This window comes from Salvia splendens, chromosome 5 (genome assembly GCF_004379255.2).
Source record: "Salvia splendens isolate huo1 chromosome 5, SspV2, whole genome shotgun sequence".
Taxonomy (NCBI): domain Eukaryota; kingdom Viridiplantae; phylum Streptophyta; class Magnoliopsida; order Lamiales; family Lamiaceae; genus Salvia; species Salvia splendens.
The window spans coordinates 8,311,616-8,429,134 of record NC_056036.1 but is presented as its reverse complement, the minus strand read 5'-3'; the positions used below and the strand labels follow the sequence as shown (position 1 = coordinate 8,429,134).

The window sequence follows — 117,519 nt, the reverse complement described above, 5'->3', positions numbered from 1 at the left end:
CCAGTGCAGCAAGCTGCTGCAGCTCAAGGGGCCAGAAGAAATCCAAGAAGAAATGCAGGCCTACCTAGCAGATTCTCAGATTATGACATGAGCTTCTTTGCTCTATGTGTAGCAGAAGTACTCATGTTTTCAGAACCCTCAACCTATGAAGAAGCCATGAGTTGCAAGGAAAGTCAGAAATGGATCAAGGCCATGGAAGAAGAAATAGAGTCCTTGCTGAAAAATGGGACTTGGACTTTGGTGACTGATCCAGGGACTCAGAAGCTGATCAGTTGCAAATGGCTGTTTAAGAAGAAAGTAGAGGTGGGGGAAGTTGAAAGCATACGGTTTAAGGCAAGGCTGGTTGCTAGAGGATTCACACAAGTAGAGGGTATTGACTACACAGAGGTGTTCTCTCCAGTGGTGAAGCACACTTCCATTCGGATCTTATTGGCCATGACTGCTCATTTCAACTGGGAGCTGCATCAACTTGATGTGAAGACAGCATTTTTGCATGGAGATCTAGAGGAAACGATCTATATGATGCAGCCTAAGGGTTTTGAGAAGCCGGGAGAAGAAAAGAAAGTTTGCTTGTTAAAGAAAAGCCTATATGGGCTCAAGCAAAGCAGCCGGCAGTGGAACAAGAAGTTTCATGAGCAGATGGAATTGATGGCATTTGAGAGATCCAGTTTTGATAGCTGCGTGTATGTCAAGAGAAGTGGAAATCTAATACTGGCCTATCTACTGCTGTATGTGGATGATATTCTGCTGGCAGGATCAAGCAAGAGTGAGCTGCTGTCTGTCAAGGAGGAGTTGAAGCAGAGATTTGATATGAAAGATCTTGGGGAAGCCAAGAGAATCTTGGGTATGGATATTGTCAGGAACAGAAAGAAGAAAGAACTGAAATTGGTTCAGGCTGATTATATCAGAAAGGTGGTAGAAAAATACCAGGTAAGGAGTGAAAAGTCAGTATCCACTCCATTGGCTAGCTGCTTCAAACTCAGTAAAGAACAGATGCCAAAGACAGCTGAAGATAGAGAAGAGATGAGCAGGATACCCTATGCAAATATAGTGGGAAGTGTGATGTACTTGATGATATGTACAAGGCCGGATGTGGCTCATGCCATAAGCGTTGCAAGCAGATATATGGCTGATCCAGGTAGGGATCACTGGGCAGCACTAAAGTGGATTCTGAAATACCTGAAAGGGTCTGTCATGGTTGGCTTGAAGTTTGGTGGTGGAGTTTGGTCTGAGGAGAGGGAAGTCCTAGAAGGATTCTGTGACTCGGATTATGCGGCTAACTTAGACAACAGAAAGTCTCAGAGTGGTTACATCTTCACACTATATGGCACAGCAATCAGCTGGAAATCAAATTTGCAGTCTGTGGTTGCACTGTCCACAACCGAAGCTGAGTATATTTCTCTGACTGAGGCTGCAAAGGAAGGAAAATGGTTGCAAGGAATCTTGGAAGATTTAGGAATGAAGCTGGGAGCAGTGAAGATTAACTGTGACAGCAACTCGGCTATATGTTTAGCAAAACATCAAATGTTCCATGAGAGGTCGAAGCATATAGATGTGAGGAGACACTTCATCAGAGATGAGATTCAAAGTGGAAAGATCAATGTGGTGAAAGTTCCTACCGAAGAAAATGCATCAGACATGTTGACAAAATCTCTGCCAACTTCGAAATTCAAACATTGTTTGAAGTTGGTTGAGATTGTGGAGTGTTGAAGCTTGTAACAAGGATTGAGAAGGGAATCCAGATATTGATGGAGTTTTGCAAGGACAAGGTGGAGATTTGTGAAAGTGTGTCCATGCAAACTACTGGAGCTCGGCTTCTGAGCTCGGAAATGAAGCTCGGCTTTGAGTCCGGTTGTGATCGAGTGGTGGAGCCTCGGCAGCTCCGAGAAGAGATCAAGAAATAAAGCTCGGTTTTGAGCTAGCCGAGAAAGGCAGTTCGGTTGATAACCGAGAAAGGCAGTTCGGTTGATAGCCGAGAAATGCAGTTCGGTTGCTAACCAAGAATGGCAGTTCGGTTTTAGCCGAGCAGCGGTTATAACTAACTTTGGGAAATAGAGTTAGTTGGATTTTATTTCTTGATTGCATCTTGTATAAATAGCTCGATAGAGCTCAGTAGTGAGAGACGCAGAACACAGATTACACACACAATAAGAAGAGAATTCTTGCACTAGCTAGCGTTTGCTTAGAGTGATAGATTGTGAGTGTGAAGTTCTTGTATTGAGAGTTCCATCAATAAGATTCCGGTCATCTTCTCCGTGGACGTAGGTGGATTATCACCGAACCACGTTATATCGTTTGCGTGCTTTATTTCCTCGTTCGTGCGTGTGTGAGATCGGCGGTATCACGACCCAACAATATTCATTCTATTTATAGAACTAAACAATCATATTATGAGTCTCAAATCTTCTATCCCAATTAAAAACGTAAAAATCAAAAGATCTATCTATTGTCGACATGTCATATTTACAGTAGTACTCATATTAGAAAATTATAAATTCAATGCAAGACAACGAACTCGTCCACAATATTGTTGGGTAAGAATTAACATCACAATGCTAGTATTCATTTACTAATTATCCTTTATCCCATATCACTTGAGACATTTTTTGGATATAAAACTTAAGAAAGTTGTATTTAATGGAATTAAAGGTACACTATATTAGAAAGAAGAAAGTAAGATAAAATTAAATTATCCAAGCAAATTAAGTGTAACAAGTTCGATGTAGAAAAGTGAACGTGTCCATATTGTGGGGTAAGAATTAAAATCCCAATGCTAGGAATCATTTACTAATAAAATAAAGTATTTATTAAAATCCCAATGCTAGAAATCATTTAGTTTGGTGTATGTGCTATGGATAATGTAAAAAACTGATTGTGAGAAATGGGAATAATATTGATTGGAAGTAGTAGTAGTAGTAGATTATATTATTATTTATTCATTATTTTTAGAAAAAAAAGTGTTCCAAAAATAGGACTTGATTTGAAAAGGTCAAAATATAATTGATGAGACGCATTTATGCCTGATTGACAATGCAAGCCACATATATAGAATGCACATTCTCAACCATTTTTTCTTAATTTGTTCAAACCGAAACCAGCAAATTTACTACACTGAACAACTCAATTTTCTCAGTCCCAAAAATAGAAATTGCAATGAATTACTACGTTACATTAGATTCTTTAACTATTTCACTAATTCTTTAACTATTTCCCTGCACCATTTCATCTTTCAAAGTATTAAAATAATTTTCAAATTTACTTTTTTTAAAGGTGCCCATGTATATATTGGCCACCCATTGGTAGACTAATTTATGTGCTTCTGCACGCATATGCGTGTAGGCAACAATTCGCTTAAGTACTAAGCATGCTCCAGATCAAAACAATTCCAAGCATCTTTGTAAAATACAGTAAATAATGTAAATTCCATCAATATAAGAAGATTGGTCAAATCACTGTTATCGTAGCCTTAATATACCAAGAAAGAAGCAGGGTTTAGAATTGATGTTGTTGAAGGAGAGTGATGATTCTGATGCAACCCAACACTGCAAGAAATTGTACTGCCAAAGTTTGGAATTTTCCATAAATTAATTTTGTTTTTATTTTTTTTTATAAAAATGAGGGGAGGAAATAATGTGAGAAGACGGGTTGAAGTGATATTCAAACTGTCATCACGTCCCCTCCTTTATTTCGTGGTGGTTTATATATGCCAGGGCCCTCCATTGTTTCTATCATTGAAGAAAAATTAAATTAAAAGTAAAATAAAAAGAAGCAAATTCAATAATCACAAGCAAGGGTAAAAAGAATATATAACATGTCCATAAAGTTGTAGGCTTGTTTGTTTCTACTAAACTATGGGTATGCTTGTTTTATTTTCCACTCATTCTTCTCCAATTCGATCTGTATTTGATGGGGTACGAACTAAACCCTAATGGCAAGCCCAATAACAGTGACGGCCCATCAGCCCAGAGCCCAAGAAAGAGTATCTGTTCGGCACCAAAGAGTTCGGCACGACCAAAGAGTTCGGACTCAGCCTACAGCTCGGTAAAAGCCGACCAGTCAAGCTCTCCTCTCAGATCGGCAAGAGCTGATCGGTAAAGTCCAGCAGTTCGGTCTCAGCATTCGACCGAACTAGGAGTTAGTGGACTCATGAAAGGCCTCCACGACCTCCACTATGCCCACGATCTATTTAGTGGTACGAAGCAGTTATTGAGCCGTTATTGCTCACCCACGATCTTGTTAGTGGGGCTGCAAACCACGATCCTAGTTCAAGGTATAAATAGAACTTAGATCAGGTAGAAAAGGGTTAAGCTCTCTAGAGATAAAAAATCATATAGCAAGTCTGTGTTGTAAGCTGTAATCCCAGATCAAGCAATACAATCTTGCCCTCCCTTCTTCCCGTGGACGTAGATTTACTTCAGTAAATCGAACCACGTAAATTCTTTGTGTCGTAGTCTTTATTCTCTACCAGCATTTACTAACATCAGAAATTCGCGGATCCATCACTGGCGCCGTCTGTGGGAAACAGAGAACAAAATTTGTGATAAAGCGAATTTTTGATCCATTTTTTCCACCCAAAAAATGCATACCAGATCGCAGAGTACCCGTATTCCTGCCCGTGAGAACCAGGAGGAAGCCAATCCATCCCATAGGTCTGGAAAACAGCCTAGGGATAAATCCACCACCAGTTCTCATGGCGAAGGAACAAGCCGCTCCAAAAATCGTCCCACTGAGTCTTCCCAGCAGCCCGATTTGAATGAGGCTGTCAAGCAGTTTTTGGCGGCGAAGCAGGAGGAATTCTTAACCTTCCTGCAAAAAAGCCAAAAGCAGCCGGAGACGAAAACGACGGATTCTCCTTCTCCCTCCGCACAAGAAAGTCACTACCGCAGTAGTGTCGCATCTCCCAGGAGAAAGAATCCCCGTCCCCAACATGTTCCAGTTCCTCCTCGGTACCGGAATCACAGGAGAACTCAATCTCCTCCATACCGACGAGATATCGGATTCGCCGTGTACGGAGCACTGAAGACTCCGTTCTCGGACGACATCACCCGAACTCCCCTACCACAGAACTACCGAACTCCGTCGATGACTTACGACGGGCTCGTGGACCCTCACGATTTCTTGGGGCGCTATCAATATAACATGGCGAACCAGGGTCTCAACGAGGTCCACATGTGCAAGCTGTTTCCCGAGCTGCTCATCGGGAACGCGAGAAGGTGGTTCGATAGCCTCCCCCAGGGCAGCATCAGATCTTACCGAGATCTAATGGATGCCTTCCACAGGAGGTTCTTTCAGAAAGCGGAAGCCCGAATCACTTCGGCTCAGCTGCTTTCCATTCGTCAAGGTCGCGACGAAAAAATCAGCGACTTTATGACAAGATTCCACAAGGAATGCCTGCAAGTAGACGATCTCAACGATCTGCTTGTCATCTCGGCATTCCAAAATGGAATCCTGCCCGGAGCTCTCTACAGGAAGCTCGTTGAGTGCGGTCCGCAGACAGCTCAGGAAATGTGGGACATTGCGGACCAGTACTCCCGGGCCGATGAGGCAGACCGTCGCAAACGGTCGTTAGACAGCTCATCGACCCGAGGAGACAGAAGGAAGCCCGATCATAGCGATCAGGGGCATCCTCGCCGGACTCCATTTGAAAGAATTCAAAGGGCTCCGGTGCAAGACAGATTGGGACCCCGTCTCAATCCCGAGAAGCCGCCCGCTCAGTTCGTACCGCTGAACAAGCCGAGAGCGGAAATTTTCGAACTGCACTCTGACCTGTTCGAAAAGCCAAAGCGGATGACGAAATCAGCCGCGCGCCGACCACAGGATAGCTACTGCTCCTACCATCAAGACCACGGTCACGATACTGAGGAGTGCAGAAACTTGGCTGCAGGTATCGATGTTCTTGTGAAGGCAGGGACATTGAAAAAATACCAAAGCAAGCAGCCAAAGAAGAATAAGAAGCAGAGTGGTGCGAACTGCGCTCCTCAGGATCCGAAAAGGCAGCCGGATCCCGAAGACGACGACGAGCCGCAATATGATGGAGTAATCCAGACTATTGACGCTCTCCCTGCCGGGAAGACCAAGTCGTCCCTAAAGTCAGAGCGCAGAGGCTCCAATCGAGAGGAGCCAACGCATAAAAGGCTGAAGCAGGACGAAGTGATTACGTTCTCGGATGCTGATCCCGTCCCGGCCATCTCTCCTCACCAAGACGCCATTGTCATCCAAGCCGGAGTGGCAAACAAACTGATCCACAGGGTGTTTGTGGATACAGGAGCGTCGGTTAGCATTCTTTTTAAAGAGTGCTTTGACAAACTAGAAGTGGACCCAGCTCGGCTCAGTCCGGCTCCGCTTCCCCTGAAGAGCTTCGCCCAGGAGGACACCCGCCCTGAAGGTATTATCAGCCTTCCGATCACGGTGGGGAAAGCGCCTACTAGCTCCAGTACGATGATTGAGTTTTTCGTGGTGAAAGCTCGGTCCCCGTACAACATCATCCTGGGAAGAGACTGGCTCAACACAGTTCGGGCCGTTTGCTCCACTTATCACCTCACCATCAAGATCCCTACTAAAGGAGGGATAGCGGTCATCCGAGGTGACCAAAAGAGAGCAAAGGAATGTCTGCAAATTGCGCTTAGAAGTGCCGAGCAGTCAGATCGGCACCACCAAGCATAGCAATCACAGCAGCCGGAGTCAGAGGCGATGACCGAAGTCATACCGGAGCCGAACTCGATGACAGTTCAGCTGTACGAAGACGATCCATCCAGAACGGTTAAGATCGGCTTCGCGGGAACGCCCCTACTTCGGGAAAAAACCATCCAGCTCCTCAAGGAGTATAAAGACGTCTTTGCATGGTCTCCGTTGGACATGACCGGAGTGCCCCCCGAGGTAATCACTCATCGGTTAAATATTGATCCTTCAGTCCGGCCGATAAAACAGAAGCAAAGACTCTTTGCGGCAGAATGAAGTCAAGTCATCCATGACGAAGTCCGTCAATTATTGAAGGCGGATGTGTTATTCGAAGTGAAGTATCCTTCGTGGGTGGCCAATCCTGTCATGATCAAGAAAAAGGAAGGAGGATGGCGGATGTGCATAGATTTCACCGATCTAAATAAGCACTGTCCCAAAGATTGCTATCCCCTTCCGAACATAGATAAAAAAGTAGAAGCTTTGATAGGCTTTGAAATTTTTTGTTTTCTTGATCTGTACAAAGGATACCATCAAGTTTTAATGGATGAGATTGACGCTTCAAAAACGGCCTTCATTACTGATTTCGGCATTTTCGCTTATAAAAAGATGCCATTCGGTTTAAAGAATGCCGGAGCCACTTATCAAAGGATGGTAGACAAGCTTTTTCGGCACCTGATTGGAAAGGAGGTCGAAGTGTATGTTGACGATATAGTCGTCAAAAGCAAAAGCACTTCGGAGTACGAGCACAACCTCAAGTCCACTCTCAACGTGCTCAAGAAAGCCAACCTCAAACTTAATCCCCAAAAGTGTACCTTTTTGGTAGATTCGGGAAAGTTTCTGGGTTGTTGGGTTTCAAAGGACGGACTCAAGGCAAACCCCTCAAAAGTTCAAGTTGTTCAAAACATGGCGATGCCGAAGTCCATACATGACGTGCAAAGGCTAACCGGATGTCTAGCCGCACTGAATCGATTCCTTTCTCAAGCAGCCGAAAAGCAACTGCCGTTCTTCACGGTGTTGAAAAAGGCACCAAAGTTCGAGTGGGGAGCCGAGCAGAAAAAGGCCTTTGACGAGCTCAAAAGTTATCTAGCCGAGCTTCCTATTCTCTCTGCTCCAACCGAAGCCGAAGTAATATTCTTATACTTAGCGGCATCGGATCAAACCATCAGCGCGGTGCTTATACGAGAAGAAGGCCTAAAGCAGCTTCCCATCTACTTTACAAGCCGAGCATTAAGAGGTCCAGAAACCAGGTATCAACCTCTGGCAAAGATTGCTCTGGCATTAGTAAATGCAGCAAGGAGACTGCGGCCATACTTCTATGCTCACAAGGTATGCGTCTTAACTGATCTGCCACTTCGGCAAGTGTTGACCAAACCAGAAGCATCAGGCAGAATCGCCAAGTGGGCTATAGAGTTGGGAGAGCACACAATTGAATATCTACCTCGGAAAGCCATCAAGGGACAAGCCTTGGCAGATTTTCTTGCAGAAGCGAAGTTCGATCAAGCAATTCCTGTTATTGCCGAACAGAAGAATTCTGCCAGTGCCGAACTAGCACAGCCCTTGGAATCCGAAGTAGAGCCGCCGGACTGCTGGAGCGGGTTCGTAGATGGAGCTTCGAACAAGATGGGAAGTGGAGCTGGTATTTTACTTGTCGCTCCCGACGGACACGAGGTAGCCTACTCACTTCGGTTCCTATTCCCCACTACTAATAATGAAGCCGAGTACGAAGCCCTCCTGGCCGGACTCCAGTTAGCGCAAAGTCTGCTCGTCAAATCTCTCAAAGTCCATTGTGATTCACAAGTCATAGTAAATCACATGTTGGGTACAAGTGAAGCCCGTGACGAGAGAATGAAGAAGTATTTGGACAAAGCGCAAAGCATCAGCCGAAGTTTCTCCTATTTTCGGATAATCCGCATTCCCAGAGCGGAAAATAGCCGAGCAGATACCTTAAGTAAGTTGGCCTCAGATCCGAGCTCAAAGGCGGAAGAATTAATGCATCGAAGCATTGATGAAGCCGAGGTACATTCAGTATCCAGCTCGCCGAACTGGATGACGCCGATCTTGCAGTATCTGGATCAAGGACAATTGCCCGAGGATAAGAGAGAAGCTCGGAAGATCACGTGCCGAGCACTTCGGTACGAACTTCATGAAGGAGTCCTCTTTAGAAAGTCTTACCTCCAGCCGTTATTGCGGTGCGTAGGACCAGAAGAGACGGACTACATCCTCAGAGAAGTTCATGAAGGATCGTGCGGTAGCCACATCGGAGCCAGAGCTTTAGCTAAAAAAGTTCTGAGGTGGGGATATTATTGGCCAACCATGGTACAAGAGGCAGTGCAGCTCGTCAAGAAGTGTACGAAGTGCCAAATTCATGCAAATGTCCCAAGGATGCCGCAGACCGATCTATACACTATGCAAAGCCCTTGGCCTTTCATGCAATGGGGCATAGACATAGTGGGACCACTTCCTCAAGCTCCTCGGCAAATGAAATTCCTTATCGTTGCCGTGGACTACTTCACGAAGTGGGTGGAGGCTGAACCATTAGCTACGATAACGAGCTCAAAGGCATTGGACTTCGTCTGGAAGAACATAGTGTGCCGATTTGGCATACCCCACATCCTCATCTCGGATAATGGGACTCAGTTCACCGACAAGACGTTCAAGAATTGGTGCCAAGAGCTGAACATTCAACAGCGGTTCACTTCGGTCTCCCATCCCCAAGCAAACGGACAAACGGAAGTAACGAACCGGATTCTGGTGAAAGGGTTAAAAGCTCGGTTAGAACAAGCCAAAGGACAATGGGTAGAAAATCTCCCTCAAGTCCTATGGTCCTACCGAACTACACCCAAAACCTCCAACGGTGAAACTCCGTATAGTCTGGTGTACGGCACTGAAGCCGTAATTCCGGTGGAGATCGGCGTACCCAGTCCCCGAACTCTAAATTTCTCCTCAGAAATGAATGACGACGGACTGAGAGCAGAACTAGATCTCGCCGAAGAAAGAAGAGAATTGGCGTGCATAAAAGCAGCCAAGTATAAGGAGCAAGTAGCCCGGTATTATAACCAAAGGGTGAAAAAGCTTCAATTTCAAGTGGGAAATCTCGTCTTGAGAAACAACGAAGTAAGCCGAGCAGAAAAGCTGGGCAAACTCGAACCCACATGGGAGGGTCCATATCGGGTGTCAGAAGTCCTCGGCAAAGGGTCTTATAAATTGACTCACATGTCAGGAGAACAAGTACCCCGAACATGGCACGTCTCCAACCTCAAGAAGTTCCACTTGTAAGAGACAAAAGTCCGGTCAGTCCGTCTCGTGTCTAGTTCGGTCATAGGGGTATATGTTTTTATTTGTTTGTTTCTTACTTGTACCTTTTACTTGTCGTTTTATAAAAAGTTTAAAGTTTTTTTCTTTCATCTTTTTCATTTTTTCTCTATGTGTTTTGTCTCTATGTGCTTGTCGTCTCTTACAAATGGTACCGAGGTATATCGTTCTTTAAAGGCTGATCCCCTTTTTAGATCGATTATTAAAGACTATTGTGAGTCCAAGCTTCTAAGGAGGATATAAGACCACAATTCAGCTTAACAAGCAGTCCGTCTGAAACGAACTGCAATAAGCCAACGATTGTGAGTCCAAGCTTCCAAGGAGGATACAAGACCGCAATTCAGCTTAACAAGCACTTCGTCTGAAACGAACTGCAATAAGCCAACGATTGTGAGTCCAAGCTTCCAAGGAGGATACAAGACCGCAATTCAGCTTAACAAGCACTTCGTCTGAAACGAACTGCAATAAGCCAACGATTGTGAGTCCAAGCTTCTCAGGAAGATACAAGACCACAATTCAGCTTAAGAATCAAGCACTTCGTCTGAAACGAACTGCAATAAGGGAAAGTCCGATCCACGCGATAAACCTCGCCGAATTAGGACGACCAAGTTCGGTCAAAGAAGTTTACCTCATAAGACCGAGGACGACCATGTCTAGTCAAAGAGGTTTACTGCATAAGACCACTTCGGTTAACTGGGAAAGTCCGATCCACGCGATAAAACTCGCCGAATTAGGACAAGGGAAAGTTCGATCCCGGCGACAAAAATCGCCAAGTTAGAACACAAACCAAGTCCGGTCAAAGAAGTTTCCTTCATAAGATCAAAGACGAGTCCGGTCAAAGAAGCTTACTTCAAAGTCCAAATACGAGTCCGATCAAAGAAGCTCACTTCATAAGACCGATGACGAGCACGATGAAATTGTTTCGCAGAGCTGTAAGTAAGCAGTGATAAAAGCGAAAGGAAAAAATTTCATTTATTAAATCTCGTTCGGCAGACAATTCAGCTCCCCTACGAGAAGGCATTACGCCATTACAAAGGACTATTCTACTGTCCTCGGTTGCTAAAGTTAAGCCACCTATCTGCAAAATTCTCTGGAAGCCGAGTTCGGTTGTTCCGAGCAGATGAAGAATAAGCAGGTCGACGAGATGCTATCCTCGACCCAACACCTCTTCCGCGAGCCCCAGAAGCTCTAACCCCTCGGCGATGAAGAGTCTCTGCAATAAGCATCTGCTGATCTTGCTCGCTCATAGTCACAACTCCTCGGCGAATTTCAGTCTGTCCCTGTCTTGACGATTCCGGTTGCTCCTGAGCCCGTTCTCGTCTTGACGTTTCCGGCTGTTCCGGAGTTCGTTGTTGACTTGGAGTAGGATTTTGAACAAGGGAACCAGAGGCTTGATCTGGAGTGCGAGCATCTGTTGGCGGGAAATGCCTAAGGAATCTCTCGATTGAGGGACGCCGGGAAAGAATGATGTCGTACCGAGAAGCCCAGCGCCGTAATGATTTCACAACTTGTTGGCAAGCCGAGCTCTCCAGCGCATTGTTCCTCCGGAGTACATGATATTCCTCCCACAGTTCGTCAACTCGACTCTGAACATCTGATATGGTCACTCCCCCGCGCACACGGATGTAATCCTCGTACGCAGTCCTCTCAGCAATGGTCGTATTCAGCTCGGCCTCCAGATCCTTCTTATCGGACTCTAAGTCCTTATTATCGGCCTCCAGCTTCACTAAACGAGCCAGAAGCTCGTCATTCTTCGTCTGATCGGCTATAGCTCTTTTCTCAGCTTCGTCTAAAGCCGAAGAGTACAGCCGTTTCCAGTGAAGTATCTCCATCTCCTTGAGTACAAAGCAGCTATATTAGTTCGGCAGCTGTACCGAGCAGATAGTAAAATACAACAGGAATAAAGGCGAGTACGAAAAGCTATACGAAGACAAGTGTGGAGAATTTTTCATTCACAAGGAAAATTTTTTACACTAGGGCTTCAAGGCCATTTTACAAGGAAGAAACTAGACTAAGAGAAGGGAGACGAAATCATACTCCGCCAGCTTCGTCTCCGGCTCCTGAGTCTGGTTCGGCTTCTTTCTCCTGAGCTACCTCAGCCTCGGCCTCGCATCCTGCCGGCCTCGCCTCCGCCTCCTGATCGGCTTCCTTCTCCGGATGCCCGGCCCGCTCGACTTCGGCCTCCAGCTCCAACGGCTCGGCCTCACCCTCTCCGTTGTAAGTCGAAGCGGGAGAAACGGGTCCCACGGAGGCAAAGATAGCCTCCAGGTTCTCGTCCTGATCAGCTCGACAACTCCGGACTCGGTCTGCAGAAACAGGACCGAGGATGAAGCGAGCTCCTCAAGGAGCGGCAGATTCTGAAGCCGAGCTGCTATCTCTCGGCTGTACAGAGGCAGCACGACGTCGGCCCCCTGCTCGCCCTTATCGGTAATTAGCCTTACCAGACTACCGACAAAGGCCGAGAACTGGCTGCTCAAAAAGAGTTTCTCCGTGTAAACACGGAGAGCCTCCCCCTGGGCAGCCACGGCGGCAGCCTCCTTCTGAGCCTCCCGGTGCTTCGTCTGCTCTTGCAGGATGATGAGCTGGTTTTTGGCTGACCGGGCTTCATCCTGAGCCGAGATCCTAGCAGCTCGGGCCCTCTCAAATTTGGCCTCAGCCTGTTCGGCCAGACTACGAGCAAGATGCAACTTCTTCTGCATCTCCTCGTAGTCGTGGGATGCTTTGGAGAGCTCCACGGAGACGAGCTTGGCTCTCTGAAGATGAACAAGGAAAAAACTCAACAGAATGGCCATCAAAAAATGTGGAAAAGAAGCCAAGTCAGAAAGCTTACCTCCACAAAATTCGTCGGCCATTGAAAAGGCTCAGGGACGTGTTCCGGGATGTCTGCAACCACCTCGGAGATGACCAGGTCTTTCCCCGGCACTCTTGGGGACTCATGAAATTTCCCCTTCCCTTTAGCCGAACACGACTCCGGCACTTTCGGATCCGAAGAAGAGGTTTTTTGCCTCTTCGGATTCTTCTCGGCTTCAGACGCCGAGCGAGGGGCTCTCTGCCTCTCCGGCTCCACAAGCTCGGAGGACTTTCGGATAGCCTTATTCAGCATGTACACTGCCAAAAAGCAAGAAAGCAAAGTCAGATTTTCTTCGTTAAAGCAGTAGAGCATAAAGATAAAGAGAAATCCTCACCCTCGGCCTCTTCGTCCGAAGACGAGATGTCGAACACGACGTCGCCCTTGACGAGCTCAGACTCCGTGTATTGTTTCCTAACTATGGGAATCTTGTTGAGCTCGCCATCGAGCTCGTCCAACGGTTCAGGCCGAGGATGACGGATAACGGACTTCGGCCCTCTCCAGGGAAAACTAGGAGCCGCGGTCCTATCATAATAGAAGAAGCGGTTTTGCCACTTCGGCCACTTCGTTTTACAAAAGGCCCTAAAGGGCTGTACAGGGATCAAGTAAAACCAAGACCCCTTCCTCTTAAATTGAAAGAATTTAAGGATCGCCTTCAAAGACAAATCCCTTCCTAAATTACGGAGTTCGGCAGCGAAGGCCGACAAGTGCCTCCAAGAGTTCGGAGTCACCTGGCCTAAAGGAAGCTGAAAAAAATCTAGTAAATCAATAAAGGCAGAAGGGAGGGGGAAACGAAGCCCGCATTCTAAGCAGGCCTCGTACACGGTGGCGTAACCCTCCGGCGGGGAGTCAGCCCTATGATCATCGTCAGGTACCACCGCCTTCCCCCCAGGAAAAAAGTATTTTTCGGGTAGGGATATCACAGTATCCCTACTCAAAATACTATGGAAATACTCTACGGTCTTCTCCCCGGACTCTTTCCGGCCAGAAGACCCCTTACCGCCTCTCCTACCGCTACCCGACTCCGAAGAAGAAATAGAAGCCATTTTTCTTACTTTTTGAAGGTGAAGAAAGTCTGAGGAAGCTCTTGAAAGCGGAAGAAAATTTCTCGAGAAAGAGAGAGTATAGAAGACGCAACAGCAAAAGTGTTCAAATGAGGAAGAAAGAGCATATTTATCAGATTCGGGAAAGATTTCGAAATCGTTGCGCTGTTTCGAATCCCACCTTTTCAGGATTCAACGGCCGGATTTTACTGTCGCATTTAATGCAGGCACGCGCAAGGCACGTCCCCCGACGTCAGCCTCCCCCTTACCGTTATCCAGAATGCCGAAGTGACTCACCTCGCCGAAGTGATTCACTTCGCTTTTCGGGGGGGTAGTGATGGGGTACGAACTAAACCCTAATGGCAAGCCCAATAACAGTGACGGCCCATCAGCCCAGAGCCCAAGAAAGAGTATCTGTTCGGCACCAAAGAGTTCGGCACGACCAAAGAGTTCGGACTCAGCCTACAGCTCGGTAAAAGCCGACCAGTCAAGCTCTCCTCTCAGATCGGCAAGAGCTGATCGGTAAAGTCCAGCAGTTCGGTCTCAGCATTCGACCGAACTAGGAGTTAGTGGACTCATGAAAGGCCTCCACGACCTCCACTATGCCCACGATCTATTTAGTGGTACGAAGCAGTTATTGAGCAGTTATTGCTCACCCACGATCTTGTTAGTGGGGCTGCAAACCACGATCCTAGTTCAAGGTATAAATAGAACTTAGATCAGATAGAAAAGGGTTAAGCTCTCTAGAGATAAAAAATCATATAGCAAGTCTGTGTTGTAAGCTGTAATCCCAGATCAAGCAATACAATCTTGCCCTCCCTTCTTCCCGTGGACGTAGATTTACTTCAGTAAATCGAACCACGTAAATTCTTTGTGTCGTAGTCTTTATTCTCTACCAGCATTTACTAACATCAGAAATTCGCGGATCCATCAGTATTATATGCTGAAAATACGTGTTTGCTCATTTTTAATTTATATATATCTCTTATTCAAAGTCACAAACATTTACTTTTTCATATCTAATTATCTACCATAAGTTTATCATGAAGAATAATTAATCAAACAAATATATTTCCATTTCTAAACATGTAAATCTAGAATGTCAGCTACTAAAACATTATCTTTTGTAGTACAGTAGTATAAATGTTAACACATCAGTAAACTCCAATAAAAATGCTTAGGTCATCCGCAACGCTGTATCTTATTCGTCTCTTAACCGTCTCATCTCTTTACTATTCATAGGCCCCACTGTACTTTTCATCTCATCTCTTAATTAAGAGACAACAACACTTCATCTCTTAGGCCATCCACAACGCTGTCTCTATACCGTCTCTTAAACCGTCTCTTAACTACTATTTGGGCACTATTTGAGGGCCCCACTGTCCTTTTTGCCTCCATCTCTTAACTAAGAGACGGAACCTGCAACGCTCCGTCTCTTAACCGTCTCTATACCGTCTCTTAATTACTATTCATTCAATTTAATTTATAATTTTTTTTAAAACCCAATTCAATTTAAACAAACACACTTTATTAAAATTAAAACAAAATAAAAAAACACACAAAATAAAAAAACACACAAAATAAAAAAAACACACAAAATAAAAAAACACACAAAATAAAAAAAAAATTAATCGGAAGGGCTAATCATCCTCCGGAGGCGGTCGAGGTTGAGGGGGAGTCGGAAGGCCAAGTTGTGCTGCCATATGCACAATTCCGTTCCACCAGGCCGCGTATTGGGAGTGCGAGAAGCGGGAAGTGTCCGCCATTGTGGCGGTCATGTACGCCACCATAAGTGTGTCCGAGCCTCCTCGCGAGCCCGATCCTGAGGCCGGCTGGCTTGATTCGCCTCGGCCATTCCTTGCTCTAGCCGCTTTCGCCGCCTTCGTCCCTTGCGGCCGACGGCGCCTACTCGCGGATCCTCCTGCATCGCCGACCGTACCCGCAAACTCCCGGGATTCAGCATCATGTTGGCTGATGCCTTCAGCAGTGTCACCACCAGACGCACCAGCACTAGACGAGTATTGGCCACTTGCCGTATGCTTCGTGCGCTTCGAGTTTGAGCCCGAGCTGGAGCGGAAACCGCCGGCCCATCGTTCCTCGTCCTTGACGGTGCGCCAAACATCAACAAATCTGAATTGATGTCCCTCGTCCTGGTAGTAGGCGCGCAAAGCGGACGTCAAAATGTCGGTGGCCGTGGCGCCGCTTTGGTAGCGCGCCTCTTCCGCCGAGTAGATGCCGCAGAATTTTTTGACCTGTCGGTCGACTCGGTCAAAGTGACAGCGGATCATTTTAACTGTGCGCTTGCGGGAGCGGTTCGGCTTTATTTGGTGGTAGACCTCGACAACCTTTTCCCAGAAACACTTCCGGGTTTGTTGATTCCCGACGATGGGATCGTACGAGACCGTGATCCAGGCGTTGTACACCGCCATCGTTTCGAGGTTGTTGTACGGATGTCGGCCAAGATCCTCTTCCTCTTCCTCTTCTTCCTCCTCGTCCTCGCCCGTCTGGGGTTGTACACTGCCTCGGCCACCTCCACCGCCTCGGCCACCTCCACCGCCTCGGCCTACTCCCGGCGTGGGATCAACTTGAAAATCCTCCCGGATCTGGGATAATCCCTGCGAAAAACCGCGGGACGTTGGGACGAACATATGCATCAAGGTCAAAATTGGGTGGTTGGTACCCCCCCGGCGTCGCCGAACCCTGGGTCCCCGGCGTTGACGAACCTCCACCGCCCAATGTGTTGATCATGTTCTCCCAATCGCCGAATGAGTTGAGATCCCACCCGCCGAAGCCGGAGCCTCCATAGTTCGAGGTTGTTGTACGGATGTCGGCCAAGATCCTCTTCCTCTTCCTCTTCTTCCTCCTCGTCCTCGCCCGTCTGGGGTTGTACACTGCCTCGGCCACCTCCACCGCCTCGCCCACCTCCACCGCCTCGGCCTACTCCCGGCGTGGGATCAACTTGAAAATCCTCCCGGATCTGGGATAATCCCTGCGAAAACCGCGGGACGTTGGGACGAACATATGCATCAAGGTCAAAATTGGGTGGTTGGTACCCCCCCGGCGTCGCCGAACCCTGGGTCCCCGGCGTTGACGAACCTCCACCGCCCAATGTGTTGATCATGTTCTCCCAATCGCCGAATGAGTTGAGATCCCACCCGCCGAAGCCGGAGCCGCCATAGTTGCCCTCGCCGTCGCCGGACATCTTGAGTTTTTTTTTTTTAGGAGGATCGACGATGGTTCCCCATCTACCCTCCGATGTGACTCGGACCCCCGACCTAACAGTTGGAGGTGAAGCGTCTTACCCCGTAGGTGCGCTTCGTTGTCATTCTGGGCCCACAGGCCCAAGGAGAAATTAATCCCCAAATCTGCACTTCCTAGGATTCGAACCTGCGACCTCCTAGGAAGTGAAAGCTCCCTGATATCAACTCCCAAGCCACTAGAGCAGCTTGGTTGGATCGCCGGACATCTTGAGTTGGGTTATGAAAATTTCAGCGAAAATTTGAGAGAAAATTTAGATGATAGGAAGAATAGATGTGTAGTTGTGTGTAAATGAGGATGGGTTTAGGAGTATTTATAGAGTAAAAAATTTAATAAAAACAAAAAAAAAATATATTAAAAAAAAAATGGTAATAATACCGTTACAAATTTTTTTTTTTTTTATTTAAATTCGATTTTTTTTAAAAAAATATTTATTGCGTCAGCACGTGACGACGCCCACTCGCGGGCCGGCGAGTGGGCGTCACGCACGACGCCGGGCTGCGCCACGTCGCCTAGGCGCGTGGCGAGACAGCTCGTCTCGTGGCTCGGCGAGTCGAGACGCGCGACGAGACGCGGGACGAGACGGGACGAGATGGAGGCTTCAACGCGTCTCGCCGGGGTCTCGTCTCGCTGAGACGAGACGCGAGACGCCGGCGAGACCCGTTGTGGATGGTCTTAACCTTCTCATCCCTTAACTATTCATTCAATTTCATTTTTAATTTTTATTTTCAACAAATTCAATTAATAAAAACACACTTCATTAAATAAAATAAAATAACAACTTAAAATTAAAAAAATTAAAAAATATATAATTAAAATCCTAAAAAAAATAAAAATTACATAATTTAAAATACAATTTTATAGAAATTGAGTAGAACTACTCCGCCGACGAATCATCCCCTGAAGGCGGTGGCGGTGCACTCAAGCTACCTGGCGGCGGAATACCAATTTTTCTTGCCATATACTCAATTCCGGCAAGATGGGCTTGATATTGGGCGGGCGTCATGCGGAAAGTGTCAGTCATCGTGGCGGTCAAGTACATGGACAATAGGGTGTTCGAGCTCGAGACCGAGCCTGCCTGGCTTGATTCGCCTCGGCCCCTCCTCCCTCTAGCCGCCTTCGCCGCTTTGGTCCCTTGCGGCCGACGGCGCCCACAGGAGGACCCCCTGCATCGGTGGTCGTGCCCTCAACCTCCTATGAGGCAAACTCTTGTGCGGCGCTGCCTGAACTGCCCTCACTAAACGAGTATTGGCCACCCGCCGTGTGCTTCGTGCGATTCGAGGTCGAGCCTGTACTGGACTGGACACCGCCAGCCCACCTTTCCTCGTCTCTGACCACCTCCCAAACACCTACATGTTTGAATTCTTTGCCGTTGCCATAAAAAAAGACTCGCAAAGTTGCTCTCAGAATGTCGGCTCCACTGGCTCCGCTTTGGTAATTCGCCGCTTCAAGCTTGTAGATCCCGCAAAATTTTTTGACTTCTCTGTCGACTCGGTCAAAATGACTGCGGAGCATCTTTAATGTGCGGCGGCGGGACCCCATTGGCTTAATCTCGTTGTAGGCGTCGGTGACCTTTTCCCAAAAACACTTCTGGGTTTGTTAATTCCCGACGATGGGATCGTACGAGACGCTGACCCAGGCGTTGTACAGAGCCATCGTGTCCTTGCGGCTGTATGGATGACGGCCTACATCCTCCTCCTCCTCCTCCTCCACGGCGTCGAATGCGCGAGCCCTGAAGCTTCCACCGCCTCGTCTGGATAATCCTCCCTAATTTGGGATAATCCCTGCGAATACCTCGGGGCGGAGGGACGAGCGTATGCATCCACATCAAAATGGGGTGGTTGGTACGCCGCCGGCGTTGACGAGCCTTGGGTGCCCGGCGTCGACGAACCGGAACCACCCAAGACATTGTACATGCCCCCAGTCGCCAAACGCGTTTATGTCAAAGCTGGCGGAGCCGCCAGAGTTTCCGTCGCCGGATATTTTGTGATGAAAATTGGAGAGGAAATGGAGATGATTTGAGAAGAATAGATGTGTGTTTGTGTGTATAATGAGGATGAAATAAGAGTATTTATAGAATAAAAAAAGAAACAAAATAACCGTTGAACGGTCATATGACCGTTTTTTTAATTTATTATTATTATTATTATTATTATTATTATTTTATTAAAATTGAATTAAAAAAATGATTTATTGCGTCAGCGTGACGACGCCCACTCGCCGTGATCGATTTAGTACCACTAGTACATGGAACCTGTGGTAGTTAATAAATCAACAAAAGACGTAACATGTCCATGCATAATAAGTCTGAAATTTTAAGAAACTTATAATTACTCCTAACATGCATGTATTGATCAATTGTGAATACTAAAAAAATACACTAATGGAAAGCCACAAGATCCATAACATACACATTAATTGCTCCCCTGCAAATACAACAAAAATAACCTTCTCTTAAACCAGTCACACTCACACATGATTTACTACAACAAAGTAAATAAAATTAAAATAAAAATAAAAATAGGAATTCAATTATTATCCTCTCCCACTTTATAAATAAATCCTTTGTTACTCTCTTAGGTGTCTGTTTCTTGAAATCATCGACAATCTTCTCTGCCTTCTTTCCTCTTTCCCGCACTCACTCTTAGTTCCCTTCCAAACCTCAGATGAATCTCATCACCTTTCATCATCAAATTAATAACCTAAACATACTTTAAATTTTTTTTAAAGGGGGAAAAATGTCAGCTCCACCTCGCTACAATTCAAGCAGCCCTACGTCCGATTCGAGCTCCGGCAACCCGAAATTGGTGGCTCCGTCGTCGCTCAGCCGCTACGAGTCGCAGAAGCGGCGCGACTGGAACACGTTCGGGCAGTATCTGAAGAACCACAAGCCGCCGCTGGTGCTGAGCCGCTGTAGCGGCGCTCACATCCTCGAATTCCTGCGCTACCTCGATCAATTCGGGAAGACGAAGGTCCACGGCGGCGTCTGCCCCTTCTTCGGCCACCCGCACCCGCCGGCGCCGTGCCCCTGCCCGCTGCGCCAGGCGTGGGGGAGCCTCGACGCGCTCGTCGGCCGCCTACGCGCCGCCTTCGAGGAGAACGGAGGGAGGCCGGAGACGAATCCGTTCGGCGCACGCGCCGTCAGGCTATACCTCCGCGAGGTGAGGGATTCGCAAGCGAAGGCGCGCGGGATTGCGTATGAGAAGAAGAAGCGGAAGAAGCCGCTCAAGCAGCAGCAGCAGCAGCAGCAGCAGCAGATGGAGATGCAGGCGGTGGGAGGTGGCGTGGAGGAGGAGGCGGCGGGATTGATGTTGGTGGGATCGTCAGCGGCGAGGGGATCCATCATTCTTCCTTTATCTGTGCTTAATTAAGGAAATTACTCAAATTAGGGTTTCTTAATTTTGTTGGTTGGTTTTCGATGTTGATTAATTAGCCTTTTTTTGGGTAAACTGATGAACTCATTTTCTAGTTTAATTAGCAGGGATGATTAAGGTTTTTCTTTTTTTGCTTTTTTGGTGGTTAAGCTAGACTTAGGGTTAAGTGCAGGATGCTGTATGGATATGCTAGTTTAGTTTAGTAAATTAAAATACAGTTTTTAATTATGGTGTTAAAGTTTGTCAATATTTGAGTTTCTTTCTCTGACATATGGTAAGTTTGTGTCAGTAATGATGAATTAATGATGATGATATGGGAGGATTAATCTTGGATTAATTTATAAGTGCTTGCAAACCCTAACTAATTTGTATTTGTGTGGTTGTGTTCCTGCAGCTGCTTGAGGTGTACGATGTGTTTTCATTTGCTTCAAGTCTTCAACCATGTCTATTACACTGTGAATATTATTTCAATATTTTATTGCATTAAAGTTTATCATGTGTGTGTAAAAACTCCTATTCAGATACTGTTCATTGTAAAATCTACTCTAGTGTTTTTAGGTATTATAAATGTAGACCAAGTTTTAGCTCAGATTTTATGACGCACATAATAGCAAAATACATGGATATGTATCTATCACGTATTCTCTTCAATTAATTCTCTATATATCCATTGATGGCAAAACAATAGAAAACCCTAGTTGATCAACTGATAGATTTGTAGTAGTATTAAATTCTAAAATTAGAATTACTATTGAGATTTGGAATGAGAGGCATTCAAGAGCAAATAATCTAATCGATTGATTTTACAATTACAATAAATTCAGCATTATCCTAATTAAGCACTTTATTTATAAAAATGATACTACTATAATCTTGACGATATATCATTGATAAGTAGCGTGATTGGCAGAAAAAAATGTATATATGCAATGTTTAGCTAAATCCATTGCTTCCCAATGGGGCATTTTACCTATTTTTAGGCAAATCGCAATCTTATATAGGCAAATGTAGGTAGTTAGGTAAATAGATAGCAAGGTGTAACATGTGTGTATATATATGATGATATTCTTCGAAGTTGGCATGTAAACATTGTAAAGCATGCTTATTTTAGACATGTTTCACTGTTCAATTACAAAAAAATAATAAGGCACGTCTATTTTTATAAAACAACAAAAAAAAATTTATATCACATTTGTAAAGCATGTCTAAAATCACAATTGTGTCAAAGTTGGTGAATTTTTGTATAATATTCTAACAATGGATGCGCATAATATAAGTAACTCCTAACATTAACAATAATATAAATAAACGTTTCACAAGTTTTTATAGACCTAAAATAAATTCGTAGTTTGAGAATAGATTAAAATCCTGAAGGTAAAATATAAAACTAAAATCAGACATCAACATACATCAACCACATATATCATCATCCATGGATCAATCATCTTAAAATATTCTTCCTATATAGCTAGTTTAATTATTCAATTTCATCACATTCATTATTGTTAGGTATTGGAAGATAGGTCCACGATAAGATACAATGATTACAGAAAGGAACATTCGACTTTTGACATTAAAGAAAAATACACCACATTTCTTGGTAGACAAAGCTTCAATCTAATCTCGCCTCCAATTTCTTCTATAATCACTTGTATATATGATGTCAACACTCACTTTATTCCACAATTTTATTTTCCTTTTTGTTCTCATTGCCTTTCCATTCCATCCACCTCTTTCCAGACACACATGTGATGGTCAAACATCTATTTTTAATTCTATATTATTCGTGAAATGATCAACAAAATGATTCATTTTCGATTGTGCGTGACAACAGTACTGTATTAATATTGCCCTTACATAATTACATTCATATGTTAAATTAGATGATGCTACGCCTTCATTTTGATAAAGTAAATTTATTGAAGTTAAAATTTCCGTATGGTAATTTTTAAGCGTCACTTGATCAATATATATTCGGTTTAGAAGTTTTAGTAACTATTATACAAAATATTAGGTTATGAGCTTAATTGATTGAGCTAATTAGCGCACACGTTAAGAATCGAATACTACCTACAGCTACATGGCTACATATTTTATGATTGATAGACATACTCGAATGAATACTAATTATTTCAGCTTTCATCGAATTTTATATATATAGCTTCTTTCTATCATTTTCCAACCAAAATTGACACTAATTAAAAATAAAATAATATTGTCGTTCACTTAAAAGAGAGATTTGTAATGGAAAAAAGGATTAATAATAAGAACCATACACCATATATATCACCTATTTCATTGAGTGAATATATTCTTATTCTCATTTATTGCAATATGTAGAATATTAAAAATGCTAAATTTAAGAAACACATGAGAGTTTATCAATATATCAACATAATGTTGAGGAAATTACTAAAACAAAAAATGTCTTCTAAGTAGAAATCCGAATTAATCCATATATATAGATGTATATATATGATCATATTCAGCTTTGGAAAAATGGTTGAACTTGAAATATCTTGTGGAGTATATTCATGAGTCATATACTTCTTACAAAATCCATTTTTCAAGAGAAATTATGCTTGTTTATTAGTACTATAATAATTTTCAAAGTCAAATTTCATCTATTATTGGATTCACAAATTTTAGCAATTCCATGCTTGGTTAGAGTCGTTGAAAAATGGTGATTTGAGGAGCGTAGCACAGCACCGAGCTTAACGGTTAAGCACACGACGACATGCTGTAGGTAAACAAAAGTTTAAAATATGAAAAGTTTTAGGGGTCTTTTGATATTAAACAAAAATGTGGTCCTTAAAAGTGGATATTAATAAAAGCCTGCTCAAAAAATCTTTAATTCTCTCCACTTTCACCCAAACTGTCAAACATGGAAACCGCTTCGTCGCCGATTTTATACACACTCCGATTTCGCGGCGGTTCCGCCACCTCCACTTCCGCTGCACACGCTGCCAGTACTGCTAAAGTTTACTACCACATACGCAGAAAGAGTCCGAGTGATATTTCTCTACTTGCTTCTTCAGATAATTGCCGTTGTAGTAGTTTAAGCGGACGGTTCCAGAAGAAATTGCGGTTTGGTCGGTTGATTTGCGATGCTTCCTCACAGATGCCAGCTGAACGTGATCAATCGCAGAAATTTGCGGTACTAATTGAAGTGGAAGGGTGTGTATTTGATTGCCATTTAGTGATTTTATTTTGTGCGTTTCGTTTTACTGGATTTCATGTTTTTTTCTGGAGAAATTTTCTTTTATTGCTTGAACTTATGTTGATGCATTGGCGGTGGTGTATTTTGCATGGAGTATTGAAGTAATTTTGGTTCGTTTTTCTGTAATTATGCGTCTGTTGAATTTGTGAACCTGACATTATGGAAAAGCTGCTTCTAGTTTGAACCTTTTTTACATCGAATTTTTATGTTACAGTTTGAATTTGAGTGTATTATTGTTTATTATCAGCATTTGGTGGCGTTGGATTGGGGGTGGTAGATAGCTCCAAAAAAGGTGAAATGTTGCATTTGAATAAGAGTGTATTATTGTTCATAATCAGCATTTTTCAATGACTCTAACCTGCTTAGTAAAGATTAGTCCACTGGTCGCAATATGCTGTAACTTGATTACATTGTAGCCGGATATGAAAGTGACCATGTACCAATACAAGGATTTGTGTTTAAGCTGCAATATTATTTCCTACACTTATTTCTTTTATTTGATGTTACTAGGATGAAGGATTTGAGCATAATGTTGTCCAAGTATGATCCGTGTTAAATTATTAGGTCAATGTTAGATAAAATTTCAAATTTTTTTCTTTCAAGTGGGAATGTACCATTGATTAACTTATCTTATTATTTGTGCCTTCCATTCTGACAATTATCAAAATGGTATACTCTCATGCTGGTGTGGCGCTAAAACCATTTTAGTTGTGGTTGAGCTGATGAGTTTTCTTTTCATCAGGGTCTTAATGGATGTATACCGGTTATGCAACCGCCAAGCATTTAATGCAGGTGCTCGTATTACCTGGAATTTGTGTTTTCTTACTTAGACTTGTACATTTGTTTAGTTGACCTAAATTGTCTTTCTTCCTTATGAATGCTTATGTGGTTTCTTTCAATAATTTCAGCATTTAAAAAGCTGGGATTAGATTGTGCAAATTGGAGTGAACCAGTTTACTTGGACCTTCTAAGGTGTGGTGGTATATCAATTATTCAGAGAAGTTGTGTTCAAGTTTGATTCACCTTGTGATACCAATTCACATATATACAACGCTTCTCTTACCCCCCTTCTCTCTCAGTTTCAGAATTAGCTGTCTTGGTATTCTTTGTTTTTGCACGTTGTAGTCTATCTAGTTTCTTGTCGTTTCCTGATCCGTTAAGCCTTGCATGATTTGACCTTGTTGCTTCAGTTTTGCGGCCTGGGTATCTACTTTGCTTCACTATTCTTCGCATGTTGGGTTGTAGACACCAAAATCCATATAAGTCCATGTGTTGAAGATGGAGTGCTTGAAACTTTTATGCTTGGCTCTTGTGAAACATATTCTGCAAAAAAACAACTTACACTAGCCTGTTTTTAATGCGCAGGAGAAGTGTTGGTGATGAAGAAAGGATGTTAATATTGTTTTTTAACAGAGTGAGTTATTTCGATATCTTTAAACATATCAAAATGTGATTATTTTCCCTTATTCAGTCTTACTAGCTTTTGGCAGCTTCAATTGAATGAGTGTAGTATGTTATTGTTGCAGATTGGTTGGCCCACATCAGTTGCCACAAGTGAGAAAGGGAGTTTTATGAAAAATGTTTTACGTGAGAAGGTATTTTATAGAGTTATTATTTAGGCAGATATCTAACTGTTTTCTCTGGGATCACTTATCTAAACAGCATTTATGTCATTCCTGGTGGCAGAGAAACTGATAGATTGTGCTTAAACTGCTGCTTCTATGATATATTGAATTCTTGTAGCATGTGAAACAACTTTTAAATTACTATATAGCTCAATTATGACTGGTTAACTGTCTGCAGAAGAATGCACTGGTTGATCTTGTCGCATCAAATGAATTTTCGTTGAGACCTGGAGCTGAAGAGTGAGTAATGAATTTTGTTCTGCCTGAGTTTAACTCGAATATGATATAATACTAATCAGGCCTTTTAACTTTCGGAATAAAATGCACTGCCTTTCTCCTATAATAATTTCGATCTCAAAAATAGATAACAATCATGCAGTATAGTTTCCTTCTAGTGCCACCAACAAACATACAGATGCACACGGTTTTAAGCATGGATAATAGGATGACATGATCTATTTATTTTGAGCTTCTCTATGGAGTATGGAACTGTAACTGTTAGAGTTGTCTCTCACTTGCAAGAGTGCTATGTTATTTTTGAAATTGTTTCCATTTCCCTGCCCTGCAGCCTGTATTTTTATCATCAGAAATTCGTGTCTGTACTGGTAGCTGTAACTAGCTGGAAGATTTTGCGTTTTGGCTTGCTTATTAATTTGTTGTTTTTACTATACTTTGACAACGTTTTCATCAAGACAACACTTCTTACCTTTCTTGCTTGTGGTTTCTCCCTCCATCTTAGGTTCATCGACAAGGCTTGTGAAGAAGCTGTGCCAGTGGCTATCTTGACAGCTAATAGCATAAGCGGCGAAAAGGTGGCAAGGTTAGTACTCTACATGCTTTCTTTGTTGAAAATATTTGGTTTATGAGCTAACAATATAACTGTTGGAAACGGTCGCTGATTTGAATTGAAAGAGTATTACTAGTATAAATACATATGGCACAGTATTAACATTTTATACTTTTGTGGCTTAACTTTTGCATGCAATAATACAGTGATTTATTGGAAGTATTATTGATTATCAGATCAATTGTTGAAAAGCTTGGAACTGATAGAATATCGAAGATGAAGATCATTGGAGATGATGAAGTAAAGCAAAGCTTTTATGGCCAACTGGTATTTGGAAAAGGTGTATCTTCCAGTTTGGATGAACAGCTAGCCAAGGCAGTGAATAAAGCTGGTAAGGGTTCTGTGTTTACATATTGTTTCCTCTGTACATGCTGAGTAAGATTTTTGTCATTTTTGGAGCCAGCTTCTGCCGAGAAACAGAGAGTCGCAGAGGAGGTTGCTTCCGTGCTGAAGCTGAAAGTGGAACTTAACACTACTTCAAGTGAAAGGTTTTCTCACACTCGATGCACACTATTTTTCAAATATTTCTCTATATTTCTTTAGCTAGAATGTGGAAAATATCATACTATAATATCTGAATGTGAGATGTTGCTCTGTATCATGCTTTGTTTTCATATTATATTTATGGAATACTGCAAACATAAATCGACGTTCTGGTTTATACAGATTTCAAAATATTGTAGCTGCACTGAGGGTAGGAGCAGAAAAGGTAGATGTGCCGATTTACAACTGCATCCTTGTTACTGGAAGCCAATCTGGAGTTGCTGCTGCTGAGCGAATTGGCATGCCTTGTGTAGTTCTTAGGAGTAGGTAGGTTTACTTCATCTCGCACATGATCGATTACTCACTACATATTAACTGAAATTGGATGAGAAAAGGCTTTGGAGATGAATCAATCTCCCCCCTCTTCCTATGAAGATCTTATATATTTTCAGCTGATATTCTTGAACATGGCGTGGACTTGTTATTCTAAAACTAAATCTGCAGTAACTGATCGATATTCTTGTGTTTTGTCGTTTCATGTGGTGAACTATGAAGCTCGACATCTAGAGCTGAATTCCAAGCTGCCATTGCTGTGATGGATGGGTTTGGTGGCGTGGACCTGACCATTTCCAGACTTCGCAAAAAATTGTTTCCTTGAGCTGCATCTGATAGCTTCTGCAACAAAGAGCTCCGTTATGCTGTAAATGACAGTTGCACATTATGTTTTTGGTTTGGTTTTATATACCAGATTTATCTTCCATTTTATCTGCTTCTCTTCATTTTTTTGTAAATGACTGTTGCACATTATGTTTATGGTTTGTGAATCACTCCAACATTTCGACAGATGATTTTCCAGCTGAAAAGTATTGGAGAGAATATGAGAAACGTCAACAGAAAAATGAAAAAATAGCAGAAAAAATTGGAAATGGCCAGTAAAGAAGTGAAAAATTGGTGATTGAATTGATTGATACACATGGAAATGATATCTAATACCCAAAAAAAAGTAACAGAACTTCTACATGGTCGGTAGGGAAAATTTGGAGGATCTTGAATCCCTAAGACTGAGAATTGCAAAGATTAAATGGAGCAAAGCAAATAGCTAAGAAATTACAATTGCAATCTGCTGCATGCTCCACCAACAAAGCCAATTTCAAGAACCACAGTGGCTACAAGCTTATGTGCGCCATATTTTTTGTATCTTTACAAATGACATTATTCGTAATTGTCATGGCCACTGGCTCCTCCACGTGGAGGTCGTAGGAAAATCTTGGTTGGAGCAGCGCCCGGGTTTCATTGGATCGTTCTAGTCAGTTTGCACTTGGAGATGAATATCGTGTCTGAACAGTTGAGACTGCAGAGCTTCAAAAGCTCGGCAGCGCGCTGCTTGAGGGCTGGACTGCAGCCACTCTGGATGACGAGGAGGAGCTTAGCTGCAAGACCGGCATCCACAGCTCTCAACGAGCATTCTTGAGGTGAGAGGTTGCAGACAGAGCACAAGATCGAGATGGCATAATCTGTGCAGCACTCTGTGATCCTCATGAGTAGCTTAACCATGGTTGGGATCGTGTTCGAACAATCCTTCAACGCTTGCTTCCCTTGTGGCACAGATGAGAGGGTGTCCAACACGGAGAGAGCAAGCTCGACACACTCTGGATTTAACACCGGTATCAGCTCTAACAGGTGAGGTATTGCTCCGATGCTGACAATCAAACTCCGGACCTCTTTGAGCGTGGAAATTGACTTAAGAAGGGCGAGGGCAGGCAAATGGCCATTAGGGTGCCTCTTATTCCTCACTAGCCTCATCAACGCGACCAACAAGCTATGGCTTGACACGAGCTCCGTCCTAAAATCATTCTCCTCCTCCATCAGCATCTCAATCAACCTAACACAATTAATCTTCGTCTCAATCGAACCCTCATTCAAAACGTCCACTACAGACGAGACTTTCGCAGGCTGCATCAAGCTCATCTTCGCCTCGGAAGTGAGGCTCAAGTTAACAAGAATCGCCACGACCTCAGACCCTATGGCGTAGGAAGTGAATGGGCCTAGCAAGGACGAGACAAGGGCCACGCCACCCTCATCCACGACAGTCTTCCTAGCAGTGGAGTGATTCGCCACGACCCTCTGCAGCTCCTTGAGGGTCTGCACCCGCGCCTGGCCCTTAACCCTCTTGAGATCGGCGAGGAGCTCGGACGCCCTGCCCTCAGCATCCTCGGAACGCTTCTTCATCTGCACATACTTGTGAGAGAACCAGGTGTGGGTCAAGTGATGCAAGGTAGTGTTGGGGGTGAGGGTGTCATCCCAGAGCTCCTGCATTGTGGTGGGGCAAGTGTAATGCCCCAAACTAAACCATTTCAAGATGTTGGACCTCTCATAGGTTTGGCCAGTGCAGAGTGTGACAGGATCTTGCATCGGTTCAAGGGAGATGGGGCAAATGAAAACTGAGGGAACCTCACACAAATTGAGCTCTTCAATCATCTTTTTCAGATCCAATTTCTCGCCGCCGTATACCGCCACAGCGCCGCCCCCCAAAACACCATCCTTCACGGCGGATTCCACATCGAGAATATACCCATCACCATCACCACCACCACCACCACCACCACTGTCTTTTCTACGAGGCTGAAACATAGGCATTTTGGCACTATTCTAGTTTCTAGCAGAATCAAACCTTTTGCCCAATTACTGACTGAAATAGCAAGGAATCTCCACAATCAAGTGAAATAGAAACAATAAAAGTATAAAAACAACTACTACGGCACATCAAGTGTTTGTGAAAAAGGTTAAACAAGAAATTGGGGGAAATAATTTATCTCACTTGCATTGACATTCACAAGCAATAATGCAGCTTTCAAAGGGATTTTCCTCCCTCTCTCACTCACTTTTTCGGAATTTCTCTTTCCCCGGTCAAAAGAGGCATCACCATCATCACACAGCATTCATATTTAAGACTCTCCCCAGAAAAATATCAATAACCACTTTCTTCCAATTCAAGCCTCAGAAAAAGATGAGAGATGATGAAGCGTATAAGCAACAAACTTTAAAGTAAAGACATAGATCCAGGAAAATAATTCACAACCAGATAAAAAAAAATCCGAAGAAATGAGGATTCAAAGGCTATGGCAATTAGAAGGGAGAGAGAAAGGGCATCTCCAGCACTTCCTTTTTCACCCTTTGTTTTTTTGGGCAGTCCCACTCACAGTCGTAGTCTTGACTGAATCGAATAAATATTCATTTTATTCGACGGAGAAAACTAAAAATATATCCTTGAAACAACCAAAAATGCGAATTTCAACAGTGTATTTTAATACATAGATTTCTGGAAATTCCCACAAAATGGAATAAAATAATAATATTTCTTCAGGATATTGAATAAGAAAATAAAATATAAAAGTGCGTGCAAAGGACACTTGACCGCCGTGACAGCGTTGGTTTGACTGTTCTTTGTCACAGCCCAATCATATCGCACCACGTCATGATAATAATTAATTAGCTACATAAAAAGCATTTTCCATCATAAAGTAGTTATTATTATAAGGAATTCTTCATTTAATTATATTATTTGCATTAAATGTACGTTGTTGCAATTAAAAAATTAATAATGCTATGCGGCCACATTAAGACCAGCCATAAATTAAGTAAATAAAAAAAAATTTGATTTTTTTTCAAATTTTTGGTTTAATACTATTTGATTTTACTTTTATATCATCTTCATTATATGTTGCTCAACATGTTAGTGTTGTTCTTTCATAGTTTTTGCTCAACTTATTACTACTGTCATTTCTTGATTGTTGCTCAACGTATACAGTAATTCGTGATATTAATGTGTTTTACGTAATGAAATTCAAAGATAAGTATCAACTCACAAGTCCATTCACACACATATAAGTTTATATCGGTAATTCTAATTTTTTTTATACATGTAAATGGACTAAATTAACTTTTTATGGCCGGCCACATTATGGCCATTTAGCATCACTCTTAAAAAATATCAAATTCATATACTCCATTTGAATTTGAAGGCATTGGGAATTATATTGAATTCCGACGCATTTTACAAAAATCTACCTCAAATATATTCATCAAAAGTTCAGTGAATTTAATCCTAAATTTTGAAAGGAATTCTTCATTTAATTACATTCTTCATTTAATTAAAGGGAAAGATAAAAGTAACACAACCATACCAAACTCAATAACACACTAATTATTTCCTATAATAATCATGATTAATATATTTATGATGTTATAAAATTTATGAGGAGTAAAATATTTGGTGGCAGGGATCCACGAGTGGAACAGCTCACCACACACGTGCGAGGCACGTAAATTTATTATATTTGCATGCAGTAATTATCATGTTAATGAAATTTATATCCCTAGTCTAGTCTTCACTTAACTAACCAGTTTTTTCACTGTAATATTTATTGGTTTCACTCATTGGAGTATTCCCTATATTCTTGAGCCAAAACTTCTGGGTATAATGATTAAGAAATTGTGTTAAAAAGGTAGATGAATAAAATATGAGAAATAAACAAGAGAGTAAAGTAAAGGGATAACTGCCTTAAAAGTCATGAACTTTGCCCGAATTCCGGTTTTTCCCACGAGCCATTTTTTTGGCGTATAAAGTCACGAACTTTACTTTTTGTCGCCGATTTCCCATGGTGTGTTTTCCGGCAAACGAGTGAGATGACGTGTCACGTTTAATTGACCTGGCGGATCGTGGCAGCTGACATGGAAGCTGATATGGTAATAAAATTAAAAAATAAAAACACAAAAAACAATTTAAAATTAATAATTTAAATCTAAACCTAATATCCCCCACCCCAACTCCAACACAAAAAACAATTGACCTGCGACGACGATGAACCAATCGACCAGGAACGTTGAGGCGACGCCATGGAGTGCTTGGCCGGGTTTCTTCCCAGACAAGCCGAATCCGAACCCGTAAGTTTATGTTTACCATTGTTTGGAGTATGTGGCCGGATAAAACTATAAAATTGTTTGGTTGTGTTGATTTTTTCAAAATTATTTGGAGTATCCTCAAGTTTGGTTGTGTTGATTCTTTCAGTGAACCCTTTCTGCTGCGGATTTACCATGGGGGTAAATTTATACCTGATGGGAGGATTTGCGAGAAATACGTAGGTGGGGAAATGTGGGAAGGCAGTGGGTGTTTGATCAAGATAGGTTTGGGTACTTTGACCTAGTGGATGAACTGAATAAACTAGGGTTTCATAGCTGGGATAGACTATGCTTCAAGAGAAAATGGGGAATGGAGTTTCTTAACATAAAGGGTGATGCAGATGTGATGTTAATGTTGAAGTTTCTGACAACAGTTAGGCAACAAATTTGTGATGTGTATGTTGTAGGTGGGAAGGGTGGGCTTGAGAACATTGATGAAGATAAATCAGTGGGTGGGGGAGACAATGTGGGTGAGGAAGCTGCCATGAATAGAGTGGAAGTGTTTGAGTCACTGAAAATGAGTAAGGTTGATACTGTGAATAAGAGCATGTCTACCAGAAGGAGTAGAAAAGAAACAACTACAAGGGCTGGCAAGTTAAAGTCTATTTCTACCGAAGATGTTGTGGAGAAGAATGCTGAAAGTAGTGTTAAGAAAAGTTTGTTCCAGTCTTCCAAGAAGTCAGTGGTTGAAAATATGGGTGATTCAGTGGGGAATAGGAAGGCAGCAGCAGCTAAGGAGGTGGGAAAGAGTGTGGGTGAAGGTGTGGGAGGTGAGGATAATGATGCTGAGGATTTGGGTTATAATGTGGGAACTATAAGTGAATCTGTGGGGATGAGAGATATAACTGAGGAGAGTGTGGGGGATAAGACTGATTACAGTCTGGGAGTGGGTCTGGGAGATGACAGTGAAGATGATGGGAGTTATATGCTATCTTCTGAAGATGAGGAAACTGATGATGACATGGAGGCTGAGGAGTTGGTATCCGAGGATGAGGAATACACTCAGGGAAGGAAGAAAGTAAAAGAGAACAATGAGAATGAGTTTGTTGTTACAGATGACATATTTTATGGCACAGTGAGTGGAGGGAAGCAATGTGAATATGTTTCTAAACAATGTTTGTGTTAGCTAAGCTACAACAATAACTCACACTATGCTGCTTTTGAACTCAAAACTCAATGCATTCATAGAGGAAAATTCACTACATAGGAGTGTATTACATTGGAGTTCAACATGCATAGATCATTATACAGAAGTTATGTTAGCTAAGCTACAACAAGATCCGAAGTTATGTTAGCTAAGCTACAACAAGATCCACAAGACGATACATAACATGCAAATGACAACCTTCAAGTTCCGGTTTTGACGCTGCAACTGTGCGACAACACCTTGGAGTGCTTCAACTTCAACGGTTTTCGAACGGACGCTCTCGTCGAGTGCATCCTGCTTAGCAACCCTATCTCTCAATGCTCTTTGCACGTAGTCCCTATCAAGCTTCAGTTTTTTGAAAAAATACTCTTGATTCGGTGACAATGATGGATCAATCCAACGAAAGAATTTACAGTCGTCCTCCTTCCAGACTTGGCAACGATAGAAGCGTCGTCCGGGATTGGCATCCGTATTGGATGTCACCACATCAGCTTCAAGACCGTGATCACAGACCACTGCCTCAAACCTCGGCCACGTTCTGCTCGAATGCTGGGAAGAACTCGACATCCTGCATTTGAACAATCAAAACTCATATTAACAGTCATGAACCCTAAATACCCATTGCCAATTGCACACGGGAAATCGCTAAATTGCAGGTTGCCAACTGCACAATCGACCCCTAAACCCAACGAAATCAATCGCATCTTTAACGAAAAATCGGTAGGATGAATCGCGAATTGAACCCTAAAATGAAGCAATGGTCTTACCTTGTTATGGGATTTTCGCTTCCAATGGGGGTGGATGAATCGCGACTTGAATCCAAGAATGGAAAGTGGTTGGGGGTGGATGAATCCAGCGAGAGAGGAGTGAATAGCGTTTGATTTGGGCGATATAACCTAATTTTGACTGATGATGTATAAAACGACGTCGTTTTGACCATCAGAAACGACGTCGTTTTGAATTTTTCCGATGCCTGACACGTCGGAATTCAGGCATGCCACATAGGATTTTAAATTGCCGGAAATCACAGGGTCGGGTCGGGTTGGGAAATACCAGACAAAAAGTAAAGTTCGTGACTTTATACGCCAAAAAAATGGCTCGTGGGAAAAACCGGAATTCAGGCAAAGTTCATGACTTTTAAGGCAGTTATCCCTAAAGTAAATGATGGATTAGAGTATGAGAGATAAAAAGAGAGTAAAGTAAATGTGGAATAAAGTAAGAGTAATTGAATATTTTATATTTTGTTAAAAATAAAATGACTCAATTTAATTAGGATGGAGGAAGTATTATATACATATAGGCTGCTTTTATGCCAAGAAATGAAATCAAGTACTACTACTATTATATATATAGTTCTACTAATGTTAGTCGGTAGTCTGTATATAAAATAGGATGTGAATATGCGATGTACATGTATGTAAGAATTTTGTTTAAAAATAACATACAAATAAACACTACAAATAATAGTTAAATTGCTAAAAAATAGAAAATTCATTACCTGTAAAATAAGGTTAAAAACATTTTCTACTACAAGCTATGAGTAGTAAAGAAAATTAAGTACATATGGCTAGATAACATATTCAAAATAAAAATAGTAGAATGGGCTAATATTATAAAGACCATCTTCAAGTCTATCTTTCGTGAATTCCTAAGGTTTTCCGTCTAATGGAATAAAAGAAAAAATAAGATAAGAGATTAAAGATAGCTCCTTAAATTATGAGCCGAAGGGATCATTCTATAGGTGTAAAGAAGGCTAAATGGGCTTTGGACTAAAAAACACACAAAATCAGCCCTATTTGGGTGAATCCCGCATGGCCGCATGAATCACGCGTCTACGTGCCTTCGTGCAAGGGTATCGCTGAGGCATGGGTTGTGTGGGAGATCCCACATGGGTCGCACGTCTAGGTCACTTTCGTGCGGCAGCTACGGCCCAATGTGCGCACGGATCGCGTCATTGCTTTGCAGAATTTGACACATTTTTTACACTTTTTATAAAACGACCATAACTTTCTATCTGGAACTCGAATATGAGGCGTGCAGATACCCACACGAAGCTCATTCGAAGATGAAGACATTGGTAGCCTTGACTAACTGGAAATCATAACTTTTTGTCATTTCCTTCTTAAATTCCAAACTTCCTCATTTGTCCCTTTTGTAATGAGAAAATACCTACAACATAATGAGTTTATAGAACACTTAAAAAGGGCATAAAACCAAGGGGAAAAATCATGCAAAGTTAAATGGTGGAAAGGTATGAGACAGAGAAATAGGGGCCGATGAGAGGAAAGAGAAAGGTGAATTTAAATTCAATTTAAATTTTTTTGCATACTAAAGCGACATCGTTTTTTTTACCTTAGGCCAAAACGTCACATTTTTGTCCACGTAGTTTTTTTACTAGCCACGTCGATTTTGATTTGTGGGGAATCCGAACTCTTAAGAAATTAACTAAGTATACAACATTAGAGCATCTACAACCGTGCTCTTGCCAGCGGCACGGTTGTGGGCCCAGGCCCACTTTTTCTGCCTGCTCTCTGGTAAGAGCACAACACCCACAGCTGTGCTCTTCTGCAAGGACTGACACAATTAATTTAAAATTCAATTAAACAAAAACATTTCCATAATACTAAAATTCATTAAAAAAACCTAAATAATATTACAAATGACAAATAAAATAAAAATGACATAATTAAAATCTTAAAAATTAAAAATTACATAATTAAAATACTAAAAATTGAAAAAACACTACTCGTTGCCGAATTTCGCCCATATGTGTTTGATTAGGTCTTCTTGTAGCTGAATGTGGGTTCGGGTATCGCGCATTGTGTGTCTTGTCTCGATCCTCTGGCCAACCGTCGTATGCTCACCTCGGCGTGGGGGAGACCTCGCTGTTGAGCTTCCGGCTTCATCCTCGTCGTAGAAGCTAGCCGCCCTCAGCCCTTCGTCGGCTATAATCATGTTGTGTAAGATAATACACGTGAACATGATGTCGACTATATTATTCACGTACCACAGCCAAGCCGGGGTCTTCACAATGTTGAATCGGGCTTGAAGGACCCCGAAGGCTCTTTCGACGTCTTTCCGCGCGGACTCTTGACGCTGCGCAAAAAGAACCTGTCTCGGGTCGTGCGGGTTGCTGAGCGTCTTCACGAAAGTCGACCACCTTGGGTAGATACCATCGGCGAGATAGTAACTCATGTGGTATGTAGTTCCGTTGACGGTGAAGTCGATCGCCTGTGCTACACCATTCATCACATCATTGAAGAGGGGTGACGAATAGAGCACGTTCAAGTCGTTGTTGGATCCGGCAACGCCGAAATATGCATGCCAAATCCATAGGCGGTAGTCGGCGACCGCCTCAAGGATAAGTGTTGGGCCGCCGGCTTTTTGACCGCTTAAGTGTTGCCCCCTCCAAGCAGTCGGGCAATTCTTCCACCTCCAATGCATGCAGTCAATGCTGCCAAGCATTCCGGGAAAGCCATGGACTAATTCGTGAAGACGAGGCAACCGTTGGCAATCATCGGTGGTGGGTACCCGAAGGAATTCATCCCCGAAAGCTGAACGAATGCCCTGGCAAAAATTCTTTAGACAAATGATTCCAGTGGACTCATCGAAGATGTCGGTCGTTTGCCCAGTAGCGAGTTGTCGGATGGCACACGTACACTTCTGCAACGGCGTGATACTTTGCTGGCCGACTGCATCTGGACCTGTTTGGAAGAATTCAACACGTGCGGACAATGTGTTGACAATTCGCATAAACAAGCGCTTTAACATGCGAAAACGGCGCCTGAAGTAATCTGCCGGAAACCGCGACTGGTCGGCAAAGTAGTCGGCAACAAGCCTTTCGTGGGCTCTCTCCCGGTCACGATGGATGTAGCGGCGAGTTGATCTAGTTCGTTGAGGAGGAGGAGCGGGGGTATTCGCCGCGACATATGCTTCGTAAGCGGCACGATGTTGTTCGTAGTATTCTTGTTCTTCGCGCTCCGCTTCCGCCATAAGATGGGTGAAATCCATTTGAGGTTTTGAGTGAGGGATGAATGTGTTGATAGTTTGTATAAGAATTATGAATGAGAGATGATTTGATGTGATAAACGGATGATGAATGTGTGTATTTATAGATGATTTTGGGGGAAAAAAATAAATTCAAAAAAATTCAGAAAAACGGGCAAAAAAAACGGCCATATTTTTGGGATTTGGAAAATATTTATTTTTTATTTTTTATCATTATTTAAAATTAAATAACGAATTTTAAATAATAATGCCGTTGCCCAATCGCGTGCCGCCACGTCGCCAGCGGTGCGAGCGCAACGGCGACGAGCCTCGTCCTTGCAGTTGGCACGGACGGACGCGGGGCCGGCGTCCACCGTTGTATGTCAGACTTCGTGAATTTAGAGTCGATTTCCCGTCGAGTATGTATGTAGTAGGAGTATATGGCACGATGTGATTTCAAATCTGCAAAAGAGGCTTGGGGATGCCCTGCCAAATATTTTATCACATGCCATATTTACAATTTTTTGACAAGATGCCTCAAAATCATTTTATTCTGATAACCAATATTTTGTTCATCACTATATTTGCAGCTTTATTGTAAAATATTCTTTTTCGTCATTTCATATTATAATGGTCATACTATTTACTACTACTAGGTAGGAGTATTTATGAGGTAGCCAGGTAGGATAGCAAATTATTATTGATTGGCTACAAAATGATGCTAAGGCCATCCATAATACGAATAGCCCAGCCATAGCCTAGCCACTGCCACATAAGCAGCATTAAAAATCCTCCTGCCACATTATCAAAACAAGCAAATAGCCCAGCAATAGCCCAGCCATAGCCTAGCCACTAATATCCACATCACTATTAACAAATATATACAAAATGAAATAATTAACAATCACACAATATGCGAAATTTAATTTACGAGACATATACGGGAAAAGTTTAATAATACTATTAAAATTTAAAAAAGTACAATAATTTAAAAAAAGTACATTAATTTTAAAAAAAATACATTAATAAAAAAGAGTGACAATTCACTCCTCGTCTCCGTCGTCGTCGCCTCCGTCGCCACCATCGCCGCCGCCACCATCGTCGTCGCCTACGCCGCTGCCGCCGCCACCGGTCTCCCTCCGTATAGCCTCCAACTCGTCCTGCAGGCTCATGAGCAAGGTTTTAAGCACGCTCTTCTCCACGGGATCCGTCGCCACCCGCCATTCGGCCATCGTCTTGATCAACTGAGCGCGCGTTTGGGCGCGAGCGAAGAATTTGAGCTCCTGGGTGGATTGGCCAAGGGGGGATGCCGACTGGACCTCCTGGGAAGCCCCGGCGTTCCCTCTCGCCGCCTGCTGAGCGCGCTTGCGCCCAATCGGGCGAGGTCGGCCACCGACCGAACGCGGCGTGGGGAACTCCTGCGTCGTCTCGGGGAGGTCGTGGAACCTCCGCTGCTGCCGCTGTAATCGCCGGTGTAGTTCAGTCGTTGCTTCTTCGGCCAGCCAGAGTCGACACCTACTCGGAACTTCTCGGACTCGCTCAGTACAAGATAGCAGTTCCAGTAGGTGAAGTCCTTGTATAAACCCTTCAGTGGGAAGGCTTTCTCCGCTATTCTCCTGCAGTCATCCTCCGTTTGGCCACTGCTCATCATGCGGAGTGCGTTGGTGTACAAACCCGAAAATCGGGAGACCGCCGCCCTGATTCGGTTCCAGCCCTTCCGGCAATCCTCCCCGTTGCGGGGCCTCCCCTCCGAGCAAAATCTCTGGTAGGCTGCTGCTATCTTGCCCCACATGTTGACGATCCTTTGCTCGTTCGAAACGAGAGGATCGTCGCAAACACTCACCCATGCCTTGCTGAGCGCGACGTTCTCGTCGTCCGTCCACCTCCTCCGTACCTCCTCCTCACCCGGCTGCGACGACTCACCGACCTTCTTCTTGCCCTTCTTCTTTGGGGCGCCACGCCCCGGCACTGCCCCCCCTTGAACTAGAGTCTCCGGAGCTCCGAGAGTATCAAACCCCAACTCATCTAAGGAGAAACTATCAAACCCCAAGGGTGTTTGGGTCGATGTGTGCGAAGACCCAGTCGAAAAATCAAAACTGGGGCGATAGACATCCCCCGCCGTCGCCGGGGACCCCCCAGGGGTCCCATGTGTAGCCGGTACGACCCCCGGAGTCCCCTGTGTAGCCGGTACAACCCCCGGAGTCCACTGTGTCGCCGGTACGACCCCCGGAGTCCACTGTGTCGCCGGTGCTCCCCCGGGCATCATCTGCATCCCGGGTACCCACCCCGGTATCGGCGAAAACCCCCCCGGCGGACTCCCCCCCATTGGGGCCCCGGGCATCATCTGCTGCCACGGGTACATGTTGTAGTACCCGGGCACCTGACCCCATCCACTTCCCACAGGGATCGTCGGAGTTTGTGACCCGCTACTCCCGGAACTAGGCTCGTTGTTGAGATCCATTTCCCGTTGTTGATCTTGAACAGAAATTAAGATAGAGAGAGTACTCGTTAAAACAAGTGGTGCGAATAAAAATGACGAGCAAAACGCGTATATATAGTGTTTCGGAAAAAAAAAATTAATTTTCGCGCTAGGCGGTGCGCTGGGCGATCCGGGCGCTGCAATAGCGCCGAACGGACCGCCCAGCGCCACATAACCGCCCAGCGCTGCGCGGTTTCTTTCTCCACTCAGCCGCTGGGCGGCTGCAATAGACCGCCCAGCGAACCGCCCAGCGCCGGCGCTCGGCTGGGCGGTCGCTGGGCGCCTATTGTGGATGGTCTAAGTACTAGTCCTTTTAAAATCAGAATATTATGCATGGCAAGTTTCTTAATGTCAAACGTGTCTATTAAGAATAAGATATTCTAGTTTCTAAAAAACATGCTCTAAATGTTTCAATTTCCTTTAAATTAGTTTGGAAAGACTTAATTGGCAATTAAGTTAATGTATATGAAACATAGTGTACACTTAAAACTTTTATTGCTAGTAATAACAAATAGTAGTAGTCAAATAAAACTTAAGTTGGTGTCAAACGACACGAAATGAAAACTAGCTTAAAAATGAAATTGGTGTCAAACAATACTATATGACTGTATATTACTAGCACCTAAAATATGAAATGAAAACTTGCTTAAAAAGTGCATGGGTATAACATATACACATCTACGTAAATAAATGGTAAATATTTTATTCAATATATTTCATAATATACATCATTGTCCCTGATTACATTATAAACAATTGTATATGCGCTTTTATTCAGTATACAATAATTAGTACTATTTTCCAAAGGGTGACGACACATCGGAATTATGTTGTTCAATTTGTGGAAACTGATGATTTGCCTAACTCTAAAAACATCATAATAGATATATGTTCGAGTCCCACCAAAAATATAAATCTCCTAATTATGTGATGATCATTGAATTTTAATGGGAGGATTTTGGTGACCAAACTTCACTATGAAAGTTTGACCAACTAATATAGTAGTATCATGTATGATATCTTCAATTTTATTCCTTTGAACCGCTGAAGTAATTTGTTTATTTATTTACTTTGCATATGGAGTACACTATATAGGTACTTCATTTTCTGTAAAATAAAAAAATATTACTACTAGATTTTACCTACGTACAACATAAGATTGAGATTATTTTCTATCCACTTAAAATCACTTGAACCGAAAATAAAGTAGACAATTAGCTCAATCATACTCCAAAACCAATCTCATAGTATTGCATTTTGAAGTAAAATAGTACTATATACTTATATTTAGATTCACAATAAAACAAACTCAAATCACTTTTTCAAATTTTGTAAGTTAAGTTTAGCATAAATGATTGAAGTAAAATCACATTCGATGCGATATTTACACTAAAATGAGTTTGAGTTTATGCACGTGCCCGAAAAGGAATACATCTACTACAGAGGAAGTACATTTTTCTAAGGTGAGCATTCTGATTTCTAATTTATTTTTGTAATTTTTGTCCAATTTAATCCAATAGGAAAATTTAAAAATGTATGAAAAATGAATGTAGTCCAATCCAAAAATCTAAAATTCAAACGATAAAATCCAAAATTGCTTAAAAATCTGAAAATACAATACAAAAAGAATTGTTCAACACCCATCATTTTATTTGTTTGATTTATACTTATGATATACTCCTACATATAAATATATTTCGAATTTCAGATTACAACTGATTTAAAAATATCTGATCCAATCTGAGCATACGGAATTTTTAAAAGGTTCGAGCTGAACCAAAAATTCCAACTGAATTTTAAATTTCAATCTTGTTCTAATTGAATTTTAATACTTGTTGGAGTATAATCTCACAATCACCGTTGGATGCAGCAAGCTAAAATCAATGTCATTCTCAACAGCTGCAGATTTGTTAGAGGTTGAGCTCGTTCAAGATTTTATTGAGCTCGGCATTTTATTGAGCTCGGCGTTTTATTGAGCTCGGCATTTTATTGAGCTCGGCGTTTTATTGAGCTCGGCATTTTATTGAGCTCGGCGTTTTATTGAGCTCGGCATTTTATTGAGCTCGGCGTTTTATTGAGCTCGGCATTTTATTGAGCTCGGCATCATGCAGCACTTCGGCATGTTGATGCAAACCAAGAAACGGGAAGTAGCCGTTGGAACAGTTATAACTGGTTTGTTAACTAACATCTCAAGAGAGCCGTTGGAGGATGAAGGGACTGATATAAAGCAGACGAAGGCTGCATCTGAAATAGTAAATCAGCTACTTCGATATTCAAGAAAAGAGTCTCCAAACTATCACTTGATTAGTTCTTGGTTTAGAATTAGATTAGAGGTGTTGAGTTCTTGGAGAGAGTTCTTGAGTAATTGTAAATCTCTGCATATTTCTCAATATACTGAATCATATTGCCTTTGGCCGTGGACGTAGATCTTACGATCGAACCACGTAAAACTCTAGTGTTCTTTCTTTTTCGCATGGTTGTTGTCATCATCGATCCTTTGCATACTTTCATAACAAGTGGCGCCGTCTGTGGGAAACGCAATCGGAGTTGATATCGATGGCAACGACGAGGTTCGAAGCGGAGAAATTCTCGGGGAAGAATGACTTTGGTCTGTGGCAGATCAAGATGAAGGCTCTGTTGATCCAGCAAGGGCTCGATGAAGCAATCGAGCCAATTGATCCGAAGGGGAAAGAAAAAGAAGATCTCGATGAGAAGAGCGTGAGGAAGAAGGCTGAGATTGCCAAGAAAGCCCATAGCGCCATTATTCTCAATCTCACGGACAAGGTGTTGCGCGAGGTTGCGAAGGAAACCACAGCGCATGGGGTATGGACGAAGCTCGAAGCGCTGTACATGACCAAGTCGCTTGCTAATCGCCTATACATGAAGCAGCGCCTCTTTTCATACAAGATTCTTGAAGACCGACCCTTCGCAGAGCAGATTGATGATTTCAGCAAGAATCTGGATGATTTGGAGAATGTAGATGGCCCCATGAAGAATGAAGACAAGGCCATCTTGCTCTTGAATGCTCTTCCCAAAACATTCCAGCATCTTAAAGATGCAATGCTGTTTGGCCGGAATGCAGAATCTGGCATCACATATGAAGAAGTTCAGTGTGCTCTTCGATCAAAGGAGCTGGAAAAGAACTCTTCGACGACAAATGAAGGAAGTGGCAGTCAAGCCTTGAATGTAAAGGCTTTCAAAGGCAAGAAAAAGAAATTCAATCAGAATCAAAAGCCTAAGTATCAGAAGCAAAATGAGGAGAAGCGAAGCTGTCATTACTGCAAGAAACCTGGGCATCTCAAAAGGGATTGCTACTCGTGGAAAAGGAAGCAAAACGAAGAGAAGGCTACCCAAAATCAGGCTGATCTTGCAGAAGACACAGATCCACCCCAGATCATGAATGTGGTGAGTGGTGGGATAGAGAGTTCTTGGATAATGGACTCCGGGTGCAGCTTCCATATTTGTTCCAACAAAGCTTGGTTTGAAAACTTTTCTGAGGCAACCGGGTCAGTAATGTTGGGGAATGATCAGATGTGCTACATCAAAGGCATTGGAGATATCAGATTGAGAGCTCATGATGGATCAACAAAACTGCTTACTCAAGTCAGGTACATTCCTGAGATTAAGAGGAATTTGATTTCACTTGGCATGCTTGAATCTAGAGGTTTCAGGTTTTCTTCTGAGAAAGGCTATATGAATGTCTCACTTAATGGAAAAATCTTGCTGATTGCTGAGAGAAGAAACAGTTTATACTATCTAGTAGCAGAAACTGTTGTTGCTTCAGTGAATCTTGCAGAGGACTCTGATATGAGTCTGTGGCACAAGAGGCTCGGCCATCTTGGAGAAAGTGGGATGAGAGAACTGATCAAGAAAGGGGTCATTCCGGCTGGAAGTGATCAGAGGTTCAAGGAATGTGAACACTGTGCTCTGGGAAAGAGCAAGAAGCTACCATACAAGGCTGGTAAACACACCTCCAAATTACCTCTTGACTATGCGCATTGTGATTTATGGGGTCCAGCTCAGCCTGCTTCTATGGGAGGAGGCAGGTATTTCATGTCGATAATAGATGATTATAGCAGAAAAGTCTGGATATACATCCTAAAGCAGAAGTCACAAGCATTTGAAAAATTCAGAGAATGGTGCACAGAGATGAAGCTGAAGAAATCCACCACTCTCAAGTGCTTAAGGACTGATAACGGGCTGGAGTTCTTATCTGAAGATTTTGAGTCTTTCTGCAAATCAAATGGGATACAAAGGCATAGGACAGTCCCGGCCAATCCGCAACAAAACGGAGTTGCTGAAAGAATGAACCGAACACTCCTCGATAGAGTCAGATGCATGCTTTTATCATCAGGCTTGCCAAAGATGTTCTGGGGGGAGGCAGTGTGTACTGCTGCAGTGCTAATTAACAGTTCTCCATCATCAGCTATAGGAAATGAAATCCCAGATGTCAGATGGTATGGTGGAGATAGAGAGTACAATCAGTTCAAGGTGTTCGGTTGTAGAGCATATGCCCACTGCAAGCAGGGAAAGCTTGATGCAAGGGCTCAGAAATGTGTGATGGTTGGGTACCAACATGGAGTAAAAGGGTACAGGTTGTGGTGCACTGAAGAGGGGAACAAGAAGATAATTGTGAGCCGAGATGTGGTCTTCCATGAGCATCATATGCCATTCTTGAAGACTGAGGATCAGATGGGTGAAAGAGTATCTATTGATCAAGAAGTTCAGCATGGCCAGCCACCACCTAGTGATCCAGATGATCAGAATGGAGGTGGAGCTTCAAGCTCCCATAAAGCTTCAAGTCCACAGCAACCCCAGCAACGAGATCAGATTGATGATGATCAGAGATCACATATTATAGCCAGGGACAGAAACAGAAGAGAGATCAGAAAGCCAGCCAGGTTCAGTGATTATGAGATGAGTTTTTTTGCTCTCTGTGTTGCTGAGGTATTGGAGTGCTTAGAGCCATCCACCTATGCTGAAGCTATGTCGAGTAAGGAAAAGGAGAAATGGCTTGCAGCTATGAGAGAAGAGATCCAGTCACTACTCAAAAACCATACTTGGATTTTGGTGAAGAATCCAGGGACCCAAAAGCTTATTAGCTGCAAATGGATCTTCAAGATGAAGATTGAAGTTGGTGAAGTTGAGAGTGTCAGATTTAAGGCACGGCTTGTTGCTAGAGGATTCACTCAAGAAGAGGGGATTGATTATAATGATGTGTTCTCTCCGGTTGTAAAACACAGTTCCATCAGGATATTGCTTGCTCTTGTTGCAAAGTATGATTGGGAGTTACACCAACTCGATGTCAAGACAGCCTTCTTGCATGGTGAACTTGAAGAAACAATATATATGCATCAACCCGAGGGGTTCATGGAGGCTGGGAATGAAGACAAAGTGTGTTTGCTCAAGAGAAGTTTGTATGGATTGAAGCAAAGTAGTAGGCAGTGGTATCTCAAGTTTGATGAGCATATGATGAGTATTGGTTTCAGAAAATCGCAGTATGATAGCTGTGTTTACATCAGAGAAAGGAATGGTGTACCAATTGCTTTTCTACTTTTGTATGTTGATGATATGCTTGTGGCAGGAGCAGATCTGAGAGTGATTGAGAGAATCAAGGCTGAACTGGAATCCAAGTTTGAAATGAAGGATCTTGGAAATGCAAGGAGAATCCTTGGCATGGATATACTGAGGGATAGGCAAAAGAGAGAGCTCAGGTTGTTGCAGAGGAATTACATCCAGAGAGTTTTGAAGAAATTTCAGGCTGATGACTTCAAACCTGTCTCTACACCATTGGCTGCTCACTTTAAGTTGAGCATGGATCAGAAACCAAAGAATGACTCAGAGAGGAAAGAGCTGAGCAAGATACCTTATGCAAACATCATAGGAAGCATAATGTACACAATGCTATGCACAAGACCAGATTTGGCTCAGGCTATAAGTGTTACTAGCCGATTTATGTCAGACCATGGGAGAGAGCATTGGATAGCATTGAAGTGGTTGCTCAGATACTTGAAGGGTGCTTCAGATTATGGTCTGTTGTACAAGGCAGATTGTAAGGATCAAGGTGGAGCACTGGTGGGGTTTTGCGATTCTGATTATGCATCAAATAGAGATAATAGGAGATCTCAAACTGGATATGTGTTCACCCTAAATGGCACTGCTATAAGCTGGAAATCTGGATTACAACATGTGGTTGCTTTATCTACTACGGAAGCTGAGTACATGGCAATGACAGAGGCTGTGAAAGAAGCAATATGGCTGAAGGGAATCCTAGAAGATTTTGGGGAGAAGCAAGACACAGTGGAGATAAACTGTGACAGCAGCAGCGCCTTATGCCTTGCCAAACACCAGGTGTTTCACGAAAGAAGTAAGCACATAGATGTGCGGATGCACTTCATAAGGGATGAAATACAGAGAGGTGAAGTCAAGATGGTGAAAATATCTACTGAGCATAATGCGGCTGATATGTTGACAAAGCCGTTGCCAGCCATGAAGTTTAAATACTGCTTGGGGCTGGTGGGACTTGTGGAGTGATGAGTTTGAGGTTTTGTCAGAGGATTATGATTCATTGTTGATTCTGAGATTAAGGTGGAGTTTGTTGGAGTATAATCTCACAATCACCGTTGGATGCAGCAAGCTAAAATCAATGTCATTCTCAACAGCTGCAGATTTGTTAGAGGTTGAGTTCGTTCAAGATTTTATTGAGCTCGGCATTTTATTGAGCTCGGCATTTTATTGAGCTCGGCGTTTTATTGAGCTCGGCATTTTATTGAGCTCGGCGTTTTATTGAGCTCGGCATTTTATTGAGCTCGGCGTTTTATTGAGCTCGGCGTTTTATTGAGCTCGGCATTTTATTGAGCTCGGCATCATGCAGCACTTCGGCATGTTGATGCAAACCAAGAAACGGGAAGTAGCCGTTGGAACAGTTATAACTGGTTTGTTAACTAACATCTCAAGAGAGCCGTTGGAGGATGAAGGGACTGATATAAAGCAGACGAAGGCTGCATCTGAAATAGTAAATCAGCTACTTCGATATTCAAGAAAAGAGTCTCCAAACTATCACTTGATTAGTTCTTGGTTTAGAATTAGATTAGAGGTGTTGAGTTCTTGGAGAGAGTTCTTGAGTAATTGTAAATCTCTGCATATTTCTCAATATACTGAATTGATGGAGTACGTACTAAACAAGCCCATCAACCTAAAGCCCAAGAAAGAGTATCAGTCCGGCATGACTAAAGAGTTCAGTTCGGCACAACCAAAGAGTTCGGCCCCAGCCTACAGCTCGGTAAAAGCCAACCAATCAAACTCTGCTCTCAGGTCGGCATCAAGCTCTACTCTTAGATCGGCAAAAGCTACTCGGCAATAATTCAGCAGTTCGGTCTCAGTATTCGACCGAACTGGGAGATAGCGGACTCATGCATGACCTCCACGACATAATTACTGATGATGTAAGCCACTGCCTAGTTAGTGGCCACGCAGGATCTCATGACCTCCACGACATCCACGACATAATTACTGATGATGTAAGCCACTGCCTAGTTAGTGGCCATGCAGGATCTCATGACCTCCATGACCTCCACGACTTAGGGTGGTGATGCAAGCCACAATCTCAGTTCAATATATAAATAGAACTTAGATCTGACAGAAGGGCTCTCTCACTCTTTCGTTCTCTAGAGACAGAATAGATTATATAGCAAGTGTGTATTGTAAGCTGTAATCCCAGATCAAGCAATACAACTCTGCCCTCTTTTCTTCCCGTGGACGTAGATTTACTTCAGTAAATCGAACCACGTAAATTCACTGTGTCGTGATCTTTATTCTCTACCAGCATTTACAAACATCAGAAATTCGCGGCCTCATCACTGGCGCCGTCTGTGGGAAACAGAGAACCAAATCTGTGATAAAGCGAATTTTTGACCCTTTTTCCACCACAAAAAAAAAAAAAATGCATGCCAGATCACATAACTCCCGTGCCTCCGTCCGTGATGACCATGAGGAAGCTAATCCAGCAGCCCATAGGCCTGGAAAGCAGCCTCGTGAGAAGTCTGTCTCCAGTTCTCACGGTGAAGGAACAAGCCGCTCAAAAGGTCCACACACCGAGTCTTCCCAGCAGCCTGATTTGAATGAGGCTGTCAAGCTGTTCTTGGCTGAGAAGCAGGAGGAGTTCTTAGCCTTCCTGCAAAAGAGCCAACAGCCGAAGACGAAAACGGTAGATTCTCCTTCCTCATCCAGACATGAAAGTCACTACCGCAGTAGTGCCGTGTCTTCCAGGAAGAAGAATCCTCAACCCCGACATGTTCCTGTTTCTCCTCGGCACCGGAATCACAGGAGAACTCCTTCTCCTCCGTACCGAAGAGATGTCGGGTTCGCCATGTACGGAGCATTAAAGACTCCGTTCTCGGACGATATCATCCGAACTCCTTTGCCGCGGAACTACCGGACACCGTCAATGACTTATGACGGGCTAGTGGATCCTCATGACTTCTTGGGATGCTATCAATATAATATGGCGAACCAGGGTCTCAATGAGGTCCATATGTGCAAGCTGTTCCCCGAGCTGCTCATCGGGAACGCCAGAAGGTGGTTCGACAGCCTTCCTCAAGACAGCATTCGATCCTACCGAGATCTAATGGATGCTTTCCATAGGAGGTTCTTTCAGAAAGCGGAAGCCCGAATTACCTCGGCTCAGCTGCTTTCTATACGTCAAGGTCGCGACGAAAAGATCAGCGACTTCCTGACGAGATTCCATAAGGAATGCCTACAAGTAGATAATCTCAATGATCTACTTGTCATTTCGGCATTCCAAAATGGAATCCTGCCCGGAGCTCTCTACAGAAAGCTCGTGGAGTGCGGCCCGCAAACAGCTCAAGAAATGTGGGACATTGCGGACCAGTTTTCCCGTGCGGATGAGGCAGACCGTCGAAAACGGTCTTTAGACAGCTCATCCCAAGAAGAGAAAAAGAAGCCCGATCAAAGCGGCCAGGTGCTTCCTCGCCGAACTCCTTTTGAAAGAATTCAAAGGGCACCGGTACAAGGCAGATTGGGGCCACGGCTCAATCCTGAGAAGCCGCCCGCTCAGTTCGTACCATTAAACAAGTCAAGAACGGAAATTTTCGAACTACATTCCGATATGTTCGAAAAACCAAAGCGGATGACGAAATCAGCCGCGCGGCGACCTCAGGATCAATATTGCTCCTTCCATCAAGCCCACGGTCATGATACCGAGGAGTGCCGAAATTTGGCTGCAGGTATTGATGTTCTTGTGAAAACAGGAACGTTAAAAAAATACCAAAGCAAGCAGCCGAAAAAGAACAAAAAGCAGAGAGGTGCGAACTGCAATCCTCAGGATCCGAAAAGGCATGAAGATCCCGAAGACGACGACGAGCCGCAATATGATGGAGTAATCCAGACTATTGATGCTCTCCCTGCCGGGAAGACTAAGTCGTCCCTAAAAGCAGAACGCAGAGGTTCCAATCAAGAGGAGCCGACAAATAAAAGGCTGAAGAAAGACGAAGTGATTACATTTTCAGATGCCGATCCCGTCCCAGCCATCTCTCCTCACCAAGACGCTATTGTCATTCAAGCCGGAGTGGCAAACAAACTGATCCACAGAGTATTTGTGGATACAGGAGCGTCGGTTAGCATTCTTTTTAAAGAATGTTTTGATAAAATGGAAGTGGATCCAGCTCGGCTCAGTCCGGCTCCACTTCCTCTGAAAAGTTTCGCCCAGGAGGACACCCGCCCTGAAGGTATTATCAGCCTTCCGATCACGGTGGGAAAAGCGCCCACAAGCTCCAATACGATGATCGAGTTCTTTGTGGTAAAAGCTCGGTCCCCGTACAACATCATCCTGGGGAGAGACTGGCTCAACACAGTTCGGGCCGTTTGCTCTACTTATCACCTCACCATCAAGATCCCCACTAAAGGTGGGATAGCGGTCATCCGAGGTGATCAAAAGAGAGCAAAAGAATGTCTGCAGATTGCGCTTAAAAGTGCCGAGCAATCAGTTCGGCACCATCAAGCATAGCAATCACAGCAACCGGAGTCAGAGGCAAGCGAGATGACCGAAGTCACTTCAGAGCCGAACTCAATGACCGTTCGGTTATACGAAGACGATCCATCCAGAACGGTCAAGATCGGCTTCGCAGGAACGCCTCTACTCCGAGAAAAGACCATTCAGCTCCTCAAGGAGTACAAAGATGTCTTTGCATGGTCTTCGTTGGACATGACCGGAGTGCCCCCCGAGGTAATCACTCATCGGTTAAATATTGATCCTTCAATCCGGCCAGTAAAACAGAAGCAAAGACTCTTTGCGGCAGAAAGAAGTCAAGTCATCCATGACGAAGTCCGCCAATTACTAAAAGCGAATGTACTATCCTGTGATGATCAAGAAAAAAGAAGGAGGATGGCGGATGTGCATAGATTTTACCGATCTAAACAAGCACTGTCCTAAAGATTGCTATCCCCTTCCGAATATAGATAAAAAAGTAGAAGCTTTGATCGGCTTCGAAATTTTCTGTTTTCTTGATTTATACAAAGGATATCACCAAGTGTTGATGGATGAGAGTGACGCTCCGAAAACAGCTTTCATTACCGATTTCGGCATTTTCGCTTATAAAAAGATGCCATTCGGTTTAAAGAATGCCGGAGCCACTTATCAAAGGATGGTAGATAAGCTTTTTCGGCACCTAATCGGAAAACAGGTTGAAGTGTATGTCGACGACATAGTTGTCAAAAGCAAAAGCACTTCGGAGTACGAAGACAACCTCAAATCCACTCTCGACGTGCTCCGAAAAGCCAACCTCAAACTCAACCCCCAAAAATGTACCTTTTTGGTAGATTCGGGAAAATTTCTGGGTTGTTGGGTTTCAAAGGACGGACTCAAGGCAAACCCTTCAAAAGTTCAAGTTATTCAGAACATGGCGATGCCGAAGTCCATACACGATGTGCAAAGACTAACTGGATGTCTAGCCGCATTGAATAGATTCCTTTCCCAAGCAGCCGAAAAGCAACTGCCGTTCTTCAAAGTGTTAAAAAAGGCACCAAAGTTTGAGTGGGGAGCCGAGCAGAAAAAGGCTTTTGACGAGCTCAAAAGTTATTTAGCCGAGCTTCCAATTCTCTCTGCTCCAACAGATGCCGAAGTGATTTTCTTATACTTAGCGACATCCGATCAAACCATTAGTGCGGTGCTTGTACGAGAAGAAGGCCTAAAGCAGTTTCTCATCTACTTTACAAGCCGAGCATTAAGAGGTCCAGAAACAAGGTATCAACCTCTGGAAAAAATTGCTCTGGCATTAGTAAATGCAGCAAGGAGACTGCGGCCATACTTCTATGCTCACAAGGTATGCGTCTTAACCGATATGCCTCTTCGGCAAGTTTTGACCAAGCCAGAAGCATCAGGCAGAATCGCCAAATGGGCCATAGAGCTGGGAGAACACTCAATCGAGTACCTACCTCGGAAAGCCATCAAGGGACAAGCCTTGGCAGATTTTCTTGCAGAGGCCAAGTTCGATCAAGCAATCCCTGTCATTACCGAACAGAAAAATTCTGCCAATGCCGAACTAGCACAGCCCTTGGAATCCGAAGAAGAGCCGCCGGACTGCTGGAGCGGATTCGTAGATGGAGCTTCGAATAAAACGGGAAGTGGAGCTGGTATTCTGCTTATCGCTCCCGATGGACACGAGGTAACCTATTCACTTCGGTTCTCATTCCCAACCACTAATAACGAAGCCGAATACGAAGCCCTCCTTGCCGGACTCCAGCTAGCGCAAAGTCTATGTATCAAGTCTCTCAAAATCCATTGTGATTCACAAATCATAGTGAATCACATGTTGGGTACAAGTGAAGCCCGTGATGAGAGGATGAGGAAATATTTAGACAAAGCGCAAAGCATTAGCCGAAGTTTCTCTTATTTTCGGATAGTCCGCATTCCCAGAGCAGGAAACAGCCGAGCAGATACTTTAAGTAAGTTAGCCGCATGTCCAAGCTCAAAGGTGGAGGAATTGATGCATCGAAGCATTGACGAAGCTGAGGTACATTCAGTAACCAGCTCGCCGAACTGGATGACGCCGATCTTACAGTATCTAGATCAAGGACAATTGCCCGAGGATAAGAGAGAAGCTCGGAAGATCACGTGCCGAGCACTTCGGTACGAACTTCATGAAGGAGTCCTCTTTAGAAAGTCTTACCTCCAGCCGTTATTGCGGTGCGTAGGACCAGAAGAGACGGACTACATCCTCAGAGAAGTTCATGAAGGATCGTGCGGTAGCCACATCGGAGCTAGAGCTTTAGCTAAAAAAGTTCTAAGATGGGGATATTATTGGCCAACCTTGGTACAAGAAGCAGTGCAGCTCGTCAAGACATGCCCGAAGTGCCAAATCCATGCAAATATCCCAAGGATGCCGCAGACCGATCTATCCACTATGCAAAGCCCTTGGCCTTTTATGCAATGGGGTATAGACATAGTAGGACCACTACCACAAGCTCCTCGGCAAATGAAATTCCTTATCGTTGCCGTGGACTACTTTACGAAGTGGGTGGAAGCTGAACCATTAGCTACGATAACGAGCTCGAAGGCATTGGATTTCGTCTGGAAGAACATAGTGTGCCGATTCGGCATACCCCACATCCTCATCTCGGATAACGGGACTCAGTTCACCGACAAGACGTTCAAGAATTGGTGCCAAGAGCTGAATATTCAACAACGGTTCACTTCGGTCTCTCATCCACAAGCAAACGGACAAACGGAGGTAACAAATCGTATCCTGGTGAAAGGGTTAAAAGCTCGGTTAGAACAAGCCAAAGGACAATGGGTAGAAAATCTCCCTCAAGTCCTATGGTCCTACCGAACTACACCCACAACCTCCAACGGTGAAACTCCGTACAGTCTTGTGTACGGCACTGAAGCCGTGATTCCGGTGGAGATCGGCATACCCAGTCCCCGAACTCTAAATTTCTCGGCAGGAATGAATGACGACGGACTGAGAGCCGAGCTAGATCTTGCCGAAGAAAGAAGAGAATTGGCATGCATAAAAGCAGCCAAGTACAAGGAGCAAGTAGCCCGGTATTACAACCAAAGGGTGAAGAAGCTGCAATTTCAAGTGGGAGATCTCGTCTTGAGAAACAACGAAGTAAGCCGAGCAGAAAAGCTGGGCAAACTCGAACCCACATGGGAAGGTCCGTATCGGGTGTCAGAAGTCCTCGGCAAAGGGTCTTACAAATTGGCTCACATGTCAGGAGAACAGGTACCCCGAACATGGCACATTTCCAACCTCAAAAAGTTCCATCTGTAAGAGACAGTCCGGTCAGTCAGTCTTGAGTCCTGTTCGGTCAATGTGCTTTCTTTGGTTTGCTTGGTCTTTGTTTGTCTATGTGCGTTTTGTCTATGTGTGTTGTGTCTGTCTATGTGCGTGTCGTCTCTTACAAATGTTACTGAGGTATCTTGTTCTTCAAAGGCTGATCCCCTTTTTAGAACATATATAAGCTAACGATTGTGAAGTCAAAGCTTCTACAGAGGATACAAGACCACAATTCAGCTTAAACAAGCAGTTCGTCTGAAACGAGCTGCAAGCCAACGATTGTGAGTCAAAGCTTCTACAGAGGATACAAGACCACAATTCAGCTTAAGAAACAAGCACTTCGTCTAAAACGAACTGCAACAAAAGTCCGATTCACGCGATAAAACTTGCCTGAATTAGGACAAAGGAAAGTCCGATCCACGCGATAAAACTCGCCGAATTAGGACAAGGGAAAGTCCGATCCCCAAATTAGGACAACGGAAAATCCGATCCGAGCGATAAAACTCGCCAAATTAGGACACAAACCAAGTCCGGTCAAAGAAGAGTTCACTTCATAAGACCGAGGACAAACATCAACTTACCCCGTACCTTTATCCAGAATGCCGAAGTGATTCACTTCGCTTTTCGGGGGGGGTAGTGATGGAGTACGTACTAAACAAGCCCATCAACCTAAAGCCCAAGAAAGAGTATCAGTCCGGCATGACTAAAGAGTTCAGTTCGGCACAACCAAAGAGTTCGGCCCCAGCCTACAGCTCAGTAAAAGCCAACCAATCAAACTCTGCTCTCAGGTCGGCATCAAGCTCTACTCTTAGATCGGCAAAAGCTACTCGGCAATAATTCAGCAGTTCGGTCTCAGTATTCGACCGAACTGGGAGATAGCGGACTCATGCATGACCTCCACGACATAATTACTGATGATGTAAGCCACTGCCTAGTTAGTGGCCACGCAGGATCTCATGACCTCCACGACATCCACGACATAATTACTGATGATGTAAGCCACTGCCTAATTAGTGGCCATGCAGGATCTCATGACCTCCATGACCTCCACGACTTAGGGTGGTGATGCAAGCCACAATCTCAGTTCAATATATAAATAGAACTTAGATCTGACAGAAGGGCTCTCTCACTCTTTCGTTCTCTAGAGACAGAATAGATTATATAGCAAGTGTGTATTGTAAGCTGTAATCCCAGATCAAGCAATACAACTCTGCCCTCTTTTCTTCCCGTGGACGTAGATTTACTTCAGTAAATCGAACCACGTAAATTCACTGTGTCGTGATCTTTATTCTCTACCAGCATTTACAAACATCAGAAATTCGCGGCCTCATCACGAATCATATTGCCTTTGGCCGTGGACGTAGATCTTACGATCGAACCACGTAAAACTCTAGTGTTCTTTCTTTTTCGCATGGTTGTTGTCATCATCGATCCTTTGCATACTTTCATAACAATACTCCATTGAATTTTCCAAAACCCGACTATAATCCTCTTTTTACACTATAATCAATTCCAATAAAAAGATTCAATTTTCAGCTGCTGATTAGTGCGTGATTGTTGCTATTCATGGCTTCCAGCGGAAATAAGAGCATCAACGCCAAACTGGTTTCTGCTTCTCCTTCCGGCTCGTTTCCCCCTTTTTCCCAGTTCGCTTTAATTTTGATATAATTTTGCATCGTTTTCTTTATTTTTGATATGGTTTCACCGGTTTTCGTGTGAAAATTGGTGCTATATGTTGATTCCTATGATACAGATCGCTCTTTGTCGACATTAAACGAGCGAAAATTGTGCCAATTTTGTAGTACTACTATTATTTGTTGTTGATATCTGGTCTTCATCGATAGCTAGATCTCTTACTGAAACAATATTTGATTTCACAATTGAGATGGGACGCAACTTTGAATCAGAGAATGATCAATAATATCAAGATCTATTTTCTCCTGCTTAGGTTTGCAGATTGATATTGAAATTTTGATGTATATTGATCTTTTAAGTTTTTTTTTTCAGATTGATAAATTTCCCATTGTTCTGACCCTATCCAATTAACTGTACATAAATACAGGAGAAACTAATTCCAGTTTATATAAATTGGGTTCCCCTAAATCGCTACTATAAATTGGATCATTATGTCAAGACTTGACAATAAATAAACCACCGTGGGTTCTTTATGCTGGTTACTCATCTGAACTTATTGCTAATGTGGATGGCGTTTTTTTTACCTTTTTTTTTAATTTGTATTTTTTGGCATCAGGTGCTTCTTGGAGATGTAGGAGCTGGAAAATCTAGTTTAGTTTTGCGTTTTGTGAAAGGGCACTTCGTTGAGTTTCAGGTGTGTATATAAAACACTGTCACTGTCATGTAATTTGATAGGCGCATTGCATCATAACCTCTTCTTGATCTGATGATTAACTCGGTCCATTTCTTGCTGTAGGAGTCGACTATAGGTGCTGCATTTTTTTCACAAACAGTTGCTGTGAATGATGAAACTGTAAAGTTTGAAATATGGGACACGGCAGGTCAAGAAAGATACCACAGCTTAGCTCCGATGTATTATAGAGGAGCTGCTGCTGCGATAATTGTTTATGATGTAACAAACCAAGTGAGTGCTGGCCGTTTAACAATCACGTTTATTGAATGTTGTGTTAGTTTTGATTGAAATTTGTTTTGAGTGATGTCTGTATAAAGTGGATCTTAAACTCACCAATTTTGCTTCTTGAATAGTTTGAAATGAACATATCGATCTCAATTGGCCCTTTGAATATTTCAATCTAAGTACAATGAACTGAGTTCTGTGTAGTTTCTAATAAGCAAGTTAGTCTGTCATGAGCTGATCCAGCAGTTACTTTGAGTGGGTGTGATGGTACATTAGTAGTTAGTTCTCCTCCATTTCCATTCCTCAATGATAGCGAGGTGCCACTAATCAATCTGTAAGGTGGAGATTTTCAGGACACCTAATCTTCATCTACTTATACTATCTTTTCGTCCTGTAGGCATCCTTTGATCGGGCCAAAAAATGGGTCGAGGAGCTCAAAGCACAAGGTAAATACCATCTTTTGATGCATATTTGGCTTTTGCTAATTTCTGGTACCCCATTTGGATGTTCTGCTTCAAAGTGAAACTGGACTTTGCATGGGGCTAAGATAAGAAGCCCGGTGTTTGTGTTATTTGCTGACAAAAGTAATAGGAGTCGATGGGGTTATGTTGTTGTTGCATTAAAGAGTCATCTAGCCATCTGTCTGGTTTTTCTTCGAGGTTGTTTTACTTTTCTCACTTTCTATCAACAATTTGTAGAAAATGTTCAATTTGATTGTGTTCACAGTTCACACCCTTTTTCCTTGTGTCATTAGGCAACCCAAATATGGTCATGGCTCTTGCTGGGAATAAATCAGATCTGTTGGATGCAAAAAAAGTGGAACCCGAGGCAAGCAACATCTCTCTTCCTTTTTAAATGTACTCATTGAATATCTGCTTTTAGCTTAATTGTGTGACTTCTACCACTTCTCTAAGTCTATTGCCACTCCTATCCTTGTCAGAAATGGTGGTTTTGGTGTTAATGAACTTGTGACGTAACTCCTAAATTTGATCTTCACCATTGCCCTTCATCATCATCTATGCTGTTGTAGGTTAATTGGTTGTAATATTACTGCAGGACGCACAAACCTATGCAGAGGTGAACGGTCTTTTCTTCATGGAGACATCAGCGAAGACAGCAACTAATGTCAATGACCTGTTTCATGAGATAGGTAACGCACTCAAATTAGAACGCTGTTTAAAATTTTATCATATCCTGATGGTCAGATATCCTGATTCAAGCCCCACAGATTTGTAATTTGTGTTTGGATCCGAGCATGACATGACTCCTCTGACCGTCGCTGAATGCTTAGCTTTCATTGCAATTAAACATCACTATAAATTTGAGATAAAGTTTGGCTAAGACTACATTTGAGATATGTTAAAACTGTTCTCATGCTCAACAGCGAAGAGATTGCCTCGTCTGCAGCCAGTGCCAAACCCATCAGGCATGGTCCATGTAGATCGAACAGCAGAGAGGCCAGCCAGTGCTTCGTGTTGCTCTTAAGAGCTAAGGCGGACCCCTTGCCCTCGTTATCTACAAGTCGTGTCATGCTATCGTGTTGTGTCATAAAATTCTTTGATGGATATAGCGTGTATCGTTCCATTCATTCATTAATATTTTGTACAGGATTTCAACTGTTGTGTCCTGTGGCATCTGCTTTCTCTTTTTTGGAAGTTTGTGTGTTAAAATGTTGGATTTTTTGAGATTCGTATCTTAGAGCATCCACAACCGTGCTCTTGCCAACGAGCACGGTTGTGGGCCCGACCCCACTTTTTCTGCCTACTCTTAGGCAAGAGCACAATACCCACATCCGTGCTCTTCCGTAAGGACGAGTACAAGGGTCTCACCCTTCCATTATTCAATTTAAATAAAAACATTTCCACAAAATTAAAATACATTAAAAATACCCGGAATAATATTACAAAATACATTAAAAATTAAAAATTACATAATTAAAATCCTACAAATTAAAAATTACATAATTAAACTCCTAAAAATTAAAAATTACATAATTAAAAGCTAAAAAAAATCAAATTGCCAACGGCTATGTCGTTGGCCAATCACTGTCTGCCACGTCGCCTGCTCGCTGGCACGGACGTGCTCGATGCATCGAGTAGCGCCGTGCCAGCAGCGCGAGCGCAGCGGCGGATAGCGTCTCCGTGCCACTGGCACGGACGAGCTACAGCTCGCCGTTGTGGATGCTCTTATTCGGCTACATAGATTTTGTCTTTGCAGTCAGTTTAATACTCATGTGTCCAGAGAGTTTTTGTTTGCCATTTACGTCTGTTGGGCGTGTTTAGTTTGCTTGATTGTGTAACTATGTTTTGAGCTTCTAAAAATCTTTTTTTTGGAAATACAAGGAAACTAAACATGCTGTTTTATTTAAGGTTCTCTATTCATATAAGGCCATCCGCAACGCTGTCTCTTATTCGTCTCTTAACCGTCTCATCTCTTAATTATTCATGGGCCCCACTGTACTTTTTATTCTATCTCTTAACTAAGAGACAACACCTGCAACCATCCATCTTTTATCCGTCTCGTAACCATCTCATCCCTTAACTATTCATTCAATTTCATTTTTTATTTTTATTTCCAACAAAATCAATTAATTAAAACACACTTCATTAAATAAAATAAAATTATAACTTAAAATTCTAAAAAAATTAAAAACCTCATCAATAAAATCCTAAAAAAATTAAAAATGCATAATTTAAATAAAAAATATATATTTTTTATGGTGGATTAATTTGTGGGGATGATTTGATATTTATAGAAGTGATTGGAGGCTTAAAAAATATAAAAAATTAAAAATTTGCAAAAAAACGCCTATAAACGGCTAGTATATTTTTGGGATTTTTTTAATTTTTGAATTTTTCCTGAATTTAAAAAAAACATTTTTTTGGATAAAAACGACGCCCACTCGCGGGCCGGCGAGTGGGCGTCACGGACGAACCGGAGCTCGCCACGTTGCCAACGCGCGTGGCGAGACGTCTCGCGAGCTGTACCTCCGGGACGGGCGTCTCTCCGAGACGGGATGGAGACGGAAGGCTGCAACGCCGTCTCTTATCCGTCTCGTCTCTCCGGGACGAGATAAGAGACTGCTAAGGGATGCGTTGCGGATGGCCTAACCCTTTATATTTTGTACTACTATTATTCATATACCTTCGATTGAATATTCTTCTTTTTGAGCAAATAATTGATCTCAAATAAAACAATTACTGTTGCGTTTGTTTTAGCATAAACATAACATCAATCCTTCTTTGTTTCCGTATGCACCTATTCTTGTCTATAAATTGGGATATGATATAGTAATACGCATAAAAAACATTGCACGATAGTATATAAGGAATCTCGGATTCCTATCCATTTAAATTCCTAAAGCGCCACTTAATCGAAAAAATAATGACCTACTTTCAAATATCATGCATCTTGAAATTGCACAATGGGGGTACAATTATATTTAATATGCTAGCTTTTCCACTCATACTATAATGTTTTTCTTTTCTTTTTAAAGCCAAAAGGACATATTAATGTTAATAATATGATAGTGCAATGGTATTTGCTTTTCTAGAAATAGTATAAAGTACAACATGGCAATCTACTTTGAGCAAGTAGATGTACGACAAAGATTTAAAAATAAATTGAGGAAGTTTGCATCATCGCTGATGGAGTACGTACTAAACAAGCCCAACAGCAGTAAAGCCCATCAGCCTAAAGCCCAAGAAAGAGTATCAGTTCGGCATGACTAAAGAGTATCAGTCCGGCATGACTAAAGAGTTCAGTTCGGCACAACCAAAGAGTTCGGCCCCAGCCTACAGCTCGGTAAAAGCCAACCAATCAAACTCTGCTCTCAGGTCGGCATCAAGCTCTACTCTCAGATCGGCAAAAGCTGCTCGGCAATAATTCAGCAGTTCGGTCTCAATATTCGACCGAACTAGGAGATAGTGGACTCATGCAGGATTTCCACCTCCACTACACCCACGATCTATTTAATGGTGTCAAGCAGTCATTAACTCATACAGGATAGTGGACCCATGCAAGATCGCCACGATCTCCACGACATCCACTACCTAGTAAATGGCTGCATGCCACGATCTTAATTCGATGTGTAAATAGGACTTAGATCAGATAGATAGGGTTAGACTCTCTCGCTCTCTAGAGATAAAATATCATATAGCAAGTCTGTATTTGTAAGCTGGAAAACCAGATCAAGCAATACAACTCTGCCCTCCTTTCTTCCCGTGGACGTAGATTTACCTCAGTAAATCGAACCACGTAAATTCTCTGTGTCGTGATCTTTATTTTTTACTTGCATTTATTAACATCAGAAATTCGCGGATTCATCACTGGCGCCGTCTGTGGGAAACAGAGAACCAAATTTGTGATAAAGCGAATTTTTGACCCTTTTTCCACCCCAAAAAAATGCATACCAGATCACATAACACCCGTGCCTCCGTCCGTGATAACCATGAGGAAGCTAATCCAGCAGCCCATAGGCCTGGAAAACAGCCTCGGGAGACAGCTACTTCCAGTTTTCACGATGAAGGAACAAGCCGCTCAAAAGGTCCACACACCGAGTCTTCCCAGCAGCCCGATTTAAATGAAGCTGTCAAACTGTTCTTGGCCGAGAAGCAGGAGGAGTTCTTAACCTTCCTGCAGAAGAGCCAACAGCCGGAGAAGACAACGGCGGATTCTCCCTCCTCATCCAGACATGAAAGTCACTACCGCAGTAGTGACGTGTCTTCCAGGAGAAAGAATCCTCAACCCCGACATGTTCCTGTTCCTCCTCGGTACCGGAACCACAGGAGAACTCCATCTCCTCCGTACCGAAGAGATGTCGGGTTCGCCATGTACGGAGCATTAAAGACTCCGTTCTCGGACGATATCACCCGAACTCCTTTGCCGCGGAACTACCGGACACCGTCAATGACTTATGACGGGCTAGTGGATCCTCATGACTTTTTGGGACGCTATCAATATAATATGGCAAACCAGGGTCTCAATGAGGTCCATATGTGCAAGCTGTTCCCCGAGCTGCTCATCGGGAACGCCAGAAGGTGGTTCGACAGCCTTCCTCAAGGCAGCATTAGATCCTACCGAGATCTAATGGATGCTTTCCACAGGAGGTTCTTTCAGAAAGCGGAAGCCCGAATTACTTCGGCTCAGCTGCTTTCTATACGTCAAGATCGCGACGAAAAGATCAGCGACTTTTTGACGAGATTCCACAAGGAATGCCTACAAGTAGATGATCTCAATGATCTACTTGTCATTTCAGCATTCCAAAATGGAATCCTGCCCGGAGCTCTCTACAGAAAGCTCGTGGAATGCAGTCCGCAAACAGCTCAAGAGATGTGGGACATTGCGGACCAGTTCTCCCGTGCCGATGAGGCAGACCGTCGAAAACGGTCTTTAGACAGCTCATCTAGAGGAGACGAAAAGAAGCCCGATCATAGCGATCAGAGGTTTCCTCGCCGAACTCCTTTTGAAAGAATTCAAAGGGCACCGGTACAAGGCAGATTGGGACCACGTCCCAATCCTGAGAAGCCGCCCGCTCAGTTCGTACCATTGAACAAGTCAAGAGCGGAAATTTTCGAACTGCATTCCGATATGTTCGAAAAGCCAAGGCGGATGACGAAATCGGCCGCGCGCCGACCTCAGGATCAATATTGCTCCTTCCATCAAGACTACGGTCACGATACCGAGGAGTGCCGACATTTGGCTGCAGGTATTGATGCCCTTGTGAAAGCAGGGACGTTAAAAAAATACCAAAGCAAGCAGCCGAAAAGGAACAAAAAGCAGGGAGGTGCGAACTGCGCTCCTCAGGATCCGAAAAGGCAACAGGATCCCGAAGACGACAACGAGCCGCAATATGATGGAGTAATCCTAACTATTGACGCTCTCCCTGCCGGGAAGACTAAATCGTCTCTGAAGTCATAGAGCAGAAAAAGGCTTTTGACGAGCTCAAAAGTTATTTAGCCGAGCTTCCAATTCTCTCTGCTCCAACAGATGCCGAAGTGATTTTCTTATACTTAGCGGCATCCGATCAAACCATTAGCGCGGTGCTTGTACGAGAAGAAGGCCTAAAGCAGTTTCCCATCTACTTTACAAGCCGAGCATTAAGAGGTCCAGAAACAAGGTATCAACCTCTGGAAAAAATTGCTCTGGCGTTAGTAAATGCAGCAAGGAGACTGCGGCCATACTTCTATGCTCACAAGGTATGCGTCTTAACCGATCTGCCTCTTCGGCAAGTTTTGACCAAGCCAGAAGCATCAGGCAGAATCGCCAAATGGGCCATAGAGCTGGGAGAGCACACAATTGAATATCTACCTCGGAAAGCCATCAAGGGACAAGCCTTGGCAGATTTTCTTGCAGAAGCAAAGTTCGATCAAGCAATTCCTGTTATTGCCGAACAGAAGAATTCTGCCAATGCCGAACTAGCACAGCCCTTAGAATCCGAAGTAGAGCCGCCGGACTGCTGGAGCGGATTCGTAGATGGAGCTTCAAACAAGATGGGAAGTGGAGCTGGTATTTTACTTGTCGCTCCCGACGGACACGAGGTAACCTACTCACTTCGGTTCCTATTCCCCACTACTAATAATGAAGCCGAGTACGAAGCCCTCCTGGCCGGACTCCAGTTAGCGCAAAGTCTGCTCGTCAAATCTCTCAAAGTCCATTGTGATTCACAAGTCATAGTAAATCACATGTTGGGTACAAGTGAAGCTCGTGACGAGAGAATGAAGAAGTATTTGGACAAAGCGCAAAGCATCAGCCGAAGTTTCTCCTATTTTCGGATAATCCGCATTCCCAGAGCGGAAAATAGCCGAGCAGATACCTTAAGTAAGTTGGCCTCAGATCCGAGCTCAAAGGCGGAAGAATTAATGCATCGAAGCATTGATGAAGCCGAGGTACATTCAGTATCCAGCTCGCCGAACTGGATGACGCCGATCTTGCAGTATCTGGATCAAGGACAATTGCCCGAGGATAAGAGAGAAGCTTGGAAGATCACGTGCCGAGCACTTCGGTACGAACTTCATGAAGGAGTCCTCTTTAGAAAGTCTTACCTCCAGCCGTTATTGCGGTGCGTAGGACCAGAAGAGACGGACTACATCCTCAGAGAAGTTCATGAAGGATCGTGCGGTAGCCACATCGGAGCTAGAGCTTTAGCTAAAAAAGTTCTAAGATGGGGGATATTATTGGCCAACCTTGGTACAAGAAGCAGTGCAGCTCGTCAAGACATGCCCGAAGTGCCAAATCCATACAAATATCCCAAGGATGCCGCAGACCGATCTATCCACTATGCAAAGCCCTTGGCCTTTCATGCAATGGGGCATAGACATAGTAGGACCACTACCACAAGCTCCTCGGCAAATAAAATTCCTAATCGTTGCCGTGGACTACTTTACGAAGTGGGTGGAAGCTGAACCATTAGCTACGATAACGAGCTCGAAGGCATTGGATTTCGTCTGGAAGAACATAGTGTGCCGATTTGGCATACCCCACATCCTCATCTCGGATAACGGGACTCAGTTCACCGACAAGACGTTCAAGAATTGGTGCCAAGAGCTGAATATTCAACAGCGGTTCACTTCGGTCTCTCATCCACAAGCAAACGGACAAACGGAGGTAACAAATCGTATCCTGGTGAAAGGGTTAAAAGCTCGGTTAGAACAAGCCAAAGGACAATGGGTAGAAAATCTCCCTCAAGTCCTATGGTCCTACCGAACTACACCCACAACCTCCAACGGTGAAACTCCGTACAGTCTTGTGTACGGCACTGAAGCCGTGATTCCGGTGGATATCGGCATACCCAGTCCCCGAACTCTAAATTTCTCAGCAGAAATGAATGACGACGGACTGAGAGCCGAGCTAGATCTTGCCGAAGAAAGAAGAGAATTGGCATGCATAAAAGCAGCCAAGTACAAGGAGCAAGTAGCCCGGTATTACAACCAAAGGGTGAAGAAGCTGCAATTTCAAGTGGGAGATCTCGTCTTGAGAAACAACGAAGTAAGCCGAGCAGAAAAGCTGGGCAAGCTCGAACCCACATGGGAAGGTCCGTATCGGGTGTCAGAAGTCCTCGGCAAAGGGTCTTACAAATTGGCTCACATGTCAGGAGAACAGGTACCCCGAACATGGCACATTTCCAACCTCAAGAAGTTTCATTTGTAAGAGACAGTCCGGTCAGTCAGTCTTGAGTCCTGTTCGGTCAAAGTGCTTTCTTTGGTTTACGTGGTCTTTGTTTGTCTCTGTGCGTTTTGTCTGTGTGTTTTGTCTGTCTATGTGCGTGTCGTCTCTTACAAATGTTACTGAGGTATCTTGTTCTTCGAAGGCTGATCCCCTTCTTAGAACATATACAAGCCAACGATTGTGAGTCAAAGCTTCTAAAGAGGATACAAGACCACAATTCAGCTTAAACAAGCAGTTCGTCTGAAACGAGCTGCAATAAGCCAACGATTGTGAGTCAAAGCTTCTAAAGAGGATACAAGACCACAATTCAGCTTAAACAAGCAGTTCGTCTGAAACGAGCTGCAATAAGCCAACGATTGTGAAGTCAAAGCTTCTAAAGAAGATACAAGGCCACAATTCAGCTTAAACAAGCAGTTCGTCTGAAACGAACTGCAATAAGCCAACGATTGTGAAGTCCAAGCTTCTAAAGAGGATACAAGACCGCAATTCAGCTTAAGAATCAAGCACTTCGTCTGAAACAAACTGCAACGAAAGTCCGATTCTCGCGATAAAACTTGCCTGAATTAGGACAAGGGAAAGTCCGATCCACGCGATAAAACTCGCCGAATTAGGACAAGGGAAAGTCCGATCCCCAAATTAGGACAAGGGAAAGTCCGATCCCCAAATTAGGACAACGGAAAGTCCGATCCGAGCAATAAAACTCGCCAAATTAGGACACAAGCTTAGTCCGGTCAAAGATGTTTATTTCATCAGACCAAAGACGAGTCCGGTCAAAGATGTTTATTTCATCAGACCAAAGACGAGTCCGGTCAAAGATGTTTATTTCATCAGACCAAAGACGAGCCCGGTCAAAGATGTTTATTTCATCAGACCAAAGACGAGTCCGGTCAAAGATGTTTATTTCATCAGACCAAAGACGAGTCCAGTCAAAGATGTTTATTTCATCAACCCAAAGACAAGTCCGGTCAAAGATGTTTATTTCATCAGACCAAAGACGAGTCCGGTCAAAGATGTTTATTTCATCAGACCAAAGACGAGTCCGGTCAAAGAAGAGTTCACTTCATAAGACCGAGGACAAATATCAACTTACCCCGTACCTTTATCCAGAATACCGAAGTAATTCACTTCGCTTTCCGGGGGGGGTAGTGATGGAGTACGTACTAAACAAGCCCAACAGCAGTAAAGCCCATCAGCCTAAAGCCCAAGAAAGAGTATCAGTTCGGCATGACTAAAGAGTATCAGTCCGGCATGACTAAAGAGTTCAGTTCGGCACAACCAAAGAGTTCGGCCCCAGCCTACAGCTCGGTAAAAGCCAACCAATCAAACTCTGCTCTCAGGTCGGCATCAAGCTCTACTCTCAGATCGGCAAAAGCTGCTCGGCAATAATTCAGCAGTTCGGTCTCAGTATTCGACCGAACTAGGAGATAGTGGACTCATGCAGGATTTCCACCTCCACTACACCCACGATCTATTTAATGGTGTCAAGCAGTCATTAACTCATACAGGATAGTGGACCCATGCAAGATCGCCACGATCTCCACGACATCCACTACCTAGTAATGGCTGCATGCCACGATCTTGGTTCAATGTATAAATAGAACCTAGATCAGATAGATAGGGTTAAGCTCTGTTAAGCTCTCTAGAGATAAAAGATCAAATAGCAAGTTTGTATTGTAAGCTGTAGAAAACAGATCAAGCAATACAACTCTGCCCTCTTTTCTTCCCGTGGACGTAGATTTACCTCAGTAAATCGAACCACGTAAATTCTCTGTGTCGTGATCTTTATTCTCTACCAGCATTTACTAACATCAGAAATTCGCCGATTCATCAATCGCCTGCCCAGTTGCGCGTGCATAGATTTGTTTATGACATGATCAAGTATATGATTTAGTTATATACTTATTCACCAATTATAATATCAACATTTTTCCATGTATACCTAAAAGGCTAAAACATACTGGTTCAAGATAATAGTATACATCTTTTCCTTCAATAAAAATGGTGACTAATGACCCGATTATATTGGTTAAGATGAACATTAATTTAAAATTAGACGTACTTACTTTTTTTCCTGATTATTTTCAAGAAAAAGATGATGATTCAAGACACGTAAGAAGTCACTGCTAAGGCGAAAAAAGTTGGTCTAAATTTATAATATAAAGAAACATTCAACTATAAAGGGGAAAAGGGAAAAAGACAAGGCGTAGTTATTATGCTAGAACATTCGACTGCTCACTAATTAACAAGTACATGGCTTTATATATTATACATGTATTTATGTAAACAATATATAACATATATCATGAATATAAATATACACGCATGTATAGGTTTAAGAGAAGGAAAAATAAATGAACTTGACACAGTCACATGCTCACCAAGAAATCACACATCGGAATCCTTTTTAAAATTGGTTCAATACATATTAACTAGTTTTGGACCTAATTTCAATGATTAGGTAGATGATCATTGAAAGTGGGGGAAATTGCAACATTATACCTACAAATTATAGGTTCGAAACCTTTGTTCAAAAAATAGGTTGAAAACCTAAAATTATAGGTTTACTTGCAGTTTATTCATCTTAATTCAATTATCGAACATAACCTAATTTAGATTTATCTCATCTTCTAAGATTGAGGTACACTACAATTCTTGATTTAAATAGGAGTAAAACTACAATCAGCCTAAGTTTGTGAGGTGTTATTACACATGCAATGCTAGTTGCGAGCACTTCCGCTTAACTGCAACGTTTAATGCTTTTGCTTTATAAATTCTCTAATTTTAATTAATGTTTAGTACTACTATATAATTATTTATAACATCTTATACCTATATAAAATAACATGTTTATATTCATTAAGGCAACGCCGCTTGTGCTCCTTTCTACATTAAGCATAATTATGCAGACAAAATCAGTTGGTTAAGACCAATCATTTTATTTTCCTTTTAGAAAAGTAAACATTCAAAATAAAAAAATATTTCTTTTTTTATTTGAATTTAAACAATCACATGCATACACGCATTTATCATCTTCTCCACGCAATATTTTTCACTTTAGTTTGTAGATACACGCATTTATGATCTTCTCCACGCAATATTTTTTACTTGTTAGTTTGTAGATACACTTTAATTTTTAGCCAAACATTAATTTGTGTCAAATTACGTACCTTTGACTCGTATAGATATTAATTTTGACAATATTTCAATATAAAAACGTTAACCATCGTTGTTTAATCATATTGAAGTTGCTAACGTGAAATTTTTTTGATAACAGTACATTTTTTGCACTACAAGAAACGCTCCAATTAAATCCCAAAAGATATTTAATCGTTGGAATATACTCCACGTGTTTTCTCGCGGTGTTACTCAGAAATGAAATTTACCGTCCCAAAACAATTAATGATATATGAAATCTTGGTTAATGAAGCCTATGAGTTGTTTATTTCGACCACAATCATGTCTATATAAATAGAGGCACATGCTTGTTTAAAACATATCACCTTTCACAAATTCCAGAAGTCTTAAGATAATATTGAAGAAATACTTGTTCAATCATGTCGTCAGACATTATCACAACCTTCAGCTTCTTTCTCTTCCTCGTTGCAACCCTAACTTTTGCAAATTCCCATGCAAGAGAAATGACGAACCCTAAATCTCTAGTTTTGGAGTTAACTTATTCTTCTAAATCAACAATTCCTACGCCAAAATCAGCCACAAGATTGCTTGATATGACGGAGCCACTCAAAGAAGTTAGAGATGGATACGTCATAGCTCTCAATTTAGGCACACCCCCTCAAATCATTCAAGTTTATCTAGACACTGGGAGCGACCTAACGTGGGTGCCATGTGGCAATCTTTCATTTGATTGCCTAGATTGCAACGATTATAGAAATAACAAGTTCACCACGAGTTTCTCCCCTTTCCGCTCCTCCTCTTCCTCTTGAGATTCATGTTCTAGCTCCTTTTGTATGGATATTCATAGCTCTGACAACCCATTTGACCCTTGTACAGTGTCAGGGTGCTCATTGACCACCCTAGTCCGGTCCACATGTAGCCGGCCTTGCCCTTCATTTGCCTACACCTATGGTGATGGCATTGTGGCCGAAACCCTCTCTAGGGACATTCTTAGAGTTCATGCAAGTAACCCTAATTCAACACGTGAAATTACACGGTTTTGTTTTGGTTGCGTGGCGCAACATATAGAGAGCCTATAGGAATTGTGAAAACATGCAAAACGATTCATGAAGTACTGCAACATTTTGCTAAAATAGTTCATGTTGAAAGCTACTGTTTCATTGATCGATTAACATTGCTCGATGAGCTCATACATATGCGCAGCATTGGAACAATCTAGAACACTACACTAATCTATGTAGTACAAGATAAACAAGATTACAATGCTTAAACATAACAAACTCTGCTAAAACACTTCCTTCTTCAATCCTTTGATCAACACGTCTCTCCAAGTACACAAGTGGTCCTACATCTTGGTTGTGCTCTCTGGTACAGTCACGAGCTCAGCTCGTGTGGAGTGAGCTGGGGTGGAGCTGTCACTAGCTTTTTCTCGTGCACGGCACACATCTTCACCCTCACATTGCTCATCCAACAACTTCACATTGCAAGCAACAGCCCGATCATCTCTGCAATCTCTGCTAACAAATTGCAGGGTTTGGAAAAGGCCCACTCTCCCTCCCATCACAATAAGGGTTTCTCCAAAAGGGTTTCTCCCATTGCTTCTTGCCTTTCAAATATGCAAACAACCCTAATATTTCAAGCCCTTTGATTGTAGGAGACCTAGCCATAACCCCCAAAGACTACCTACAATTCACTCCAATGTTGAAAGTCCAATGTACCCCAACTTTTACTACATTGGCTTAGAAGCCATAACTGTGGGAAACACCACTCCAACACAAGTACCCTTAAACCTAAGGGGGTTCGACTCTGCTGGCAACGAGGGGATGATCATAGACTCAGGCACGACTTATACACACTTACCAGAGCCATTCTACTCACAACTTGTAGAAACCCTAGAGGCAGCCATAACCTACCCGCGAGCCACTCAGGTAGAGGAGAGATCGGGGTTTAGTCTCTGCTACCACGTCCCATGCCAGTTCAATAACATTCTTGGTGCTGATGATATACCTCCCATAACCTTCCATTTCTTGAAAAATGCGAGCCTCACTCTCCCACAAGGGAACTCGTTCTATGCGATGGGCGCTCCAAGCAACTCGACCGTGGTCAAGTGCTTGCTCTTCCAAAGCATGGATGGTGAGAATGAGATTGACCACCACTATGGGCCAGCTGGAGTTTTTGGAAGCTTCCAGCAGCAGAATGTGGAAGTTGTTTATGATTTGAACAAGGAGAGAATTGGATTCCAAGTTTCTGACTGTGCAGTGGCTGCAGTTTCTAGTTAATAATTAGCTGGCTTTTGTCAGTTGGGATTTTTACCTTTTCTTGTGTGTGTGTTTTATAATCCTTTTGCTTAATCCTTTTATAATCCTTTTGCAATATTCTATGTTGATGTGTTTCATGTAAGATTCTCTAATGCTACAACGGTTTGGATGATCTGATGCACTCAATCCTAGCTGGAATCGAAGAATCAAGAGATTTGGTTTACTGTTTACAGGTTGTAATCGCTAATTCTCTGCTCAAAACAAATGAGTATGAGATTACCAATATTACTGTTGTTCAAACAAGACTGCATTTGTGATACGAGCATGTTCCTAAAATATTCCCATATCTTATTATTTAGTTAGTTATTGATTTATCATATCTTTTCATGTTTATTAGGATTATTTTCTTGTTCCGTATCCACTATAATAAATAGTGGACATTGTTCTTCAGTTCGATCATTCAAGAAATAAAATACTTTTTACGCAATTTATCTTTTTCTCTCGTGCACAAAAGCACGAACCCTAGAATTCGACGCCGGATTGATCGACGGGCAAAGCTCCCTCGACGTTCGACGCGATTTCCTATAGTTGAGGAACTATATCCTTAACAATTTGTCTCTTATTTTGTACTCCAAGTTCTTTTTTTAAAAAACAAATAGTTTTAATATTTGAACACATTTATTTTATTTATGATAAATCTAATTGTTGTTAAATTATTCATAAGGGTTTAGGGGTCTTTTTAATCGGTTAAGTAAATCATAATGTGAATTCACAAATTTCAGTACTAATTTATTTGATATTTTGGATGCTTGAAACTGTGAGTTATTGGGCTGATCAAGTCAAACGAATGGGCCTTAATTTCAAAATAATCTACCATGTTAGGCCTACTAAAAATCCTTAAAGCCTGTGATTTAAACTTTTAATTTCTAACTACATAACCCTAAATAAAAAATCCAATCTTGATGAATCGATGTTACTATGAGTCAAATTTCGCCCCGAGTAGAAATGCAATTAACTTCGATTTCAGGAAACCGTTTGCCTGTAACTAGCTGATGTTTGTTTTTTACACCCACTAATTTAAGCAAAAGTTATGATTTCGCATGTTTCTTGTTCTAGATTCTTGCCTTAGAGAAGCGAATTTATCTCCTAGGATTTGTTTCTGTTTGGTTACAAAATAACCCATGTTGCTTCGAAAAGTAAGAATATCAGTGAGCTTGAAAATGATTACTGGTCTCAACAATCTCGTATTGTCCCCTGTTAGTGATAAAAATCCTATCTTTTTGCAAAACCCTCAATTTCACACAGCTTCAAGAATTCAATTTTTGCACAGATCAAAGCCAATTTCAAACAATTCGAATCAATTTGTGCCTAAATCCGTAGCTCAGTCATCTATTACCCTATCCACAGATGGGATTCGGCGGCCTGTGAAAGCTGATGCACAGGCTGCATTGTTTGACTACCTGCATACCACTAGGGGATTGAGTTTTCTTGATTCTGAGCATATCAGCAAGAATTCGCCTCGATTTCTCGAGGGCCTGTTGGCCAAGGTTGATTCTGAGAAGGATGTTTTGAGGGCATTAACTAAGTTCTTTAGGTACCATCCTATTAATGAGTTTGAGCCCTTCTTTGAGAGTATGGGCTTGAGCGAGAGAGAGTATGCGCCTTTTCTTCCCCAAGAGTTGATATTTCTTAGTGATGATGAGCTCTTGCTTGATAACTACCACACCCTTAGTAGTTATGGTTTGCCTAGATGTGAGATAGGTAGGTTGTTTAAGGAAGTCAATGAGATATTTAGATACGAATGCGGTGTGTTGGATATGAAATTAAGGGCTTACGAGCAGTTGGGATTGAGAAGGTCGAATGTGATAAAGCTTGTGAGTTGTAGTCCTCAGCTTTTGGCTGGTGATGTTGATAATGCGTTTGTAAGAGTTCTTGAGAGAATGAAGGAATTAGGGTTCGATAGTAATTGGATTGTTGGGCATTTGTCTAGCAAAAACACTTATAATTGGAATAGGATGCTAGAAACACTGTGTTTTCTTCAAGAGCTAGGCTTTAGTGATGTGCAGATGGAGGCATTGTTTAGGGAAGATGCTGCATTATTGTTTGCAGGATGTGGGAAACAAGTCGATATTGTAGTCGCCTTGTTGGTCAAATTGGGCCTTAAAGTGGAGGAGGTTCTTGACTTAATGGTAAAAAACCCGCAGATTCTTTCACCCAAGTGTGCCAAGAACTTCTCAAAAGCACTGGCTATTCTCTTGGAGATAGGAACGAAACCAGAAATCACCGTGCAGATTCTGTTGAGCCATATGGAGGTGTTGGCTTCACACTCTCTAAAAGGGCTAAAGACTGTGTTGAAGGATTTCAACGGTGATAAGCATAGCTTATGCGAGGCTCTAGAGAAGAATCCATCCACATTCTTCAACTTGGCTTTCAAAACAAAAAAAAGTGGTGCTGAGTTTGTAGCTGCAAGGAGTCCAAACAACATTGTGGAGAAAACAGATTTCTTGCTGAGACTCGGCTATGTTGAAAACTCAGAGGAGATGGTTAAAGCTCTGAAACAGTTCCGGGGCAGAGGGGATCAGCTGCAGGAGAGGTTTGACTGTCTTGTGGGGGCTGGTCTAGATTTCAACACGGTGTCAGGCATGGTGAAGCAGGCGCCAACGGTTCTGAATCAGACGAGGGACATTCTTGAGAAAAAGATGGATTGCTTGAAGAACTATTTGGGGTATCCAGTGGAATCAATTGCTGGCTTTCCATCATATTTGTGCTATGATATGAAGAGGATTAGTCTGAGATTTTCTATGTATGCTTGGCTTAGGGAGAAAGGCTATGTGAAGCCTATGTTGTCAGTGAGCACACTTCTTGCTTGCTCTGACGCCCGATTCGTAAAATATTATGTGGATATACATCCTAATGGTCCAGAAATGTGGGAGAATTTGAAGAGATCATTGGCCTCTGATTGAGATCATTTTTGTTACCTAACCATTCTTGTTTGCTGTACTGCTCTAAACTTCCTTAATGTTTCTTGAGGAAAAATGGCCAATGAATAAATGGAGAATGTCAGTTTATGTCTGAAATCTTGAGTGTTAACTCTGTGTTTTGGGGTAAAATGTGGTTAAGATGATGAAAATATGTGAATGTTGATGAGGTTTTGAGCATCTGAAAATTGAATGAGCTCCATGTTTTTGTTTCATATTTTTATGATGATTTAGGATGGAAAAACAATATAAAAATGATAAGTAATCGGATTCAAAACTGCATAAGAGGGTACTAGTATTTGAGCTATAAATCAAATTATATTACGTGATTTATGTATGACAAAATATAATTGAACTCGAGCTTGATAATTTAAAGAAAATTCAACAAGCTTTGAATATGCAACTACTCGAATCGACCTTCATTTATTAAACAACGAATTGGTTAACCTAACGCCGCAGCCCAAATTAAAAGCTTGGGCCTCTAGACCAAATATTTAGGAGTACATTATTTTGTATTTTCAGTTAAAATTAAAAGTATTACTATTATTTTGCAATCAATCCAATTAAAAAAAAAAACAAAAGTAAAGCAGTCTGTGTAACATGAGGTTGCTAAGTGCTAACGTTATGATGATGGTGGATGGGTTTTGTATGTACAAATGAATTGACACAAATAATTGGAGGGGGAAAAATGTTATAAAAAGAAAATCATAGTATTACAGATAAATAATTAAAATCTCGATGTAAAAATGATAGATAGATCTCAAGTCTTAAAGAAAATTTCCATTTCAAAACCAAATTTGATCCCTCTTAAATTCAATTTTGCAGAATAATAAGGATAGACTAGAGATGTTCAAATCAAATGTAACCAAAATTCGATACGAATATACGATACCCTCTCAAATTCAACTATAATTGGCAAAATCATTAGAGAAGCAATGGTGGCACCATGCTCATCCAAGAGCAATCGCCTATGCCTCCGTCCTATATTTGTATAGATAACAAGATAAAGATGATAATAATACTTCCTTCATTTTTTGTTAATCGAGGTATTTCTTTTTAGCAATGAGATTAAAAAATAGACATTTATATGTTAAGTTAAGAGAATAAAATAATAATAAATAAATGTATTATTGCCAAAAATTGTGTTGTAATGTTCAAAAAAGTGTACCACTCTATTAATATAGAACTGAGAAAATAATCACTTTGTCTCACTCAAAATTACCATATTCTTGAGTAACATGAAATTTTAGGTAGAATTGTTGCGTGAAGTAAAGAGTTAAAGAAAAAGACTCTACTTGAGTATTTTTAACGTAGAAAAAGAAGAGAAGAATTTATTCCAAATCGCGAGAAGAGAAGTAGAATGAGCTGAACCTGAACTTGTGGAGTGAGCTTAAGAGCATGAATAACGCGGAGGGTCCGGCCACAAATCGCGAGTCTCGACCCGTCCCACTCGTTAATCGGAGGAGAGGCACGGCCTGGGCAGGTCCCGGGCCGTGTTCCCGGCCTGGTGACCGTCCCGCGGGTGGCGCGATGGAGGGAGAGGGGCCGTGACGGAGGGGGAATTTTTGGCAAAAATTGGAAGAGGAAGAAGAGGGAGAGGGGGAGGGGTGAGGAAGAAGGGGGAGGAAGATGAAGATCCGGGAGGAAGATGAAGAAGAGGGGAGACGATCCCATTTTCCAATTTTTAATTTTTTTTACATTTTTTTGCACTTTTTATGTTATAATAAAAAAGAGGGAGGAAGAGGGAGAGGGGCGAGAACGTTGTTGCAGATTTTTAATTTTTTTTATTTTTTTTTGCAGATTTTTTTATATTTTTTAGTTTATAATTTATTATTTTTGTATTAAAAATGAATTTCTCGTGTTATAATTTGTGTTGTCTAGGAATTGTAATTTTAATTTCTACTGAACAATGTATTTTCCCGGTTTCAATTGTTCAACGTATTGCATTTACGAGCAAAATAGTCTGAAGTTGTGAATAGTGTCATTTATTAGTTGCGGCCCGAGTTGTGGCCTGCAGGGTTAGAGCAGTTGGGGCCTGGGCCGCAACTGTAGATGAATGATGACGTGGAGGGGATTTGGGCCGGAACTGGGGACGGGGTTATTCATGCCCTAACTTGTGGCGGAGCGTGGTAAAGAAATGGAAGATAAACGCGTGGAATAAGGGGAGGCATGAAGTTAGTTAAACAGTTTGAAGGACAAGCACTGGGATTTGTGTCAGTGGCTCTTTTAAGGATGTCTCATTTCCTCTATCAATTGATATGAAAGATGTTTGTTGATTAATTTTAGTTTGGAATAATTTCAATTATAGTAAAAATAATGTCAAATTTTCTATTTTGTTCCGTTCTTCTTTTCTTAAGTTTTCTATGCTATAATTACAAGTGAAGAAAGTGTTTGCCTCAAATTATATAAGGTCAATGATAGAATATATTTCGATATTAATGGCTTTATTACTTTTATCTCAAATTTTATACTACATTCATCCGTCTACGAAAAATAATCTCATTTATGGACGAGACAAATTTTAATGAGAAATTAATAAAGTAAGAGAGGAAGGAGAAAAGGTAGATAAAGTAGAAGAGAACGAGAAAAGTAAGAGAGAGAATGAGAAAACGTCGGTAAAATATGAGAAAAAAAATTTTATTTTTTAAATGAGACTATTTTTTATAAATATTCTAAAATGACAAAATAAGACTATTTTTCGTGGATAGTGATAAACACGGTTTTTGCATTTTTTAAGGTCTAGATTTGACTCGTTTTAAATGTCAATCATGCAAATTATGTTCTTAAATTGCGTATATTATATATTTTGGTATTTTGACGTATTTGTTGATAAATGACAGAAAAAGACAGAAAAATGTGCAAAAAGACCAAGGTGCAGCATCCTCTATTCGAGCCCATTCTGCCAGCGAGTTTGAAGTACAATCAGTGCTTACTACATACCATTCTCTTCGTCTTCGAAAGAGCTTCGCGTGGGTACCTTGAACATCTAAATCGGAGTTCTTTGGAGAAAGTTATGGTCATTCTACGAACGTTGCGCAGTTCAGTCAAAATTAGGCGAAATTTAAGGAAGGAAAAAAATTGTTGCCAAATCTCTACTATTAATTGAAGAATTCGAATTTACCATCTTTCTCATGACTTGGAGGAGACTTTTTACCAATTATAAATCTTTTTCTAGCCTATATATACCACATAACCTAATTCATAATATTTATCTCGGAGCCTCAAATCCTTCTCCATAACCTAATTCATTATATTTATAGCCTCCAATCCTTCTCCATCTCTACATCTTCTTCCATCTCAGAGCCTCCAATCCTTCTCCATCTCTACATCTTCTTCCATCTCAAAGCCTCCAACCCTCTCCATCTCTATACTTCTTCCATCCCATATTCCACATATTATTCTTCCGTCTTCCATTGGAGCGGAGCTCTGCAGATCCAGGCTAGAGAAGACTGAAGACTACATCATTCAACCTTGGGTTTTGTTTTGTTTTTCTTCATGTCTAGTACTTTTTGTTGTTTTTACTTGTTTATGAGTATTAAACATCCTTTGTAGAAATTTTGGTAAACATGCTAAGATTTTGAGTTATTTATTCAATTGTTTTTCCTTATTAGCTCTTGTAGTTATTTCAATTTCTCTTGTGCTTATACATTTGTTTGTCATGAATGCATGTGGATTTTACTATAAGAACTGAGAAGTGAGAAGTCTAATTTGAAAGATGAGAAATTGACGTCTTAGCCAATAAAATCGAGAGATTTGAGCATTTGAATGAAGCAAATTTATCTTAGGAGCTTTTAGGAGTTGTTGCCTTAGTTCTAGGAAGGAGACTTCGGTTCAAGGTAGCAATCTGCAAATTGTATGCTTCAAGAGAAGATATGATTTTACATCTGTGATAGCTTAGTAACTCTAGAGACCGTAATTCAAGGAAGTCGATTGGATAATAGCTTTTGATTGTGGTTCCTAAAATTCTACATTATTTAGTCTGCTTTGTATTATTTGTTATTTTATTTTTATGTTTTCATTTATTTCTTTCTGTCTAGTTTAATTAATCAACCAAAAAATCTTGTGTCTCTAAATAGTATATGATATGTTCGATATCTCGGTACTGACCTTTAGTATACTAGACATTTAGCTATACTAGATCTACCTTGTATGCTTGCAAGTATATTTTTAGCACTAATAAATAGTGACCTTTAGCTATACTAGACATTTAGCTATACTAGATCTACCTTGTATACTTGCAAGTATATTTTTAGCACTAATAAATAGTGCATCAGATAGATGGAGTAATTAATTTATTTTGTACTTAATTTTTAATAATTCGTAGTATCAATTATATCCTCGGTTTTTTTAATTTATCAATCTTATCCCTATCACTTTAAATTGTACTTACTACAATTTTCCATAGTTAGAATTTCTTTCAAATGATGGAATCGTAATATGACGTGTAGGAAGACGGTCTATTATATTTCTCTAAAAAATAACTTGTTTACGAAGATATAAGTTTTATTTTTATATTTAATTTTTTGAAAATGATTTATTACATTGATTCAAATTGAAAATATGATAGAACTAGTAACTTGAAAATCCCGTGATAAAATTGATATAATTATTAAAAGATTATGGATAAAATCAATAAATTTCAAAATTTAAGGTAAAATTGACAAAGTAATTAAAGGTCGAGATAGATTCGAACATTGACCCAATAAAATTAAATGTGATACGAAGTTTCGGCTTCGATTATGTTGTCACTAAAATACAATATTCATTGACCATGGCATCAAATGTTAATGCTTTCTTAATAATGCTTTACATACGATATTATTATTATTATTATTATTATTATTATTATTATTATTATTTATTTTAGTTTATTTGTTTGGTCATCGAGAGTATCCTATCTATGTTTATAATCAACAGTATTTTTTTTAATGTATGATAGTTTTTTGACACTGGATTTTATGTAGGATTGTTTTGTGAGTTAAGGAAGATATAGTAAAATAAGAGAGATGTTTCCATCCTAGAAACATTCATTTTTATGGAACAATCTAAAAAATAAAACGTTTTATTTTTAATGAGATAGAGAGAATATTTATTTCTCTTTCATGAGCACACTCATTTTAATACGAGAGCTTTCAAATTACTTTCATAAATTTATACAAACTTCTTCATCTTCAATGTCTTTCTCTGTTCAAACTGCAAAAAATTGGTTCAATAATGTGGATGTAATTTGAAAGATCTCATGTTAGTGTGTGTGAGGAAGAAATACTAAAATAATTGAAAGTGACATCTTAAAATTTCTTGTAACTTCATCATATAGGAAAACTGACAACAATTAAATGGAGGGAAACAAACTACTCCCTCCGTTTCACTATAGTTTGAGTCATTTTTCCATTTTAGGAAGTTTCTTCATAGTTGAGTCATTTCCATATATGATAACTTTTTTCTCTTTCTTACTTTACTCTCTCTTACTTTATTCTCTCTACTTTATTCACTTTATACTTTATTCTCTCTAGTTTTTCCCCTCTCTTACTTTTTTAACTATTTATTTAACACACCCAACATCCATTTCTTAGACTCCGTGCCCAAAAGTTCCGCCTCAACTAAAGTGAAACGGAGGGTGTACTTTTTTTTACCATTTCTATTTTCTAGAGCTCAAAAGCAAAATTGGAAAATAAAGATAAGTTTTTTTATTTTTCATTTCCTATATATTATGATAATATTTTTTTTCTAATTCAAAAACATAAAAAATGCAAAATGTATTTTTCATGGACTAATTTCGAATTTCACTTCTTTAATGTATCTGAACACACCACCTTAAATATACTTAATTAGTTTGTGCATGTTACTTGATGATGGTTTGCAATGGAATATATTTTTATATTTATATATAATAGAAATACATTGACGTTCGTGCTTTCCTTTTTTCCTTTTCTATTTTTTATAAAAAATTGTTACTTTACCTGGCATTGTGATTTTATATGCTCCACCTCGTTTACATTTTAATAAATTATCGAAAGTGCATCTTAAAGTGGTCCCTTCCTTCCCCACTATAATTTGAAAATTTTATTTGAATGTGCGATTATTTGATAAATTCCAAACAAAAAAGAGTATAACTTTAATTATGCAATATTTTATTTTAGAATGAAATAATGTTGTTATTTATAGTGTTATTTAATTTTGTACATGATGATTAATACTTTCTCCGTCCATAATTAAATGTGATCTTATAGTTGACTGAATCAGATTTTGAAAAATTATTTAATTTTATGGAGAAAGGTAGATAGTAAAAGTTAATGTACTGTGATTAACCTAAAAAAAGGTAATGTATTGGATTATACTTTTAAAGATTACTCTTAATAATAAAATGTGAGTGAAATAAGTTAACAGAATGTAGAGTTTATTTATCAAAAACAGTAAAAGTGAAATGATATATTTATTGGCAAACGGACGAAAAATGAAAAATGAGACATTATTTGGCGGACGGAGGAAGTAAATTAAAAAAATTATGAGAAAGAATGATATAGATTTGAAATTATGGATGATCTTGAAAATTTTGAAACACGGTTGTAGTATACGAAGCCATTCACACGTAAAATATGCATATTCAATTAGTGAGACAGCTGTATACCCCACTAGTTTTTTTGTTGAAATAGACAATAGGCAATATATATGCCCTTGTTAACTCCTTTACTCTGCCATCTCCTCAGATCAGATCCATCTCTGACATTGTTTTTTTTCAATTCCTTTTTTTGTCATTTTCTATGTACCTTCCTCCTGATCACACCATCTGCAGCGCACTAGGGTTTCATCACAATTTTATCAAGCAATGCAATTTGAAAAAGGTCAGATTTTTTAAATCTCAATTCTCGGATTTTGCCAATTCCATCTACTATTTTCATTTAATTTTTCGTTTGCTGATTATGAGACCGAGGTTTGGGCTTTGTAGATTTCTGGGTTTGAGCTAGGAAAAAAAACATTCTTTTAACGTTAATAAAAGCTCGAACTTTCTGGCAAATCTTTCTTTGGGTTTAAGCAACTTATTATGACCAAACCGCGTTGAATCTAATAAATGGGTATCTACATTTTAATGAAGTCAGCTTTACCTTTTATTTTTACTTTTCTTAAAAATTTATTGAATTTTCCTTTCTTGAAATCATCGAAATTTTGAAATCAATCTGTAAATCTGTGTGTTTTCTTCTTCTGCCCTGTTTCAGGTATTCATTGATTGGAGTGAAGGAATTTGAATTAAAGCGGATTGATAGATTCATTTTGATTGCATAGACATACAGATATATAGGATTAGAATGGAATTACTCCGTTTGAAGCCTTTGAAATTCTTTGGATTGCATATGAATTCTCTAGCATACAAATGTGCTGCATTTCTTGTCATTGCTTTGATGATTAGAACACTTTGGCTTCCTAGATTCTCTAACTTTCGTGGAATTCCTAATAGTCGATTTAGTTTAGATCCGAATCTTGACAATGAGAAATCGAAGTTTTTGGAGGTTCCTCAGATTGTGTGGGGTTTAAACAATCAGAAAATTGCATTTGCAAGAGCTTGTTTGACTGCAAGAATGCTGAATAGAACACTTCTTATGCCTAGTTTGAGTGCTTCCTTGTTCTACAAAGAGGTTGAGCAGCTGAGGTCTATTTCGTTCGATAAAGTCTTCCAATTCGATGAGTTCAATGCTCGTTGTGGAGGGTTTGTCCGGTTAGGCCGTTACTCAGAGGTTTCAAACACGAGGGATGTGTTCGAGCTTCAAAAGGGGAGTGGGAGGAGATGGACGGTTGATAAGGATCTTCAGCAGTTGAGGGAGTTCAGCAAGTCTCCCTACGATGAGTATCAAATGATCCGAGTTGTTGGCAAGAATCCCTTCTTGTGGCACGATCATTGGCCTACTAGAGACTACGCGAAGATTTTTGAATGCTTAGTGTTGGTGGAGGAGATATCTAGGGAGGCCGATAAGGTTGTGTCGAAGATTAGAGAAATTGGGATGGTGGAACGGAGCAGAGTTGCTCCTTTGCAAAATAATGTCAATGCAACGTTGCAGACGATTCCCTATGTAGCTGTGCACATGAGAATCGAGAAGGATTGGATGATACATTGCAAAAAACTCGAGCATAGATTGAATATTAGCGAAATTTGCAGCAGCAAGGAGGAAATCAAGCAAAGAGTAGGCAACATTGTTGGATTAGAAACTCCTATTGTTATGTACCTTGCTGTTGCTGACGATCTTCTTGAAGATAACTCAATACTTGAGGGTTGGGGCGAGGGTTTGCTTCCTTACGAGAAGAAGAAGTTGGGCGTTCTTGACAAGTACAAGAAGCACCCCTATCTGATCCAATCAGCTATAGACTATGAAGTTTGCTTGAGATCTAACGTGTTTGTTGGGAATACGTTCTCGACTTTCTCTAGCCTTATCGTTCTCGAGAGGACTCAGTTGATGATGAGTGAGGGTGCTGCACAACGGTGTGGCTTAGACGTTAGATGGCCTTCTTATGCATATAATTTAGAAGGTGAATCAAATGGTCCACGCGGGTGGGCAGCGAATATGTCGGATGTGAGCCTCCAAGCCATTAGTTATGGTTCAAACCATGTTTCTTGTACATGATTTTAAGGTACATGATTTTGGCCATGTATAGCTATCTTATATCATATTCTTGATTCTTATACACCTTTTGAAATGTGTAAATGATAAGAAATACAGAGTTATTGGTCTTGATCTCTCTTATTTGTCACTTGCATTTGAGATTGCACATTAATGAAATCGTCTTGATCTGCCTCATTTAGTCATTTGCATTTGAGATTGCACATTGATTGAATTAGTGTTTGTTTTTTTGCATGGGGTCGTCCTCTATCATGTGTTGAATTGGGATTGTAATTGAACTGAGTCGATAAGTTCTAAGTTTTAATATTTTGCATCAAGTTTCAAATATATATTACTAATAATACACATATTAAATGATGTTGTCTATTCATAAGCAAAACAAAGTTGTTTGGCTCAAAAACGACATCAACATATTCGACAAGCCTTTTGTGACATGGTGATTGAAAAAAAAAATCCAGATTTCATCATTATTTTTGTGTTAATTTTAAATTTGTAGAATAAATCAAAATTTGACATTTGTGATTTTATCCAAATTTTATTTAAATTGTTTTATGATTGTTGAATGGGTAAACCGATTATTTAAATTTGACTCTAATTTCTATGAAAAAGACTCTTCCAGTCACTGTAGGCCCATATATATTTCATGTGCTCTCAAAATCCTCAACAACTCTAAAAGAGTATTTTAAGGGAAATTTGATTAAATAATATTATCTGACTTTTTAGGATGCTGAGGAAATTCCAAGAAAGAAGGCGGTTTTATGGGCCTCTTCCTTCCTGTCATTATTAATAGTGGGAGAGGAGCAAACATACAACCCAAGACAGTTAAATTTAACAATGAGAGACTCAGAATTCAATAAAATGAAATGTGAAAATTGAATAATTTTTCTCAGCAAACTTTTTCTTGATTACAGCTGCATGACCCATTCACAAAATTTCCAACAAGCATCACAATCAAATTGATGTGGATTTTGATTATATACTATCCACTCAAATTGTTGCACTTCTTCAAAATCTTTGCTTTTACCACCTTAATTTGTCAAACTATGATAATGCGTTGATCACAAATTTCTTCTTGAAGAAAACCTCAATAATAAAGACCATTTTATTGCAATTATAATTTCACTAGTCAACACTAAAATTTATTGGACAGTCAAGGTTGATCTACTTAGAATACCATAATCATATAGTAATATTTATATCATGATATGAAAAGATAAAATTGAATGCTATGAAAAGATGAAACTGATTGTAGGGATCAGACTACTTTGGATTCACTATTTACTGAGACCTCTTTGATCTTGTTGCAAGATAGCTCAGTCAAACTACCAGCCAAGCGACTGATTTAACAGCTATTACAAGCTATTACAACAAACAAAAGTATAATATCTCAGACTTGTAATCTTGGACCGAATGCTCCAAGACATCACCGAGAACCTGCACGCTTAACACACAAATTAGTGATACAACACAAGATCCTCTCAGATCTAAACAAGAAGTGCAGAACATAGAGAGAAATCAAAGGAATCGCATAGATCTACAAGCTATGGCTCAGCCACCCGCTAATAGTACAGATCTATTCACCAAAACAACGATCCAATGGAACAACGTTGAATCCAACCGTGAAAGCACGTCACACACCATGGATTACAACCCCTATCAACTCCACAACACCGGATCTAACCTCTCCAGAAACCACTCACACAGAAAACCTCTCAAACACAAACCCTAACTCCTCTGAAACCCAAGCAACCGAAGCAGTTGCTTATCTCCACTCACACACCCGTTTAATCACACAAAAACTTGTGATAAACCATTGTGTAAACACTCAGAGATCATCAGAGAAGAAGAAAGAAACCAGGGAACACTCAACAGCCTCGAGAGAGAGAGAAGTGAAAGTGAAAGTGAAACAACAGAGGGAGAGTATGGGGTATATCATCAGTGGTAGTGGGCTAGGGCAAACACACAGCCCAATATTACCTGGGCCAATTTAATTCCAGGCCCAACAAATAATAGTCCACAAACTTAATAGCCCACACAATCAACATACTCCACCTTGGACATTATTTTTTGGGAAACCACCTTGGGCGCTGCTCGATGCATCGAGCACGTCCGGGCCAGCGAGCAGCTGACGTGGCGCGTTCTGATTGGCCAACGGCATTTCCGTTGGAAATTCATTTTTTTTTTAAATTGAAAATAATACAAAAAATTAAAAAAAATATATTTTCAGATTCCCAAAAATATGATCATTTTTTACCGTTTTCTGGAATTTTTTTGATTTTTTTATATTTTTTATTCCCAAAATCATCTATAAATACACACATTTTTCATCCATTTTTCACATCAAATCATCTCCCATTCATCTCTCATTCATATTTTTTCATACAACTTATCTACATCTTCCTCTCTCACTCAAACCCTCTCAAATGGATTTCACTAATCTCATTGCGGAAGCGGAGCGCGAAGAACAAGAATACTATGAACAATATCGTGCCGCCTATGAAGCCTATGTCACCGCGAATACCCCCGCCCCTCCTCCTCGACCAACTAGATCAACTCGCCGCTACATCCATCGTGACCGGGAGGGAGCCAACAAAAGACTCGTTGCCGATTATTTTTCCGAACAGCCGCGGTTTCCGGAAGATTACTTTCGGCGCCGTTTTCGCATGTCAAAACGCTTGTTTATACGTATTGTCAACACATTATACGCCCGTGTTGAATACTTTCAAACAAGTACAGACGCAACCGGTCGGCAAAGTCTCTCGGTGTTGCAGAAGTGTACGTGTGCCATCCGACAACTTGCTACAGGGCAAACGACTGACCTCTTCGACGAGTATTTGCATTTCGGTGAGTCAACTGGAATCATTTGCCTTAAAAAATTTTACGACGGCGTTCGTTCAGCTTTCGGTGAGGAATTCCTTCTGGCACCCACCACCGATGATTGCCAACGGTTGCTTCGTCTTCACGAAACAGTCCAGGGTTTTCCCGGTATGCTTGGCAGCATTGACTGCATGCATTGGAGGTGGAAGAATTGCCCGACTGCTTGGAGGGGGGCAACACTTAAGCGGCCACAAAGGCGGCGGCCTAACACTTATCCTTGAAGCGGTCGCCGACTACCGCCTATGGATTTGGTATTGCCAGATCCAACAACGACTTGAACGTGCTCTATTCTTCACCACTCTTCAATGATGTTTTGAATGGTGTAGCGCCAGCGATCGACTTCACCGTCAACGGAAATGCATACCATATGGGTTACTATCTCGCCGATGGTATCTACCCAAGGTGGTCGACTTTCGTGAAGACGCTCAGCAACCCGCAAGACCCGAGACGAGTTCTTTTTGCGCAGCGTCAAGAGTCCGCTCGGAAAGACGTCGAAAGAGCTTTTGGAGTCCTTCAAGCCCGATTCAACATTGTGAAGGCCCTGTCTCGGCTGTGGTACGTGAAAAATATTGTAGACATCATGTACACGTGTATTATCTTGCACAACATGATTATAGTTGACGAAGGACCGATGGTGGCTAGCTTTTACGACGAGGATGAAGCCGGAAGCTCAACCGCGAGGTCTCCCCCACGCCGAGGTGTGCATACGACGGTGGGCGAGAGGATCGAAACAAGGAACACAATGCGCGATACCCGAGCCTACATTGAGCTACAAGAAGACCTAATCAAACACATTTGGGCGAAATTCGGCCACGAGTAGTGAGTTTTTTTAATTTTATGAATTTAATTATGTAATTTTTAATTTTTAGGATTTTAATTATGTACTTTTTAATTTTTAGGATTTAATTATGTAATTTTTAATTTTTTTGTAATTTGTAATAGTATTCCGGATATTTTTAATGCATTTTAATTTTGTGGAAATGTTTTTATTTAAATTGAATAATAGAATGGTGGGACCCTTGAACTTGTCCTTGCGCAAGAGCACGGATGTGGGTGTTGTGCTCTTGCCTAAGAGCAGGGAGTAAAAGTGGGTCCGGGCCCACATCCGTGCTCGTTGGCAAGAGCACGGATGAGGATGCTCTAATATATCTAAACTAGATGAAGGCTCGTATCAAATTATCAGGTACACAGCACAAAGAGGGACTCATGCAAATTCAACTTAGATTTGTATTTCAGTAGATTCCATATCCAGTACATTTTTTGTATTGTAGCAACAGATAATTCAAATCACAGAAAATCAGTAGCAGACTGCTCCTGAAAAACAAGTATAATCAAGAGTAGCTGTCTTAGAATCCACTGCAAAAAAACAACGCATTGCATCTCTTGTTGATAGTGTGAATTCAGAAAGTCAAGTAGACAAAACCACATCCAGAATTCCTTGTGTATGCTATGGAGATGCGGATGGTTGGGGGATAGAAGAATTCATTGATGCCTCACACTGACCAACTCCATATCAAATATGAGTGTCCCCAAGGTTGAGCCTTCACCATTGGCTAGACGAGTTGGATTGAATATAGTAGTGAATAATCTGTGTCTATCGAAAAACTGCAAACCAGGACTCGACTAAGTATTAATGAAATACAGTATGTTTTTCTCGTCCCTCTTTTCGAATTGAACCTCACTATCGGAAATTTGTTTGTCGTTCCACTAGAAACGATGAGCATCAGATACTACAACAAAAACTTGATACAGACTGATCAAAGAGAGTACTTACATTAGGTGGGATGGGTTCTTGAGATGTATTCTGATATCCTTGTGAGGGAGGGATAACGACGCGGCGAATGCCACCTACTTTCATTGATCTCACAGCTGATTCAATACCAGATATGACCTACATTAGTTCAGATGGTTCGAAGTGAAAGATCTGTGATTACTTCACATTCAAGTTGATGCAAAGATAGAACAAAACAATTACTACAAAAGCCGAGAGGAGGCAAAAATTCTCAATTCTTTCACTGTGATTGTTGATTCATAAGTATCTCTTATTTCGACATGTATGAAATTACAACATCAATTACCCCCAATAAATAGGAGATCGAAGACTATTTGTAGTAAATCAAACCTTTCCGGAAGCAAGAACAAATTGAAAAGGAAGGGGATCTCCGTTCTCATCTTTATGATCGTAAGTGGAATCGAATCGCCATCCCTGCTTCGCTGCCAATCTTCCATAGTAATGAATCACGACCTTTTTCCCCAAATCACAACCAACACCAATTCAACCCTTCCAATTCCAAACAAAATTGCGGATAATTGTTATTTAAATAAGAGTACGATACCGTATCGCCGGAGGATGGAGTTTCGCCGGCGTCGTCACCCATCCGGAGGTCTAGGGCCTTGACGCCGCCGGAGTTTGGAAGCTCGAAGAAGTCCGAAATCTCGGGTTTGGACCAGCTAGCCATATTTGAATTGGAGAAGGACAAAAACGTGGTAATTGTAAAGAGTGAGAAAGCTCTTCTTCTTGCTGCAGGTGGTGGAGGTGGGGATTGGGTGGCGTATAATTCGTTTGGCGGAACGTTAAGCGGAGAAAAGCGGATGGCGGCAAAATGGAAACGATAGGATTGAAGCGCCATCGAAATTGATAGTGTGAAGCTCAACCACTGTTAACGGAAAAATAAAAAACAAACGACGCCGTCTGTGGGAATCGAACCCACGACCACGTGGTTAAAAGCCACGCGCTCTACCAGCTGAGCTAAGACGGCTTGTTATAGTATTCTATTTGTTAGCATATGAATTCATGTTGTGCGTTTCAATTTTACCGTGTGAATTTTAAGGTAAAGTAGGGGGTTTTTTGTGGTTGAAGTATTTAAATAGTATGTTATTAATATAGTCTCCATAATTATAATTTAACTATATTATCAATGAACAACGTATATCAATTAATGAAATTCAAACAATATATAACTAAATAACTTGATGGGTGTGAATGGTTGACATTTGTAGTACACAAAAAATGTTAGGATAGAGCATCCAAACATTAGCAAAATCAAGATTCACACGCCATTACAATTCTTTTCCTATATATATTCCCAAACACTTTGTTCCTTTTTGGCCTTGAGCTATATTCTTACGCGAACATCTACACATTCTACACATGTCTACCCCTACTCCTCACCATGTTGGAGCACCATCACTAGAATTGAAGGTTTGTTACAACACATATTCATCTTCTTCCTTCAAACTTTTACACTACAATTAACATCTCTCTCTCTTTTTCAGCTTGATCAAAAAAAGATGGAAATCAAACCCAAAGACCTCAGCATCGTTTGGGGCAAAGACAATCGATACTGGAGCATCCCAGATGATGGGTCAGTATAAACAAAACATGATAAGAACACATTTTAGGTCATCTTTTGTTGTAGTATAATTGATAGATGGACGAGTTATCTACCATACCAAACTGTCCTCATATATGTATGTATTAGTGTTTTGGTTTCCCTTAGAACCCTAGTGTTGATGAAATTTCAAGAAACTCTTTGATGAAATTTACATCTTTGGTTATCATCCCTTCTAGGGCCGCGGCAGAGCTGTACCAGGTGTCGTGGCTGGAGGTGACGGGTTGCGTGAGCAAAACCGAACCGGGTAAGGAGTACGAAGTCGGGTTTCAACTATCGTTCACGGCGGATGCATTCGGGTGGAGCGGCTCTCCGGTTTACATTTTGGTGAAGAGAGGGAAAACCGCCAAATTCAAAGGGCATAAGTTCTCCCTCGACACCTCAAAAGAGAGCGAGGAAATCAAGGCCAAGATTGATGCAATCAATAATAATTCAACCACAGATGAAGCTGAAGATGCAAATGCAAAAGAGGAGAATTCAAAGGTTTATTTTGGTTTGTATGAAGTTTGGCGTGGCAAGTGGAAGGGAGGCCTCAAGATTCATCATGCTTTTATACAAGAAGTCAATTGATTATTTTATCGTCATATGTTAATAATTTCAATGCTCTTCACTATATTCATAAAGGACCAAGAAATGATTTATGTATACTTGGAAACTACTTGCTAGTTTAATAAAATCTTAGTACAATTTCAAATGTTAAATGTGTTTGAGTTGAGTTTTGAATTTGATAATTAGGATTTGTTGCATCAAGTTAAGGTATATGGTTAATTACTTGTAATACCAAATTTTTAGTTAATAATTTATTGGTAGGAATAATTATTCCATGGTCAGATTATTTTTACATTACATAATATTGAATTAATAATTATTTCATCTGTAACAGTAAAACTCTGTTTTTGTAGAACAGTGGAGATATGGTTAGATCATACTACTACATAGAAATATAGCATTAATAATTACGTTAATTAAATTGAAAAGTCATGACTTGCAAATTATGACTAAACACATATTTTAGGGTGGCATAAGCTTTGAAAGAGTATATAATAAAATAAAAGAAATGCCTAAATGGAATAGATTCAAGAAACTGGAAAATGAAAGAAGAATATATGCAGTGAAAGGGTAGGAATTCTGTAAAATGGAATCCCACTTTATTCTAGAAGTGTACAATTATATATTAGGAGAAATAGAAAAAGATAAGCACCTCTTTATAATTATTTGTCCAAAATTAATGGAATAAAAATTTTGGATGCAAAATAGGAAGAGACTTATACTGCTAATATTTGTATACGTAAGAATAAGATCTTCTATTACAAATTCATATCCAAATCGTGCTCGATTTTAGCCACAAAATGACATAGCTTGATAAAAAGTAGGTATGCCCGTACGTATACACCATTATTGAACATACATTCATAAAATTTTAAATTTGATTTTCAATCTTTTCGTTTTCCGAACATTATAATTTAATTATTACGTATATTGTGTTAGAATAGAAATAAATTTACATAAATTTTCTATATCCAATTTTAAATCAATTCTTATGTCATGTCTAATTTAGTAACTTACTAATTTTAGAATTATTTGAATTTTATATCATGAATTTTAGAATTTATATGTAGTCGTTTTTGAAATTTATAAATTTTAGAATTATTTGATAATAAAATTGTTAGAATTGTTTAGTAGTAATAAAATTAAGCAATTCAAATTCATCATTTTAGATGAATGAATTCAAAATATAGTATTTTATCAATTTTTAAGCAAACTCAAACAAAAAATAATCTTTTATATTAGTGTTTAAATAATAAATAAAATTCTTCATTTTAAAAGGAAAGTCAATTCAAATCCTTTTATTTTATGCGAATTTGTCAAAAGTAGATCTTTAATAGTACTACTATCTTATTACTAAAATATTGTAACTTTATTATAAAATTTGCTTCGGTTTATTCCTGTTCATGATATTTATCCGTAAATTATGAAATCATGAATCGTGTGAGTCTAAATTAGGACTTAATCACTATGCCCATAAATCAGTTCATCTTTATAGTAATAGTATAATTGACACGAATAAAATATTTGTTTATATGAAATCTTTAATTCATTGTCGTTAGTTCAAAACTTATCCCTTAATATCTTACTAAAATATAGTAATTTTATTATAAAACTTGTTTCAATTTATTCATATTCAAGATTTTCATCCGAAAATTACGAAATCATAAATCATGGACTTAATTAATTTTCCCAAAAATTAGTACGTATCTTTACAATAGCAGTGATTTGACAAGTATAAAATCTTTGTATACAAGGAGAATTTAATTCATCTTCCTTATTTCAAAATTTGTAACTGCTATATAAACGAAACTTTTAAAATTTACTTTTTCACATACAACTATTCATGCCTCGTAAATCACCTATGCCTAATACAATTACTACCCTACATTCCTAAATACTCAATGCGATGAAGCTCTCATAGGAGTGGTTGTCCCCGTCAAAAGGTAGTTTAGAGACTCTGAACGTAAGTGAAATAGAAGAATCAATAAATTGAGAAAAAAAAGTTCATAATCTATTAGTTTCTTCATGAACCTCTTTTCTCAAGTCGTTAGTTTCTTCTCTCTCAGTCATGTACATTGTTTCTAAGCTATCTTTCGATGGGAACAATCACTCCAACGAAAGTCTCTGTCTCATCGAGTGTTTTTGGGACAGTGACCGGCAGTGGTCGTGCTAGAAATATATAGGTGATTTTGAAAACATGAAAGCGCAGATGTATATATCACTTTTTATAAACAAAAGCTTGTGTATAAGTATATGTTACCACTCGACGAGTATTGTATGTTAATGCTACATGATTTAGCATTTTTATCTTATTGAGTTCATATCTATATTTAATTTACTGTATTGTATGTAAATGCTACAAGATTTGGCATTTGTATCTTATTGAGTTCATATCTACACTCAGTATATTCGGAGTCGCTTTATTTGATAATATGCAATGTATTAACAAGAATATGATTGTACACAATTACATAAAGAAAGCAGGAAACAATGAGGTTATGTTTTTTTCTCACACAAAAAAGGCCTATAATTACAACATTCACGATTACTATATGGATGACAAAATAGGGAAGTGCTAATGAGAAAACACGCTTCTAGTTTGATTTAGGCGAATCAGATAACTTTCTTTTCTTACATTCTGCTTCACCTAACTGCAAACAAACAGAAATTTCTTGTGCACTCTCACTATCCCTCTCCTCTTGGTTTGCTGAAGATTCGCCCGAAAACCTCTCGATGAACTGATGCTCGATCACAGGAGCTGCCTCAAGACGACTCTCGATGTGAAACTCGTCGTTCCTAAACAAGGGCGGTGAATCATCATCGCTAGAAGCCTGAGGAATGCTTAGAGCATGAATGTCGTAGTTGTCCTCAGACTTATTCTTAGCCGCAGCCCACTCTATCGGCCCAGAAGTCGAGTCTCGTGCACCCGATGCACTCCTCTGCTCCTGCAGAGCATCTTGAAGGCCTTGTGCACAAGTGATGAGATCAAGTTCAAGGAGATCAAGGAGACGCCCTAAATCAACTCCGCTGGTCCAATTCTCCGGAGGCTGGCCTACTTTCAACTTCAAACGGCCCCGGTTAGATGTCCCGCCCCAAATGATCCCAACGGGGCAGGGCTTTTCGCCATTGGTGCCGGTTAATAGTATGAGGCTGCCACTGTCACCTTCAAGATCAAAGGTGTGCTGATTCTCTCCAACAACAAGAAAATCAGTGAAGAAACACATCCCTTTTTCATCGTTGTATTCTAGAGAATAGGCCATTATAGTACCACTTGTCAGACCAGAACTCCTCCCAACTTTCACAACTTGCCTCCCAACGAGGCTCTCCACGCGACACTGCAGGTCGATTTGGTTCACTTTGCCTATCTCGCCTATGCCTTTCACGAGTGTGGTGGCGTTTCTCATATTGAAGTCATCCGCGAATGGGATAAAGGCGCCATCAGCATGTACAAATGTCTCTACACAGCGCGAGCGTTACAGTTTATATCAGAATCTACGAATGGAGGGAAACCAAAGGAGTGGTTTTGCTTATATAACCTGGATTTGTTCCTGCAAAAGTGTCATACCAACGATCATCACTGATGAAGGAAGTAGCTCTCTCGACTGCGCCTAGATAGACACCCGGTCCGAGGCTTGGTGGCAACGGATGGAACATTTTTTGACTCGGGAAGTCAAGATCCACAGCTACATGCCTATTTGTGAGGAAACCAACCTGCCTATTTCCTGTTCTGCTTCTAACAATTGCACCTAATGTTCCAAAGGTTTCTTGGCTAGCAACCTACAAACGCAACTGGGATTGAACCATACGAAACAAGAACATAGACGCGATTTGTTTAAAATGTGTTGTAGGAATACCTGAGAACCAGATCCAATGCATGGATCACTCCCACCAAATCCATCCACTAGCTCGGTGTAGAACTGCTCTTTCGGGGTAGCTGCAGGAGCTCGATAGTAGGAGAATTCGACCACATCAACTTCACACCAAACACCTCCAGGTCCCTACAAAATCAACACTGAAGAAACTATCCAAGAAAGTTGAGATTTTGACTAGCAAAATACCTCAAGAGCTGTAGGTAGGCATTCAGCAGGGTTGAGCCATTGCCTGTGAACTTTTCTACCAACAAAGATAAGTATAGCCGGTATATTAGTTAAACAGCCCCTCCGGATACGAAGCCCAATGGCTGTACCGAGAGTAAACCGCCTCAGAAGCTTGCTGTGAAACGCCCTAATAGTCATCAGCTCGAGCAAGGTAGTGGCCTGCAAACCCATTGGGCGCCCCCCATGAATCTCAGGCATAACCCCCTTTTGAAGATTTCCAAAGTAATGTGCTCTATCCTCTGCTGCATCACCTATCCTACAAGCTGGCCATGAGAAGTAAGCAGCATTGCTCTCGGAGCCTCCTGCGGTGAAGCTCTGCAATGGCGGTGGACTTGAACCGGGGAGATTGAGATTGATGTCATACTCCCTCTCCAAATCCAAATCCAAACCCAGTTCAGAGGAACCAGAGTTATGTGCACTTGAATCCATTCTATCCTATAAACTGAAACAAGATCATCCATAATCCATCAAACAGAATGGTAATGATAGGTATGGTGTGAGCAAGCAATATGTATTCTGATTTTGGCAACATAAGCAATTAAGAGGAAACAGTCATGACAACTTTGATAGGAATTTGAAGAGTAATATCACGAACAGCAGCCACTGAATAATAAGATTGAGTTTAGCTAATCTAGTTTGTTAGAGAAGATCAATTACCATTTCATTTAGAGGAAAGCAAACCAAGTGCCAAGATTGAGTTTTTATTAGAGAAACTCAAACTCTTTCATAGAATAATAAGTCACTGCTGCAACAAACTATGAATATCTGTTTGTAGAGTAGACTAATCATCATTTCATTAGAGGAAAGCAAACCAACTGGCAAGATTGAATTTTTATGAGAGAAACAATGAAATGAGAAACTCAAATTTTCTCATATATTACTAAGTCATGCTGCAATGAAACTAAGAATATCTGTTCTTTCAGTTGAATTGCCTCATGAACTGAGCAATAATCAATCCAAAATACAGAAAAAAAGAAAAAAAAAGAATTGAATACTGCAAAACTCACTCAATAAAGAGCTGTATACGACAAGAAATTTCCCCTGAGATAGGCTCGTTCTTCTACCACAGCCATATTCTTGAAAATTGAGTATGAAACTGAATGACAACTCTGAGTTCTTGAAGGGAAGCTTTGTGCATCTAGGACTACCGACTGAAATTTTCTAGGTGCCAGAGAGAGAGAGAGGGAGGGAGGGGGGAGGAAGAGGGTAAATGGGAAAACTTTATTTGGGAAAATGGTGCACATAAGGCTGTATATATTCAATTCTTTGTACGAACACATAGTAGTAAATCTTGCAGTAGTATTTTAGCATTATTGTTTTTATTGAAGAAAATGGAATGTGCATTCACAAAAATGAGGTTCTTGGCCGCCGTTGCTGGAGTCACAATCAATCTTGTACAGTCTTGCTTTTATTGCCACTCATGATATGAGTGATCCAATGATGCCACACGTTGGTCAAGTACTATTGATGAACAATGGTGGAAGAGATAAAGAGAGACGACCCTAGCTAAATTAAAGATTTCATTTTTATCTTCTTTTATTCACCCATACACATTTTCTCCCTTAAAGCTGCGCATTTTTTTCTTCACAAATTAAATTCATTTTCCCTTTTCATGGGCTATTGGAGAAGATGGTGTGTATGCACTATCCTTGCAGGAAATCTTGGTGCCAATCTTTTTTGTTTTTTTCTGCTTGTAGCAATTCTTGATTCCTAAATCTAGAAGAAAAGATAAGGAGATAGTGCTGCACCAAGCTCAAGTGCCAATATTTCTTCAAGTTTAAAACTATCTAGAAAGAGAAAGAGAGGGAGGGAGACAGAGAAGGGTGCAACCATTATATGTTGTCAGTTGGATCATCTTCACTCATTTTGTCAACTATAAAATGATTATTTATGACTGTGGGACTCATCCTCCAATTTCAACAATCCTGTTGAGGTTTATTGATTAGGGCATTCATTGTTGGAGATTAGGAAGGTGGTGTCGCCACTGCCTGTGAGCTAACAGCACCATGCACTAGGGATGTCAATCGGGCCAGTCTACTGGGTTTCGGGCCAATCCTATTCGGGTTGCGGGTCAATCTGGTGCAGGCTAATTGGGTTGTTATTTTTCCGGGTTATAAAAGTTCAACCATAACCCTAAAAGCTCGGGTTTCGGACTAGCCCATTGGATTAATCGGGTTGCTACCGGTAAAATTAACATGCGATCAATCCAATAAATAATGGTAAAAATTAGTTATATTTATAAAATGTAAAATATTTAATTATGATAAATTTGAGATATATGCTTAAACTTAAACATAAACATGATCAAATACTAATATTTGAGATTTATGCAAAATAAAACATAAATCAAGAAATTTTAAAACATGTTTAGAAATTTAAATATATTTTTTAGTGAATTTGAAGTTTCTAATTCATTTATTTATTATTATATTAATAAAAGCTTAATATATAATTTATATATTTAATATAGAAAATGGAAAGTTATTTTTTCAGTAATTTATATTATAAAATAATCAATGAAGTGTCGAATTAGAGTCAAATAAATAAAACAATATAAATTTTATCGGGTTTTCGGGTCTGGCCCTAACGGGCTGCGGGTTAATCGGGTGCGGGCTAATCGGGCTGTAATTTTATCGGGCTAGAAATTTTCAGCCCTAACCCTATAAATTTATCGGGCTATTCGGGCCAGCCCATGAATTGCGGGCTAAATTGACATCCCTACTATGCACCGGTCTCTTTCTTTAATTCAATGCCTTAAATCCAATTTATTGACGAATAATTGGAGATATTTCGTTTCGATTATGATCCATGATTGCCCTTCTAGAACCAATGTTTTAAAAACCGGACCGGCAAGCGAACCGGCGTCATTACTGGTTCACTGGTTCAACCGGTTCACTGGTCGAACCATTGGTTGAACCGGAATACTGTTTATATATATATTTATTTATTTAGTAGTAAATAATAAAATTTAATCAAATGTTTTATCAATAAATATTATAGTATTATACATTTAATAGTATTATTATAGAAAACAAGTCTTGTACTACTATATTAGAATATTTAATGACGTTAAGTTTAAATACAATAATAAATTATAATACACAATATTAAAAACTAGTATTAAACTCTATGTATAATTATAAACTCCTATATTATAAAACATTAGTGATTGTAAAAGTATAATTAAAATATAAGAAATATATTAAAATTAACAATTTCTTAAAAGAATATATAAAATTAAAATGAATTATCTTAAAAGAATATAAAATTAAAAAGAATATATTTTTAGTGAATGATATAATTTTATTAATTTTTTATCAACAAATATAATTAAATATATAAATTATACTAGTAGTAAGTTATCGTAAATAAAAAATTTAATATTTATGTATAAAAATAAATAAGTTCATAGTATTATTTTCAAAAAGTAATGCGGCAAAATAATATTATACACAAAGATATATGAATAAACATAAATTAAAAACATATATTTAGTAAATACTCCTAGTATATAATCAAATAGTAGTAAACTTTTAATATAATTAATCACATATTCTTAATATACATATATACGTATTAAACACGAATTATTAGTTTATATAGATAAATATTTTGTGTTTAACATATGAAAATAATATTTGTTCATATTACTGCAAAAAAGTCCTTGTGGTGTAGTGGTAGAATTGTTGGTAAGTTCACCGGGAGGTCTTGAGTTCAACCCCTATCAAGGCCAAAATTTTAGCATAAAATTTTGAAAAGCATTTGAACCGGTTTCCGGTTCCCGGCCAGACCGGTCCGACCGGTCGGTTTCGACGGTTCATGGCGGTTGAACATGTCACTGGTTTTATAATGCTAACCGGACCGGACCACCTACCGGTTCGCGATTGAACCGGCCGGTCCGGTCCGGTTTTTAAAACATTGTCTAGAACATGATTAACAGTGTCATGGTTCAATTTCTAGGCATGCATGGATAGATCAAATGATCAATAATAATTAGATAGAGAGAACAAATTAAATATTTCTTTTTTACTATAAAAGAAAATGACTTAAATAATTTGAAATAACTCGAAATGAAATAGTACGAGTCAAGTAATTTGAGAATGCTAGTACTATATGGAGTATTTTCGGAAAAATCAAGTTCATCAATTAGGAAAAATAAACAGAAAAATGAAATTTGAGAATTTAAGGCTAGAGTTAAATTTCTAGTTAGACAGGATTCAGCTACAGCGCGAGAGCCCTGAACCGGCGGTGGCGGGAGACAGCAACAGTCATGAATTCCCTCTACTTGTTGCGGTGAGCTCTCTATCTTTCTTTCTTCTTTTCTCCATTAATTTTCGCTTCTCAGTGCGTTTTCTGGTATTGAATTTGATTGGTAGCGACGTTGTTGAAAACAGCGGCGCCATTTCTCTTCGAGCATTCAACTTTATCAAAACAGCTAATCAAACTGCCCAGATTCAGAATGCATCTTGATGGGGTACGTACTAAACAAGCCCAATAGCAGTGACGGCCCATCAGCCCAAAGCCCAAGGAAGAGTATCAGTTCGGCATTACCAAAGAGTTCGGCCCCAGCCTACAGCTCGGTAAAAGCCAACCAATCAGTTCGGCATTACCAAAGAGTTCGGCTCCAGCCTACAGCTCGGTAAAAGCCGACCAATCAAGCTCTACTCTCAGATCGGCAAAAGCTGCTCGGCAATAGTTCAGAAGTTCGGTCTCAGTATTCGACCGAACTGGAAGATAGTCAACTCATGCAGGATCACATGCAGGATAGTGGATCAAGCACAGAGATAGTGGACTCATGCAGGATCTCATGCAGGATAGTGGACCCATGCAGGATCTCCATGACCTCCACGACATTCACAACCATCATTAGTGGTGATGCAAGCCACGATCTTAGTTCAATGTATAAATAGAACTCAGATCAGATAAAGAAGGGTTAAGTTCTCTAGAGATCAAATATCAAATAGCAAGTCTGTATTGTAAGCTGTAGAAAACAGATCAAGCAATACAACTCTGCCCTCTTTTCTTCCCGTGGACGTAGATTTACCTCAGTAAATCGAACCACGTAAATCTCTGTATCGTGATCTGTATTTTCCTGCATTCATCACCATCAAAAATTCGCCAAACCATCACTGGCGCCGTCTGTGGGAAACAGAGAACCAAATTTGTGATAAAGCGAATTTTTGACCCTTTTTCCACCCCAAAAAAATGCATACCAGATCACATACTACCCGTAATACCGTTCGTGAAAACCATGAGGAAGCTAGTCCAGCCCGCAGGTCCGGAAAACAGCCTCGGGAGACATCTACTTCCAGTTTTCACGATGAAGGAACAAGCCGCTCAAAAGGTCCACACACCGAGTCTTCCCAGCAGCCTGATTTGAATGAGGCTGTCAAGCTGTTCTTGGCTGAGAAGCAGGATGAGTTCTTAGCCTTCCTGCAAAAAAGCCAAGAGCCGAAGACGAAAACGGTGGATTCTCCTTCCTCATCCAGACATGAAAGTCACTACCGCAGTAGTGCCGTGTCTTCCAGGAAGAAGAATCCTCAACCCCGACATGTTCCTGTTCCTCCTCGGTACCGGAATCACAGGAGATCTCCATCTCCTCCATACCGAAGAGATGTCGGGTTCGCCATGTACGGAGCATTGAAGACTCCGTTCTCGGACGATATCACCCGAACTCCCCTTCCACAGAACTACCGAACTCCGTCGATGACTTATGACGGGTTGGTGAATCCTCATGACTTCCTGGGACGCTATCAGTATAACATGGCGAACCAGGGTCTCAATGAGGTCCACATGTGCAAGCTGTTTCCCGAGCTGCTTATCGGGAACGCAAGAAGGTGGTTCGATAGCCTCCCCCAAGGCAGCATTAGATCTTACCGAGATCTAATGGATGCTTTCCACAGGAGGTTCTTTCAGAAAGCGGAAGCCCGAATCACTTCGGCTCAGCTGCTTTCTATACGTCAAGGTCGTGACGAAAAGATCAGCGACTTTATGACGAGATTCCACAAGGAATGCCTACAAGTAGATGATCTCAATGATCTACTTGTCATTTCGGCATTCCAAAATGGAATCCTGCCCGGAGCTCTCTACAGAAAGCTCGTGGAATGCAGTCCGCAAACAGCTCAACAGATGTGGGACATTGCGGACCAGTTCTCCCGTGCCGATGAGGCAGACCGTCGCAAACGGTCTTTAGACAGCTCATCCCGAGGAGACAGGAGGAAACCCGATCATAGCGATCAGGGACAAACTCGCCGAACTCCTTTTGGCGATCAGGGACATCCTCGCCGAACTCCCTCCCCACTAAAGGAGGGATAGCGGTCATCTGAGGTGATCAAAAAAGAGCGAGTGTTTGCAGATTGCGCTTAAAAGTGCCGAGCAATCAGCTCGGCACCATCAAGCATAGCAATCACAGCAGCCGGAGTCAGAGGCAGGCGAAATGACCGAAGTCACACCGGAGCCGAACTCGATGGTGTACGGCACTGAAGCCGTGATTCCGGTTGAGAACGGCATACCCAGTCCCCGAACTCTTAATTTCTCAGCAGAACTGAATGAGGACGGACTGAGAGCCGAACTAGATCTGGCCGAAGAAAGAAGAGAATTGGCCTGCATAAAAGCAGCCAAGTACAAGGAGCAAGTAGCCCGGTTTTATAACCAAAGGGTGAAAAAGCTGCAATTTCAAGTGGGAGATCTCGTCTTGAGAAACAACGAAGTAAGCCGAGCAGAAAAGCTGGGCAAACTCGAACCCACATGGGAAGGTCCATATCGGGTGCCAGAAGTCCTCGGCAAAGGGTCTTATAAATTGACTCACATGTCAGGAGAACAAGCACCCCGAACATGGTACGTTTCCAACCTCAAGAAGTTCCATTTGTAAGAGACAGTCCGGTCAGTCAGTCTTGTGTCTAGTTCGGTCCTAGGGGTATGTGCTTTCTTTGTTTTTTTACTTGTGTTTCATGTTTGTCTATGTGCGTTTTGTCTGTCTATGTGCGTGTCGTCTCTTACAAATGTTACTGAGGTATCTTGTTCTTCAAAGGCTGATCCCCTTTTTAGAACATATATAAGCCAACGATTGTGAGTCCAAGCTTCTAAGGAGGATACAAGACCACAATTCGGCTTAAAAAACAAGCAGTTCGTCTGAAACGAACTGCAACAATAAGCCAACGATTGTGAGTCCAAGCTTCTAAGGAGGATACAAGACCACAATTCAGCTTAAAAAACAAGCAGTTCGTCTGAAACGAACTGCAACAATAAGCCAACGATTGTAAGTCCAAGCTTCTAAGGAGGATACAAGACCACAATTCGGCTTAAGAAACAAGCAGTTCGTCTGAAACGAACTGCAACAAAGGGAAAGTCCGATCCACGCGATAAAACTCGCCGAATTAGGACAAGGGAAAGTCCGATCCAAGCGATAAAACTCGCCAAATTAGGACACAAGCTTAGTCCGGTCAAAGAAGTTTACTTCATAAAGACCAAAGACGAGTCCGGTCAAAGAAGTTTATTTCATAAAGACCGAGAATCAAGTCCGGTCAAAGAAGTTTACTTCATAAGACCGAGGACAAGTACGATGAAATTATTTCGCTGAGTTGTTAATACGCAGTGTTAGAAGCGAAATGAAAATTTCATTTATTAAATCTTGTTCGGCATACAACTCCGCTACCCTACAAAATGGCGTTACGCTATTACAAAGGACTATTCTACTGTCCCTGGTTGCTAAAGTTGAGCCATCTATTCACAAAATCCTCGTGAAGCCGAGTTCGGGCGTTCCGGGCAGCTGAAGAATAAGCAGGTCGACGAGATGCTCTAATCGACCTGCCGCCTCTTCCCTGAGCCCGAGAAGCTCTAGCACCTCGGCGGCGAAGAGTCTCTTCACGAATCATTTGCCGATCTTGCTCACTCATAATCACAGCTCCTCTACGAACTTCAGTCCGTCCTTGTCTTGACGTTTCCGGTTGCTCCTGAGTCCGTTCTCGTCTTGACGTTTCCGGCTGTTCCTGAGTTCGTTGCTGACTTGGAGTAGGGTTTTGAGCAAGTGAATCAGGGGTTTGAGCTGGAGTGCGACCATCTGTTGGCGGGAAATGCCTAAGGAATCTCTCGATTGAGGGACGCCGGGAAAGAATGATGTCGTACCGAGAAGCCCAGCGCCGCAATGATTTCACGACTTGTTGGCAAGCCGAGCTCTCCAGCGCATTGTTCCTCCGGAGTACATGATATTCCTCCCACAGTTCGTCAACTCGTTCCTGAACTTCAGAGATGGTCATTCCCCCGCGCCTGCAGATGAAATCCTCATACGCAGTCCTCTCAGCGACGGCGGTATTCAGCTCGGCCTCCAGATCTTTCTTTTCGGACTCTAAGTCCTTATTGTCGGCCTCCAGCTTCACTGAACGAGCCAAGAGTTCGTCATTCTTCACCTGGTCAGCTATGGCTCTTTTCTCAGCTTCGTCTAAAGCCGAAGAGTACAGCCGCTTCCAGTGAAGTACCTCCAGCTCCTTAAGAGTTCAGAATATAGAGCAGCTATGTCAGTTCGGCATTTCAGATTACTGAGCAGGTAGTAAACCACAACAGGAGTAAAAGAGAGTACGAAAGGCTATACGAAGACACAAGAGCAGAAAGAAGAATTTTTTCATTCATAAGAAAAAAATTTTTCTACACAAGGGCTTCAAGGCCGTTTTACAAGAAGGAAGAAACTAAACTAAGAGAAGGGAGACGAAATCATACTCCGCCAGCTTCGTCTCCGCCTTCTCGGTGAGGTTCAGCTTCCTTCTCCTTGTCTGCTTCAGCTTCAGCCTCGGCCTCCCTGCTCGGCGCCACCGTAGCCGATCTGCTGCGCCTCCTGCTCGGCCTGCTCATCGCCGGTCTGCCGCTCATGCTGCTCGGTCTCACCCTCTCCATGGAAAATTGGAGCGGGTGAAACTGACCCTATGGAGGCAAAGATAGCCTCCATGTTCTCATCGCGGTCAGCTCGGCAACTACGAACTTGGTCTGCAGAAAGCAGGACCGAGGACGAAGCAAGCTCCTCAAGCACCGGCAGACTCTGAAGCCGAGCTGCTATCTCTCGGCCGTACAGCGGCAGGATGACTTCGGGACCCTGCTCGGCTTTATCGGTCATCAGTTTCAGCAGATCACCGACAAAGGCTGAAAATTGGTTGCTCAGAAAGAGTTTCTCCGCGAAAGCACGGAGAGCCTCTCCTTGGGCAACCACGGCGGCAGCATCCCTCCGTTTCGTCTGCTCTCGCTGGATGACGAGCTGGTTTTTGGCAAACTGAGCTTCATCCTGGGCCGAAATCCTAGCAGCTCTGGCTTTCTCAAAGTTTGCCTCAGCCTGCTCGGCCCGGTGACAAGCAGCCGCCAACTTCCTCTGCATCTCAGCATAGTCGTTGGACGCTTTGGAGAGTTCAACGGCGACGAGCTTGGAGAGCATATCGTTCCTCTGAAAATGGAAAAAGCAAAAAGTTAACAGAGGTGCCATAAAAAATACAGGAAAAAAGCAAGGCCAGAAAATCAAGAAGAGAATTCACCTCGGCGAAGTCCGTGGGCCATAAAAAGGGCTCACAGATATGTTCCGAAGGAGGCGCCAAGACCACGTCTTTCTCTGGCGCTCTCGGGGGCTTCTGGGTCTTCCCCTTCCTACTTGCCGAAGTCGACTCCGGCTTCTTTGGATCCGAAGAGGTCTTTTGCCTCTTCGGATTCTTCTCGGCATCAGGCGCCGAGCTGGTAGCCTTCTCTTTCTCCGGCTCCTTAAGCTCGGAGGATTTGCGGCTAATCTTATTCAGCATGTACACTGCCAAAAAGCAAGAAAGCAAGGTTAGTTTTCGCCGCTAAAGCAGTAAAGCATAAAAAATAAATCCTCACCCTCAGTTTCTTCGTCCGAAGACGAGATATTGAACACGAGGTCGCCCTTGACGAGCTCAGTTTCCGAGTACTGTTTCCTAATCATAGGAATCTTATTGAACTCGCCCTCGAGCTCGGCCAACGGTTCTAACCGAGGATGAGGAATCACGGACTTCGGCCCTCTCCAGGGAAAGCCCGGAGCCGCTGTCCTATTATAAAAAAAGAAGCGGTTTTGCCATTTCGGCCATTTGGTTTTGCAGAAGGCCCTAAAAGGTTGTAAAGGGATCAGGTAAAACCAAGATCCCTTCCTCTTAAACTGGAAAAAATTAAGGATTGCCCTCAGAGACAGATCCTTATCTAGCCTACGCAGTTCGGCAGCAAAGGCCGATAAGTGCCTCCAAGAATTCGGAGTCACCTGACCTAAAGGGAGTTGAAAGAAATCAAGAAGCTCTACAAAAGGTGGGGGAAGAGGGAAACGAAGCCCACATTCTAAGCAGGCTTCGTAAACGGTGGCATAACCCTCCGGCGGCTCGTTAGCCCTATGATCGTCGTCGGGAACCACCGCCTTCCCCCTGGGAAGAAGATATTTTTCGTATATGGATATCACAGTATCCTTACTCAAGACGCTGTGAAAATACTCTACGGTCTTCTCCCCAGATTCTTTCCGGCTAGAAGACCCCTTACCCCTTTTCCTACCGCTACCTGACTCAGAAGAAGAAGAAGAAGACATAGTTCTTACTCTTTGAAAGTCTGAAGAAATTCTGAAGAAATTCTTGAAAGCGGAAGGAAATTTTTACGCAAAAGAGAGAGAATGCAGAAGAAGCTATAGCAAAAGTGTTCAACTGATGAAGAAAGGACGTATTTATCAGATTCGGAGAAGATTTCAAAATCATCGCACCGTTTCGAATCCCACCTTTTCAGGATTCAACGGCCGGATTTTACTGTCGCATTTAATGCAGTCACGCGCAAGGCACGTCCCCTGACGTCAGCCTCCCCCCGTACCTTTATCCAGAATGCCGAAGTGACTCGCTTCGCCGAAGTGATTCACTTCGCTTTTCGGGGGGGTAGTGATGGGGTACGTACTAAACAAGCCCAATAGCAGTGACGGCCCATCAGCCCAAAGCCCAAGGAAGAGTATCAGTTCGGCATTACCAAAGAGTTCGGCCCCAGCCTACAGCTCGGTAAAAGCCAACCAATCAGTTCGGCATTACCAAAGAGTTCGGCTCCAGCCTACAGCTCGGTAAAAGCCGACCAATCAAGCTCTACTCTCAGATCGGCAAAAGCTGCTCGGCAATAGTTCAGAAGTTCGGTCTCAGTATTCGACCGAACTGGAAGATAGTCAACTCATGCAGGATCACATGCAGGATAGTGGATCAAGCACAGAGATAGTGGACTCATGCAGGATCTCATGCAGGATAGTGGACCCATGCAGGATCTCCATGACCTCCACGACATTCACAACCATCATTAGTGGTGATGCAAGCCACGATCTTAGTTCAATGTATAAATAGAACTCAGATCAGATAAAGAAGGGTTAAGTTCTCTAGAGATCAAATATCAAATAGCAAGTCTGTATTGTAAGCTGTAGAAAACAGATCAAGCAATACAACTCTGCCCTCTTTTCTTCCCGTGGACGTAGATTTACCTCAGTAAATCGAACCACGTAAATCTCTATATCGTGATCTGTATTTTCCTGCATTCATCACCATCAAAAATTCGCCAAACCATCACCTCTATTCGTAGCCCTCTTCGGTTCCGCAGGTATTTGATTTGTACATCCAGCTCCTCTAGATGTTGTGCCCTTGATTTGATTATCTTCCGTCAATTTCAAAATTTCCCCTTTCTACTCAATTTTTAATTAAATTGTTGATTAATGTTCAATTCTTTGTTCAAGGGTAGTGTTTATATTTAGCAACTGAAAGATTGAAACTTAGCACAATTCTGAATTTTGAACACTAGTGAGGAGTTAGGGTTTGTTTGTTATATGGTTGATTTGAATTGTGACATTTCTGTATTAGCTTTCTTAGGCATTGTGTTCCTTTCAGGGTTTTGTCATCTGTAAGAGCTACAAGCGATGAAGAGTTGGCTGCTGCTGCTGCCGCCGCCAATGCTGATAGCGGCGCCCCAACAATGTTCGTATCTTTGCTCATCTCGTCTTCTTTGCATGGATAAGTTTCATATTTTCTCCCTACGTATTAGCTACGGATAATGTTTATATTGAGATTGATCAGTTGCCTGCATCTGCATCTTCTTTTTCCTTAAACAAGTTTTAAGGCCACAATTCAGATTGTGAATGATGAATACGGTCCACACTCTAATCATTTTTCTAGTATGCTGCTTCATCAATTTCAATGTAAATGGTGGAGAATAGGAGAAGCTCTAGCTATTTTATCATTGAATTGCTTTGGTGCCTAGAGAAAACTTTGATGCTTGCTCTCTGATTCGTGTTTCTCTAGATTTGACAAGATTATTTCTAAGGAGATCCCATCTTCAATTGTGTATGAGGATGAATCGGTTCTTGCCTTTCGAGACATTAGCCCACAGGCCCCGGTTCATGTTCTAGTCATTCCAAAGCTATGCGATGGTTTAACCCAGCTTGGGAAGGTACTGTTATGTGTTTTTGCAATGGTTGGTTATACATGTCATGAAACTTAAATTGCATTTTGTGTGTTTGGTAGGCTGAAAAAAGGCATGAAGAGATATTGGGGCAGCTTCTTCATGCTGCTAAGATAGTGGCGGAGAAAGAAGGGATCAGTGATGGTTTTCGTGTCGTCATTAACAGTGGCGCATCTGCCTGTGAGTCTCTCTTTCCCCCTCTCTGCTGCTCAAATGGTTGATTGATGTTCACAACTCTAATAATACATCTCTGTCTGTGTCTCTGTCTCTCTGTAGGTCAATCTGTTTACCATCTTCACCTACATGTTCTTGGAGGGAGACAGATGAAATGGCCACCTGGTTAAGTAGGAGATTTGGATAAATAAAGCAAAGAGAATGGAGCTTCACTAGAGCATCCTCTCCTTTTCTCTCCTTTCTAATTTAGAGTCTTGTTGCATCAACATTTTAGGTCGGATATCAGCACCACAAAATAACAGCTGCTGATGAAATACATTAAATCGAAAGAGGCTTTTGGTACATGGGTCGCTATGGTTTTCTGTGTTGTAATTTACAAACTTATCAATTCCTCAATTCTAGCTATATCACAATATCAAGGACAACAACCTCGTCCTTATTAAAATACTCGAATCTAGGTTGCTCACCAAGAATAAATGAATCCCGAATGGCTACAGACCTAACTGAACCCGTAGCATTAGCCGTAGCATTAGCAACTCCTTTCCTCCCTGCTCCACCCCATGTAACATGGCATTTGTATCGAAATGTTGCACATCATTTGACACCAAGTTCGATTTCTAGACTGCAAATGAACTCCATGGAATATCACAGCGTTGTGCTTACGCCTGTTTGCTTTGATCAGATACACGAACAGTCTGGCTCTGCCAGGTCATGCAGCACAATCCGTTGGTCACGGTTACTCATAAGTTTTATGAGATGCAGCTTTTGAGAGACCTGCCGCCAGATTTCTTTGACTGTCCCATTTGGATCTTCATACTCGAAGTACCTCTTCACCTGAATATGATGAAAAAGCTTAGTGAGATTCCCTGACTGAGTAGACTCAGCTCTATACTGGAAGCACTACTTGGATAAGGAAGAAAACAGACTGCAAAAGCTGCTTATGAGAATAACAATCCAATAACCACTACCATGACAAATTTCCTAAGTCTGAAAAATAATAGCTTCACCTAATAGCAAACTCACTCGATTGACATGGAACCATATGCAAAGCTCTTGGTTTAGAAAGAAATGATATCAAGCCGAAAATCCAGCTCAGAAAATAATCACAATGGATGAAATATTCCGACAGAAGGCAATTTACTGAACCTACTACGTACTTGCTCACGGCTACAGCTACAAAATTAATTGTTTTAAGCACCAATCTTCTAATATTCCAACTGGTGCTTTGTGACTCTAGTTATAGCCATGCGAATGATCTTACTTACTTCTCTACTCATGTCAATCACTTCTATGGTGGGAATTCACAATGGAATAGGACTCATTCAGCAAGCAAGGTAGGGCTAATCTATTGAAATATACCTTTAGCAATTCCTTTTGGAACTTCATAATCTTTTCCGGGCTGAGTTTTCTCAGCAACTTCACCAGGTTTAGTCGCGGAGGTGGAATTAACGAAAATGGAGATCTTTCTATAGTCTATGACATCTTCAAAAGGCAGCTCAATGTAATCACTGACGATGACAGGAACTCATAAACTTACAATGGCATCAAATAGTCGGCAAGCTGATGGAGTATCACCAGCTGGATGCAAACAAAACTTCGATGTATGCATTCCTTGTGTTGCTGCACGGCGACTCTCCCTAGACTGTGCTCCATGTTTGATTATAACTCCCTCTTCATTCTCAAGCAGTTGGAAAAGCAAATCTCGAATCTTACCACCCTATAACCAACAATAAAAACCAACATTATTGTAAATGCACCCAAAAGTTACCACATGAGTTAATTAATAAATAGGCATCATAAACAGTTATATGAGAAGCATGTGTCGTAATACAAACATATTGACAATGAAGATATTCTATAGTTATACCGAAAAGGAGTAAACAAACAAGTAATATTTGAAAAATCACTCATACTAATTGTAAATTTACAATACATTAAACATCATAAAGAGAACATAAAATTTGGAGAACAAGTGCATAACACTAAAGAAGGCATCTATCTTATTACCTCTTTTCGGTACCGATTCCCCATAAAGAATAACAGAGACTTGCGGTTCTCCAGTCCAACATCCCCTTTGAATGTATTAATCGAGAAAATCGGGTTTTTAGGGCAGTTGGCCTTTAAAATCACGTAAATGTACCCATTTTGTTATCTATTCTATATATAGGAAAAACGTCAATAGGAAAGGCGTTTTTATTAAGTAAAAACGCCAACTAGAATGGCATTTTACAATGTTCAAGTATTTTACCCGTATTTACTCCAATTACAGTACATTTAAACACGCCAATCACGATGGCGTGTATACAATAAAACGCCTATACGGAATGCGTGTTTATGAAATTAGACACGCCGATGAAAATTGCATGATAAATTAACACGCTAATCCGTGTGGCGTGTTTGTGATAAAAGACGCCAACGTCATTTGCGTCTTTACAAAAAGACGCCAACAGGATTTGCGTGTTTTGAATAAAACACGCCAACACAATTTGCGTCTTTAACTAAAAGACGCCAACACCATTGGCGTCTTTGTACAGAAGTATATACCAGCAGCCAGTCTCGAAAAATTCACACCACACACACACACTTCGCGATTTTCTCTAGCAGCGGCCAAATCCTTCGCAAATTCCTCCGCGTCTTTGTGATTTCGCCCTCCATTCATCAATCGGTGCTAGTTTTCCCCAAATTCGTCCAATTTATTCGGTTAGTATGCTTATCTTTTACATTATTAGAGTAATTGTTGGATACTTAGCTAGGGTTTGTAATGTGTTGCGATTTGAGTTGAAATATTGTGCATATGGATTATTTGTATGACGTTAGTGTTGATTATTATGTTGGATTGTTTGGGTTTAAGTGAATTTGTGTATAAATTTGATTATAAACCAAAATCGTAGGGTTTATAGCTTAAAAATTGGGCAAATTGATTTGGTTTATGTGGGTTTTGGTTAATGTCTTTTTTTTTTAGTTTGAAATGTTAATTTTGTGTATATTGTTAGGTTGAAATTGAAATTGAAATTGTTAGGTTGGTCAAACTAAAATTGGGTAAGTTGAATTGGTGGAAAATTGATGTATATTGTTTATTTGAACTGTTACTTTTGTGTAGGTGAATTGTGTTATGATGTTGAAGTTGTGTATTGTGAATTATTTGATATAGGTGTTCCATTTTGTGATATTGTATTAAATTGTTTGTAATTATTGAATTTGTTTAGGTTTGTTTATTGTTTAATTTGGAATATGAATGTTGTGTAGGTAATTTATGGCATCTTCTTCAACTTCTCGTCGTCGGCTCTTATGTGGTCCTGAGGACCCCTCCGTATTATATCTGCAGAGACAACACGTCTCTAATAACATATGGGCAGGAGTGCCATCGGAAGACGTACGGTGTAGAAGATACGAAGGAATCATATGGGATGTTCCCATAAATCCTCGTGTTTTGGCGGTTATAGATGAGATGGGGTTCGGCGGGATGTTGAGGTGTGGTCAACCAAAAGACATTGACCACCATCTTATCACCGCTTTGATTGAACGTTGGAGGCCAGAGACTCACACGTTTCACTTTCCAGTCGGTGAAGCGACTGTGAGCTTAGAAGACGTGGAGGTCTTATGGGGCCTCAAAACTGACGGTGAGCCTCTGACGGGTTACATCCCCACTAAGGATGTCAACTATTAGAAGGATGTTTGTTTGGATTTTCTTGGCTTTATTCCAGATGCAGTTGATCTAAAAGAAATGAACTGGAAGCAGACAAGCTTATCAAATCAACTGCGGATTGAGTTGAGTGATGACCACGAGCAATACATGTACAATCAACGTGCTCGTGTGTATTGTCTGCTGTTACTGGGTGGTCTACTGATCCCGAACGCCACCGGTAATAAAATTCCCTTCTTCTACCTTCAGTTTTTCATGGATATAGAACAATGTGGTAGCTATAGCTGGAGAGGTGCGACTCTTGCCTGCTTGTACCACAATCTATGTGAAGCTGCACTTGGTAAGAGGACCGATGTCGGGGGAGCTCTTACATTGTTACAGCTGTGGGCTTGGGAAAGAATCCCAATTATTAGACCGCAGATGCTGAACCCCGCGCCCGTAGACTACTTACCATGTGCAGTCTCGTAAGTTGTCCACTAATTACTCTTTTACGCATAATTTTTATTGATTTTTGTGTTGTTCGCTCATAATTTAATTTTTGTAGATGGACTGGTCGGGCCTCTTATGTAAAAGCACCGGGGCATTGCATTGAAACTTTCAGAGATCAGTTCTCAACAATGCATGCCAATCAGGTAATTTACGTAACCTAAATTGTTGCTAGTGTGTTATTTTGATTGAACTTGTTTTGACTAAATAAGTTTCATATTTAGTTTATTTGGAGGCCGTATGTCACGCGAAATCTGCCGGATGTTTGTGTTGCCGGTCGTCCTATATGGACGTCGATGACAACACTAATCTGCTGGAATATGGTTGAGCCACACATGCCACAGCGAGTGTTGCGACAATTTGGGATTGTCCAACCTTATATCCCGCTTGTCGACCGGTTCCACGGATCTGATTTTACGAAACAGGATCGACGTGGCAAAGCAGGTCGGAACTGGGTTCAGTGGCACGCCAATCATATACAAGACTGGCATAATAGGCACGACACGGTGTATGTTGATTTGGAGTACTCATTGGTGCCTGTTGCTACTGATGAGTACATGGATTGGTTTCGCCGGATAACCGTGGTGTACCTAACAAAAACTGGGGTGCATTCTCCTGAGGGCTTCCATGAAACGGCGGCCTCTCATCACTACGCGGTAGATTTCAACAACTATTCTTTATTTATATTCATATGATGAAATGTAATTAACACTGAAAATTGTAGGTGGATACCCTTCACAAAATACGCCACTTTCTTAGGGAGCAAGACATGTCAGGATGGCCGGATTTATTCACCATTTCGAGAATGGTTGAAGATGGCCTCCAGATATGTGGGGAAGCTGAGACGATGGACTACCGTCCTTCACAGCGCTCTGAGCTGGACCTTGACATGCCCGTGCGGCAAAAAGTGAAGCTGCGTGGAAAGAAGAAAGTTGGTGGAGAGTCGTCATCATCAAGGATGGATACTCAGTTGGTTGATGATTCTGATGACGATTTTGTGGCTCCACCTCCACCAAGATCTGCCGTGCGGGGTCGTCACTCTGTCAGCCACACGGGTGGTACAGGAGAAGATTTCGGTCTCAGCGATCAACAATCTCCACCTCGGTCTTCTGTGAGAGACGACTTTTTTGGTGTTGATTTAGAGAATGCCGTCGTTGAAGATACTCCTCCGTCTAGAATCCCTAAGACCAGAATCGGGAAGGGAATCCGTAGTCTGTTTATGCGGAAAAGGCGAGACGAGTGAACGTTTCCCGAACTTTTGATATTGGTGTTTTTACATTGATTTGAACGCTTTATATTAGTAATTTGATATATTGTATTGATATTGGTGTTTTTTCATTGATTTGGCGTATGTATATTAGTAATTTGATAAATCCACTTTTTATACGTACGCATATTGATAATTTGAACTCTTATAATTTTTATTGGTAAATTTTTTGAAACACGCCACTCACGATGGCGTTTTTAAGTTTGAAAAATTTTTGCAATTTTTTGCCACGCCAAGGCTGAGTTTCTGAACAAACACGCCAAGCTTACTAGGCGTTTTTAGAAACACGCCAACGCCATAGGCGTTTTTTCCTTAAAACGCCTACTTAACTGGCGTTTTTTAAAACACGCCACTCAAGATGGCGTTTTTAAGTTTGAAAAATTTTTTGCACTTTTTTGCCACGCCGAGGCTGAGTTTCTGAACAAACACGCCAAGCGGCGTTGGCGTTTTTAAAACACGCCAACGACATAGGCGTTTCTAGTTAAAAACGCCTACGTAAATGGCGTTTTCTACACAAACCCGCCAACTTAGATTGCGCTTTCAGGAAAAACGCCATCTTGAGTGGCGTTTTTAAATAAACTAGATTTTACATTTTGTGTATTCCATGACTCGCCAAAATATAAGTAAAACGTTACAATGTTCAATTCAATAAATAACTACGATTATAAACAGAACAATGTTCAATTCAGCTAAATAGTTGTTACACGTTCAATTGTCTCGCCTTCTCCGCGTAAAGAAGCTACGGATACCCTTCCCGATTCTGGTGGTTGAGAGTCTAGACGGAGGAGTATCTTCCACAACGACATTCTCTAAATCAACCCCGAAAAAATCATCTCGCACAGAAGATCTAGGCGGAGAATGTGGGACATAACTGAGCCCGATGTCTTCGCCTGTACCACCAGTGTGGCTGACAGAATGACGACCTCGAACTGCAGATCTTGGTGGAGGTGGAGGCATAAAATCGTGCTCGGCATCATCAGTGTGGCTGATAGAATGACGACCTCGAACTGCAGATCTTGTTGGAGGTGGAGGCATAAAATCGTGCTCGGCATCATCTACCAACTGAGTATCCATCCTTGAAAGAGCATTCTGGCAGTTGCGTCTGTCGTGCCCTGGTTGACGGCAATGTTTACATCGGCGTTGGGCTCGTGGCTGGTCAGCTTCACGGACATCCATCTGATTAGGAATCCTAGTAGTACGGTATCGACCGCGACTTTTAGGCATTAACTGAGCTCGTGAACATTGCAAAGTCCATTCAGGCACGACCCAATAATCTTGGTGTCTGATTGGATTGAACACCGTAGAATATTGGTGTACCCAAACACTTGTGCGGTATACGGGATCAACAAGCGACAGCATGGGCTCGTTTCTAAACCGCTCAACTGCCGCTGCATGTGAACATGGAAGTCTCCACATCTGCCACTTTTGACATTTGCAGTTCGACTCCAAGTACTTTACCTTCCACTTATTACCACCCTTTCCACCAATTCGACGTTTTGTTCGAACCACATAAAGCCCTGCAATTGTGTTTGGGACTCTCACATTATGTAATTGACCTTTTACATCATTTCTGCACACCTTTTCATGGGCCCACGGGGTAAGTGGTGCGACACACTGTGTTGATGCAATTGACCGCTCATTAAACCATTCTATTGTCCTCCAAAATATCAGATCAATGCAAGTTTAATTGAGAGTTGTCTTGCGCCTCTCAACACATTGTTATAAGATTCCACCATATTAGTGGTCATCTCACCCCATCTTTTGTGTTTGTCATACGCCAAATTCCATTTTTCTAACTCCACGGCATCAAGGTACTGCACAGCCTCGTTGTTGATGGTTCGAAGTAAACGACGTCTGATCTTAACTTTGCTTTCTTGGTAGCAATACCAATTTTCCAAACAAGTTTTTTTACCATGATGCCTTTGTGATTCTGCAAAACATTCTTTCTAACATGTACCAAGCAAAATCTGTGATGCCCCACATTGGGTTCTTCTTTCCATATGGGAGAATTCATTGCATCTATGATTCCCACATGCTTATCTGATATTACACATATTTCATGCTTGGCTACGTGAAGTCTAATACGTTCCATAAACCAATTCCAACTTTGTATGGTTTCCTCATCAACAATGGCATATGCAATAAGTAAACATTTCTTATTAGCATCAAATCCAACGGCAATAAGAATTTTACCTCGATATCGTCCACGTAGATGAGTTCCATCAACGGTTAAAACTGGTTTGCATAGTTGAAAAGCCTCCACAGCTGGACCAAAAGCCCAAAATACGTACTTGAAAACCTTGTTCATACCGTTGCTTAATCTGTCATCATGCAACCATTCGACAATTGTGCCAGGATTTTGTCTTTGCAACTCATTCAAATAAGCTGGTAAAACTTTGAAATTCCACTCCCACGAACCATACACAAGCTCAATAGCTGTCCTCCGAGCATACCATGCTTTCTTGTAACTAACTTTCACATGAAATCTATTTCAATATCCGCCACAATTGCTTTTACCTTGTAGCAAGGATCGTTTGCTATCTGATGTCGAACACTCAACGCTATCATACCCGACGAAAGATTAGCGTGCCCATTATAATTATGATCCCCCATGCAAGTATGAGCAGTGCTAAACACTCTAATTTGCCAGTGTTCATCATGCTTCCTCAATGTTGCTCGGCACTCCCACAAACATGGCGGTAAGGACTTATCTTTCGGATTTCCTTGTGGCCACTTACAAACTGCATGCCATCTCTTTCCTTTACTTTCAGCAACTGTATATTGTCGGATTTTTTCCAAATGCCAAAAAGTCACAGCTGACTTCAATTCCAATTTGGTTTTAAATTTAGTATGCAAACCGACATTGCTCGGATCTTTTTCACTCCAATAATGCACATTGAGATCATCAGACTCAAAGTTTTTTGGATCAAAACTATCATATGGACCTGGTAAGGTGCGAAAATAGTTCATACCAGGCTGTGGGAACTGTGGAACTACTCTTTCTCGTACTGCTCTTCCTCCAATTGATGTTTCTCCAACCACTGTTTCTCCAACCGGAATGGATGTTCTTGCAGCAACAAATTGGTCCTCATCCGATGAAGCACCATCTGAATCTGTACTATCCGGGTCGACATCTTCAGAATCATAAGGTGATTGTGGATCAAGAAAGTCGGCTTTATCAGGACCAATTATGGCCTCAACCACATCACAGTTGTCACTGTCCCCTAAATGCACGCCTCCAACATCAAAATCTTGTGTTGTATCGAAGCATGGTTCTTGGCCTCTCGTAGACGTACCAACATCAAAATCTTGTGTTGTAGCGAAATATGGTTCTCGGCCTCTTGTAGCCGTACCAACATCATTACTCATGAGAAGATGACTATGTTGTTGAGTAATTGACGAATACTCAACATACAATTCAATTTGACCTCCTGTAGTCATACTCTCACTAAACATTAGTGGCATGTATACTTCTTCTAGTAAAATACCTATATACGTGATTGAAGATCCATACAATATATGACGTTTCCATACTATTTGAAGTTTGTTTTCAAATATGTTTATCCCCATCCTTTCACAAATTATTTCCACAAGCTTATCGTAGGAAATACTTTCATCCAACATAATCAATCCTTTTGCAAAAGGAGGATCATATGAAATAACTGTTCCGGGAATTATCTTTCCACCCCAATATAAATAGACACACCACGTCATACTATCTGCATTAATGTCAAACACAAATATTGGTCAAATATTTTTCTTTACAGTACACTACAATATATACTATCATAACAACCTATTAAATATGGGTAAAAAATTATATATACTACAACATATAATACCATAGCAATTGGTCAAAATATTTCTATTAATTACAATGCAATTTATAATACTATAACGATCCGTCAAATAATTATATAAATTACACTACAATATATACTATCATAATAATCCATCAAATATTGGTAGACTAATGTTTGGAAGAATGTGTAAAAAATTAGATATACTAACCGATTGCGAGGGCTAATATTTGGAAGAATGAGCCAAAATCGAAATCTACACGCTTCAATCCACCACCGGGTCGACCCGACCAAGGCAAGCGTTTTCGCGTTTTTCGCGTTTTGGGAAGGTTTTTCGCGTTTTGGGGAGGGAATGTGACTAGGGTTTGCGATTTTGGGGGAGATCTGGGAAATATGTTGCAACAGAAAAAACGCTGACCAGGTTGGCGTGTTCTTGTTAAAAATGCCAACGAACTTGGCGTTTTATCACTTAAACACGCCATCAAGACAGGCGCCTTTATTATTAAACACGCCAACTTTGTTAGCGTGTTATAATTTAAGTATATCGATTGAAAATACGAGCAAAATACGCTGCCATAAGCGTTTTACGTAATGACACGCCTTTACCAGTGGCGTTTTTAGTTAAAGACACGCCATTTTCATTGACGTTTTTCCCATAAATGGAATAGATAACAAAATGGGTTTACGTAATTTTAAAGGCCAACTGCCCTATAAGCCCGATTTTCTCGTATTAATCCTATGTGAATACGGCAGAATCACGTCCTTCCAGAGATGCTTGATTGCGAGCCAACCTCCCAAAATCTGAAACTAATAGCACCCCATTTTTCACTCTATCAATGACCTTATACAGAGCATTGGGATCCTGACATATGAATACATGATCCCACCCATTATTTCTTTTCCAGTAGTTTTGTTCCTCCAACCAATCCATCAAAGCCTCCTGCATCAGTCAGGTAGACCATCACTCTACCACCTAACTAGCTGCTTAAACATATACTACTATCAAATGCTTCAACATTTTTCTCTTTCTTCAATATATCATTAATAGAAATCAAAGCAATTTGTAGAGTTGAAGCGCGAATTAAGTTGGTGCCAATTAATCCAAAAATAAGACAAATTCAACATGAAACTGCACCTGAGTTTGCTCGTCACTATAGGCAGTCTTATCGGAAGTGGCGTTCACGGCGGCGGATCGGACGGGATTGGCGACGAGACTCAATGAAGAGAAGAAGGGGACGTAGAAGAGGTCAGCTTCCTCGGGGTCCATCACGCGAGTCACAGCCGAGTCAATCCGCTCCTCACTCGGACGATTCATGTCGGAAAACAGGTACCACTCGGCGGAGTGCTGATTTCCAGGGTACTTGAGCAGCGCATCGTCGGCCACAGGCTCCCCGCCGCGCCGCTGCGTAGCTCTCGATCACCCCGTACGTGAAACTCCTCGGCAATTCGTACATATATATCTTCACTTTGTCAGCGCGATGGAGAGAAAGAGCGTTGCGATTGCCGAGGGCTGCATCGATTGAGGTAGCGGATCTGTTGTTGGGGGGAGTGTGGAGGACGAAGGAGTAGAAGGCAAGAAGGGATAGGAAAGAGACGAGGACGAGCGTCGGCCGTAGTAGAGATTTGCGGGGCATTTTCATCGGAGTCGGTTTAGTGCTGTTCGGCGGAGAGACGGCGGGAGGCGATCGGAGTTTGGGGCGGAGATTCATTTGCGAGGTAGGGCGCCGCCATCACTGTTGCATTGCGATCGGAATCGAAGGGTGGAGGAATCGCCGATCTGGATGATTGAATTTCCAGATGCCGGAGGTCTCGTATTCGGTTCCGTTGCAGTTGCAGAGTCTACAAGCGCCCAACCGGAGTGGCGCTAGGAATATGGGTGTGGAAATATGAGAATTTTGATTTTATTTTAAAGTGAATAACTGTTTTGGTCGGAGAACTTTGCCAAGGTATTAGTTTTGGCAGTAACATTTGAAAATATCCTTTGAAATCTATTAACTTCGATATAATATCGTTTGAGTTACCTTTTTATTGTTTTAAATTATTTTTATATGAAAATACTCCCGAGCACATAAGAGCATCAGCAGTGGGGCCCCCTATAGCCCACCCTATAAAGCACTCCATATTCCGCCATAGCTTTTTATCCTCCTACACATTTACCTGCAGTGAGGTGTCCTATAGCCCGCCCAATAGCATTTTATTTATGTTTTGTATTTATTTTACTTTATTAGTATTTGAATATAAATAAAATTGCAATTTAAGACTACAAAATTTAAAAACTTCATTTTATTGAAAAAGTTGAAAGCGTATAATGCGAAATACTTAAAAAAACCACAATTTCAACGGCGGTTACGTGCTCAAATTTCATCAACCATGTCGGACATGAGTCGAGCATGGTCTTGCTGGTTGCGCATTGAGGCCTGTGCCGCTAGAACCTCATTGAGGCCCATCAGTAATCCTCGAACGTGGGGCGGGGTCGCCACATCGGAACTAGGTCCAGCTTCGTCATTGCCCAAATCGGTGACTCGTGTACCTTCGTCATCGACTATCTTTCACTATTGCCCAACGCGCTTGGACCAAACCGAATGCCCGCTCCACATCCTTTTGCGCTACCTCCTGCCGATGCACAAATAAAGCCCTCTTCCAATCTGTTGGGCAGCTGATCGTCTTCGGAAAAACAGGCCACCTTGGGTATATACCATCGGCCAAGTAATACCCCATATGATGTTGGTGTCCTTTTGCAGTGAACTCAATGGTCGGACCGTTGCGATTGCATTGCTCGGTGAAGAGATACAATGTGTTGAGGACGTTGATGTCGTTGTTCGACCCGCCACACCGAAGTAAGCATGCCAGATCCAGAGCCGATGGTCAGCGATGGCTTCGAGGATCATCGTCGGGTGACTGCCCTTGTATCCACTGGTAAATTGGCCTCTCCGCGCCATTGGGAAATTCTTCCACTCTCAGTGCATACAGTCTATGCTTCCCAGCATTTCAGGAAACCCGTGCACCCTCTCGTGCAAGTTCATCAGGTACTGGCAATCGTCAGCGGTCGGCCTTCGCAAATATGTGTTGCTGAAAGCCTCCACAATCACCTTGCAAAAAGTCTTTACGCACTCGCGGCCAGTTGTCTCCCCGACGTGAAGATACTCGTCGAATATGTCTGCCATAATGTCGTAGGCCAACTGACGGATTGCAGCCGTGCACTTCTGCAACTGCGTGAGTCCAGGTCTGTCGATACCATCAAGCCGATGCGAGAAGTATGTATCACGTGCCTCCAACGTCTGAACAATGCGGAGAAAAGACCTCGCCGCATTCTGAATCGGCGGTGAAAAACCGTTAGGCCCCACCGTGGTTCATCGGCAAAATAGTCTACGAACAGAAGTTGGCGAGCTTCTTCCCGCTCGCGGAGGACATATCTCCGACGTCCGATTGGCCTCGAGACCTGCTCTGCCTGTTGTTGACGTTCACGCTCCATTTCGGCCAGACACTCGGCCGCGACATCATTCACGCACTCGAATAAGGCCCGATTCAAGCTCTCCGAGGTACTCCAGTCGTCGTCGGGATTCATTTTGATAGAGTGAGAAAGTATTGAGTTGAGAGAGAATTGAGTGATGGTGTGAAAAATGGAATGAGAAATGAGGTATATATAGAGAAGAAAATATATATAAAAAAACAAAAATAAGATCGAAAACGCGTTGCATCGGGCGTGCTCATTGGGAGCTGGGCTGCAGTGGCGCCCGATGCCAGAATCGAGGCGTTAGGGCGCGAAGGATGGTTCGGGCTTCGGGCGGGGGCCTGCAGCGGCGCCCTAAGGCGAGCCCAATGCATCGAGCGGGCTATAGGGAGCCCCACTGTGGATGCTCTACAGGGCGCATTTCAGGCATCTTAGAAGGCCATTTTAAATTAGTGTGAAATGCCCTTCATGAGTTGGAGGGTATTTTCGTCCAGAAAAAAAGATTTCAAACAGTAAAAAAAAAATACTTCGTACTAGCTCAAATTCTCAATCTTTCTTTCACTCTTACTCTTACAACAAAATAATAACCGGCCACGGCGATCACCCCTCCGGCTCCCACAGTTGGAACCCCGATTGGTTCGGTTCACAACCATTTCCTAGTCCGGAAATGGAATATTCGGCCCCTCCTCAAACCCAAGGTTCGCAAGTTCCGGGTGGATACCGGCCTTACCCGGTCGACGACCAAGATGTCCCCGAAGGGCAATACGGGTGGACACCCAAGCCTAGAGCGAGGTCGAGCGGCCCCTCCCAAACTCCGACTCCTCCTACTCGCGGTGTCCGCACACCGTACACTCCGGCGGAGATGTTGCAATTGTTCAAAGCGTTCTTGTCAATCTCTGAAGATCCGGCGGTTGGCACGAACCAATCCGGCGATCGTTATTGGTGGCACATCTGTCGCCGGTACAATGAAAACCGGTCGGTTGGAACAATCGAGCGCAACGAGAGTATGGTGCGCAACGCCATATACAGAGCCAACGAAGAAATCCAA

At 41.5% G+C, this 117,519-nt stretch overlaps 12 protein-coding genes, 1 non-coding gene and 2 pseudogenes across 17 annotated transcripts; 8 read left to right on the top strand and 7 right to left on the bottom strand.

The window, feature by feature from the left end:
- The first annotated feature begins 19,712 nt into the window (after positions 1-19,712).
- LOC121804518 (protein G1-like1) lies at positions 19,713-20,738 on the top strand. Its single transcript, XM_042204088.1, has one exon. The coding sequence runs from the start codon at positions 19,878-19,880 to the stop codon at positions 20,508-20,510; it is 633 nt and encodes a 210-aa protein (XP_042060022.1). The 5' UTR covers positions 19,713-19,877; the 3' UTR covers positions 20,511-20,738.
- Positions 20,739-23,379: 2,641 nt separating this feature from the next.
- Positions 23,380-27,453, top strand: LOC121804516 (CBBY-like protein). Of its 2 annotated transcripts, none has more exons than XM_042204086.1 (11): positions 23,380-23,690; positions 24,476-24,525; positions 24,642-24,705; positions 25,099-25,147; positions 25,260-25,328; positions 25,537-25,598; positions 26,098-26,178; positions 26,382-26,536; positions 26,609-26,693; positions 26,872-27,015; positions 27,244-27,453. In XM_042204086.1, exons 1-11 carry the CDS (start codon positions 23,398-23,400, stop codon positions 27,344-27,346), a joined length of 1,155 nt encoding a protein of 384 aa, XP_042060020.1. In that variant the 5' UTR covers positions 23,380-23,397; the 3' UTR covers positions 27,347-27,453. The 2 variants fall into 2 exon arrangements, with proteins under 2 accessions (XP_042060020.1, XP_042060021.1); XM_042204087.1 differs by having other exon boundaries at positions 23,480-23,670; positions 26,352-26,536.
- A 161-nt stretch (positions 27,454-27,614) lies between these two features.
- LOC121804515 (U-box domain-containing protein 30-like) lies at positions 27,615-29,900 on the bottom strand. The gene has a single exon (XM_042204085.1). The coding sequence runs from the start codon at positions 29,323-29,325 to the stop codon at positions 27,979-27,981; it is 1,347 nt and encodes a 448-aa protein (XP_042060019.1). The 5' UTR covers positions 29,326-29,900; the 3' UTR covers positions 27,615-27,978.
- A 3,047-nt stretch (positions 29,901-32,947) lies between these two features.
- LOC121803737 (uncharacterized protein At4g04775-like) lies at positions 32,948-33,498 on the bottom strand. The gene is made up of 2 exons (XM_042203358.1): positions 33,413-33,498; positions 32,948-33,362 (listed from the first exon to the last, which is right to left on the bottom strand). Exons 1-2 carry the CDS (start codon positions 33,496-33,498, stop codon positions 32,948-32,950), a joined length of 501 nt encoding a protein of 166 aa, XP_042059292.1.
- A 7,478-nt stretch (positions 33,499-40,976) lies between these two features.
- LOC121805608 (ras-related protein RABF2b-like) lies at positions 40,977-56,803 on the top strand. The gene is made up of 8 exons (XM_042205528.1): positions 40,977-41,092; positions 54,013-54,160; positions 54,807-54,884; positions 54,987-55,154; positions 55,546-55,594; positions 55,903-55,976; positions 56,205-56,298; positions 56,533-56,803. The coding sequence occupies exons 2-8, from the start codon at positions 54,122-54,124 to the stop codon at positions 56,631-56,633; spliced, it is 603 nt and encodes a 200-aa protein (XP_042061462.1). The 5' UTR covers positions 40,977-41,092; positions 54,013-54,121; the 3' UTR covers positions 56,634-56,803.
- Positions 56,804-66,868: 10,065 nt separating this feature from the next.
- Positions 66,869-68,728, top strand: LOC121803736 (annotated as a pseudogene).
- A 953-nt stretch (positions 68,729-69,681) lies between these two features.
- LOC121802108 (transcription termination factor MTEF18, mitochondrial-like) lies at positions 69,682-71,784 on the top strand. Its single transcript, XM_042201682.1, has one exon. It carries the CDS (start codon positions 69,889-69,891, stop codon positions 71,668-71,670), a length of 1,782 nt encoding a protein of 593 aa, XP_042057616.1. The 5' UTR covers positions 69,682-69,888; the 3' UTR covers positions 71,671-71,784.
- A 6,583-nt stretch (positions 71,785-78,367) lies between these two features.
- LOC121805399 (O-fucosyltransferase 23-like) lies at positions 78,368-81,035 on the top strand. 2 transcript variants are annotated; one of them, XM_042205234.1, is made up of 3 exons: positions 78,368-78,527; positions 78,900-80,304; positions 81,018-81,035. In XM_042205234.1, the coding sequence occupies exon 2, from the start codon at positions 78,990-78,992 to the stop codon at positions 80,295-80,297; it is 1,308 nt and encodes a 435-aa protein (XP_042061168.1). In that variant the 5' UTR covers positions 78,368-78,527; positions 78,900-78,989; the 3' UTR covers positions 80,298-80,304; positions 81,018-81,035. The 2 variants fall into 2 exon arrangements, with proteins under 2 accessions (XP_042061168.1, XP_042061167.1); XM_042205233.1 differs by lacking the exon at positions 81,018-81,035 and having other exon boundaries at positions 78,900-80,411.
- Positions 81,036-84,375: 3,340 nt separating this feature from the next.
- LOC121802720 (peptidyl-prolyl cis-trans isomerase FKBP17-1, chloroplastic-like) lies at positions 84,376-85,833 on the bottom strand. 2 transcript variants are annotated; one of them, XM_042202407.1, is made up of 4 exons: positions 85,508-85,833; positions 85,294-85,416; positions 84,946-85,062; positions 84,376-84,724 (listed from the first exon to the last, which is right to left on the bottom strand). In XM_042202407.1, the coding sequence occupies exons 1-4, from the start codon at positions 85,799-85,801 to the stop codon at positions 84,665-84,667; spliced, it is 594 nt and encodes a 197-aa protein (XP_042058341.1). In that variant the 5' UTR covers positions 85,802-85,833; the 3' UTR covers positions 84,376-84,664. The 2 variants fall into 2 exon arrangements, with proteins under 2 accessions (XP_042058341.1, XP_042058340.1); XM_042202406.1 differs by having other exon boundaries at positions 84,376-84,776; positions 85,508-85,832.
- Positions 85,834-85,857: 24 nt separating this feature from the next.
- TRNAK-UUU lies at positions 85,858-85,930 on the bottom strand. The gene has a single exon. It is a non-coding gene; the product is annotated as a tRNA-Lys (tRNA).
- A 310-nt stretch (positions 85,931-86,240) lies between these two features.
- Positions 86,241-87,264, top strand: LOC121802724 (protein PHLOEM PROTEIN 2-LIKE A9-like). The gene is made up of 3 exons (XM_042202412.1): positions 86,241-86,373; positions 86,448-86,536; positions 86,743-87,264. The coding sequence occupies exons 1-3, from the start codon at positions 86,323-86,325 to the stop codon at positions 87,131-87,133; spliced, it is 531 nt and encodes a 176-aa protein (XP_042058346.1). The 5' UTR covers positions 86,241-86,322; the 3' UTR covers positions 87,134-87,264.
- Positions 87,265-89,597: 2,333 nt separating this feature from the next.
- On the bottom strand, positions 89,598-92,502 carry LOC121805851 (protein NARROW LEAF 1-like). The gene is made up of 5 exons (XM_042205866.1): positions 92,217-92,502; positions 91,171-91,651; positions 90,967-91,110; positions 90,649-90,889; positions 89,598-90,569 (listed from the first exon to the last, which is right to left on the bottom strand). Exons 2-5 carry the CDS (start codon positions 91,636-91,638, stop codon positions 89,707-89,709), a joined length of 1,716 nt encoding a protein of 571 aa, XP_042061800.1. The 5' UTR covers positions 91,639-91,651; positions 92,217-92,502; the 3' UTR covers positions 89,598-89,706.
- A 2,807-nt stretch (positions 92,503-95,309) lies between these two features.
- Positions 95,310-104,189, top strand: LOC121802786 (14 kDa zinc-binding protein-like). Of its 2 annotated transcripts, none has more exons than XM_042202485.1 (7): positions 95,310-95,502; positions 95,586-95,673; positions 102,767-102,795; positions 103,080-103,166; positions 103,491-103,638; positions 103,713-103,830; positions 103,927-104,189. In XM_042202485.1, exons 1-7 carry the CDS (start codon positions 95,480-95,482, stop codon positions 103,992-103,994), a joined length of 561 nt encoding a protein of 186 aa, XP_042058419.1. In that variant the 5' UTR covers positions 95,310-95,479; the 3' UTR covers positions 103,995-104,189. The 2 variants fall into 2 exon arrangements, with proteins under 2 accessions (XP_042058419.1, XP_042058421.1); XM_042202487.1 differs by having other exon boundaries at positions 95,311-95,502; positions 95,604-95,673.
- A 280-nt stretch (positions 104,190-104,469) lies between these two features.
- On the bottom strand, positions 104,470-114,948 carry LOC121802919 (annotated as a pseudogene).
- Positions 114,949-115,977: 1,029 nt separating this feature from the next.
- On the bottom strand, positions 115,978-116,585 carry LOC121803734. The gene is made up of 2 exons (XM_042203357.1): positions 116,352-116,585; positions 115,978-116,298 (listed from the first exon to the last, which is right to left on the bottom strand). The coding sequence occupies exons 1-2, from the start codon at positions 116,583-116,585 to the stop codon at positions 115,978-115,980; spliced, it is 555 nt and encodes a 184-aa protein (XP_042059291.1).
- Between the last annotated feature and the right edge of the window lie 934 nt (positions 116,586-117,519).

Excerpts from the sequence above, each read along its gene's own strand:
- LOC121802786 (XM_042202485.1), top strand. The coding sequence starts at position 95,480 with ATGAATTCCCTCTACTTGTTGCG. Across the intron at positions 95,503-95,585 it reads AATTCCCTCTACTTGTTGCG|CGACGTTGTTGAAAACAGCG; the intron begins GTGAGCTCTCTA and ends TTTGATTGGTAG. Across the intron at positions 102,796-103,079 it reads AGCCCTCTTCGGTTCCGCAG|GGTTTTGTCATCTGTAAGAG; the intron begins GTATTTGATTTG and ends TGTTCCTTTCAG.
- LOC121804516 (XM_042204086.1), top strand. The coding sequence starts at position 23,398 with ATGGAAACCGCTTCGTCGCCGATTTTATACACACTCCGATTTCGCGGC. Across the intron at positions 24,706-25,098 it reads GTTTACTTGGACCTTCTAAG|GAGAAGTGTTGGTGATGAAG; the intron begins GTGTGGTGGTAT and ends TTTAATGCGCAG. Across the intron at positions 25,599-26,097 it reads TTGAGACCTGGAGCTGAAGA|GTTCATCGACAAGGCTTGTG; the intron begins GTGAGTAATGAA and ends CCTCCATCTTAG.
- LOC121805399 (XM_042205234.1), top strand. The coding sequence starts at position 78,990 with ATGGAATTACTCCGTTTGAAGCCTTTGAAATTCTTTGGATTGCATATG.
- LOC121805608 (XM_042205528.1), top strand. The coding sequence starts at position 54,122 with ATGGCTTCCAGCGGAAATAAGAGCATCAACGCCAAACTG. Across the intron at positions 54,161-54,806 it reads AGAGCATCAACGCCAAACTG|GTGCTTCTTGGAGATGTAGG; the intron begins GTTTCTGCTTCT and ends TTTTGGCATCAG. Across the intron at positions 55,595-55,902 it reads CGAGGAGCTCAAAGCACAAG|GCAACCCAAATATGGTCATG; the intron begins GTAAATACCATC and ends TTGTGTCATTAG.
- LOC121803737 (XM_042203358.1), bottom strand. The coding sequence starts at position 33,498 with ATGCGATTGATTTCGTTGGGTTTAGGGGTCGATTGTGCAGTTGGCAAC. Across the intron at positions 33,363-33,412 it reads CCGTGTGCAATTGGCAATGG|GATGTCGAGTTCTTCCCAGC; the intron begins GTATTTAGGGTT and ends GTTCAAATGCAG.
- LOC121804518 (XM_042204088.1), top strand. The coding sequence starts at position 19,878 with ATGTCAGCTCCACCTCGCTACAATTCAAGCAGCCCTACGTCCGATTCG.
- LOC121803734 (XM_042203357.1), bottom strand. The coding sequence starts at position 116,585 with ATGAATCCCGACGACGACTGGAGTACCTCGGAGAGCTTGAATCGGGCC. Across the intron at positions 116,299-116,351 it reads AACCACGGTGGGGCCTAACG|ACGTTGGAGGCACGTGATAC; the intron begins GTTTTTCACCGC and ends CGCATTGTTCAG.
- LOC121804515 (XM_042204085.1), bottom strand. The coding sequence starts at position 29,325 with ATGCCTATGTTTCAGCCTCGTAGAAAAGACAGTGGTGGTGGTGGTGGT.
- LOC121802724 (XM_042202412.1), top strand. The coding sequence starts at position 86,323 with ATGTCTACCCCTACTCCTCACCATGTTGGAGCACCATCACTAGAATTG. Across the intron at positions 86,374-86,447 it reads CACCATCACTAGAATTGAAG|CTTGATCAAAAAAAGATGGA; the intron begins GTTTGTTACAAC and ends TCTCTTTTTCAG. Across the intron at positions 86,537-86,742 it reads TGGAGCATCCCAGATGATGG|GGCCGCGGCAGAGCTGTACC; the intron begins GTCAGTATAAAC and ends CATCCCTTCTAG.
- LOC121802720 (XM_042202406.1), bottom strand. The coding sequence starts at position 85,801 with ATGGCGCTTCAATCCTATCGTTTCCATTTTGCCGCCATCCGCTTTTCT. Across the intron at positions 85,417-85,507 it reads CTCCATCCTCCGGCGATACG|GTCGTGATTCATTACTATGG; the intron begins GTATCGTACTCT and ends TTGGGGAAAAAG. Across the intron at positions 85,063-85,293 it reads TTGTTCTTGCTTCCGGAAAG|GTCATATCTGGTATTGAATC; the intron begins GTTTGATTTACT and ends GAACTAATGTAG.
- LOC121802108 (XM_042201682.1), top strand. The coding sequence starts at position 69,889 with ATGTTGCTTCGAAAAGTAAGAATATCAGTGAGCTTGAAAATGATTACT.
- LOC121805851 (XM_042205866.1), bottom strand. The coding sequence starts at position 91,638 with ATGGATTCAAGTGCACATAACTCTGGTTCCTCTGAACTGGGTTTGGAT. Across the intron at positions 91,111-91,170 it reads GCCTACCTACAGCTCTTGAG|GGACCTGGAGGTGTTTGGTG; the intron begins GTATTTTGCTAG and ends TTGATTTTGTAG. Across the intron at positions 90,890-90,966 it reads GCATTGGATCTGGTTCTCAG|GTTGCTAGCCAAGAAACCTT; the intron begins GTATTCCTACAA and ends TTGCGTTTGTAG.